We start from the raw sequence: 144,179 nt of genomic DNA on the forward strand, positions 1-144,179 counted from the left end.
CGCCCCGCAGATTCGGGATCTCTCGATACATGGATACGTTAGTAACGGAATATCCGGTGGGGGAAGATCGGGTATATTATAGGCACGCTACCATGATTTGGGTGGACACATGAGAACTTTATTGGAAGCCCCACATGTACGTGGCGTGGACATACCACCACGGGATATGTCGGTGGGCCCGTTGAGAGGTTTTGATATTCCCTACGATGGAGTTAGGGAATGGGACCCCACCTCTAGATGGCGTAGTGGTGCACCCCGATGCTGGTCCTGAAGGCTTAGAGCCCGACCCAGAAGTCATGGTGCCGGGAGAGGATGGGGAAGTCTAGAACCGTTTGATGCGGAACAGCCACCTGAAGTTGACGAGGATGAGCAGGCAGCTGTAGATGATATAGTAGATGAAAGCAATGATGGAGCCTAGGGTAGTTGGCCTCTTGACTTTTGTGGAGTGTTTTCTTTTGGAAGTATAGTAGGCTTTAACCACTTGACCTTTTTGTTGTAGTAGTCACAAGCTTGTACAATGGCCTCCGAAACCTTAGGTTTGAGAGTTGTAACAGTTATGTATATATGTATATAAATTTGTTTTTGTCATCCCAAGTTATCGTATTGTCGTTGTTTTCTGTACGGGGATTTGTTTTTGCTTCCGCAAGAATTTGTTGGCCTTTGGATCTTGGAGAACTGTACGTATGCGTGGCCAGAGGGGATGTTTTTGAGCTCGTAGGGTTCGGGGTCTATGACATTCAGGTTGAGACAAACACAAGAATACTAGGACGAATAACTTTGGAAAAAATAAAAAAATTGGTGCCTACTGTTGATCCTCTAACTTGTATGCTTCCTATCAAAATATGAATTTGTATGCTTCATGTACGTGATTGAGGGGACCGAAGCTTCAAGTGTTCAATTAGGAAGAAGTCACGATAATAGGACCTTCGTCTCCAAGGACCCACTCTCGAAGCTGTTGCAGGAAATAAAACTACCAAAAACGTCATTTTCAATTAGGTTGTCTTATGGAGAAATTAAGAGAACGAAAAGAAGATAATCTAAGATGCAGCAAGCATATTTTTAGAGCCAATTCATAAGATGGCCGGAAGAGATGACCGTTGGTTTGTTAACTATCGTGATTGGCGGCTGATGAGAATGAAGTAACAATAGTTGCCGGTGCTGGGAATAAATATGAAATAATTCCGGTGAGCTTAAAGGAAGGTGCTCTTGGTGAAGGTCTCGCCGAGAATAGATGGGCTGAGAAAGAAATGACTGTGAATTGAATATAGTCAAGTTGGGCCCAAAAGGTTGGTTGCAAATCCAGAGCCAACCCAAACTTTTAGGGTCCGGGTCAGAACCACAAAGTCAACCGAATCCGCTGACCCGATCCAAATCCCATTTAAGAAATAAAAATAGAAAATAAAAAATTCCAAAAAAAAAAATTTAAAAGGAAAAAAGCTTAGAAATTAGATTTTGATTAGTTTTCATTAGATTTTTATTGCTAATACTTGTTTAGAAATAGTTTTAAATTCTCCCATATTAGAATGTGTATAGTTTAGGGATTCTTTAGGATTAGAATAATTTTTAAGAAATGTTACCATTTTTGGACAAAAATTTGACTCCAAAAATGAACAATCTCACAGGGCTTTACAATAGGATTTTGCATATTCTCAAAGACAAATGCTAGGCCGTTGTTTGCTCATTTTTATTTCGATTTACTTGATTGCACACTTTCCATGCATTTATTGTTTTTTTTTTATTTTTTAGCATATGTAGGATAAATCTTAGAATCATAATAAACAAACATTGCATGGACATCTTTACCAAAAAAAAAAAAAAAAAAAAAAAAAAAAAAAACATTGCATGGACATTTAGTAGACATGAACATTAGGACTCATACTTAGTACAAAGACTGCCTGGACACTTTAGTGAATTAAAAATCAAGTTTAGGTACGAAAAGTGCATTAGTTAGATAACCAGTATAATCAAGTCTTCGAACCTTGAAAATTCTGGTTGCATAGGAAATGAGGTATGCTCTCATACCTTACTTGGTTTATAGCAGACCTCAATAGGCTAATGATGATTCCTCACATGAAATTCTCATAGAGTTATTTAAAACTATAATTAAACATCCTAACGTCGCGCAAGGTATGAGTTTGGGATAGTCCACGTTCTTAATCAACGAACTCCTTGGATTCTCATGTGGTGTTTTCACATTCTCGATGAATCATTTGAATCGTCTTTTGAGCAAATACCTTTGGACTACGTCAGAAGGATCGCGACACTTGGCAGAGCATCAAGTATTTCAGTGATTTCTTATTCTACATGGGAGAACTTTTGTTGGAGTAACAGCTATCTAAGTGAAACAAGACAACCAGAAGATCCCACCACAGTAGGCAAATCTTGTCTCTTTTCGACAAGTTTGATTGGAAAGTACACACTGCTTCTTGTTTTCCTTGACTTATGAAATAAACATTCTTCGACGAGTAGAAATAAATAGAATACGACCTATTCCATAGTCAATATATAGCCATCGGATGCTGATGTGTAGCTTAGAAATTCACCAGAGAAAGTATCTTTCGTGATTTTTGCCTTTGTTATAAAACGTGTCATTTGAATTTCCAGTTTTATCAATTAGGTCACATAACTTCAATTTTGCTTTCAATCAAGTTGATCTATCTAGTGCTGGATCACTGATCCGTCGACAATCTAACTGGACAGAAACTTGAATGCCGTTGAGTGACTTGACGATAGTTGAATTAAAGTTTAATGACTTGTCGTTTGAAAATTAAGCCCAGTTATTCAATGATCAACGATAATTTCGGTCACATCCTAACTTGCATGCAATTTAATAGAAGATTCTGCTGCTCCGCGTGCGTCAAATCAAAATCATTTTCATGAAAGTGACGGTAAAATTTAAGAATATTAATTTATTTTTCTTTTGAAATGAAGTTAAGAGTTGGAAAGTTTTTTATGAGCTATGACCCTCAACTTCACTTCCAAACTAGTGAAATTCTTCTATAATGACTGTGAACAAGATGATAGCTGTTGCGGGGGACTTGCTCATGTCCTACTAATTGATCAAGGATGAAGAAGACAAAGTACCATCCGCTGACGCGGATACTCCCCACAAGTCTAGGAAGTCAAGCACAAAATTATGCCAAGGGAAACACTAGCGATGGACTGTGCACAAAACTTTTCCTAAATATTAAATACAAGTAAGGTTGAGGACTGCGAAATTAGATCCTCGTACAGAGATTTCTGAGATCAAGCTTGCAGTATACCCCGATTTAACATTTATTTCGGACTTTTGGGAGAAGTTCCAGATGTGGCTCTTCCTCATGGGTGGCAGTCCACGAGATCCAGAGTGATAAGTACGTCTTATTTCATTAATTCGCACCATGTTTCAAGGCCGGGAACTGGAGTCTGTGTAGTCTACCGTTCGATTCCAACGGCAATAGTCCTTCACCGTAGCTTTATGATGATGGAGTCACGGTGCTATATAGTCTGCAGGGGCTTTCCCTGCCTGCAACCATAGATTACCTCTTTGTCCCAGCCGGTACATCCTGTGAGCACCGCAAGCAACAATGCTTGCACAAAGAGTGCAACTATAATCCCAGTCCAGAGGCCCTGCAGCTTGATAAGAAGAACAAGTAATTATAGAAATATTGGATAGACTACTAGTTATGATGAAAGCAAAGGACGAATTGCAATAGAATGGTGGGGTAACCGTGTTTTACTTTTTCCACCAATGTGACAGAAAAAAACTAAGAATATGGCAACCGGAACATCCAACAAATAGTAGGCACTCAAATTGATGAAAGCTCCAATCTTTTTTCATACACATCCTCCTGCAGTGCCTAAAAAAAATTATAACTTACAGTATAAAAAAACTCGAAGTTCAAGTCCGTTTTGACTTGGAACATATTTGAGATCTGACACATTCCCCATTTTCCCTCCCTAATTATCAGGATAAGCAATCAAAGTTAAACTAGGTCAGGTGCGCCATTAAACTGCAATAATAAGCGAACTATATCTGAAAACACAAACTGAATGCCATCAGAAAGATGGGAAGTTGCGATTAGTACCAACACATCTCCCACATAGTTCGCGACTTCGTCTGTGCTATAGAGGTAGGCCCATGCCCTTCGACCAAGCATCATGAGTATACCTCCAAGAAAGCCTTTTCTGGGGACCATCATTAAGGAAACACAAATTGCCAAATGAGTTGCTCGTGTTCTTCCAATGCCCAATTCATTTGAAACTCTCGTGCTGCCATATATAGGGCAAAAAAATGTGGGACCGAGGAATAGCTACTTGTTTTGCAAGATCTGCCAACCTTGACAAGTTGCCCTTTGAAGGAGACTGCAATTGCGAGGAGCTTTTTGATGGAGAAGTGATGTTAGCCTTCTCGAATATGCAAGAGTTGTGCAGGATGATAGCGTCGATGCCAGAAGCCCGTTAGAAGAAGTGGATCCTAACAATGTAGATGAGGATGTGGCGGATGGACGAGGTCACGTGAAGGATGAAATCCTGCCACATGCCGTCTCCAATGCTCTATTCGGTGATATTGACAAGTGTGTTGAGAATTTACATTCCCATTCTACTTCAATCTAATTCGCGGAAACATGCTCAATTGAATCACTTGAATCACCGATCGTGCAAAGTATATCATGAGAATATACCTTAATTGTCACCGGTTAAAAGCCCCTTTTGCGATCTCGGAGTTCCGTCGTCGAACGTCAATCGATTGAGAATCGGGAGGAGAGCTTACGTTCTGTGTCTTTTTGTTTTTGTTTTTGTTTTTAAGTGATTGAATGAGTGTCGTTAAAACGATAGGGAGGAAGTCAATTTTATCATCTGTTGAAACAACGTGACTTTACACGTTGGTTTCCTGTGATAACTGCTAAGGGGAGGTGTTGTTGCCCGCATGGGCGCACACCGTAACCCCGTGGACCCCATTCAATATAATTCAATATCTCCCACTCGCCCATGCAGGGCAAACAACTCCCATCCGCCCACCGAGGACCAAATACAAAACTCCTTTTATTTTCGCAAAGTTCATATTGGCAAATATCCCGTGCGACCAGCATACTTTAAGAGCTCGTTGTCACATATCCGTTAGAAGTATATGACAGCTCAAAGAAAATGGACATGACCACAGATAGATTTCAATATGATGTACCCTAGATCAATCAGTCACATACATATCTCTCTTTATATCTCATTCAAAAATATGATACGTTATATTCACAGTTATGATCACACTAAATAATCATAACTGACCGGCCTGTGAATATAATCCATGACGTGACACAAATCTCTAAATCGATCTTCCTCATCCATTATACCTCTTAATCACATTTTAGCTCGCTTTTCTAGAAATGTCCCTTTAGATCGAATCAATTTCATGACCATAGGTAACACTCTAAGATAGCGAACACTAAATAGAGATCTCGAGAACAACGAAGAGTCATGAGGGTACTAAAAATGAGGAATTTTATCCTCGAAAGTCTCACATGGCATAGAAAAGTTGAGATCTAAACTTTTGTCAACTCTTATTGGTCGATTGTGCATACGTAATATGAAATACGCATTACGGTATTTTTCTCTTTCCCCATGGAGCGTATGTCTTTTTATTTTAATACCGTACAGATGATTACTTTTGACACACTCAGTGCCTTACTTGAGTTCACGTAACAATTTCAGCAAAAAGTTTCCATCATAACTCTCATTTGGCATTGAAGACGGATAAAGTGAAATATGTGGGTTATTTCACTTTCGGACATTATAATATGATAAGTCATTATCTTAACATTCTGTTAAGGCGGCATTAATATTTTTAAGCTTGAGCTCTCAATTATCACCTAGATAATAAGCTTAAAATTGCCTCATCTCTATTCAACACACAGTAAATAGAGGCGATTACCCGTGTGAGTGGGTTAATCTCACATCCGTCCGACATACCTTTTAAATACAATGCACCAAGCATTAACATGCATAAATATCAAATAGACTTTCATATTGACAAACAATATCATCAATCATTAATATTCAGGGGAAAATATAAATATTCAATACATCAACCTCTACGCAATCCTAAAGTTTTTATATGACTTAAGAAAACATCTCTAGGAATTGGCTTTGTCATAGGATCTGTTAACATACTATGCGTAGATACATATTGTCGGTTCACTTCTTTTCATGCTACCATGTCTTTGACATAGTTGTACTTAATGTCTATATGTTTGCTCTTGCCATGAAACTTAGGATCCTTAGTGTAAATCATTGCTGCTCGACTATCACAATAAACTTTCACGGGTTTTCCAGCGTCTTTAGTAACACCCAAATGATCCAAAAATCTTTTAAGCCAAATACCCTCTTGTGCTGCCGTTGATAATGCCACGGACTCGGCTTCCATGGTGGATAAATCTATACACTGTTGTTTCTTCTTGCTCCACGATATGGCGCCATTATTCAGTACGAACACATTTCCGGAAGTGGACTTCCTCTCATCCAAATCTCCTCCCCGGTCAGCATCAGTATAGCCTTCAAGGTGCGTATCACTTCCTTGATATGTCAAAGAGTAATTAGCGGTTGCTTTCGGATACCTCGGGATTCTCTTAACAGCAATCCAATATGCTTGACCTAGATTGGATTAGTATCTACCGACCAGTCCAACCGCATAACAAATATCAAGTCTGGTATACATTATAGTGTACATGAGGCTTCCAACAGCACTAGCATATGGAACGCTTTTCATACGTTCTTGCTCTTGTGGAGTTTTAGGATACATCATTCGGCTCAATCCTTCACCTTTTGCAATAGGAGTATCAATCGGATTGCAATCTTGCATACGAAATCGTTTAAGAACTTTATTGATATATGTCTCTTGCGAAAAAGACAATAACTTTTTCGAACAATCTCTCGAAATCTTGACTCCAAGAATATACGTAGCTTCACCCATATCTTTCATTTCAAAATTGGAAGATAGCCATCTTTTGATTGTCTTGACAAACTCCATGTTACTTCCGGCAATCAGTATACCATCAACATATAATGATAAAATTACAAAGTGACCTTTGGACCTTTTGATATATACGCAATTATCTTCATTAATCATATCAAAATCATATGCCACAATGGCATTATGAAAGTGTATATACCATTGTCTTGAAGACTTCTTAAGGCCATATATCGATCTCAGAAGTCGACATACCTTTTGTTCTTGACCTTCTTTGACAAACCCAATGGGTTGTTCCATGTAGATCTCTTCTTCTAATTCTCCATTGAGATAAATAGTCTTTACATCCATCTGATGTAACTCAAGATCCAAACTGGCCACTATTGCTAGAATAAGGCGAATTGAGGTGAATCTAACCATAGGAGAAAAAGTATCTTCATAATCAATTCTTTCCCGTTGGTTATATCCCTTCGCCACAAGACGAGCCTTATATCTTTCAATCGAGCCATTAGCCTTACGCTTTATTTTAAGAACCCATTTGTTCCCAATGGCTTTGCGTCCTTTAGGAAAATCAACCAATTCCCAAACATGGTTTGATTTCATTGACTCCATTTCTTCCTCCATTACTTTCATCCATTTTTCCTTATCGGGGCAAGATAGAGCCTCATTCACATTTCTTGGCTCATCTTCTTCTAGTGGAGCTATCATGAAAGCTTTCCCTTTGATCTCAAAACGTCAACAAGAAAAGCTTTTGTGACTAGTTCGTCGTGGAGAAGATTGTATCCTAGGTACTTCACTTTCTGTTACGCTCCCACTCGGATCGGATAATGGTATCGATTCATCAAGTGATTGTAATTGAGATTGATTGGTACTTAACCCCCCCACTTTTCACATTGCTCCCACTTTGATTATTATATCCAGCAGTTCCATCATCCTGATCTAATGTCTCAAATAGGGAACAATCTTCACCTATTTCGCCCTTTCTTGAAAAATCATTCTCTAAGAATGTGACATCTCTAGATTTAAATTCAGTCATACTTTCGCTTTCTTGTTCACCTATGAACACATATCCTTTAAAGTGTTATAAGTATCTTATGAAAATACTTTTTTTTGCCTTTTGGTCATAATTTTCCATATTTATGAGAGGACTCATGAGTGTAGGCAGCACAACCCCAAGGTTTGAGAAAGCTTAAATCAGGTTTTCGACCTGTCCACAATTCATATGGGGTAGGAGTGACTAATTTGGAAAGCACTCGGTTAAGTACATAGACAGCAGTTAATAAAGTATTACCCTAAAAGGCAATCGGTAAATTAGCTTGTGCCATCATGGATCTAACCATTTCAAGTAGGGTTTTGTTTCGTCTATCGGCAACACCATTTTGTTGCGGAGTGTATGGAATAGCTAAATGTCTGTCTATTCCCTTTTCATTACATAGATTTTTGAGCTCATCGGATAAATATTCTCGACCTCGATTGGATCTCAAAGCTTTTATTTTCTTATCTAACTGATTTTCCACTAAGGTCATAAATTTCTTGAAGCAACTTAATTCTTCCGATTTATGAGAAATCAGATAGACATATCTATATCGAGTATAATCATCAATAAATGTGATGAAGTATATAGCCCCATGCCTTGCCCTTATATTCATTGGGCCACAGATGTCGGTATGGACTAGTTGCAAAGGAAATTCAGCTTTTGTACCCTTTTCAAATGGCTTTCGTGTTGTTGTCCCAACTAGGCAATGTTTTTTTTTTTTTTATGACCGAGGTTTCGCGCGGCCGGCGAGCTTGCGCTCAAACCAGCAATGAAGTACGACTAGTCCTCGGGGAGGCTGCAAGACCCCACTACCACGGCGCTCCGGGTAAGACACCGGTGTTAGCGCGAACGCCGCCTAGCCCTAGCAAGCTTACACTCAAACCACGGTTTGAACATGTGACCACCAAGTCATAGTGTTCTTACCAACTAGGCCACCAGCCGGTGGATACCCCCCCAACTAGGCAATGTTCATAGACAAGCAATTCGACTTTTTCAATATTGCCTAATAAGCCGTCTTTGGCTCATCTATTCATTCTCTATTGGCTAATATGACCAAGCCTAGCATGCCAAATATTCACATCTTTTCACTAGAATTGGAAGATGCAAATAGGGAATAACACACATTCACACTAATATTTTCAACATTTAATATAATAAAGCCATTTACAAAGTAACTTGAATCATAAAATGTTGTACCTAACAAATCTGCACCACTACTATGGAAATTCATATTGAAACCAAGTTTGATTAACACCAATACAGAGACTAGGTTTCGACAAAACATCGTGTAGGAATAACGTGGGTCCACCATGCATGTTAAGTTGGCAGGTGCCAATCCTTTTCATTTCCACTCTAGAATTATTTCCTACACAGATCCATCTCACTCCACTTGGAATTCGTCGAAATTCCACAAATATACTTCTATCTCTAGCTACATGGTGCGTGGCGCCCGAGTCAACAGTCCACAAAGGAAGAGATTCAGTCAAATATACAGAACTAGATACAAAACCGACACTTTTAATTGTGCACGGGGGTTTTAACTTCTTCGGTTCACCACGGTCGTGAGCGAAGTGACCCTTCTTGCCACGATTATAACATTTCATCCTTGAAATGTTTTTCTTCACGGGGACGCTTCCCTTTGCCATTCTTCACAAACCTTGGTTTCTTACCGGATGGTTCTGCTCCTTTACCTGCTCTCTTTATGAACTTGCCAAGATGATTGCATTTGAAGCCCGAAGCTCCATGTGAGCTAGATCCAGCCACATAAATATCAGAATGTATTTTGGCTGCCAACAGGCGATCCTCTTCCAGCTCTAAGTGACGCATAGCATCTTCAAAGGTTTTTACATTCTCATTGTGAGTCGGGTTGACTTTCATATGCTCCTAATTATGGGGCAAAGAGCGGATAACTGCCTGCACCTACTGTTCATCGGATTATATATGACCAACATCTTTCAGCTCACTAATCATGTTTGACATCTTCCTCGGATGTAGCCTTATATTATGCCCATGTGGCATCTTATATGTATCAAACCCGATCATGAGTCGTCTCAGGTTAGTGATAGAGGTTTGTCCAAATCTTGCCTTTAATGCATCCCACATATCTTTAGCATTCTCATGTTGTTCGAACTCTCGCATAATGTCATTTTCCATACTGTTCAGCAACGTAATGCAAGCGATCGAGTTCTTTTTCTTCCAGGCAGCGAAGGCTTCCTTGTCTCTTCTATGTTGTGCGAGTGTTACCACCTTCGGTTCAGTCATGATAAGGTTTAGAGTTTCTAGTGCCTCAAGCTCTTCCAGTACATACCGGATTTTCATGCTCCAGATTTCATAATTCTCTCCATTCAATTTCTCTCTTTTGTTGAGCTCAGCAACAATATTCTTTGATTCCATTGCCATAGTATCTGAATATTAGACATTTTGCACGATTTTAAGTCTATTTTTTTATGCAACAAATGCAATTGTATTTATGCATCTTGATTATATTGATATATTGTTTCAGAAAAGATTCCAAAATCAACGGTTCGCTAAGTTTCCCATCATCATCTAAATATTCTAATCTAAAAACCCTATATCAATATAATCATCCATATATACTTATCATATAGTTACTTAAAAAAAAATCCCATTCATATATATACAACATCATTGTATTAAACTTATGACATGTTCATAACATAATATATAATTAAAAAATATAATGTCCACAATGAACATTGAATCAACAACAAGTTCCCAAAAATAAATCCTAACTCAACATAGAAATAAAACTATCAAAAAAAATCTAAAGGTAATTGCGCGTCGTGACCCTTATATTGGTTTGAAGATTGACCCAGGTAATTTCCCTTATCCAAGGAAGAGAACCTACAAGTTCTCTCGGAGGATTTTCAACTATATTAGAACCCTATATCGACACCTTAGGAAAACCTCTATGAGAACCTATGGTCTTACGCTAAGGCGCATTGTGCCTGTGTCAAGACCCATTCATCCCAAGTGATGACGTTTTCGTTGCTCCGACCTTTATGAACTTTCATAAGAAATGTAACACGAACAACTTATAAGTAGTAATGGAATCTATCCAATACACTTGAGTTATCAGTCCATGCCATTCCTCGGGTATGAAATCCGTTAGAGCATAAAAAGCATTCGTATAGGTTATAACATGTTCAACCCAAATAATCTCTTGGATCTTGTTGTTGACCGTTATCACATGGGTTGTAATGTTACATATATTATCCCATCCGTAATGAGTCAATTGTTGAAACTTCTCCTTAAAGGCTAGTATTTGCTCAGGTTCCCTTGGTCTTCTTGGCGTTTGTGAACTTCGCCTTGCCTAGACCCGGCCCGTGACCCGAACCCCGTTTTGAACCCGACCTGATTTGACCGTTGACCGACCGTTGACTTTAACCGTTGACAAAAAAAAAAAAAAAAAAAACCTCGATCAATCTATTGGGTCTTGTATGATATTTGATTTTGGTATTATTGGTTATGATATGTTTGTAATTATCGCTTGATTGATGGATTTTAGTAATCCACTTTGCTCTGCATTCGTTGTAGGAACAATGTCATCAAGACTTGAACCTAAGGAAATATGGGCAAGGCGAAGTTCACAAACGCCAAAAAGATAAAGGGAACTTGAGAAAATACTAGCTCTTAATGAGAAGATTCAATAATTGACTCATTACATGTGGGATAATGTATGTGACATTATAACCCATGTGATAACGGTCAACAACAAGATCCAAGAAATTATTTGGGCTGGACGTGTTATAACCTATATGGATGCTTTTTATGCTCTAAGGGATTCCATACCCGAGGAATGGCATGGATCGATGACTCAAGTGTATTGGATAGATTCCATTACTACTTATAAGTTGTTCATGCTACATTTCTTACGAAAGTTCATAAAAGTCGGAGCAACGAAGACGTCATCACTTGGGATGAATGGGTCTTGGTGCAGGCACAATGCGCCTTAGCGTAAGACCATAGGTTCTTAGAGTGGTTTTCCTAAGGTGCCGATATGGGCTCCTAATATAGTTGAAAATCCTCCAAGAGAACTTGTAGATTTTCTTCCTTGGATAAGGGAAGTTACTTGGGTCAATCTTCAAACCAATATAAGGGTCACGATGTTCGATTACCTTTAGATTTTTCTTGATAGTTTTATTTCTATGTTGAGTTAGGATTTATTTTTGGGAACTTGTTGTTGTTGATTCAATGTCCATTGTGGATATTATATTTTTTAATTATATATTATATTATGAACATGTCATATGTTTAATACAATGATGTCGTATATATCTAAGTGGGAGTGCTCATTAGTTTTTTTTTAGTAACTATATGATGAGCATATATGGATGATTATATTGATATAGGGTTTTTAGATTAGAATATCTAGATGATGATGGGGAACTTAGTGAACCGTTGATTTTGGAATCTTTTTTGAAACAATATATCAATATAATGAAGATGCATAAATACAATTGCATTTGTTGCATAAAAAATAGACTTAAAATATTACAAAATGTCTAATATTCAAATATTATGGCAATGGCATCAAGGAATATTGTTGCTGAGCTCAACAAAGAATAGAAATTGAATGGAGAGAATTATTAAATCTGGAGTATGAAAATCCAGTATGTGCTGGAAGAGCTTGAGACACTAGAAGCTCTAAACCTTATCATGACCGAACCGGAAGATGGTAACACTACACAACATAGAAGAGACAAGGAAGCCTTCGTTGTCTGGAAGAAAAAGAACTCGATTGCTCGCATTTCATTGTTGAGCGGTATGGATAATGATATTATGCGAGAGTTCAGACAGCATGAGAATGCTAAATATATGTGGGATGCATTGAAGGCAAGATTTGGATAGACCTCTGTCACTAAGCGGAGACGACTCACGATTAGGTTTGACATATATAATATGCCACATTGGCATAATATAAGGCTACATCCGAGGAAGATGTCAAACATGATTAGTGAGCTGAAAGATGCTGGTTATATATTATCTGATGAACAAGAAGTGCGTGCAGTTATCCGCTCTTTGCCCCATAATTGGGAGCATATGAAAGTCAACCCGACCCACAATGAGAATGTCAAAACCTTCGAAGATGCTATGTGTCACTTAGAGCTGGAAGAGGGTCGCCTTTTGGCAGCCAAAATACATTCTGATGTTTATGTGGCTGGATCTAGCTCACATGGAGCTTCGGGCTTCAAATGCAAGCATCCTGGCAAGTTCATAAAAGAGAGAGGTAAAGGACCGTAACCATTTGGTAAGAAACCAACGTTTGTGAAGAATGGCAAAGGGAAGTGTCCCGTGAAGAAAAACATTTCAAGGATGAAATGTTATAACCGTGTCAAGAAGGGTCACTTCGCTCGCGATTGTGGTGAGTCGAAGAATGTAGAAACCCTAAACATATTTAAAAGTGTCGGTTTTGTATCTAGTTTTGTATATTTGACTGAATCTCTTCCTTTGTGGATTGTTGACTCGGGCGCCATGCACCATGTAGCCAGAGATAGAAGTACATTGTGGAATTTCAACGAATTCCAAGTGGAGTGAGATGGATCTATGTAGGAAATAATTCCAGAGTGAAAGTGAAAGGGATTGGCAGGTGGCAACTTAACATGCGTGGTGGGCCCACTTTATTCCTACATGATGTCTTGTATGCTCCAGAGATTCGTCGAAATCTAGTCTCTGTATTGGTGTTAATCAAACTTGGTTTCAATATGAATTTCCATAGTAGCGATATGGATTTGTTGTTAGGTACAATATTTTATGGTTCGGATTACTTTGTGAATGGATTTATTGTATTAGATGTTGAAAATATTAGTGTGAATGTGTGTTATTCCCTATTTTTATCTTTCAATTCTAGTGAAAATGATATGAATATTTGGCATGCTAAGCTTGGTCATATTGGCCAACAAAGAATGAAGATTAGCCAAAGACGGCTTATTAGGCAATATTGAAAAAGTCGAATTGCCCGATCGTGAACATTGCCTAGTTGGGAAAATAACACGAAAGCCATTTGGAAAGGGTATGAGAGCTGAATTTCCTTTGCAACTAGTTCATACCGACATCCGTGGCTCGGTGAATATAAGGGCAAGGCATGAGACCGTATACTTCATCACATTTATTGATGATTATACTCGATATGAATATGTCTATATGATTTCTCATAAATCAAAAGCATTAAGTTGTTTCAAGAAATTTATGACCTTAGTGGAAAATTGTGGCGTCCCGGGCTCGCCACATCGACTAACGAGTAATATAAAATTGAGTAATTAAAGACAAATACACTTATAAGAAACCAAAACACAGTACTTTATTTATTAAAGAGCCGACAAACGTCAGGTCAAGTTTTTAATTACATGCCGGGGAGAACCATATAGGGAGGCCTTCAAAAAGTTGCCCGTTGCCTCTACCCAAGACACCAAAAAACAAACCGATAGAAACACCTATTTCCCCAAAAACTCCCCATATAACTGTCGGTTGGATCGTAAATTCACAGGTCGGCGTGTCTTGTGCTAACAACCGGTACCCTCCATATGGCTCCTACGAGGCCACGTAGTCAAAGGGCAGTGGGCCCACGAAACCTAGCCCGTCCTCTAAGACTCCATAAACCGTCACGTAGACATGGAGGAAATCCTCCACGTGCAACCCACCGTTCACCCGAACGGTAATCGTAACACGAACCAAGCCGAACCCAGGAAGTCTCGGACTCATATACGGCTCTATGCTAATGAGAACCTCCGTGGGCAAGCCATAGAAAACCATCCGAGGGCTACCCATTACCTAAAAATATCAACAATAAAGGAGTGAGATAAACTCAACAAGTCGCAATTCTAAAACACCGGCTAACAGAAACCACGAATTGCAATAATGGCATAGGCGGGTAACACCCGTACTCAAGGTAAATGCGTTTTATAATTACCCAATCCGCTTAATTCAAAGGAATCACAACATATGCGTTAATATGGAGTACAAGTATCGACATGCATACATACAACATGAAAACCGACATGATCATGATTCATTTGTTTCTCACTCAAAATTATGCAACGTCTCGTACCGCCTCGGAGACCGGCCCGGATCACACAGCGGGACCACACGGTCACACAAGAGGGTCTTCCCATAAACTCCATGGGGCATAAATACATTCGAGCAAGAGGCTCCATTCCACGAACCGCAATCGGTCCATATTCAAGATATGTGAGACTATGCCCATGCACATGCCTAATGCGTGCCTTATGTCTCATTGGACTTTATTTTACTGCGTCCCACCTTATTATAGTATAATAAAACGGACACATTCCATGCATAAAAAAAATGACCTATAAGTGTCACAATAAAGGAATGTTGATGCGATCGACGAAAGGAACTACTTAGCCTGCACTAAGTATTTAGCACTTTCGCATTGCCCCCAAGCAGGTGATATTAGGCTTACAGATCAAAGTCGACTACCATGGTTCGGCAGCCTAGTGGTCATATCTCGCCTTACCAAAAGCTAAGGCATCATAAAAAAAATCTTTCTTAGTCCATTTCTTTTCCTTTTTTTTTTGTTTTCTTTTACTCAAACCCAAACATTCCTTAGCATATATTGCCCAAGAAGAACTTGTCATGCAGTAGTTCTTTTTACCCAACTCCCATTTGTCCAATTCCTGGGCATTTGCTACAACCAAGAGTCTTTCGGAGCTAAATACGCTCCAATCCGCATTACCCATCGCTCGTACATTGGGCAGTCGGACCAAACTTCCATCCCTCGGTGCACATGTGCTCGTTTCGCAAAAATAAAACCAAGTATCAAAGAATCGGGAAAATCTGTTCCCGGTCACATCATCACCCAATTCCGTAACAAATCTCTCTAAATATTAGTTCATGAACTTCAAATTCATCTCCATCCATTGCATGCATCCGACCTCATCGTTGCAACTTCCATTTTCCATTTTTTTTTCTTTTTACTACACCATGGGAGTTTCTTGACAACTTCCTCACAAATCTTACAACTAGACATGTTAAATATATATATGTAAACCCCGCTTCTCTACCGGCAAACACATGACCAATTTCATCTGACAACTTCCCGCTGACCCACGACTAAGACCACCCCGCATCGGCGCATCACCAATCCGTCGAAACCGAATTGCGTTGTAAAAGCTAGCAAGTGTTTTAAAAGAGAAACTTGCCTGAGTTGTCGCTAATGCACACGGGCTGAACTATCGCTGGAAAGTTGCCGAGAATGCCGTCGGGGAGCATTGAACCGTGCGAGAAAACTCTAATGTTTCTACCGAGGAAAGTGATAGGAGAATAATATAAAACAAAATGGGTTCGGCTTGGTCTTTTGTTGTCTGCACAACGTCATGTCCCCTCAAAAATGTTTGGGCCCAAAGTGGACTGGTAATAACTTGGCTGGACTGCTCGTTTAGGGGCCAAGGACTAATAAATTGGTTCGCCCGACTATTCCAACATGGCTCCTTCCGTAGGCCAGACATTTTTTTGGGCCAAAAGTGTATATATATATATATATATATGTGTGTGTGTGTGTGTGTGTGTGTGTGTGTGTGTGTGTGTGTGTGTGTGTGGTCTCATTATCTCGGGTTCGATTTGGCCCACGCTCTTTTGGGCTCGTTCACCTGGTTCGACAACCTCGTCCAAAATTTTCGCTACTTTTCATCGCATGAGTCAGCCTTCCAATCCATTTCATTTAATCCTTATTTATTAAGGAGTATTAAAATGGGGTGTCACAAAAATCAGTTAGATAAGAAAATAAAAGCTTTGAGATTCGATCAAGGTCAAGAATATTTATCCGATGAGTTTAGAAATCTATGTGATGAAAAGGGAATAGATAAACAGTTATATATTCCATACACTATACAACAAAATGGTGTTGTCGAAAGACGAAACAGAACCCTACTTAAAATGGTTAGGTCCATGATGGCACAAGCTAATTTACCGATTGCCTTTTGAGGCGATACTTTATTAATTGTTGCCTATGTACTTAACCGAGTGCCTTCCAAATTAGTCACTCCTACCCCATATGAATTGTGGATAGGTCGAAAACCTGATTTAAGCTTTCTCAAACCTTGTGATTGTGCTGCCTATACTCATGAGTCCTCTCATAAATATGGAAAATTAGGACCAAGAGGCAAAAGGAGTATCTTCATAAGATACTCAGAACACTCTAAAGGATGTGTGTTCATAGGTGAACAAGAAAGCGGAAGTATGATTGAATTTGAATATAGTCGACCAATGAGAGTTGGCAAAAGTTTAGATCTCAACTTTTCTAAGCCGTGTGAGACTTTCGAGAATAAAATTTCTCATTTTTAGTACCCTCATGACTCTTCATTATTCTCAAGATCTCTATTTAGTGTTCGCTATCTTAGAGTGTTACTTATGGTCATGAAATTAATTCGATCTAAAGGGACATTTCTAGAAAAGCGAGCTGAAATGAGATTAAAAGGTCTAATGGATGAGGAAGATCGATTTAGAGATTTGTGTCACGTCATGGATTATATTCATAGACTGGTCAATTATGATTATTTAGTATGATCATAACTGTGAATATAATATATCATATTTTTGAATGAGATTCAGAGAGAGATATGTATGCGAATGATCGATCTAGGGTATAGCAAACTGAAATCTATTTGTGGTCATGTCCATTTTCTTTGAGCTGTCATTTACTCCTAACTGATATGTGACAACGAGCTCTTAAAGTATGCTGGTCACACAGGATATTTGTCAATATGAACTTTACGAAAATAAGAGGAGTTTTGTATTTGGCCCTCGGTGGGCGGATGTGAGTTGTTTGCCCTGCATGGGCGAGTGAGAGATATTGGATTATATTGAATGGGGTCCACGGGGTTACGGTGTGCGCCCATGTGGGCAACAACACCTCCCCTTAGTATTTATCACGGGAAACCAACGTGTAAAGTCACGTTGTTTCAATAGATGATAAAATTGATTTCATCCCTATCGTTTTAATGACACTCATTCAATCACTTTCAAAAAAATAAAAACAAAAAGATACGTAACGTAAACTCTCCGCCCGATTCTCAATTGATTGATGTTCGACGACGGAACTCCGAGATCGCAAAAGGGGCTTTTAACCGGTGACAATTAAGGTATGTCCTCGTAATATACTTTACATAATCGGCAATTCAAGTGATTCAATTGGGCATGTTTCCGCGAATTAGATTGATGTAGAACGGGAATGTAAATTCCCAACATTGGTATTAGAGCCAGGTTCCGATCCTAGGACATGCGGACCCATTCAAAAAGACACAGAACATAAACTCTCCATATTTAAAACTCAAATTTGACGAACAAAAATTGACGTAAAAAAGGATGAAACACCACGACCTCGAGAGACTCTGCCCCGTCGCGGCACGAAGCGAGCGTGTGGCGGCGTCCGACAGACCCTCGAGGCCGGCGACCACTCAAATTGATCGTCTCGACGAGCCCGTTCTAATGGTACATTCAATTTACTTTTTTGATGAACGAATCACAACTAAAATGCTATGAATAGTAACAACGCGATTAGGGTTAAAAATTCTTAAAACATACCAAAGCATCACAAAAACGATCAGAAATCAAGTAACATACGCTCCGATACCAATGTTGGGAATTTACATTTCCATTCTACTTCAATCTAATTTGCGGAAACATGCCCAATTGAATCACTTGAATCACCGATCGTGCAAAGCATATCACGAGGTCATATCTTAATTGTCACCGATTAAAAGCCCCTTTTGCGATCTCGAAGTTCCGTCGTCAAACGTCAATCGACCGAGAATCGGGAGGAGAGTTTACGTTTTGTGTCTTTTTTTTTTTTTTTTTAAGTGATTGAATGAGTGTCGTTAAAACAATAGGGAGGAAGTCAGTTTTATCATATGTTAAAACAACATGACTTTACACATTGGTTTCCTGTGATAACCGCTAAGGGGAGGTGTTGTTGCCTGCATGGGTGCACACCGTAACCCTATGGACCCCATTCAATAGAATCCAACAAAGTGCAATGACGACTTGTCAAGGTCACCAAGCAGGGAACCGAGGAGTGTGTATAGCGATATCTCCTCCTCTACACATGCTTATTTGCGCTACTAGGTTTCACTTAATTCTAACAAGCTTGTGGCATTGATGCTATCTTCCCCTACAGCCCTCGCTTGTCCAAGAAGGCCTACATCACCTCCTCTAGAAAACATGACCGGGTTGAGCCTCAAATTCGGACCAGGCCTATTGCGTGGTCTAACTATGTCCAATTCTTAATCCATTTCACTCAGCCTACAAATTCCTAGCACAACTTGTTCTCTTAGCCTGCCTAGGCTTATTCTATCCAGCCCATATCTCTATTTTTAAAATATTTTTTTTACATTTCTTTTATATTTGACAATGTACTTTTTCTTTATTATTTTCTATTTTTTTATTCTTTTTCTATTTTGTATTCTTCCTTTTTTCTTTTGGTTTCCTCTTCTCCGGGAGCTTTCTTGAGACCTCTTCACCGATGAGCTCACCGGAGCAACTTTTCCTCCGGTCATCGACGCTAATTGCCAACACCGGCAGTCAACTGTACTCCCTCACTGCCGGCCATCTATTTCGGCTATTACCTACTGACATTAATTTCCGATTACTGGAATTCATTCATTAATCTCCTAATCCAGCCATGACATTGCAATTACAAGGCAATAAACGTAGAAAATTATGCTAATCGAACCTGATTTCCAATTCTTTTGGATATCCACACTCATCGGATCTGTCTCCGGTCATTCCTCGCCGAAGTCAGTGCAGAGATATACAAGAACACAAAACAAGAAAAAACAAGGAAAGATGCTCAGATTCGAGAATTAAAAAAAATGAAATTGGATTGGATTCCTATGCTAGAGAACAAATGAGACAAGTGACTCACGCTGACGCATTTAAGAACTGATGAAAACATGGCAATTCTCGATTAAACCATTGAGGCATTTTCTCAAACATTTACCTGCATAGGAAATTCTAAGTTTGTTAAAAAAAAAACGAAGGTACTTTTCGTGTAACATCAAATGAAATCCGTGTTAAGGTCACAATCCCTCAAAAATAATTCAGTATTGAAAGCGGTTTTTTATCTAGGATCTATACTAGTTGAAAGCATGATCACAGATCATCAAGTATCCCTTTAGATTTTCAATGATTCATTCACGATTAATGTGCACACAATTTGACCTTCGGTCTCACAAATGAGGCGGACTAAAATGATAGGAGAGTCACTCTCGGTGAATGAGAAATGTTTCGGAGAAATTATGCTCAATGACCATGAATCTGCCAATAATATGGAAACTTCACTAATCAATCTTTGGATTCAACAGCAGAAAGTGATATTAGGTAGATACAACTCAAGTACAATTCGTCGAACAAGTGCTGATTATTTTCAAAGCAAATGCGTGAACAAGTGGTGATTATTCACCAAAATAACAGCAAACTTGATCAGATTTCGCTCAAACAAAACAGAAACGGGGTCTTTAAGTGTGTTCTTATTTAAAGTGGACCAAGACGGGGTATTTGGATCTCACCCTGTCCGCAAAGCAAATCTCGCAAATCAGGAGACAATGAGAAATTATTCAGAGTAGTTGCATCAGAAACATACGACATAGATCATATGCACCACAAACATGATTCGCAATTCAACAGATTAATACGAAGACATACACGGGGTATATTTCGTTGATTTCATGTAATTCTTCATTCTGGTCTACGTCTAATGAACGCGCTAATGACAATTAACAAGTGCTTACAACTTAGCACATCAACACTTCATCTAATTTCATAGAATCGAATATACCACATTGCACATGAACATCAGATGCGTATCAAAATTAAGATCTTGGGAAAGGAACTCTAAAGTGAATATCGAATATATTTACCTTAACCTATACAACAAGTGCAGTGAATCATTCGAGCAGATGAGATAATCTAGATCAAATTGGAAACTATATTTGCACTGAATCACGCAACATTTCTTCAAACAGGTCGAAGACAACTCGACGAAAGAGTTTATGCGTGAGGAAACTTAACAGAAACGTAACTAAATCATCCAGCAAGAGTATAGCATATTCTAGGAAATCAATTCTGGCATGAATAGCGAACAGGTTCTTCTGGCTTATACACTTAACACAAGCCTCAGGGATCAAGATGCAACGACAAATTACGATCCACTTCCAAACAGACTCATCCTTACTAAATCATCAATACCTTCTCAATCAAGGATGTAAGCTCCGCCATCTCTAGAAGTGGCGTGGTCAAGACCTGGCCGCGTGCACTTCTCCTAAAACCGTGAAATCTTCCTTTTCTCACGAGCGTACGTTTTTCTCCGAACCAAATTTTTGGCAGGCACTGGATACATACAAGATAGAACCATGGGGCTAAGGATTCGAGTGAAATTTCAAAAGAACATTGAGATCCTCAAGAATCCTACCTATAACAAAGAAAGGTGACTGTAGAGATGATGAGATTTTGCTTCAAAATTTAAAAGCTCAACAAATTCTATCTTCTTGCAGCAACTTGGGAGCCCTCATGCAAGATTTCCCAAGTTCCACAATCCAAAGTCCACATAATTTGTATTTTTTTAAAAAGAAGTTCCCATCAAAATAATCTCATTTTGTGTTATTTTCAAAAGCGATACCGGCGATCGGCTCTTGGCCCGGTTCAATCTTTGGTTTCTTTTCAATTCAAATCCAACTCATTCTAGATGACCACTTGGACTCTTGAGCGAATGTTCCCCGTCAGATTTGCCCTATCCCTTTTGTTCTCACCTCACCAAGATTTACGGCCACTAGTGTTATCAATTCATCTTTTTAATTCTTGAGCTTGTGATGGATCGCAATCTATAGGAGGTGATCCTATGTGCAAAAAGTCTGTGGTAGCGTTGCAAAGAGGCCATAAGATTGTCATGTGAAATGCATGACCTTTGAGATGCGATTGCGAATTATGCAAATGGTGTTTTTGTTTAGGAGTTGGTTCGATCCGTAATTTTTTTTTTCTACTATATATGACTAAATGAACTAGCCAAAATTAGGTGTCAACGGATTGGACCAATGATCATTAGCTTATCTGTTGTCTTGTCCTTAAACATCTGTCTTTTATTAAGTTCAGAATTACAAATAGAATAAAATAAAAGGATAGTATCAACAAAATGTTCTTGAATGATACAATTAGTTTCTTAAAAAAAATTCTTCAATCATAAAATATTTTATTTGAGTGAACCAAGTTAACTGAAAATGATGGATCCTTGCAAACCGACTTTACTCTGTAATGTATCGTATCCAAGTTCCTTTCAGGGTAAGCCTGTGTAATTTTTCAAGCGTTTCACATAATAATTGTGAGAATATTTATGACAAGCTATGATGGAGATTGGTATTTCGGGAGCCCTTCATGTATTAGCAGCAGTGTGACATAGATGATCTCTAGTTGACAGAAAAAAAGAGAATGAACTAATCAGACCCCAGTTGCTTGTGCGGAAAAGAAAAATACTAGAATCAGTCCAAGTGTGGATTCCACACAATCTGGGAATGGACGGTTTCGAGAGCATGTGAGGTTTTGCAGATGCTTTGGATGTTTCAGGTTTTTTGATCTTGGGAAAAGAAGTACTCTGTTGATGGCTTTCTTTGCCTGCAACAATGCCAAATGTCAAGTACCAACCACAGATCGAATAATTGTTTCAACAGTAGCAAAGTTCGATTTATCCATTCATTGTAAATTACCTCTTTCTCCCCAACGGTACACCCTATTAGTACTGCAGATAACAATGCTTGTACAAAGAGTGCAACTATAACCCCAGTCCAGAGGCCCTACAGCTCGATGAGAAGAATAAGCAATTATAGGAATATCGGACTGACTACTAGTTACGATGAAAGCAAATGACGAATTGCAATAGAATGGTGGAGTAACTGTGATTTACCTTTCCATCAATGTGGTAAAACAAAAGCTAGGAATATGGTGACCCGAATACCCAACAATTGGTGGGCACAGCTCAAATCTTTTGCCATCCACGTCATTAGAAAAGTCGAAGTACAAGTCGGTTTTGACTCGGAACATATTTGAGATTTGACACATTCTCCATCTTTGCTCCCTAATTATCAGGACGAGTAATCAACTAGGTCAGGTGCGCCATTAAACTGCAATATTAAGAAAAATATACCAAAAAACACGGATTGAATGCCATCCGAAACATGGGAACTTGCGATGGGTACCAACATATCTCCCCCATAGCCATTCTCCATCTTTTGTGCTCTAGACGTAGCCTCATGTCCTTCGACGAAAGATCATAGGAGTACCTGCAAGCAAGCCTTCCTGGTGATCATCATTAAGGAAACGTAAATTGTCAAACGAGTTGCTTGTGGTCTTCCATCGCCCAATTCATTTGAAACTCTCGCGCTGCCACAAATAGACAAAAAAAAAAAAAAAAACAAACAAATGTGAATCGTTGAGTAGCAGCTTCTTTTGCAAGATCTGCCAACCTTGGCAAGTCATCCTTTGAAGTAGACTGCAATTGTGAGGAGCTCTTGGTTGGAGAAGTGATGTCGGCCTTCTCGAAAATACAAGAGTTGTGAAGGATGATAGCGTCGATGCCAAAAGCCCATCAGAAGAAGTGGATTCTAACGGCATAGATGAAGATGTGGTGGACGGACGAGGTCACGTGTAAGATGAAATCTTGTCACATGCCACCTCCGAAGCTCTGCTTGGTGATACTCTTGTCAAGGTCACCAAGGCGTATGGCGAGATCTCCTCCTCCACATATCTCTCCTCCACACATGCTCATCAGCGCCGTTGGGGTCCGCTTATTCCAACAGGCATGTGGCGTCGATACTATCCTCCTCTGCGGCCCTCGCATCACATTCCAAGGAGACCTACATCAGCGCCTTTGGTAAACACGACCGAGTTGGGTCTCAAAGTCGGACCTGGCCTATTTGCTAGTCTAAATATCCAATTCTTAATCCATTTTACTCGGCTCACAAATTCCTGGCCCAACTTGTTCTCTTAGCTTGACCCGGCCTTATTAAGTCTTGCTCATATCCCTATTTTTTTTAATATCTTTTTCATTTCTTTTATATTGTGCTATTTACTTTTTCTTTATTAACTTTTGTTTTCTATTTTTTCTTTGTTTTTGTATTTTCTATTCTCTTTTTTTTTTTTCCTTTCTGCTTCCTCTTTTACCAGAGCTTTCACGAGACCTCCTCACCGACGGGCTCGCCGGAGCAACTTTTCCTCCAGCTATCGACCCATAGTGCCAACACCGGCAGTCCACCTTACTCTCTCATTGCCGGTCATCTATTCCGGCTATTCCTTTACCAGACTTCACTCATTAATCAACTAACCCAACCATCACAGTGCAATTTTTTTTTTTTCCGGAAATCACAGTGCAATTACAAGGCAACAAACAGGGAAAATTATGCTAACCGAACCTGATTTTGAATTCTTCGACAAAAAGAAAAAAAAGAAAAAAAAATGATTTCGAATTCTGTTGGATATCCACAATCCTCGGATCTGTCTCCTGTCATTCCTCGCCGAAATCAGCGTAGGGACATAAAAGAACACAAAACAAGAAAAAACAAGGAAAGATTCTCAGATTCGAGAATTACAAAAAAAATGAAATGGTATTACTGACTTACGCATTTCAGAACTGATGAAAACATGGACAATTCTCGGTTACACCATTGAGGCATTTTGTCAGAGATTTACCTGCATATGAAATTCTGAGTTCGTTAAAAAAAAGACGAAGGTACGTTTTCGTGTAGCATCGAATGAAATCCGTATTAAGGTCACAATCCCTTACAAATCATTTAGTACATCCTTAGCTTGACGTGATTAATCCGTGGGCTCATCAATTGAACTCAGGTCTTCAAAACTCCACAAAAAACAGAGCATGCAAAGAAAGCCAATAACGATCACCTGGTCAACAGATGAAAAACGGTGCTGCGATCGGAGATGCCGGAGAAGAATTGGACCAGCTTCGTATGCTTCGTAATCTCAGTCACGATAAGTTGTTTACTTGCTCAATTCTGAGGAAAAGTTGAGGACTGAGCGAGCGAAGAGCAGGACAGAACGGAAGGAGGTTTGGTGAGGCTCTGGACGGTGGCTGCTATTAACGACCGGAGAAAAATGAAAAGAACGAAAATCGTCATTTCCCCCAACCCTTTTCTTCTTTCTGCTTTTCCCTCAAAGAAAGAAAACAGTCGTAATCTGATTTTGCCCCCTTCCTCTGTTTGTTGGAGGAGGGAGAATGAGAGAAACCATCAAGAGGGAATTTTTCTCTTCTCTCTCTCTCTTTTTAAACCAACTTATCGCGTATATTTATGGGAGACTGTTAGTAGAGAGAGAGAGAGAGACTGGGGCCGGAGGATTCGAGTGAAACTTGAAAACAAGATTTGGTTTCTTTTCAATTCAAACCCAACTCACGCTTGACCCAATGTTCCCCATCGGATTTGGCTCTATCCCTTTTGTTCTCACCCTCCCCAAGCTTTACGGCCTCAAGTGTAATCCCTTCATCCTTTGAAGGGTTTGGGTCGTAACATTTCCTCTTTCCTTCACCGTGACCGGTCGGCGACAGCCGCTGGTGAACTTGAGGTTTGCCGGGTCTCATCATGGTCGGCGCCTGACCAAGGGACAAGGAAAAAGGAAGAATAAAAAGAAAAGAAAAGAAAAATAAATAATAATTCAAAGAAAAGGAAAAAAAATACAAAAATGCAAAATAAAAGGCTGAAATCAAATAAGATAATTTCATTTATGGAATAGATACTTATACAAATTAAGTATGAATTCTGATTTTTTTTAAATAAAAAAGAAAAAGAAGGTGAAGAAGTGGAGGGAGGAAAGATGAGGGAAAATGATTTCCTCTCTTTAAAAAGAGGAAATCATTTTCGCAATTTTTAATAGTGTTTTTCTATTGACGTAATTTTTTTTCTCGACTTATTTAGTTTCAGTGAACCGATTGCCGAAAAATCTGAAAAGTATTTTCCCGAAAGTTTTTTTTTGCGAAACGAACAGTCTTAGAGTTGAATTTTTTTTTTTTATGAGTTATGACCTCAACTTCGCTTCCAAACTAGTGAAATTCTTCTTCTATAGTGAAAACGAAAAAGTTAATAAACAAATTAGCTGAACTAAAATGTTCTTTTCAGAACGTTGGAATCTCTTATTTATAAGTTACTAAGCCATAACCGTACTTTATTTCTAATTCATGCAGTAAAGTACGCCGACATCAACAGCAGTTCTTGTTGTGACCTAATGGCCAAGTGATCTTTGTGAAACGGTAGGAAAAACGTAACATCTCTGGACACAATCAATAACAATTGATACGATGGATGGTTTGGATGCATTTATAACATCTCTGCAGTTATTGTTCTAACTTCTCGATGAATTTATAGTGGACCACGGAACGGACTCAGGAGGTGGTCCTGGCCAAGGGAAGTAGTCTGATGCCTGAAAGTTAGAGCGAGAGAGAGGGAGGATTATTCTCGCAAAGACCAAAGAGAAGTTCAAACCGGTAACATTGTCTTGATACTTCCTGGAGACTTTGTTATGTCAGACTTCAGTTAAAAAAGGTCTCCAGTTGCAGGGGACTTGTTCATGTTTTACAAATTGATGAAAATATAAAGAAGACAAAGTACCATCCACTGACACGGGTACTCCCCACAAGTGTAGGAAGTCAAGAACAAAATCATGCTAGGGAAAACACAAGAGGTGTACCGTGCATCAAACTCTTGCTAAATTCCAAACACAAGTAAGGTTGAGGACTGCGATCCTAGATCCTCATCAATTGGGACTAGGTTTCAACGCCAGGAACCGGGGTGTCTGTAGCCTACCATCCGATTCCAACGGCTATATTTCTTCACCATAGCTTTATGATAACAATCCCGCGGCAGGACTCACCACGCAATGTACTCTGTCGGCAGCTTTCTTTGCCTGCAACAATGCCAAATGTCAAGTACCAACCATAGATCGAATAATTATTTCAACGGTAAAAACGTTCGATTCATCCATTCATTGTAAATTACCTCTTTCTCCCAGTTGGTGCATCCTATTAGTACTGCAAATAACAATGCTTGCACAAAGAGTGCAACTACAACCTCAGTCCAGAGGCCTTGCAGCTCGATGAGAAGAATAAGCAATTATAGGAAAATCGGACTGACTCTTACTTACGATGAAAGCAAAGGACGAACTACAATAGAATGGTGGGGTAACTGTGATTTACCTTTCCACCAATGTGATAAAACAAAAGCTAGGAATATGATGACCCGAATACCCAACAAATAGTAGGCACAGCTCCAATCTTTTGCCATCCACATCATCAGAAAAGTCAAAACTACAAGTCGGTTTTGACTTGGAACATATTTGAGATTTGACACATTCTCCATCGTCCGTCCCTAATTATCAGGATAATTAATCAAAGTTAAACTAGGTCAGGTGCGCCATTAAACTGCAATAATAAGAAAAATTTACCAAAAAACACAGATTGAATGCCATCTGAAAAATGGGAACTTGCGATGGGTACCAACATATCCCACATAGCCATTCTTCATCTTCTGTGCTATAGAGGTAGCCCCATGCCCCTCGACGAAAGATCATAGGAGTACCTGCAAGCAAGCCTTCCTGGTGATCATCTTAAGGAAACATAAATTGCCAAACGAGTTGTTCGTGGTCTTCCAGTGCCCAATTCATTTAAAACTCTCGTGCTGCCATAAATGGACAAAGAAAATGTGGATCGTGGAATAGCAGCTTGTTTTGCAAGATTTGCCAACCTTGAGAAGTCGTCCTTTGAAGCAGACTGCAATTGTGAGGAGCTTTTTGTTGGAGATGCCGTCGCCGATGCTCTACTCGATGCAACGACGATTTGTCGAGGTCACCAAGCAGGGAACCGAGGAGGGCGCGTGGCGACATCTCCTCCTCCACACATGCTCATCTACACCGTTAGGGTCCACTTATTCTAATAGGCATGTTGCCTCGATACTATCCTCCTCCGCAGCCCTCACATCGCATTCCGAGGAGACCTACACCACCACCTTTGGTAAACATGACCGAGTTGGGTCTCAAACTCGGACCTGTCCTATTGCCTAGTATAAATATATCCAATTCTTAATCCATTTCACTCAGCTCACAAATTCCTAGCCCAACTTGTTCTCTTAGCTTGACCCGGCCTTATTATATCTTGCCCATATCCCTGTTTTTTTTTTTTTTTTAATATCTTTTTCATTTCTTTTTATATTATGCTATTTACTTTTGCTTTATTAATTTTATTTTCTAGTTTTTCTTTGTTTTTGTATTTTCTATTCTTTCTTTTTTCTTTCGGCTTCCTCTTCTCCGAGAGCTTTCCCAAGACCTCGTCACCGACGAGCTCGCCGGAGCAACTTTTCCTCCAGCCATCGACTCATACTGCCAACATCGGCAGTCAACCTTACTCCCTCATTGCCGGCCACCTATTCCGGCTATTTCCTACCGACGGTAATTTCTGATTACCGGACTTCATTCATTAATCACCTAATCCAGCCATCACAGTGCAATTACAAGGCAATAAACATGGAAAATTATGCTAACCGAACCTGATTTTGAATTCTTTGACCAAAAAAAAAAAAAAAACCTGATTTCGGATTCTGTTGGATATCCACACTCATCTGATCTGTCTCCAGTCATTCTTCGCCGAAATCAGTGCAGAGACATACAAGAACACAAAACAAGAAAAAAAAAAAAACAAGGAAAGATGCTCAGATTTGAGAATTCAAAAAAATGAAATTGAATTGGATTCCTATGCTAGAGAACAAATGAGACAAGTGACTCACACTAACGCATTTCAGAACTGATGAAAACATGGACAATACTCGGTTACACCATTGAGGCATTTTGTCAAACATTTTACCTGCATAAGAAATTCTGAGTTTGTTCCAAAAAACGAAGTTTGCTTCCGTCTAACATCAAATGAAATCCGTATTAAGGTCACAATATCTCATAAATAATTCAGTACAGCCTTATTTTGATGTGATTAATCTGCGGGTTCATCAATTGAACTCGGTCTTCAAAACTCCACAAAAACAGAGCAAGCAAAAAAAAAAAAAAAAGCCAATACAGATCACCTGGTCAATGGATGAAAACGGAGCTACCATCGGAGACGTCAGAGAAGAATTTGACCAGCTTCGTATGCTTCGTAATCTCAGCGACGATAAGTTGTTTACCTGCTCACGATAAGAATTGGACTGAGTGAGCGAAAAACAGGACAGAATGAAAGGAGGTTTGGTGAGGCCCCTGGACGTCGCACGGTGTCGATGAAAAGAATGAAAATAGTCAGTACCCAACAAAATCGTCGTGATCTCTTCAGTTTCGTTGGAGGAGAGAGAAAGAGAACGAACTTATCGCATATATTTATGGGAGAAGGTTAGCAGAGACAGGAGAGATAGAGTGGAGTCAACTAACTGACCCCAAAACATCTGTCAACAGATTTGACCAGTCATCATTAGCTTATCTATTATGCTATCTTCAACATCTGTCTTTTACTAAGTTCAGAATTTTTAAAAAGATGAATAAAAGGAGAGTTAACTAAAAAAATGTTCTTAAATGATACAATAAGTTTCTAACAGATCTTTCATCAATTATATAATTATTTTTATTAAATGAACCTAATTTTCATAACTTAGAATGGATCCAGCGAACCAATCTCACGTGGTAATGCGTCATATGTTCAACGCCTTTCACTTAAGAATCGTGCGAATAATTATGACAAACTACAACAAAGGTTAATATCTCGAGAGCCCTTCATACACCTGTAGCAATGCGACATAGCCCCATTTAGATATGGTCTCTAGTCGACATAAAAAAATGAATACATAAATTAGATCCCATTTCTTGGTACAAAAAAAAAAAAAAAAAACTAGAATTAGCCCAAGCGTGAATTCCACACAATAGGACCTTTCTAAAACAGCTATAAATCTTTCTAAAAGTAAAGAAAGGTTCCCAAGATCGAGATCAAGATCAAGTTCAAGCCTCATGTTATACAATCAATTTAACATTTGTTTCAGGTTTTTGGATTAGGAAGAAGTCCGAGAATAGGACTTTCATCCCGAAGGACCAGCTCTCAAAGCCGTCTCAGGCAATCATACAACTGCAATCGTTATTTTCAATTGGTTCGTCATATAGAGAAATTAAGAGAACAAACAAAGATAACCCAAGATAACGCAAGCGTATGTTTAGAGCCATTCATAAGACGTTGGATTCCCTTATATTTTCAAAGTATGTAAGGAACATAATCTAGATTAACAATTATAGTTGTTCATCCTTTGTTTCAAGCTATTTTTTTTTATCTAATTATCATAGTAACGATATAAATAAAATCGATTTTCCTGAATTTCTTAGCGTCCTTTGGTAGGCAAAAGTGAACCAGGAGAAGCATAAAGAAAATAACACCACAAGTTCCATGACTTTTATAAGACACTCATTTAGGTGTCATAACCATTTTTTTTTTAATCACTTAAGTTAAGGTTTCATCTTCAAATCTATTTGGTGCAACAAAATGGCCCAAAATGATATCGTTTACGCACTGTTTTGCTGATTTTATCGCTCGGGCAAGCCATGTCCTCATATTTTAATTAAACTAATGACACCTTTTGACTGCGCAAATCGTGGATGTCACTCAATTGAACGATTTTTAATCAATGTATCACTTAAGTGATAAAAAAAAAGTTATGGCACTTTGAAGCGTAGTAGGAAAGTTATGCTACTTGTGGTGGCCTTATCGTTAAGTTGGAAAGTTTTTTGAGTTATGACCCTCAACTTCACTTCCAAAACTACAGAAATTTTTCTATAATGAAAACGAACACGATAGTAAACGACTTAGCTAATTTAATTTTTTTATCACTTTTTCCATATTATTCGTGACTAATTTGGAGCATTAATTTTCTTTCATTGTAATGTTCTTTTCAGAACGTTGGAATCTCTGATTGATAAGATACTATGCTATAATGGTGCATTAGTTTTTATTCATATATAACAAGTACGCCGATATCAACAGCAATTGTCATTATGTTGTCCAATAGCCAATTGATCCTTGCGGAACGATGTGAAAAACGTGACATCTCTTGACGGAATCACTAACAATTTATACTATGGATGGATCATGGAGAATTCTGCCTTAAGCGCAAGGTTTCGATGCTTGTTGTAACTTCTTGAGATTCGATCGTGACTTCCTAGAAAGCAAATTTTGTGATCTCCTCGGAATGTAAAGCAGCGGACTCAGGAGGTGGTCCTAGACAAGTTTAGTCTGATGCCTAAAAGTTAGCCCCTAGAGACAGAGAGGTATTCTCGCAAACACCAAAGAGGAGAAGTTCAAACTGGTGACATTGTCTTGATACTTCCTGGAGACTTATTTATGTCAGACTTCAGTTAAAAAGGTCGGAGAAGAACAGCTCAACTTGGTGATGGTCTGTAGTAGCAGAAAATGTGCAATCCGCCGACGCAGTACTCTCCACAAGTCCAGGAAGTAAAGCCCAAATTATGCTAAAGAACACACGAGCGGTGTACTGCGGCATAAGATCCTCATAAAGTCTGAGATCAACCTTGCTGTATACCGATTTAACATTTGTTTCAGACTTTTGGCAGAAGTTCCACATGTGGCTCTTCCTGCAGCAGCCGGAGATCCAGAGGAATAAGCACGTCTTGTTTCTTCACTTAGCCCTAGGTTTCAATGCCAGGAACCAGAGTGTCCGTAGTCTACCATATGATTCCAAAGGCGATTTTTCCTCACGGTAGCTTTACGATAGCAATCCAGCAGGTAGAACACACGGCAGTACGTACTCTGTCGGTGGCTTTCTTTGCCTGCGACAATGCCAAATGTCAAGTACAAACCTTAGACCAAAAAATTTTGCATGGTAAAAACGTTCGATTTATCGATTCATTGTAAATTACCTCTTTCTCCCAGTTGGTACATCTTGTTAGGACCACAAGTACCAATGCTTGGGCAAAGAGTGCAACAATAATCCCGGTCCAGAGGCCCTGCAGGTTGATAAGAACAAACAATTATAAGAATATCGGACTGACTACTAGTTACGATGAAAGTAAAGGACGAGCTGCAGTAGAATGGTAAGGTAACTGTTGCCTTTGCCCCAATGTGACAGACAAAAACTAGGAATATGGCAACCGGAATACCCAACAAGTTGTAGGCACCCAAATTGATGAAAGCTCCAATCTTGTGCCATCCGCATCGTTTTGCAGTGCCTAAAAAAATGTAACTTATAGCATCAACATACTTGAAGTACAAATCGGTTTTGACTTGAACATATTTGAGATTTGACACATTTTCCATCTTCCCTCCCTAATTAATTATCAATACAAGTAGTCAAACTTAAAATAGGTCAGGTGCGACATTAAACTACAATAATAAGCAAAGTATAACTGAAAAAATTCCAACAAAAAAATGGGAAGTTGCAATTAGCACCAATATATCTCCCACATAATTCACGACTTCTTCTTTTGAGCTATGGAGGTAGCCCTGTGCCCTTCGACCGAAGATCATGAGAGTACCTGCAAGCAGCCTTCCGTGGCGACCATCATTAAGGGAAACATATATTGCCAGACAAGCTGCTCTTCTTCTTCCAGTGCCCAATTCATTTGAAATTCTTGTGCTACCAAAATAGGGCGAAGAAAATGTGGGACTGTGGAATACTTGATTCTTTGGCAAGAGCTACTGAAGTAAATAAAGCTTAAACAGTTAGGATTACCTTATCGAGCCTCTGAGTCCCGGAGGTATCATGTAAACCAAGAAGCAGGTTTTCAGGCTGAAACTAGCACAAGACACTAAGTTTACATTGTCTAAACATGATAGCAACTGGTGCCAAGAGGTTAGCAATTTTGTTCGCTTCTTGTTGATACAAAGTACTGATGCACCTGATTGACAGGACCGGCATTTGAAGTTTTGGTTTGGAAAGAAATCCTGATAATTAGACCATCATTTCAAATGACGAAATCCCGAAGCTGTTGCAGGCAATGAACTAAAGGGGTTACCATATAACTTCAAACCTACAATCCAAGCGGAGGCACCCAGTCAGCCTATCAGAAAGCAAGCTGAGTTTCTTGCACCAATGCGCAAAGCTAGTGACCCTGAAGATTGAATTTCCACAAAGCATATAATAAAATAACCAGAAAGAAACAAAGAATATCAATATAACAGGAAAGAGTAAGTCCGGAAGTCATCTATATCTCGTGTGGCTTCTCTCCAAGTATGTTTATTGACTTACATAATACTTGGATCTTTCACACTTCCGTTTTTCAACTTTCACAGATAATCATTAGGGAAAGACAATTGTCCTTGTTATGCTCCTCTTACATAAGTTTGCATTTATTCTTTTGATGAACGCGGGGTAAATCCGTGTCATCCTCCACTGCTTCTCCTCGGTCTAACCCCGAAGACAGCTTTGAGCCATCTTTCAGTCGATGTACTAGATCATTGACTTTCCTTTGTATTATCTTAGACAACTCATGGAGTAAGATCAACAAGATGATGATGAGACAGACCAACTAAGAACCTCAAACCATTAAAAGAGAGTCTGATATCACCTTAATAAGTCTACTCCCTATCAAAAATTGGGGTTGGAATATTTGAGGTGAAAATGGGGAAAGAGCACAAATAACCACGGTTGCAATTATGTTTTGTCAAGAAGTATTCAGTTAGGTACTCATCATCTGATTATATAGGATATTGAACAAATCAGAAATGGATGCATCTAATTGTTACTGGGCAATGGTTCTACAGACCTGAAGAAGGGAGGTAGGAGTTCGTAGCATCACGACAGTAGAGAAGTCTTTTATTGTTTCCATCGAGGCATGGTTACCGCAGAATCTTTGATGCATAAGTGTTTGGTACACTTCATTGCAATTCACAAGCAACTCCCCAATAAAAAGTAGAATATTGGTTTCACAATGCAAAAAATTTATGACCCCATTGAAAAGAAGAAAATTGACTGACCAGGATTATGCAAACAACGCAGAACGTGAGATTGATCTTCTCTTTCCAAAAACCTTATAACGCTTAGGAGATATCCCAGATTTGTATACCGAGTGCTCATGTTGATCAACATGAGCACTCAATATCCAATTATTGTCATGGGCACTTTGTATCCAAATCTAGGACATCTTAAGGTTTTCGAAGGAGAAGTCTACCTCATATTGTATGTTGTCTGCACTTCAGTCAATTTCCATAACTCTTTTCAACAGGGTCATAAACCTTCTGAACCGTGAAACTAGTATTCTGTTTTTTTTTTTTTATCGGGGAGTTACTCGTAAATTGTAATGAAGTGTATCACACACTTGTGCATCACAAATCCTGCGAGAATCTTGTCTCGATGGAAACTATAAAAGAGCTTTACTATCGCGCGGCTACCAACTCCCACATCCCTTCTTCAGGCCTATAGAGCCATTGCTCAATCACCACATCATACTTGCATTTCTGGTTTGTTCGATATCCTATATAATCAGATGATGAATACCTAACTGATTACTGCTCGGCAAAAATAATAGCAATCAAGGTACAAACTTTCTACAGCAGTTACCAAACATTCTTTACATCGAGCTTACAAGCTATTTTGTATTTCACCATGTGATCCATTACGATCCTTCACATCATCCATACTTTGGTCTGAGCTTGCTATTCCCGAAAACATAACAAGAAAAGAGAGTCTTCCACAGCATTGTTTTAAGAGCTTTTACTTTCTCCTTTATTAACGTAAAAATTAGTGTCGACAAGCATTGTTAGGAGAAAAACACCACATTCTTATATATGGGCACAGCAAGTCAAGAAATCACTAGTTCTCTGTGTCATAAGAGAGGGAAAATATTATGTCGAACATCTGACTAACCTCATCGGCATTATTTTTTTGTTGCAGAAACAAATCATTGATCTTATCTCTACTCGAAGATATAATGCTCCTGTGGACAACTATGAGGCATATGGACACCTAACAATGTACCAATGGATCACGCTGATATCCAACATCAATCTGCCTAAATGGATACAGATAGGGAAGTCCGATTACTGAAAGAATTCGTGTGTCCCTCTTGAAGGTCACCCAAAAACTCACATTCACACCAAGAATGATAGTCCTGACAAGCTTGCTGATGATCCCATGCCAATCCAATTCATAAACATAAGAGCAGCGATGATAGCAGAGAGAAGCAATTTACGAGAAAGATTGGAGTAGAATCACCTGATCATGATGCGGAAGATAAATACGAACACCACAATTCGATTGCCTTTATTCTGACGAAGCTGAACGCTGGGCTTCGGTAAATCTCGAATCGAACCCAAAAGAATGTGCGCTCTCACCGTCTCTTGAGGCGCACTTCTCCTAAAAGCGAGGAGTTTCCACTCAAAAAATTAAAAGCTCAACAATTTCTATCTTCTCGCAACAACTTACAAGAAGTTCCCGAGTTCCCCAATCCAAAGTCCACCCACCTTTCCTAACCGATTTTATTTTTTTTTCAAAGAAGAAGTTGCCATGAAAAAATCTCCTTTTCGATTTTCAAATGTGAAAAGGAGCGATCAGTTCTTGGCCCTGATTAATCTTGGTTTCTTTTCAATTCAAATCCAACTCACTCTAGATAACCGGTTGGACTCTTGAGCGGATGTTCCCCATCAGATTTGCTCTATCCCTTTTGTTCTCACCCTCACCAAGATTTACGGCAACTAGTGTTATCGCTTCATCTTTTGAATTCACGAGCATGTGATGGCCGGCTATCTATAGTCCGTATTAACCTCATGGAGAGGTTATGAGTTTGGCATGCGAGAACATTACCTAAATGAGATGCAAATGTGAACTATGCAGATGGTACTTTTGTTTAGGGGTCGGGTTTGATCCCTAGTTTTTATGCACAATAAATGACTAAATAATCTAGACACAATTTAGGCACTAGCACATTTGACTAATGATCATTAGCTTATCTATTGTGTTGTCCTAAAAAATCCGTCTTTTATTAAGTTCAGAATTAAAGAAATAAAATAAAAGGAAAGTATCTCAAAGATGTTCTTGAATGATACAGTTAGTTTCTAACAAATCTTTCTTCAATCATATGATACTTAATTTTAATGAATCACATTTACTTAACTCATAATGATGGATCCTCACAAACCGACCTTATGTTGTAATTTGTTGTAGCCAAGTTCATTTTATGGTAAGCCTGTATAATTTTTCAATGCGCTTCACATAAAAATCGTGAGAATAATTATGACAAGCTACGATAGCCGTTCGTGCACCAGCAGGAGTGTGACATAGCCCCAGTTAGATATGTTCTCTAGTCAACATAAAAAATTGAATGAATTAATCGGCCCCCATTTCTTAGTGTAAAAAAAAAAAACTAGAATTAGCCCAAGCGTGAATTCCACACAATCTGGGAATGGATGGTTTCGGGAGCATGTGAGATTTTACAAATGCCTTGGATGTTTGGGTGTTTCTTTATCTTGGGAAAAAAGTACAAATTATCGTCTGGATCACACAACCAGTAGGTGTCACCAATTCGTCGTATCGATGCAATATGCCGGATGCCTAGGGTTGGTAAAATGGGTCTAGAACCCATATTTGAGCCATATTTAATGGTAGTGGGTTCATAAATAGGTTACTTAAAAACTTATTCACATTCACACCAAGAATGATAGTCCATACCAATCCTATTCATCAACATAAGAGCAGCGATGACAGTGGAGAGAAGCAATTTACGAGACAGTGAGGTTGGACCAGAATCACCTGGTCATAATTCGGAAGATAAATATGAACAGCGATCGACCATTCGATTGCCTTAATTCTGACGAAACTCAACGCCGGGCCTCGCTGAATCTGGAATCAACGGCGAAAGAATGTACGGTCGCCCATCTGTTGAAGTGCACTTCTCCTAAAAGCGTGAAATCTCAACCCATCTGGCCAAATGTCTTCCTTTTCTCGCGAGCGTACGCTTCTCCCCGATCTAAATTTTTGGCTCACCAGTAACAAAGAAATTTGGCTATGGAGATAACGTTTTGCTTCAAAAATTGAAAGCCCAACAAATTTCTATCTTCTCGCAACAACTTACGAGAATTTCCCGAGTTCCACAATCCAAAATCCACTCACCTTTGCTAACAGATTCCTTTTATATATATTTAAGTTCCCACAAAGAAATCTCCTTTTCTGTTATTTTCAAATGTGAAACCCATGTGAATCCTGGTTTCTTTTTTAACTCAAATCCAACTCCCTCTAGATGACCTTACCAAGATTTAGGGCAACTAGTGATATTGCTTCATCTTTTGAAATCATCAGCATGTGATGGCCGGCTATCTATAGGAGGGGATCCCATGTACAATAGTCCATGCTAACGTTACAGAGAGGCCATAAGATTGTCATGGACGATGCATGACCTTTGAGATGCAAATGTGAACTATACAAATGTTATTTTTGTTCAGGGGTCGAATTTGATATCTAATTTTTACGTACAATAAATGATCAAATAAACTAGACACTACCATCCGAAACCCCCCAAAAAAAAAAAAAACTAGACAGTATCAACACATTTAACCAGTGCTCATTAGGTTGTCTATTGTATTATCCCTAAGCATCTATCTTTTATTAAGTTTGGAATTTAAAATGAATAAAAGGAAAGTATTTCAAAAATGTTCTTGAATGATCCACTTAGTTGTATTATAAATCTTTCTTCAATAATATGATAATTTATTTCGATGAACCAAACTTACTTAGCTAAGAATGATGGATCCTTGCGAATCGATCTAACATTGTAGTGTGTCATATCCAAGTTCATTTTGTGGTAAATCTGTCACGCACCGACTCTCGAGCTCGCGACATCCCTACTAATTCACCCTTAGGTCATGAAGGATAACGTTCCAGGTACACTATCGACCTATGAACTTACTACGCATGCGGAAACGTGAACTCTCCCGAACAATCAAACATATATGGATAGCAACGTAGGAAATAAACATAATAGTCAATCGAGCGAAAGATATTTCATTTCCATAACAAGAATAGATGATCATTAACTTTACAGAGCTACTAACTAACACATATAACCCCATACTTCGAGACGGTTCTATAGGACCTCAAAAAGATAGGTGGTCGGGTAAGGTTAACTCTCATATACTCCAAAAAAAATCTCACAATACCCTCGCCTTAGCATCAACATGGCTCCCAAAGGGGGACAGCCACCCGTCTAGGCTCTAGAGCCCTGACTAGAAGAGGGTTCTGCCTCCATGTTAGACTCGAGGTCCACTACCTCCCCGTCCAGCGTATCCAAATCCATGGGATCCCAAGAGGGGACGTAAGGGCGCGAGTTAGGCGGTCCTTGTAGCAGGCCATGGAGCACATCCCCGTCACACAGGAACCAGGCCTTAAAGAGGGGTAACACTAAGTGTGCAACCCTTCATTCACCTAGATCTTGTTGATGTATTGCTCCCAAACCCGCCTCGAGGGCACCTCCTCATGGTAGATAATGTAGAAGAACTAGCCGGTAGAGATGCCGAATCGGACAAGTCGCTCCATCACTTTAGACCCGAAAGATTAAACGACGGGGTGAGAATAATCTCGGTAAACCAACGCCTAAACTCGACTAGAGCGTTGATTCACTTAGAGCATTCTACCAAGCAACCACAGAAACACCATATATATATAGACACATACACACACACATACATCAATTACATGCAACTTACTAGTCTTCAGCCATGCATAATGCAATACTCAACTCAATCCAATAGTCACATCGGACAATCACTCAAGCCAACCATCACATCGGTTTGCATACACAGGATACCACACAAAGTCCAATTATTAATGAACGACCCACTAACTAGCGTGGTCGGCGAGCACGACTGGTGTGACCCCAACACTACGGCTGGTAGTGTCTACCGACACGATCGGGCATTATCTCTTACTCCCGACAATAGCGATTGAAAGCTATGTATCTAGTGCGACCGGCATGGCACGGCGGGCAGGTATTCCCAAAGGAGCATAGGTACGTCACAAGCGTAGGTCCGTCACAAGCGTAGGTTCGTCATAAACTACAACCGGCATCCGATAATCCGTGTGATCTGTATAACCTGCACGGGCACGAATTGACGTGCATCTGACAAGTCGTGTGGTTTCGTATGACCGGCATGGGCAACTTGTCAGGGATTACATTCAATCCCATCATATGACAACATAAGCACATCCGACAACCCATCAATTCTCATCTTTATTTATAACCAGATGCTCACACAGACATACTCAAAGACTTGGCTCGAGTCCGGTTTCATGTTAAAACATGCAATTTAATTCCACACATGGTCATATGAATGCACAAACTGTCCACCAGACTTTGCATTTAAAACCAAGGGGCCGACACCCACAACTGTCACTCATAACACTCAGCAAACGACCCAAGACACCCAAACAAGCAATCTATCGGGACAATTGGTCAAACGTATTCCATTAATCCGACGGTAAATACCGATCCGGATTCATAAAATTGAACTACTATAATTCCAATCCAACAAGCAATCAATCGTCCATTCGGCTCTGCCATATCGCTTACTCGCGATCAAACAACGACAAATCATTTCCCAAACAATCAATCCAATCTAATCACTAATTAGCCACAAACGACATAACTAATCCGACTAACTTAATTAATCATGGTCATTTAACCTAAACCCAGTTTCTATCTAAACCGACCATAATTACGCTACTTAAACACCCTATTAGAATAATTACACTAATTAATTACCGCTAAACACAATTAGTGCCCCTAATCGGAGTTTAGGGTTTTAACTCACTCTAAACGGTAGCGATAACTAAGGGCAGCGATGGAGGAGCTTAGCGATGGTGATGGCAATCCCCGAAACTCACAGCCACATTCGGCCCCATGGGTTCCTCGGCGACTCTCAACTGCGGGGCTCGGCTTGGTAGGACATGACCACCGAGCAAGGCGGTGCGTGGTAGCTGGGAGCTTTTAGGACCGGCGAGGTGAGACCGAGAGGGAGAGAGGCACGGTTGGGGTCGAGTTGGGGCTGCTTGCGGCAGCTCACGTGCTCATGGGGGTAGGGGTTGGAGCAGCGGTTGGGCACGGTGCCCGGTGATGACGACGGGAGGCCGAGCAACGCGGCTGAGGCGGATGTGGGTTGGCTGTTCGAGAGAAAGGGGGTGAGATGGGGGCCGCGGGAGCTTGAAGTTCCTTGGCGACGGGGGTTGGTGAGGCAGGTGGTGAGGGCTCGATGGCTGGTTACCGATGACGGACGGACAAGCTGGTGGATGATGGCAGTGTGTGAAGGTGATCGGTTAGGCAGTTGCAGCTGCAAGGAGGAGGGATCAAGAGCGTCACAAACCTGTATAATTTTTCAACGCATTTCACATAAAACTTGTGAGAATTATTATGACAAGCTCCGATAGAGATTGGTATTTCGAGAGCCCTTCATGTACTAGCAACAACGTGACATGGCCCCATTTAGATATCATCGCTAATCAACATAAAAAAAGGATTAATTAATCAGACCCCATTTACTAGTATGAAAAAGAAAAAACTACAATTAGCCTAAGTGTGAATTCCACGCAATCTGTGAGATTTTTACGGATGCTTTGGATGTTTTAGGTTTTTGGATCAAGGGAAAAGAAGTATAAACCTTCATCTGGATGACATAACCAAGCTGTTCCATGTTCTTTTTACTTATTTCAACCGCACATTGGCTAAGGGCGGGCATTTACCAAAGTAGCACCTTCGTTTCCCAATTTGGACTTGAACACCAGAAACCACCAACATATGGAGTTAGAACATTTTGAAATAATTAGCCAATGAGAAATGCTTCCATATCGATGAAATTTATGTTTAAATATTTTTCTAGAAGATGAAAATATTTTTCGTTAATTCTTTTTAGGCAATTATTTTAAATATATATATATTTCAAATCATTCATTTCTTTTTGTGAAACCAACGAAGCATAGTAATTGACATCTAATGCCATCAAGATAAATCAAATATCACATAAAAAAAATTCACAACTACATCGACTAGTAATTATGACCAGGCTAGGAACTAATGGGTACCCCGTGTGTGGTCTACTTGGGTGTATATGATTGGATAGAAATCATCTTCTATGAAGCTCCTATTGAGGTCTCAGCCACTTCTTAACAATTGATGGATGTAAATGAGGTAAACATCAACTATTGAGATATATTTCTCATTCCACTTTAGTTCATCTAATATCAAGATAATACAACTTTGGCATAACTATTTTGGGGAATTTGTAAATGATTGTTTTCATATGGGAAAATGATAGCAACCGAAAAGTTCTTGTTCTAGTGCTTGCACCACGGCTCACTTTCTTAGGGGCGTGCATGCTTTAGAAATTAACTTTTGGCTGAAAGTTGATTTTTCTACTCCTACTTAGAAGCATAAGTTGATTTTTTTTCTACTTCTACTCCAAAACTTGATTTTTTATCAAAGAAATTCGGTTGGTAACGGTTGAAAATTTCTACTTCTGAAACATTATTAATACAAAATTTTCCATGAAATATTATTGTTGGTGGCCGAAAAATTTCTACTTCATTTTTACACTTTTTAAATTTCTTTAAAAAATAATTTTTATTATTTATAATATTATTTGCTTTTTAAAAACAAAAAAATATTATGTATTCTTTACAATGGCAGCCAGAGATGGTAACTCGGCTAAGGAAAATCTCAAATTGGATTCCAAATTGGATTCCAAATTGATGGGTTAGTGTGAGCTTATCCATGTGGTTATGCGGTGGCGGTGGCTGGCAGAGGTTAGTGGTAGGCCGAAGTGGCGGACAACGTAAGTGGTCGACGGTTAACGGTGGTCGAGTCGGCGGTGGCCGGTGGAGGAGGTCGGTGGTGGTCGGCGGCGATCGTGGGTTGGCGGCAGGTGGCAGTGGTTACGGGCGGCAATGGGCGGACGTTGCCGATGATTAGAGGCTGGAAGCCGTTAGCGAGTGGCGGCGATCGTAGGTGGCAGCCGAGGTTGACGGAGGCGGGCGTGGACAAAAAGAGGGTGAGCGCGTAATAAAAAAAAAGGGTGAGGTAACTAGTACTTCTTGAGGGTTTATTTATTTATTTATTTTGTCCAAGAAATACTTCTTGTCTGAGGTTATTGACAAACAAGATTTGTCTAAGTTACTTCGTCTCATTTTGTCTAAGTTACTTCTCTTTTTGTCCAAGTTTCTTCTTTTTTTTGTCCAACTCACTTCTTTTTTCTTTGTGAGTTTCGAGAATACCCTCATTCATAGGTTCGAGATCTACATCTATCAATTGAAAGATCCAAAAGATCAACTCTGCAATCAATTATTAGAATCAATAGGTCTTCAAATCGTTAATTTGATGGAGAAGCAATTTTTAGGGTTAATACCATGAAAAACCCCAAATTGGTACATCTGTGATAAATTTACCCCAAACTAATTTTTTAACAGAAAAAAACCCAAAATTGGTATACTTTTGATAAATTTACCCCAAACCGGTACATACGTGACAAATTTATCTTTTGTTAGTGTCATGCCCCGACTCTCGAGCTCGCGACATCCCTACCTTACTCACTTCAGGTCATGAATGATAGCGTTCCCGGTAAGCTATCGACTTACGAAATTTCGGGGCATGCGGAACGTGTAATTCTCCCAAACAATCAAAATCAGCGGGATAGTACAGTAGGAAAATCAACACACTCAATTCACAGAAACAATTTCATTAATAAGCAAGAGTAGATGAATGTTAATCTTCTTGAGCTATAGTAAACATATACAACCCTATTCTTCGGGGCGGCTCACTATGACCTCAAAAAGACACACGGTCGGGTAGGGTTAAACCCTCATCTACTCCCAAAAATCCTACAACAATCCTTGCCTTAATGTCCACGGCCTCCATCACTACCCGAAAATGGGTAACAACGACGGGGTGAGCAATTAATCTCGGTGAGTCAACGCTAAGCCCGGCTAGGGCGTTGATTCGCTCAAATGTCCTAACAAACAGTCATATCAACACAGAGCAGATATTTCAACCACATGCAAGCTTACCCTCCGGGTCACACATAATGCGATGCAAACTTGACTCAACCGTCAACCAACCAAACCAATCAACCCATTGATAAAGCATCACATCACTTGCATGCACAGAACACCACACGTAGTCCATTTATTAATCGATGACTCACACGATTAGCATGGTCGGCACACACGACCGGTGTGGCCCCAATACTACTACGGGCGGTGTCTACTAGCAGGACTAGGCATCGTCCCTTACTTCCGGCGACGACCACCGAAGGCTATATGTCCAGTGTGGCCGGCACGGCATAGCAGACAGGCATTCTAAAAAGGAGTTTCGGTCCGTCACAAGCTACAACCGGCATCCGACAATTCGCGTGATCCGTACGATTGGCACGGGCACGAATTGACGTGCTTCTAACAAGTCATGTGGTTCCGTATGATCGGCACGATACGAACTTGTCGGGATCTTGTACGATTGGCACGATTTATATCCATCATATGACAACTCAAGCACATCCGACAACCAACCAGTTCATTTCTTTGAATCGGGTCGAGTGCTTATACACGCATGTTCAAATACTTGGCCTAAGGCCGTTTTCGTGATAAAACATGCAATTTGATCCCACACGTGGTCATATGAATGCACAGTTCAATCGACCGACAACTCGGCAATTTGGGGCGATTAACCTTGTCACGCTCCGACTCTCGAGCTCACGACATCCCTACCTTACTTGCCTCAAGTCATGAATGATAGCGTTCCGGGTAAGCTATCGACCTATAAAATAACGGCGCATGCGGAACGTGCAAATCTCCCGGACAATCAAAACAGCGGGATAGTATAGCAGGAAAATTAACACAATCAATTCACAAAACATAACTTCATTCAAAAGCCGTAACAGATGAATCTTAACCCTACTGAGTTACGGTAAATATGTATAACCCCATACTTCAGGGCGGCTCACTAGGACCTCAAAATTACACGAGGTCGGGCAAGGTTAATCCCTCGTCTACTCCCAAAAATCCAACCACAATCTTCCGGGTTCAACGTCTACGGCCTTCATTCTCGCACGAAAATTTGTTAACCATGACGGGATGAGAAATTAATCTCGGTGAGTCAACGCCTAAGTCCGGTTAGGACGTTGATTTGTTCAGACACCCTAAAAGCAATCACATCAGCATAGAGCAGATATTCCAATCACATGCAAGCTTACCCTCTAAGCCACACATAATGCAATGCGGACTCGACTTAACGGTCAACCGATTGCACCAATTCAACCCACTGCAAAGCATCACAGCACTTGCATGCACAGGACACCACACACAGTCCATTTATTATTGGATCCGACCCGTAGGTCCAGCACACTAGTTAGTTGGTGCCAAGACACTAGTCGATTAGTGCTTTTTTGGCGGACTAGGCATCATCCTTTACTTTAGGCGACGGTTTCTTATAGTCCATGTGACTCCGCTCGACCAACTAGAAGACAATGATTGTTGACACGGTACGGAGCTAACGGGAATCCTAAAAAGACTTCGGCCCATCACAAGCAGCGACCGGCAAACGTATAGCCGTAAGACAATGATCGACGCGCATCCAGCAACTGGAAGATAATGATTGCCAGGATTGATCGACCGGAAGACAATAATCGTCGGAATTATCCCATTATATGACCACTCAGGCACTTCGACAACCAGCCAATTCATTTCTTGGATTTTAGGTCAAATGCTCATGCTCGCATGTTCAAATACTTGGCCCAAGGCCGTTTTCGTGCAAAAACATGCAATTTTATCTTATACGTGGTCACATGAATGCGCAATTTATATTGATTGACAGACCAATCAATCTGGGGCGATTATCCTTTAATCGAACCCCCACGGCAATCAACAATCAATCTGACATTCACAGCCAACAATTCATAAATCCATTAATCAATTGCAGCCGATCAATTATTAATCCCAATTTCAATTCCAATTGCGCACTTGTCTCTGACCTATCGCTCACTCGCGATCAATCAATGCAAATCAATCAAATCAATCAATCTAATCTAATTAGGCATAAAATCCTAACTAATTAGACTAACTTAACTAATTAGGGCCATTAAACTTAAACCAAGTTTCTAATCTAAACAGGCCTTAATCGAGTTACCTAAAGACCTAATAATCTAATTAAGCTAATCCGAACGTAATTAGCGGTCTAACCAAGAGTCAGGGGCTAACTCACAAATTTAATTAGCTCAAGCGGTCTCAACTCGAGTGGCGACGACATGAACTCAACCCGACTCGCAGCGACGATCGGCGACTCGCCGCCCAAATTGAACTTTGGGCTTCCAACTCGGTTCGGGACGGCTCGAAAGACTTGGCGACACTTCGGAAATGTGGCACTTGGCTCGGGGGTGGCGGCCGATGGCCGGAGCTGGCCGGAACAGTAGTTGGCCGGCATGAACAGTGCTCGACCATAATAGGGGCAGCGGCAAAATCGGGGAAACAAGGCTATTTTGTGGGTTTTGGGCAGCTCACGAGCTGGGGGAAGTTCGGCCCGGGTTAGGGGGCTCGCAAGGTGGTCGAAGGTGGCGCTGGTGGTGGCCAGAGGCGGTGCAAGGCGGCGGAGCAGTAGCTCGCAGAACCGGGCGTCTAAAACAGGGCACTCGAGTCAAAATAGGGGAGGTTCGGCTGGGGCTCAAATCGGGCTCTATGGGCGGCGATCGGTTGCCGGTGACCTTGGGGAATGATGATGGGTCGAAGATGGTTGTTGGGGGTGATCGGCGATCGGTGAAAAGCGACGGAGAACGGCGGAATCGCAATCGTAGCGTAGGCGACGAAAAATAGGGCAGGTGGGCTTCGGGTCTGTTTTGGGGCTGTTCGCGGCAGTCCAAGGCGGTGCCCCGTGGTGGGTCGAAGTCTGGAGGTCGAAGGGGCTGTGGCGTGCCGGTGGGTGGTGGTCCAAAGTGGCTTGGGCTGGCCGAAGCAGATCGGGCGATCCTCAAACGCAAAACAGAGCGGTTTGGCGCCGGGGCGTTTCCGGGCTTTCCGACGAGTCTGCAGCGGCCGGAGGTGGAGGCGAATTGGCAACAAAGGAGGTTGGTGGTCGGAGGAAGTGGCTGGAGGTGGTGGCTCGCAAAAACGAAGAAGGAAGGAGGAGGAAGTGCACGGTGAGGAAGGGGGTGTCGCGCAGTGAACATGGGAGAGAGGGGTAGATGGGAGAGAGAGAAAAGAGGGAGGAGAGAGAGAAGACTTTGACTGGTTTGACCGCAAGTGGGCTGATTGGACTGAGGTGAGGCCCACGGGTCTCATCCAAATTAATGAATTTCGTCCCATACGTATAATATCCAAGGGCGGTTTCGTAATTTGACAAATCGATATTGATCGGATTTTTGGCTCAACCGATTGGGAATAAAATTTGGATTTTAACGGGCTAGGTTCGGTCCGGAAAAAGGCTAGGCGCGAGGATTAAAAACCTTAAGTTGCGGCAACCGAGATTTCAAGACCCAATCGAAATCGAACGACATTTTGAGAATCGTCTAAAATCCGTCACTTTCGTCCTTGAGATCCAAAATTTGCACCGACTAAAATTCTCTTTTCTTCCTTTTTATTGAATTCGGGCAATTTACAAAATCCAAATTTTCCAGGCGTCACAAACCTCTAATCGGACCCCCACGACAATCAACAAGCAATCTAGCATTCACAACCAACAATTCATGAATCAATTAGTCAATTGCAACCAGTCAATTATTAATTCCAATTTCAATTTCCATTGATAGCCAATTACGCACTTGTCTCTGACCTATTGCTTGCTCGCAATCAACCAATGCAATCAGTCAAATCAATCGGTTCTACTCACCAATTAGCCACAGACAACCTAGTTAATTGACTAATCTTAAATAATTATGATCATTTAGCCTAAACCATATTTTTATCTAGCTCGACCGTAATTAATCTACCTAAACACCCTAATTAGCTAATTAAACCAATTTCTAACGCAATTAGCGACCTAACCGAGACTTAGGGGCTAACTCACAATTTACTTAGCTCGGGTGGTCTCAACTCGAGCGGCGACGACACGAGCTCCGCCCGGCCCACGGGGACGATCGACGACTCGCGGCACGGTCAAACTTAAGCTCCGGGCTCCAACTCGGTCCGGGATGGCCCGAAAGACTTGGCGACAACTCGAGATAGCGGCACGGGACTCGGGGGTGGCGGCCGTAGCTCGCAGGAAAAGTGGAGCCGGTGGTGAACTGTAGATCGTGAAACGGGGGTGCGGTTGGAACAAGGGAAAACAGGCTGTTTTGAAGGGTTCCGGGCTGTGCAAGGCCGGGGGAAAGGGTGGCCGACGTAGGAGGGTCTTCGGGGGAGCTTCGGGTGGCGGCGATGGCGCTAGTGGACGGCCGAAGGAGGCCGAACGGGGGTGGCCAAAACCGACGCCCAAAACGGGGCACGGTTCAGAACATGGGAGGTTGGCCGGGGCTCAATCGGGGCTCTACGAGCGGCGATCGACTTCCGGTGACGTTGGGGGATGGTGAGGGGTGGTTGGTTGTTGCTCGGGGTGGCCGACGACCGGTGAAGGCGACCGGAACAATCGCGACCAGAGGCGACAGAGGACAGGGCACAGAACATGGTAGGCCGGCATCGGGGGCTCCTGGGGGCTGTCCGGTGGGTTTAAGGAGGCGTACGACGATCGTGGCAGTCCCCGAGGGTTGAAGGGTGAGGGAGTGGTGGCCGGCAGTGGCCGGAACTAGGCCAGAGCGGTTGAAACAGCCGCGGTGGCCGGGCAACGCAGAAACAGAGCAGGGGGGGTCGCCGGGGCTTTTGCTGGCTGTCCAGTGGTTTTGCAGCGGCCAGAGGTAGAGGCGAAGTGGCGACGAAGGAGGCTGGTGGTTGGAGGTGAAGGCTTGGCTCTGTGGTCGCGTGAAACAGCCAAGGGAGAAGATGGTGTCTCGATTCTAGGAGGGGGGTCGGTTGTGCACCGAATGGGGGAGGGGAAAGGCTAGCGCGGGAGAGAGAGAGAGAGAGAGAGAGAGAAGACTTTGTCTGGTAGTTGGCTGATTGGACTAAGGTGGGGCCCACGGGTTTCTTCAAAATTAATCAATTTTGTCTCACATGCACAATATCCAAGGGCGATTCCGTAATTTAACAAATCGGGACCGATCGGATTTTTAGCTCAATCGATTAGGAATAAAATTTGGATTTTCACGGGCTAGGCTCGGCCCGGAAAAAGTCTTAAGCGCGAGGATTAAAATCCTAAATCGCGACGATCGAGATTTCGAGACCCAATCGAAATCGAACGACATTTCGGGAATCGTCCAAAATTCGTCACTTTCCTCTTTGCGATCCGAAATTTGCACTAACTAAAATTCAATTTTCTTTCTTTTATTGAATTCGGGCAAATTACCAAAATTCGAATTTCCCGGGCATCACGGTTAGTTTTCGTAAAATCTATCCATCAAATTGCTGAATTGAATGACACGTGGCAATTCACGGGTGTATAAATTTGGGATTTTTACCCTCTGTTTGTCACGGGTGTATCAATTTGGATTTTTTTTTTTGTGATATTAACTAAATTTAACGGAGGATAAATTTGTTACGGGTATACTAGTTTCAAATTTTTTGTGGTAAAAAAAAGTAGTTTATGATAAATTCATAACATATGTATTAGTTTAGGGTCTTTGGTAGTAAACAAAAACAGTTTTAGGTAAATTTTTCATAGGTGTATCTGTTTGAGATTTTTTGTGGTCAAAAAAATAGTTTGGGCTAAATTTGTTATAGGTGTATCGGTTTGAGGTTGTCCGTGATATTAATATTTTTTTTAATTTCTCAAACTAGGGAAAAAAAACTTCAGAAGTGAAAATTCACTTCAGAAGTAGAAATCTCTTTCGGAGGAAATTTTTTTTATCAAACGGATATCCGCTCCCGAAGCACTTCTGGAGCAAAAATTCACTTCCAAAAATGTTACCAAGCACATCCTTAATGTCTCCATCAACTTCCCCATCATCAACTTCATAATATTTTTTCCTTGTTAGAGAATCCCTAATTTCAGTTGAAACTAAGAATTTATTGAATACTCTCGACGAATTGTCAATTTTGATGGTGAGGTTTCCGTACATCTTGAAAATAACACGAAAGAAACAAAGAAAATCACTATTGCAGGAAAGTGATGTTCTTTGTTACGACGGAAAACACATGCGAAGATGTGGCAAGAGAAAATTGGAAGGATTGCAAATATCCACCGTCTTTCCAGGAACGTTCTTGTATTTATGCAGTATTATCTCACCCCCACTGTGACTTAGTCATGAGCCAAGAGAAAATCGGAATGATCCACTGTCGACTCCCTCTTTCTCCCAATCGGTACATTGTGTTAGGACCGCAAGTAACCATGCTAGCGCAAAGGATGCAACTATTATCCCAATCCAGAGGCCCCGCAGCTCGAAGCAATTACAGGAATATCGGACTGACTAATTGTTACAATGAAGGCAAAGACGAATTCTGGCAGAATGGTAGGTAATTGTGATTTACCTTTCCACCAATGTGACCAGCATAAGTTAGGAGTACGGCGACCGGAATACCCAACAAGTAGTAGGCACCCAAATTGATGAAAGATCCAATCTTTTTCCATCCCCGTCCTCTTGCAGTGCCCGAAAAAAATTGCAACTTATATCATCAAAAAGGTCGAAGTACAAGTCGATTTTGACTTGAACATTTTTGAGATTTGACACATCTCCATCTTCCCTCCCTAATTATCAGGATAATCATTTAAAGTTAAAGTAGTTCAAGTGCGCCATTAAACTGCAATAATAAGAAAAGTATACCTGAAAACAGAGACTGAATGCCATCGAAAAAATGGGAACTTGCAATGAGTGTTATCTTATCTCCCACATAGTTCACGACTTCTTCTGTGCTATAGGGGTGACCCCATGCCCTTCGACGGTAGATCATGAGCGCACCTGCAAGGAAGCCTTCCGCGGTGACCATCATTAAGGAAACATAAAGTGCCAAACGAGCGGCTCGTGGTCTTCCAGCGCCCATTCATTTTAAACTCTCGTGCTGCCAAAATTAAGGCCAAAAAAGTGCTAGACTCTGGAATAGCCGCTTCTTTGCAAGATCTGCTGAAGTAAATAAAGCTTCAGCAGTTGGGATTACCTTATTGAACCACTGGCTCCTAGAGGTAACGTGTAAACCAATGAGCCAGTGTTCGGGGCTAAAACAGCACTAGATACTAAATTTACATTGTTTAAAAATGATAACGACTCGTGCCAAGAGCAAGAGGTTAGCAATTCTGTTGGCTTCTTGTTGATACAAAGAACTGATGCACCTGATTGAGAGGACTGACATTTCAAGTTTTGGAGTGGGAAGAAGTCCTATAACAAGACCATCGTATCGAATGACCAAAAGCTCGAAGCTGTTGCAGGCAATGAACCAAACAGGAACATCATAATTACTTCAAGCTACAAGAATCATGAAAACCAATGTCGCTATTGTAGTGTCAGAGCCAATAAATAAGAAAATTTAATCCCTTCAAAGTTGTAAAAATCACATCATGAACATCATTAATGATTCTAAAGAAGGATTTTGACCATCGTTTACATCGTACACTGTTTTGCAAGTTTTTAATCTTTTACCGATCTCTTTTTATTTTTATTTTTGGTTAATTTTTTTGGGCCAAAAGTGAACTAGGAAAAGATAAAAGCTTGAGAGTAACCAGAGCATGACAGCAGAAAGAATTGCCAATTTCAAAAATCTAGGAATCCCATGAAATGCCGCCTTGGAGAAACCGTTCCAAGTTCTACTACAAGACGGTGAATTTCTGACCTATATTGCCAGTTATAGTTTGTTTATCCAGTACGAGATAGAATTTGCCAAAGCAGCGCCTTTGTTTTTGAGTCTAGACTTGAACACCAGAAATCAACATATGAAAATATGCAGCAATTTGGTGATTCCTGAACTGACCATCATTGGAACGACATCGTTCTACGTCTGTGGAAACCTGATGTGGCACTGCAGAAGCACATATGCGAAAATGGTTGGGATCTTGAACTGAGCATAGGATCCTACCTCTGCCATTATCTGAGGATCTTGCTTGAACAAGAGAAGGATTTAGCCCACATTGGCGCAAAGATAGCGAGTGGAATGCTAGCTATAGGAAAATGATCATGGCCCTCTGCTTGTGGATACCAAGCATGTGGTATTGCTTAGCTCCGTAAGAATGACCACTAATGTATTCAACACACTTGCCATCCCTAGCTGTTATGGACAAGCATCTATAAGATGGTGTTTGGTGCAAATTCATAGATGTCCCATAATGAAATTCAAGAAGTTTGTCACTGTATCCTAGGAACCCAGATGAGACCTTGCTTGGAGCATCAGGAGTGTATTGCCATAGTTCACTCAAACTGTATCCAATAGAAGAATCTGAACAAGAAAGTTCTTCTATCTATTTCATTTTCAGACTGGGGTCCCCAAAAATCTTTTTTAGGATCAGTTAACAAATGTCCTAATTTGTGACAAACACCAACAGGAGGTTTCCAATCTCGGCATGATAAACCTAGCTAGAGGGGTGGAAATCACACATTAAGTACACTGAGCTTTTTGACAGATAACATGTCCAGTTGATCAATCGTTCTCAAACTGCTCTGAAAAGAGCTAAGGTTAATAGACAAGCAATCTATTCATGGTACTCGGAAAGTAGAAATGCAAGCAGTCTGAATTGATCCAACAATTGCTACACTCAGTTTATTGAACAGGAAACATAACTCCTATGATCATGTCAATAATAGCATTGGCACTACATATCTCCCAAGACAGATAACAGCCTGGAAGTATACTTTCATAGAAGTGACATAGTTTGAAGCTACTTTGTGGCTCTTAAAATCTTGCATCTACTTTCATAGATTAAAGCAGGAAGAATTGTTTTGTCTTACTAACATGCTAAAGCCAGTCACAGAAGCGAAGGACGTGGCCATGAAAGCACTTGAAAGTGCCTGCACTCCAAGATTATCCTCAAACATCACCAAGATCACCTGCAAACAATATATGTTAAGCTCGCCGATACTAATGGCCCAGCCAATGACAATGGCCGCTTCATTTCCAAGAAAATCTTGTCTTTCTTGAACCCACACACCGGTGGACGCCTTCTCCTCCAGGGAAACTGCTAACAGGGGTGACTCCAGATGTTGTTTCTGTTCTTCCACCTCCATTGATTGCTTCCTCGGTGCTTTTGGTCACAGTGAGCGAAGCAGAGGGGAAAAACAGGACAGTAGCTTTTAGAGATCCTAGAGATTCTCTCAGTAGAAACTGACCAATTTGAGGCCTTCAGAGGTATACACACGTTTTCCAAAGACTGTACTTCACTTTGGAGTCGCGCATTTATCTCCATTTGCATGTAAAGTACGACAGAGTCAATGCAAGAGAGGCCTGTTAGAAGAAGTGAACTCTAACGGCGTAGATGAGGATGAGGCAAACAGACGGGGTCATGTGCAAGATGAAATCCTGCCACATGCCATCCCCAATGCTCCGCTCGGTGACATTGACAAATGCAACTATCCACGTTGCCAACGTCACCAAGCATAGAACCGAGAAGGGCACATGGTAGGATCTCCTCCTCCATCCGACCTCGCCAGGCTACCACATGCTCCTCTGCGCCATTGGGATCCAGTTCTTCTAAAAAGGTTCTAGCATCGACGTCGTCATCTTCTATAGATCTCACATCTTCAACAATGTCGACATCACCTCCTTTGATAGAAAGCTTCTCATGACCATTGCGGTCAAAATTCATATAGACAATGTTCATCCTCATCGCAATCTTCCTCTTCGTCCAAGGTACGGAGTATTTCTTCTCCTGAGGTACTCTCTCATTTCTTTTTGTTTCTCTTCTCTTAAGTTGTAGCATCTTTCTCCATTTTTTAATCTATCATCAATTTTTATCTTTTTCATGTTGGACATGCATTCTTATTACTAGAAAAATTAACATTTCAAAGGTTATAGCTTCTTTATTTGTCTTGCGACCCTCCTGAAGTGATCCGCCATCCGAGGAGCCAAGTTTAGATGTAATGTCGAGTTGGGATCAACAGTAATCAATCGGCGTGAATTCTCCCAAACCCTTAACTTGCGCGACATTGGAATTTCATCATCCTATGAAAATTCTATAGGATAAGAGTCACCACTAGTCTATTGAGGTTAGTTGGAAACAAAGTGAGATAGGGGAAAATAACTCACTTCTAACGAAACAAGAATTCTAGACTAGGGGACTTGATTACCCTAGTTATTAAATAATGCCCTTTCGCCACCAACTTGATTGATTGTTAACCAAGTGTTTCATGCAGTTTTGTCCAATCGAGAGTCTTACAATTTTCGTTTGACTATAAAAATGAATCACAACACCAAAAATCATATAAAAGAAATCATAACAAACCCATCAAGAATAGAAATGAAGAGCAAACAAAAGATAGGATACAGTAAAGTAAACCGATGCAATGTCGGGCAAAGAACATTACAATACCTCATTCTTAAGTACCAGGAGAGCAACCCACTGAGCGTCAAGAATAGAAATGAAGAGCAAACAAAAGATAGGATACAGTAAAGTAAACCGATGCAATGTTCTGTCTATTTATTGTTCGATCGCTTGTTCCGCGCAACAGTAAGACATCTATGAATTTGCTCCAAACACCATCTTATAGATGCTTGGTCCATAACAGGTAGGGATGGCAAGTGCATTGGATACATTTTGTGGTCATTCTTATGGAGCTAAGCAATACCACATGCTTGGTATCCACAAGCAGAGGGCCATGCTCATTTTCCTATTAGCTAGCATTCCACTAGATATCGTTTGGGCCAACACGGGCTAAATCCTTCTCTTGTTCAAGCAAGATCCTCAGATATCGGCGGCAGTAGGATCCTATGTCGGTTCATGATCCCAACCATTTTCGCATATGCGCTTCTGCAGTGCCACGTCAGGTTTCTGCAGATGCAAAACAATGTTGTTCCAACGATGGTCAGTTCATGAATCACTAAATTGCTGCATATTTCATATGTTGGTTTCTGGTGTTCAAATCTGGACTCAGAAACAAAGGCGTTGCTTTGGCAAATGCTATCTTGTACTGGATGAACTATAACAGACAATATATATCAGAAATTCACCGTCTCTTAATAGAACTTGGAGCGGTTTCTCTAAGGAGGCCTTTCATGGGACTCTTGGATTTCTGAAACTGGTAATTCTTTATGCTGTCATGCTCTGGTAACTCTCAAGCTTTTATCTTCTCCTAGTTAACTTTTGGCCCAAAAAAAAAACCAATAATAAAAATAAAAAGAGATCGGTAATAAATTAAAAACCTGCAAAACAACATACGACGTAAACGATGGTCAAAATCCTTCTGCAAAATCATTAATGGGCTGTCAAACCTTTTTGTTCTAGGTGATTTAATGATGCGATTTTTACAACTTCGAAGGGATTAAATTTTCTTATTAATTGGCTCTGACGCTATTCTTTGTACAATATCGGCATTGGTTTTCATGATTCTCTGTAGCTTGAAGTAATTATGATGTTTCTGTTTGGTTCATTGCCTGCAACAGCTTCGAGATTTCGTCATTCGATATGATGGTCTTATTATCAGGACTTCTTCCCAACCCAAAACTTGAAACGTCAGTCCTCTCAATCAGGTGCATCAGTTCTTTGTATCAACAAGAAGCGAACAGAATTGCTAACCTCTTGCTCTTGGCACCAGCCGCTATCATTTTTAGGCAATGTAAATTTAGTACCTTGTGCCTGTTTCAGCCTGAACACTGGCTCCTTGGTTTACACGATACCTCTAGGAGCCAGTGGTTCAATAAGGTAATCCCAACTGCTTAAGCTTTATTTACTTTAGCAGATCTTGCAAAGAAGCAGCTATTCCACAGTCTAGCACTTTTTTGGCCTTAATTTTGGTAGCACGAGAGTTTAAAATGAATGGGCGCTGGAAGACCACGAGCCGCTCGTTTGGCACTTTATGTTTCCTTAATGCTGGTCACTATGGAAGGCTTCCTTACAGGTACTCTCATGATCTACGGTCGAAGGGCATGGGGTCAACTCTATAGCACAGAAGAAGAAGTCGTGAAATATGAGGGAGATAAGATAATACTCATTGCAAGTTCCCATTTTTTCAATGGCATTCAGTCTGTGTTTTCAGGTATACTTTTCTTATTATTGCAGTTTAATGGCGCACCTGACCTACTTTAACTTTGAATGATTATCCTGATAATTAGGGAGGGAAGATGGAGATGTGTCAAATCTCAAATATGTTCAAGTCAAAATCGACTCGTACTTCGACCTTTTTGATGATATAAGTTGCAATTTTTTGCGGGCACTGCAAGAGGATGGGGATGGCAAAAGATTGGAGCTTTCATCAATTTGGGTGCCTACTTTTTGTTGGGTATTCCGGTCGCCGTATTCCTAACTTTTGTCTGTCACATTGGTGAAAAGGTAAATCACAATTACCTACCATTCTACTGCAATTCGTCATTTGCCTTCATTGTAACTAGTAGTCAATCCGATTTTCCTATAATTGCTTCGACATGCAGGACCTCTAGACCAGGATTATAGTTGCACTATTTGCGCAAGCATTGTTACTTGTCGTCCTAACAAGATGCACCAACTGGGAGAAAGAGGTATTTTACCATGAATCGATAAATTGAACGTTTTAACCATGCAAAGTATTCTGCCAAGAGTCTGAAACAAATGTCAAATCTGTATACATCAAGGTCGATCTCAGAAATCTCTTTATGAGGATCTTATGCCGTAGTCCACCGCTCGTGTGTTCTTTAGCATAATTTGGTCTTTACTTCCTGGACTTGTGGAGAGTACCTGTGTAGGCGGATCGCACATTTTCTGCTTTATTCTTGATCAATTAGTAGGACATGAAGAAGTCTCTGCAACAGCTACTACAGATCATCACAAAGTTGAGCTGTTCTTCTCCGACCTTTTTAACTGAAGTCTGACATAAATTAGTCTCCAGGAAGTATCAAGACAATGTTACCAGTTTGAACTTCTCCTCTTTGTTGGTTCCGAGAATACCTATATCTCTGGGGGCTAACTTCCAGGCATCAGACTACTTATCTTGTCCAGGACCACCTCCTGAGTCCGGTCAAAGGTTTGCTATACATTCCGAGGAGATCACAAAAATTTGCTTTCTCACGAGTCAAAATCGAATCTCAAGAAGTTACAACAAGCATCGACACCTTGCGCTTACGGTAAAATTCTCCATCATCCATCCGTAGTATAAATTGTTAGTGATTCCTACAAGAGATGTTACGTTTTTGCCACTGTTCCAAAAGGATCATTTGGCCATTGGGAAACATAGCAACAATTGCTGTTGATCTTATCATTCAGTGATTCCAACGTTCTGAAAAGAACTTTAAAATGAGAGAAAATTAATGCTCCATTAGTCGCGAGTAATATGGAAAAAGTTTTAAAAAATTAAATTAGCTTAGTCGTTTACTATCATGTTCATTTTCATTATAGAATAATTTTGCTAGTTTTTAAAGTGAAGTTGAGGGTCATAACAAAAAACTTTCCAACTTAATGATAATGCCATCACAAGTGGCATAACTTTCCTACTACACTACAAAGTGCCATAACTTTTTTAATCACTTAAGTGACATGTTGATTAAAAATCATTCACTTGAGTGTAATCCGTGATTTGCGTACTAGAAAATAAGAGGTGTCATTAGTTCAATTTAAATATGAGGAAATGGCTTGCTCGAGAGATAAAAGCAGCAAAAGAGTGCATAAATGATGTCGTTTTTGGCCATTTTGTTGCACCAAATAGATTTGTAGATGAAATCCTAACTTAAGTGATTGAAAAGGACTATGGCCCTTAAATGAGCGCCTTACGAAAGTCCCGACACTTATGATGTTATTTTTCTTTATGCTTATTCTAGTTCACTTTTGCATAACAAGGGCGTTAAGGAATTCAAGAAAATTGAATTTTTTATTTATTTCATTCTTCCAATTCATTAGTGGGCTATACTTATGATAATTAGATTAAAAAAAAAAAAAAAGCTTGACACAAAAGATGAACAATTATTATTGTTAATCTAGATTGGGAATCATCGTCTCATGAATGCCTCTTAACGTACGCTTGCGGCATCTTGGATTATCTTCTTTTGTTCTCTTAATTTCTCTATATGATGAACCAATTGAAAATAATGTTTGCAGTTGTATGATTGCCTACAGCGACTTTGAGAGTTGGTCCTTCGAGATGAAGGTCCTATTCTCAGACTTCTTCCTAATCCGAAAGCTTGAAACAAATGTTATATTGATTGTATAACATGAAGCTTGAACTTGATCTTGATCTCGATCTTGGGAACCTTTCTTTTCTTTTAGAAAGATTTATAGCTGTTTTAGAAAGGTCCTATTGTGTGGAATTCGCGCTTGGCTAACTCTAGTTTATCTTTTTCGTACCAAGAAAGGCGGTCTAATTTACGTATTCATTTTTTTATGTCGACTAGAGGCCATATCTAAATGGGGCTATGTCACATTGTTACTGGGGTATGAGGGGTTCTCGGGATATCAATCTTTGTCGTAGCTTGCCATAATTATTCGCGCGATTCTTATGTGAAAGCCGTTGAACATATGACGCATTACTACGTGAGATCGGTTCGTTGGATCCATTATTCTGAGTTATGAAAATTTGGTTCATTTAATAAAAATAATTATATAATTGAAGAAAGATCTGTTAGAAACTTAATGTATCATTTAAGAACATTTTTTTAGTTTACTCTCCTTTTATTCATCTTTTAAAAAACTCTGAACTTAGTAAAAGACAGATGTTGAAGATAACATAATAGATAAGCTAATGATCACTGGTCAAATCTGTTGACAGATGTTTAAGGGTCAGTTCGTTGACTCCACTCTATCTCTTCTCTCTCTGCTAACCTTCTCCCATAAATGTATGCGATAAGTTCGTTCTCTTTCTCTCTCCTCCAACAAAACTGAAGAGATCACGACGATTTTGTTGGGTACTGGCTATTTTCATTCTTTTCATCGACACCGTGCGACGTCCAGGGGCCTCACCAAACCTCCTTTCATTGTGTCCTGTTTTTCGCTCACTCAGTCCAATTCTTATCGTGGGCAAGTAAACAACATATCGTTGCTGAGATTACGAAGCATACGAAGCTGGTCCAATTCTTCTCTGACGTCTCCGATCGTAGCTCCGTTTTCATCTATTGACCAGGTGATCTGTATTGTTTTTTTTTTTTTTTTTGCTTGCTCTGTTTTTGTGGAGTTTTGAAGACCTGTGTTCAGTTGGTGAACCCGCGGATTAATCGCATCAAAACGAGGCTGTACTGAATTATTTGTGAGGTATTGTGACCTTAATATGGATTTCATTTGCTGTTAGACGAAAACGTACCCTCGTTTTTTGGAACAAAATCAGGATTTCCTACGCGGATAAAATGTTTGACAAAATGCCTCAATGGTGTAACCGAGGATTGTCCATGTTTTCATCAGTTCTGAAATGCGTTAGTGTGAGTCACTTGTCTCATTTGTTCTCTAGCATAGGGATCCAATCCAATTTCATTGTTTTTTAGTTCTCCAATCTGAGCATCTTTCCTTCTTTTTCCTTGTTTTGTGTTCTTGTATGTCTCTGCACCGACTTCGGCGAAGAATGACCGGAGACAGATCAGATAAGAGTGTGGATATCCAACAAAATTCGAAATCAGGTTCTGGTTAGCATAATTTTCCACGCTTATTGCCTTGTAATTGCACTGTGATGGCTGGATTAGGTTATTAATGAATGAATTCCGGTAATCGGAAATTACTGTCAGTAGGAAATAGCCAGAGTAGATGGCCGGCAATGAGAGAGTAAGCTTGACTGACAGCATTGAAAATAGAAAATACAAACAGAAAATATAAAATGTAAGATAAAAAGAAGAAAATATAAATAGAATATAAAAGAAATTTAACAAAATAATATGCAAAATAAGATATGGCTGGTTATAATGAGGCCAGGTTGGGCTAGGAATTTGTGGGTTGACTGAAATGGATTAAGAATGGATATGTTTGGAACAGGTCGAGGCTGGTCTGAATTTGAGACCCAACATGGACTCTTAGGTCTGGGCCGGACCCACAAATTCGGACCGGATGCTCTGACCTTATTTGAATCCCTTTATTTCACAAATAAAAAATAAAAAACTTTGAAAATACACAATGCCAGTAAGTAACTAGGGGTACGCTGCTAGCAAGCTAGTTACTAGCACTTTGCATAAGCATAGGCTAGCAGCGCAGGGCCTAAGCTCCAATGAACGTACCTTAGGCGCGGACTCTACTATGTGACCCTACTCGGAGGTAGCCAACCGAAGTTGATTTGGTGTCTACCTTCTCTATTACTATCCCCGATTGCTAATAATATCTTTTTCTTCCCCGATAACATGGAATACCCTCTAATTGCTTTACATCTAAGGGATCCTAAGGCTGGAGGAGGCCTCGCACGAAGCAGTTTAAGGACTTAATTAGGTCATAAAATAATTAAAAATAGAAAATATTGGAAAATAATAACTCCAAAGTTTTTTTTTTTTTAAATAGGAAGAAGTTTAGAAATTGGATTTTGATTAATTTTATTATATTTTTAGTGCTAATACTAGTTTAGAATTAGTTTTGGATATTCTTAGATTAAATGCACATAGCTTAGGAATCAACTACTGGCCCTTTATATATACCATGACATTGTTGGCACCTAAATTTTAGTCGACAATTAAGTGCTGATTTTGATATGGAAAGAAAGACAAAAAAAAAAAAAAACAATAATACAAACCAACAAATAAAAAGCCAACTTGGACCCATTACAGCAGCCCATCTCGTGTACCCAAATCAACTACCTGCCCTCGAACGTCTCAATCCATGCTCAAACTGGACTTTCAATGGGAAATCAGTAAAAGAATTTGATGGGTAGCCCATTAGAAGAACCAATGAATCAAATTACTTTGGGCTAGCGATTTTAGGTTCTGCACGGGTTCTCCTAAAACCTAGAACTTACACATCAGAAACAGGTTCCTCAGGTTTTGGAACCTAAAACCTACCTTATCACAGGTTACATGATCGGTTCCAAGGTATTCTCAAGTTCCACCTGTATTTTTAGTTTAACTATTGCAGTGAATCATCAACTTGAATTATCACAATTTACTGCTACAATCCATGGACCACAACTCATATTTAGATACATGAATAAATATAAAACATTAACAAAGTAAAAGTCTTAATAAAAACTATTATCGAAAAGGGAACCCGAGACTATTGGTTCCAAACTACACATTCATCATTGGATCCCATGGAATAATGCAAGTTCACGCGAAATTCATATACCAAGAAAAACGCAAAAACTTGTTACAAGTTTCAGATTTCAGGATCCACCTACCCGACACTTGAATCTGAAACCTATCCATTGAAATAGGTTCTTCAATTTTTGCAACCTGGAACCTACGCTTCATACCTTGGAACCTAGAATCGGACAGGTTTCCCACCGGTCAATGCCATTTTTGATATTGGCCTCAACCCAACTAAAAAGACCTCATTCTAATGAAGTGTGGAAACAAACTCATGCGCGCCCAAGAATAAAAAAAGGTAGATCACCGAGGCCAGCAGTCCCTCGGGGGAGAAGATACAATTAACTGAACTTTTTACTCTTCCTTCTCTATCTCATGACTCTCTCAATCAGAGAGGGACGGGATTATACCGCGCACACACTAGAACATCCTCAAAAGATATCACTGCAATGGTCATGAGGATGAAGAGATTCGTAGCAATAGCTGCCTCCAAATTCAATTGAGGAGGAAGATTTTGATGAGGATGCACATTGTCTTTATGAAGAATGATCATGAGGAACTTTTTGCCAGAGGAGGTGATGTATGCCTTCTTGAAAACGCGAGGATTGTAGAAGAGGATTGTGTCAATGTTAGAGGCTTTTCAGAATAAGTGGATCCCAACGGCACAAATGAGCATGTGTCGGATGGACAAGATTGGGTGGAGATCCCGCCGTAAGCCCTCCTCGGTTCTCTGCTTGGGGACCTTGACAACGTGATCGTTGTACTTGTCAATATCACCGAGCAGAGCATCGGAGACAGCGTGTGGCAGGATATCATCCTCCACGTGACTCTGTCCATCTGTCACATCCTCATTTGTGTCGTTAAAATCCACTTCTTCTAACAGGCCTCTGGCATCTTTCACAACCCATGCATTTTCGAGAGGGTTGGCATCACCTTCTCCGACAAAAAGCTCCTCGTAACCATTGCAATCTACTTCGAAGGACAATGCTCATGCTCATCCCCACCTTCCTCGACAACGTCACCCGATGTCCGCTGCTGCTAAAGAGTGTTGGCGGGACGATCTTCTCATTCACCTCAGCATTTTCCTACGCAGTCTTCTTCTCCATTGGGATGGAGCCTTTAACATGGTGGTACAACTCAAAGATCTTACTGTAGAGGTTGAGTGCGCAAGGCTACATAATCGGCATCGCTGTTAGTTGACCTGTGAGCGGAGTGTTATTGATGATGTTCTTATAACTATACGAGCCTATCACCATGGGCGGGGCCTTCTTGTTACTTGCAGTGATCGCAGGCGTCGCGTGGGAGTTTTTCTACACGGTGATGCTGCAGAGGCGGGGGCGGACCCAGAAGGAGATGGGACAGAATTTTCGGTAACTACACTTGGGGTCCACTGCGATGTGATTGAGACGGGGGGTCGTTAGGGAAATATTAGTAAGGTAGCGGGATATGGTAGAAATTGGTTGCTTAGAGTATTTAGAGTAATTATGCATGAAAAAAATTGAACAAAAAAACAAATACAATGTTTGAATTTTCAAAGGAAAATCTAAGATGTGTATGGAACATGCAGAACACAGGCACGGCGTGGTCGGATACTTGTGGCACAAGCACAACACGAGCACGTCAGAGAAAGAAACATCTGGCGATGCCTTTAAAGGCATTAACTTGGTCATTTTCCGCTGAGAGAATATGTAGGATCTCTAAAGCTATCGCCTATTTTTTTCCCTCTGCTGCACTCACTCTGTGCGCAAAAGCGCAGAGGAAGCTATCAATGGACGCGGAAGAACCGAAACAGCATTTAGAGTCACCCCAGTTAGCCGTTTCCCAGGAGAAGAAGGCGTCCGCATCGGAGAATGGATTCAAGAGAGACGAGATCTTCTCAGAAATGAAGCGGCAACTGTTGTTGGCCGGGCCATTGATATATTGTTTGCAGGTGATCTCGGTGATGTTGTTGGGTCATCTCGGAGAGCTGGCACTTTCGATGCTTCCACGGCCATGTCCTTCGCTTCTGTGACTGGCTTTAGCATGTTGGTAAAGACAACAATTCCTGTTTTAATCTTCAGATAAACCAACCAAGAGATGAAAGATTTTGAGAATCAGAAAAGTAGCATCATACTATGTCACTTGCATGAAAGTTTTCTTCCAGGATGTCATTTATCTTGAAAGATGTATGGTGCCACTTTTATTATTGACATGATTATAGGAGTTCTCTTTCCTGCTGATTAAAGAAAGTCAAGCCATTGTTGGGTCAATTAAGACTGCTTGGGCTCCTGCTTTCCAAGTACCAGGAGATTGCTCGTCTATTAACAGTAGCTCCTTTTCAGATTATTGCAGTTTGACAAAAATTGATCTACCGGACATGTTCTCTCTCAATAAGCTCTGTGAACTATGGCAATACACTCCTGATGCTCCTAGCGAGGCCTCATTTGGGTTCCTCGGATATAGTGACAATCTTCTTGAATTTCATTTTGGGACTTCTATGAATTGCTCCAAACACCATCTTATAGATGCTTGGTCCATAACAGATAGAAATGGCAAGTGCATTGGATATATTTTGCGGTCAGTCTTATGGAGCTAAGCAATACCACATGTTTGGTATCCACGAGCAGAGGGCCATGATCATCCTCCTATTAACGTGCAGTTACTGGCAATATATGTCAGAAGTTCACCGTCTTGTAAAAGAACTTGGACCAGCTTCTCCAAGGAGGCCTTTCATGGGATTCTCGGATTTCTGAAATTAGCAATTCCTTCTTCTCATATTCTCTGGTAATTCTAAAGCTTTTATGATTCTCCTAGTTCAGTTTTGGCACAAATCAGAAACTTGCAGGACAGTAACACGAGACAAATGATGGTCATAATCCTTCTTCAGAATCATTAATGGGCTGTCAACCTTTTAATTCTAGTTTATGTTCGTGATGTGATTTTTACGACTTCGAAGGGATTACATTTTCTTATTAATTGGCTCTGACGCTATTCCTTGTACAATATCAGCATGTGTCTTCATGATTTTGTAGCTTGAAACAATTACGATATTTTAGTTTGGTTCGTTTCCTGCAACAGCTTCTGGATTTGGTCATTTGAAATCGCCGGTCCTCTCAATGAGGTGCATCAGTACTTTGTATCAACAACAAGCGCACAAGTTTGCTAACCTCTTGGCACCAGTTGCTATCATTTTTAAACAATGTGAACTTAGTATATTGTGCTTGTTTCAGCCTGACCACCTGCTCTTTGGTTTACGTGATACCGCTTGGGCTCAGTGGTTCAATAAGGTAATCTTAACTGGTTATGCTTTATTTACTTCAGTAGATCTTGCAAAAGAAGCATCTATTCCTCAGTCCCACATTTTCTTGGCCGTATCTTTGGCAGCACGAGAGTTTCAAATGAATTGGGCACTGGAAGACCCTGAGCAGCTCATTTGGAAATTTATGCTTCCTCAATGATGGTCACAGGATGGCTTGCTTGCAGTGGAGGGCATGGGGCTACCTATATAGCACAGAAGAAGAAGTTGCGAACTATGTGGGAGATACGTGGGTACTAATCGCAACATCCCATTTTTTCGATGGTATTCAGTCTGTATTTTTAGTTATACTTCGCTTATTATTGCAGTTCAATGGCGCCCCTGACCTAGTTTAACTTTGACTACATAACCAGGTACTTAGGGAGGGAAGATAGGAAATGTGTCAAATCTCAAATGTGCTCAAGTCAAAACCAACTTGTAGTTCGACTTATTGATGGTATAAGTTACAATTTTTTTCAGGCACTGCCGGAGGACCACCTCCTGAGTCCGGTGAAAGGTCTGCTGTACATGCTGAGATTAGGAATTTCTTTATTTACTTTTCTTCTTTCCTTCAAGCTCACCGAAATTTCGTCCCCTCTTCCCCTCTAACATCTCAACGTCAATATTTACTACCAACGCCAGCGACTATTGTTACTTCACCCTCATCAGCCGCCAATCATGACAGTTAACAGACCGCCGGTCACCTATTCCGGCCATAGAATCTGGCCATCTAGAAAAATGCTGGCGGCCATGTTGCATTCTTGCTTCTCGAAATTTAAATGGTTATCATTTGTTTGAGAAAATGCCTTAATGAAGTCGTATGCACATTTGAGAGGCATCTTCTTGAATCTGAATATCTTGTTGTCTACCATTTGTTCACTTTATGATATGTCCATTTGATTCTCTTTCCATTTCTGATTCCTGTGGTTTAGGCTTGGGCCGGGGACATGCATATGCCATGCTTGCTTCATTTTCGTTTTACCTCACTTATTCATTTTGTCTTAAGACTTTGGTTTGTTAACCTTTCTTCTTATTAGAATGCACGTATGAGTGAATTATATTAAAGAGTTAAAGAAATCCAACATCAGAGAATTGAAACGGTGTAGAGCAGTTAATATATCTATGTTGGCCCATAACTTATTAGCTTAAGTTTTTTCGAGTAAAGGTATTGGACTTCTACTGCTCATTCCCATCAAATGGTATCAGAGTCGATGGTTGGTGTCCCCTGCGGTTATTAAGCAGATCCAAAGGTAGACTTCATGGTTATGAAGTTGAGCTTTGATGGATATTCAACTTGAAATAAGTTAACGTGGAAGGATACCTCTATTAAGGGAGAGTGGACCTAATAATGAACTCACACTTGAGGGGGAGATTATTAGAATGCACGTGCAAGTTTTTTTGTGATCTCCATCGGCGAAAGTATCGGACTTCTGCTGCGCATTTCCATCACACTCTCTCTTCCTTAGAAACGAAACTTCATAGGGGCCGGTAGCTGGGTTGGAAAAAGAAAGAGAAACCCTAAGAAAAGGAGAGCGAAAAAGTCGCGTTTCCCAAAAGAGGAGAGACTTGGCCCTTACATGTTCTATGAACTTAGCAATGGATAGTTTTGTCAGCCAAGTAAAAGTTTATAATCTTTTTGTGGCATTTGAAAAGTCATCATTAGATCAAGCCCACAGCATAATACTCATTTATGTCATCTTTGATTTAACCATAAAGATAACAACTTTTATAGAGTGGTCTCGGTCGAACGGTTGAGGAAAATTAGAAAGATCGTGTGGTTCCAATCTTTTATTAGAGAAAATTGGTGAGATCGTATGGTCTCGATCTGCTAATCGGGAAGTTTAGCAGGATTATGTGGTGAAGATTGATTGAACGGGAGGTTTAAGGTGATCGTGTGGTATCGGTCAAGCGATCGAGGGGTTATTATTATTATTATATGGTTTTCATGAGGAATAATTAAGAGGAAGTGTGGAATTTTACCCCGAAGCGTTATTACGGGGGGTTCATATTTATAAGACTATATTTTACCTTGAGGCTTTAAATACGGGGTTCTATTTATTATTTTATCATGAGGTATTAAACGTGGGATAATAACTTGAGGTGTTATTACGCAGGTCCGGACTATATAAAGGCCCGAGGCGTTATTACGCTAGTCTGTCCATTTTCATTAAGATCAAGCCATGGCAAAAGCCATTCGAACAGTGTTTCTGAATACTCAACACCGTTTATGCACTTCGCACATTGGGAAAAATGTTAATCAAAACAGTCCCCATCTTTATCACAAACCGGGGTTTAAGGATAAATATTTCCATGCACTTATGTATAGATGCAAATCAGAGGATGAATTTGAATCTACATGGAGGAAAATGGAAGAGGAGTGGAAAAGCGAGGATAATAGTTGGCTTCAGAGGTTATACGGCTTGAGACATAAATGGAGTTCAGCTTTTAGTCGTGATACTTTTTCTTGTGATATAATATCAAGCCAAAGGAGCGAGAGCGCTAACAATGTCTTCCAACAAATGTCGACCAAGACATTGACTCTTGTAGAATTTATCCACCATTATGAAGAACATCTTAAACATATGAGAGAAATTGAATGTGAAGATGATTATTATTCTCGTGGGAAGCCTAAATTGCAAATTTTGAATAACGGGATATTGATGCATGTTGCTTCGATGTACACTCGTGCCATTTTTAAAAGGTTTAATGAAGAATTTTTGCAGAGTGTCTCCGAAGGGATTTTAAATCTTGCTTTCCGTGGGTCGGTTTATGAATACACTCTCAAGTGTAAGGGGATTCAAGGTGAATATGTGAGATTTAATGCTATGGACTTTTCAATTTCTTGTGAATGCAAATTATTTGAATCAAAAGGGTGGTTGTGTCGCCATGCTTTGCATGTATTGAATGTGAACAACATTTTGGTTTCATCCATTCCATCTTGCTATATTTTGAAAAGATGGACTAAGGGTGCGAAGCAAGGGTGTGGGAATGATGAATCTCATCAAATGTCACAAGGTCCATCTACATTTAATCTATTTTCCATGTTAATGCAAAATCTTTTGAAGTGATGAGTTTGGGAGCCAAAGATGCATATACTATGAAAATAGCGAAGAAGAATTTGGATGCAACGGTGGCTGAAATTCCATCATACGAATCAAGTGTGGTTACCGACAAATGATGCTTGTAATGATGATGATAATGAAGCTTCTTTGTGTGGGATGACGGTATTGGACCCCATTCGAAGGAAAGGAAATGGAACAAGTTATGGAAAACTTAAAAGCTCGAATGAGAAAAAGAAGAAAAAATCTAACAAGGGAATACCCCCGATGCTAATAGAAAGTCAAGGTGAGCTGAGTGGCAAAGAGTTCAAGTTAATGTGGTTAGTTTATTTTTACATTAGTGCCACATGATGCCAAATAAGACATCTCTTATTTTGTAATGTAGAGCTGATTGTTCAAGAAACACATAACGAGACCCATTTACCGGGTTACTCAAGAAATTCTAATCATATTCAAAATGTGTTTTGTCCTAGCAACATTGGTGGTCCTATAGTAAATCACTTCCATAGTCAGGTACGTCCCTTTGAGTTCATCATTTGTATTTTATATTCTACTAATTGGGTCAACTTTTTTTCCATATAGATGCAATCACCATACATCATGCCATCGGGGATTATAAATAGATTCTCCCCATTCACTAATTAGGTATTTAGAAGTCTGGGATTCTCATGTTTGGCTGAAACTTGTAGTCATCGGTAATGGTTTCTTGTTTATAGATGTTGGAGTAGCCAAATAGATCTATGGAAGCATTTTGTTACATTCTACTAATGAGATTTTTTCTATACAAATGCAACCACCATATATCATGCCGCTATGGGTTATGAATGGATTTGCCACCTTCACTAGTTAGGTACCTACGACGAAAATCATATTTATGCAGGCTCATTGTTTAATAAACTCTGGTTTTTATCAATGCATTATTTATTTCTTTGTACATGGGTCATCAAGTTCTTTTCAACAACCCGGGATGAATGAATTTAACAACTCCGAAGGCATAGACAATACATGGTCACACCATAATTCATCGGGAGGCGGAAGATAGCAGCATGGTAGCACCATATTCTAGTTCTGTCATCAATCCCGGTTCTTATCATCTCTATATTTACTTGGATGAAGTATGAGACGTCTTGTTTTTTTTTTTTTTTTGGTCGAAAAAGTATGAGACGTCTTTAGATAGTTGTCTTTTGGCATGATTTGATTTTGTTAAATTCAATCTTGTCTAGAGTTAGAACACCGACGGATGTTCATGTATTTCCATTCATTGTTGAAGTTTGCTCTATGGAGGTGCCGGAGATGACAACCAAGTATTTTTTCCAAAAGATGTGATTCTGCAGAATGAAGCGCCAACTTACTTGTACATACTGATTCGTTTTTGGATTTATAAATCACTTATCTGGTGAAGCTTTTTCCGAATCTTTCACTGTGGAAAGATACTTAGTTCCCAGATAAATAATATTTGTTTGTCAGTATTTGAGAGTATTGGTTCTTGGGAAATGCTCTTACTAATGAGTCCAAGATGGATTGTGCTGATGCCTTAAATCTTTTTTTTTTCTTCGCTAAGGCAGCCACTGCAAAGAGTAATGGAACAATGATATATGGCTGTGATGGCTGTGCTGTGCTCATTAGAGTTGGTTGTAGTTTTCTCATTTTTCCGATGTCCGAAGCATATACCAACCAGGGAGTTAATGTCCAGTTGGTTTTTTCTTTTTTTGTCTCGTAATCGTTTTAGTTGGTTGTAATTTCCCCTTTTTTTTTTTTCCTGTTTTTTGAACCATATACCAATTTGTCCAGTTATTAATTTCTTTTATTGTGATCGTACAGTTCTAAACGAAGAGAGGTTCTTAGACCTCATTTAAAGCATATAATTGGTGATGGTTATGTTCGTAGATGCATGGTTGTTCTGTAGCTTAGGGGACTTAATCTATTGTAACCTTCTTGCCTTGGCATTTCAAAGCATATGTGGCGCAAAAAGAACAATGCTCTCAGCAAAATGATTACCACAAACAAATTGAATAAGCCCATTAAACGCAATTACGATGGCCAATGGACTTAGAAAAATAAAAGAACAAGAAATGCGTCCGACTAAAAACCATGTCAGATGAGGGCGACATGTTCATAAATGCATGGTTATTCATCATTCGTCTGTTGAGTGCGAGATGTACTGGAGTGAGACCATCCGTGCAATAATGACAATACTATGATCGACAAAAGTCCAAAATCATTTGTTCCTTTAGAAAGTATTGTTAGAATCGGCGCTGGTTTAAGAGCAGGTTGATTGATCACTCAAGGTTAAGAACAAACTCAACAATGTACACCCCCATATACAGAAAGGGACCATGTGTAGTGCTCCTACTGCTTTAAATGTTTTTGGCAAAAAAAGATAATTACTCGAGGAAGATTCAAGCAATGACAAACACTTGTTATTTGTTGGTAACCACGTTCAATACAATAATAGTACATTACCATTCAAAGGTGCATGTGTAAAGAATATTTACACCATCATCAGGTGTCTTCAAGATGAATCATTGCTATACAAACGCTGTGCAACAATACAACGTGAATACTTTCCAGCAAGAAATGGAATCTTTTGGCTCCGCCTGTGGCCAAATGTCTTCAAAATGAACTCCACAAGTACTTCACTTGACACCCATTCTTGCGCCTTTTCATGCCAAATTTCTCTCATACCTGTTCTCTCATATAAGTGGCCCCAAAGATGGTGAAAAGGAAGCACAAAGAACAACTTGATCCGAAAATAGAGGAGACTAACCAAGTCAATATGCACAGAAGGCCAATATGTCATTATGGAGTAGTTAGCTGAATCTGATTTGTGATTTTTCAAAGTGCAATATCTCATGATTGAGTTTTAAGGAATCTGCAATTTTCAACCAGTCAAAATGAAGGAGAGGAATAGAGAATACCTGAAAGGAGAACAATGTTTTGAATAGGCCTGATCACTTAACTTAAACTTTATACGATATATATATGAAGAATACTTATTCCATAAGTACCCGTAGCCTTGTGAAACATAGGCGCTCGACAGAAATGAGACTCCTATTCTAACAAAAACAGAAAAGGAACATGCAAATATCATGGCATGCTGCCTCAGATAAATAGATGCAAAGCAAAGTTGCTCCTTAGTAAGGCAGATAAACTTGCTCATTGCACTGCTGCAGACAAGAGGCAGAGATACAGATTAGATATACGCAAATGAATGCAGCAAAAGGGGAAAATCACAGTCCCAACACGTTCTTTCATAAAAGCAAGGATCACTGAAATTGATTTGCCATGAAACACGACCAAGCATAAACTATAAAAGAAATTGACCAGCAAAACTAGCACCCAAGATATGATGAAGGAGATTATTATTATTATTATTATTTTTTTTTGCAACTTTCATGAGATTTGGCACATTCGTTTCTATTTCGGATTGATGTTGTTCTGATTTTACCTAGACTGTCATCCGAAAACCCTTCTACGAGGCTCATTCAATGCTTCTTGATGTATCTGCATAAAAGAACAGCACTAACGATAAAAACAAGCAAGAAGAGGCAAAACAATTATAGATATCCATCCTATGTTTCCAGTTACAATAGAAGATATCTCAAATTTTCTACGTTAGTGGATCAACAATCTCAACATCCATTAAAGAACCCCTTTCAAGAGTATCTCACAACGCCAACATTTTGCAAGATAACAGTCATGGACGCACTCTAGTATGCCAAAGATGCCCCAAAGTTGACTCTTTTTTTCTCATAAGGGAAAAGACTGCATCACGTAAGAGCCGCAAACTAAAATTACTGGAATGTCACCGTAGACAATAACAACCATCAACTCCCTATCCTAAAGACACTAACGGTTGCCACAATATACAGAAAGCAAGAAAGAATTTACAAAAAGGAGAGAACGGGAAATATACTGGAGCAATAAACTGGAGCGAGATTGATACCAAGCTAAACTGCGATCCACATTCGAGCGCAACATAAATGCGACGAGGACGATGACGTAGAATCCAACCAGTAATAGTCCAGCAGAGGCGACGACGGAGACGCGGGCAGAGGGAGCGAGAGAGGGAGTGGCTCCAAGAGGCGGCCGTGGAGGCTACGGCGGAGGCAGATGCAACATCGGAATGCGAACGGCCAGGCCTCTTGGAGGAGAGAGCGTGGGCTTTGTGTGCGCCGGAGTAGAGAGGGAACGAGCGCCGGAGTAGAAACAAGGTAGCCAAAATTTTGAAGTCACGACTTCAGCGAGCGAGCGAGCGATGGAGAGCATCGAAGTCGAGGCAGTGCGCAATTTTGAAGTCACCGTGGTCGTCGTTCGAGGAAGCGAGCAACGGAAAGCAGAGAGTGTTGGAGCAGAGAGGGAGTGAAAAGAGAGCGGAAAGTTTGAATTCAGTAAAGGAGGAGATGGTGTGCGAAGGCGAAATTTTTTTCTCGAGTATAGTACCGTGCATTTATTGTGCACAGGCTACTAAATAGCTGCAGACTATTAAAGAAAATAAATTTCAAATAGAAAAAAATAGGATATCATCTTTTTGGTGCAAAAAGGTGTACGGCCCCATCGGCTGATGTGGCACACGTGGCTTACTGTGATTGGTTGGGAGCACAGTGACGTGACTTCCGCGAGCACCCAATATTTTCTCCTCCTCCTCTGCGGCCCACGCGCCCACGGTGACGCTTGCTATCCCCAACGATCCACTCCCCCAGTGTATGTTCTCTCCTATCTTGAACCCGCCTTGCAGGGATGAGTTCTCCGCTTTGCAGTTCGACTTCCTCTGGCCGGTCCACCACCTCGCATACCTTTCTTTCTAGCAAGTCCCATTAGTAGCCTGAACCGTTTCTAAATGAGATTACCCTTACTTGTTTCCTAGTAGAAATTCTAATCTCTTCTCTAAAATTTCCACCAATTTGTGTATGAATTAACATAACGTAGTTCCGACCAAAAAAAAAAAACATAACGTAGTTGGCTTAGTGATTAAGAAATGGACATATACGTCTGTAGACTATGCACACAGCACAAATTTAGTTACCCCCGTCACCTAGTGCAAAAACTTTCCTATTTGAACTAGCCATCCTATTTTTTGCTCATGTTCTATGTAGTCCATAAAGTTAATATTATAAAGTATGATATCTATTCGGTCAAGAATTACGCCGAGAATCAAGTGGCTTGGGAATGGACGGAACAAGAGAAGTGTCAGCCAAGCTTTCAATAGGGGTAAGGTATTCAAGTGACGGCCATTTGAAGCCCGATCTTTACTCATCAATGACAGTTTCGTTCACAATCTTTCTCTCGTCTTGATGAGAGATGCAAGACACCACTGTCTCGATAGGAATAGAACAACATCGACATTAACGTACCGCTCGAGCTCGAAGTCCCACATCAGCGGGAGCTCCCACTTGGTGGCTCGGACGAGGTTGTGAGCGAACAAGAACTGGAGGGACTCGCCGATGCAGTTCCAGCAGAGCTGCTAGGAGACAAAGCGGTTTGGCTTGGAGCAGTGGAGAGGGATAGGGAGTGACCGAAGCAACGGAGAATCTGCTGATGCTGCTGTTCGTGAGGAGTACGAGGAATAGAGAGAGTGAGTGGTGATTGCCCATGTTTTGTTCTTTGGGATGGGAGCGAGCGTGGGCCTTCCGTGCTTCTGGCTTTACATGGATTCTATGAAGGGGTCTTGGGAACATGATTCTAATATCAATTATTTCTCAATAATTTCCAAAGCCATTGTTACAAAATTGCCACAATAATGATACTTATCAATTCTATCTCGGGACCTTTTTTTGGAGCGTACACTAGCCCTCATGGCTGCAACATATCTAATATGATAAATGATGAAGCAACGGTAGGAAATTAACTGCGACAGTTACGGCCCATTTCAGACCACGCATTTCTAAGGAAACTGAAAATTTCTTTGTTCAGTTTCCTCTCACTATTCTATACTTCTTTGTCGGACCATTGTTCCCTTGCATCTCCGTTTCCCTCGCTGTAGACCTGCACTTGGCGTATTTACCGAAAAACTGTCACATCTCCTCCAGCGTCAGCCCCTGCGTCTCCGTCATCATTGTGTGGAAAACTCTCACACGACACTCATGATCCCCGCAAACAAGAAGAGGGCCCCATTAGTGGCGATTACCTTATACAGCGAGTATACATCATCCACAATACTCCACTTACCACCTGGTGCTCTGCGACACTGATTAGGCACCCCTGCACATGTAACCTTTGCCAGAAGATATCCGAGTTGTACACCCATGTGAGTGGTGGCCATGTGCATCTCCTCGGTATTGTCCTACATGGCCTTCTTCTTGGTCGAGATGGCGCCGATTATATGGGTGTATAGCTCGGAGATCTTCTAACTGAGATTGCTTGCCCAGGGGTACGCAATCGGTGTCGCCTTGATCCGAGTGATGAGTGAAGCGACATCAATGCTGTTCATATCACTATACAAGGCGATCACCATAGATGGGCCCTTCTTGTTCATAGCGATTGCCAGCATCGCAATGGTGTTCTTTTACACGATAGATGCCAAAATGCAAGGGCAGAAGCTAGAGGAGATGAGCCAATTCTTTGGTAAAAACACCAAGTGGAGGTTTGTGGGAAGGGAGATAGAGATGCAAAGGAACAATGGGGTCGATTTGACACGATGGAGATCGCGATGAGGGATAGCTAGTAAAATTATTATAAAATAGCGGGCATTTGGTAAATATGGATGCATTTGTTAGGGTATTTAAAGTAATTATACACGACATGAATTGAATAATGTTTACTAATATGGATGAGAAAAAAAAGAATTATAATGATGAATTTTCAAAGGAAAAAAGCCGACAAAAATTTCTGCGGAAATTATATTTCTTTGTTAATAAGAAGTTTTTGACAAACTGGTTGGGACTTGTTTATTTCGCCCATTTGAGTCCAAACTCACTATTCAGTTCACACTCACTTTCCTTGGCTTCACCGAAATTTCCTAGTGAGTCACATGTGTCATAAGAGCGTCGTGCATGCCCGCGCATGCGCCATGCACGTTGTATACACATTTTTCAGAAGGACTTCTTGCTACGAATTACGAAGAGTTCTTCATTTAAAATTTTTATTTACTCATGGTTAGAGAGCTCGTTCGTTTGCTACTGTTGGTTGATAAAGTGGGAAGGGTTTTGGGAAGAAAGACAACATCCACCTTTTGAGAGATGAAATGAGTAGCTTGCGAAGATGACCCGTTATCAAAATCCAGAGCATGGGTAAAGTGCTCAAATTTCCGAGTCTATTATGAAGATTTAGATGGAGAGGTCTAAATTTTGTGATTTCTGTGTAGAGTATTACTTCACGAAGCACGTGACGTACTTGTGGATCATCTGATATGCCAATTTGGAGGGCAATGGGATCTTTGTTAGCATGAACTGTGACAAAGAACTGTGTCCAATTGAACAAAATACTTCATAATATGGCCTTCAAAACTTGCATCGAGAAGCCCAAATCTTAAGTTATTGACAAGAGCATATGAGGGGCAAGAGGAAACCCTAAGGGAAGAAGAATGGGCATTTGCAAGGCGAATTTCTTTGACAAATAATGACTTGTGCAATTTATGGGCAACACTTAGCTGCACAAATCTTTGGACTTTATCCCTTCAAAGAAATTACAATTTGATGATGATGATCTTAGAGACCCGTACTTGATATCTTGTATTCGTTTAACAGAAACCCCTTGAAAGAAGCACTAGTGCATGTAGAGCTGCTCGACATATGACATACCATAATCATCTCTTTGTCAATTCAAGGTGGATGTTTAACCCAACTGAGATATTTACACATGCCATCGTCGAATTTTGGCAAGAAAGCCAAATCTCCAAGGTGATTTCGAGCCTTTCATTAGATAGTCGATGGCTATGCCTTCATGATTGCCCTGTCTACACCGGCGAGGTCTCTCCTGCCTCCTCCCACGGTTTCCTCACCTCTTCTTGAGATACTTTCTTCATTTCCTTTTTGTTTTGCTTCTCCTAATTTTGTAGCATAAATTTGATGTTTTCTCTGTCATCACTTTTATCTTTTTCATGTTGAATTATGCAGAGGTGATTACTTCTTGTGACTCTATCGACAACTTTAGAGGTAATGTCGAGTTGGGGACCCAACGGTCCTCAATCGACGTGTGTTTTCCCAATTACCGCATGTGACGTTGGAATTTCATTTTATTTTATCAACCTTGTTACAATTTTATAAGATAAGGAGTCACCACTAGCCTATTAAGGTTAGCTAGAAATTAAATGAGATTTGAGACAATACATCACTTCCTATGCAACTAGGATTCTATACTGGGGGACTTGATTATGCTAGTTATTCAACTAGTGCTCTTTTACTAATGCTTCAATTATGAGTCCCAAAATTTTCCTCCAGTTATTGTCCTTGCAATTTTTTGTGTGTTTATTATGGTCTTAGATTGTAACTTAACCATTCGTCTAAGAAAATGAATCGTGAAATTGATATAACAGCAATCACAACAAAAACATCACGAATAGTAAGGAAGAGCGAATAAAAGGCAAGGTACGTTAATATAACTCGATGCAATGTCGGCTAAAGAATATTAAAAGGCCTCATTCTTAAGCGACGGGAGAGCAACTCCGTGAGCTATAGTAAAATAGAATCCAAAGTATAAACCTTATTCTAATCTTTAAAAGAAACCTACCATTAATTAATGAAATTTACAAAAGAGGAAAAACACATATACAATTGTTCCTTAAATGCAAATCTAACATTAATGATGAGATTTTTATCTTTTCAATTTAACTTATTTTCTCTACATTTTCTAAATTTCTTTTTATTTATTTCATTTGAAAAAAAAAATACTTTCTAAATTTTGAATTTTTTTTCTTAAATTCAAAGAAAATATCTCCCTAAACAAATGAGCCTGAGCTAAAAGGAAAGTGAATTAACACTACAAGCTAGGAAGCACCAACACTCTCTAGGGCCTCCGTGTCGTGTCCGACACTCTCTAACACTCTTTGAAGACACGTGGTTAGTACTCCGGACATACCATTGACACGCGAGTCTAGCATCTCGACACGCAATTTTGACACGCACGGTTTAATTTTAAGCATTTTGAATAAATTAGGAGTTAAAATATAAATTTATTAAATATATATAATTATGCCATACATCTAGCCACCCCAAAATTAATATATCCAGCCAACAAAAAAAAAAAAACTTGTATATATAAAAATATACATTTATTATACAACTTGTCGGAATTTTATAATTTTTTTAGAAATGACGTATCGGCGTATCGTGTTGTGTGTCGTTGCTACTTAGACTACAAGTTAAGATGCCACCACCTAACTAAGGCTTGCACTGATCTCTCCCTATAAATGTGTGCATAATTTTATTATTTTGATCGTTTATTTTCTTTCTTTCAGTCTATTTTCTCAGTCCATCATCCTACAAAGACTAATCAACTCTTTGCTTTGCTAATCATTCACCTAGTCTAGCTTCAAAAACTCAGCATTACAAGAAATCTTCATCAACCAGGGAACTCATTGAAGCTACAATCCATATTCGAATCACCGCATATGTAATGAAACATGTCCAAATCACAAACACTAAGAGGACTCAGACGACCATCAAGAAATCAGTAGTTAAGACTTCTCATCTTTCTTTTCTCTACGAAGAGAGTAAAAAGGTACTTAGCTTGCAAATACAGATGTTGATTTGGAAGGATGATCAAACTAAGTAGCTGATGTTTGGGAGGTGCCCTTGCTGATTAGCAGCGTCAACAGAGAAGAAACGAGCAAGAGTTGAGCTATATGAAGTCTCTGATAAGAAAACAGTGTAAAATGGAGGCGCGATCAGTGAGGCTTCGGAGCTGCAAGCGGTGTCAATCATCGGTGGATAGAAAAAGAAAATCGATGAAGAAGGTTATGGGAATTTAGGAAAGGATCTAGGATCAATGCCATTGAATGAACAAAAAAATGGAAGTCAGAGAGTGAGAGAGAACTTATCTTCAATTTTACTGCAGTAATCCGGCTGTTGTTTGGTGGAGAAGCTTCGACTGAATGTAACCAAACTCAAGTCTGGTCGAAGCCGAAATCGTGGAGATAAGGGGCACAATATAGAGAGCTCTGCCGTGGCAGGAACTGGAGATCTTCCTCTGAAAGCAGGACGAAGACATAACCTGATGGAAGCGACAGAAAACACAAATCGACAAGAATAAAGCTCCGGCTAGAGGCCCAACAGGATACGGTGGTCGGCGATATGTTGACTTCCCCGTGTTACTGGTCTCCCTCATCATTTAATACCAGTCGATGGCAAATGGGTCACATTTCATTTAGGTGGATTCAATCTTGTTCTAACTTCTAGCCAGTACTTTGCTCCATTGAAACAAACTGTCAAAAGTTGTTTAGATTTCAGCAAATAGTGTGGATTTTAACATGGTCATTGCGTAACAATCTATCTCCACACTGACGATGAATGGCATTGGAATAAGTGCGAGATTTGTGCCAAGTTGATTGACCTATATAACCATTTTAACAAGTAGACAACATAATGCCTATGTAACGTTATCTGGTCACATTGCTTGTTAAAGATCATGGTATGACATCGTGACCTCTTTTTGGAAGCTATAGCAGTCTTGCTTTTGGTCGGTCATTTATGGGATCATTCAGATAAGTTAAATCTATCTACGCTTGTTAACACGCATCTAAAAAATAATAGTGGTGACACGCTTGGCGATGATCCCATCCAAATCCTATGCATAAACATGAGAGCAGCAGTGAATGCGGAGAGAAGCAAATTATTGGAAAGTGAGATTGGGCAAGAAACACCTGGTCATGATGCGGAAGATGAATACAAACAGCAATCGACAATTCAATTGCCTTCTTTCCAAAGGAACTGAGGATATTGGCGAACCAATCGAAAGCAGGCGACAAACATTCGAATGCCGGGTGATCACAATCGCAAGCTGGTCACAAACGATTGAACGCTGGGCTTCGCTAAGGTGTTTGTCCAAATCTCGAATTGATGAGGAAAGAATGTACGCTCGCCCATCTCTTGAATTGGCGCCGTCAAGACCCTGGCCGTGTGCACTTCTTCTCAAAGCGTGAACTCATCTCGCCAAATGTCTTCCTTTTCTCAAGAGCATACGTTATTCTCTGATCTAAATTTTTGGCTACGGGTTCGAGTGATTCGCAACGAACGTTGTGATCTTCAAGAATCCCACTATAGCAAAGGAAGGTGAGTGTAAAGATGAGTTTTTGCTTCAAAAATTGAAAGCTCAACAAATTCTATCTTCTTGCAACAACTTACGAGCCCACACGCAAGATTTCCCGAAGTCCGCTCACGTTTGCTAACCGCTTTATTTTTATGTTTTTGGATAAAAGAAATCCCATAAAAGAAATCTCCGTTTGTGTAATTTCCGGATCGGTTATTGGCCCGGATCAATCTTGGTTTCTTTTCAATTCAAATCCAATTCACTCTAGATAACCGGTTGGACTCTCGAGCGAATGTTCCCCATCAGATTTGCTCTATCCCTTTTGTTCTCACCTCCCAAGCTTTACGGCCAAAAAAAGCTTTACGAGGTGATCCTATGTGCGAAAGTCCGTTGTAACTTTACAAAGTGGCCATAAGATTGTCTTGTGCAATGCATGACCTTTGAGATGCGATTGTGAATTATGCAAATGGTATTTTTATTTAGGGGTCGGTTGGATCCCTAAATTTTTTCTACTACATATGACTGAATGAACTAGCCAAAATTAGGTGTCAAAACATTTGACCAATGATCATTAGCTTATATGTTGTGTTGTCCTTAAGTATCTATCTTTTATTAAGTTCAGGATTTTTAAAAAAAATGAATAAAAGGGAAGTATCTCAAAAATGTTCTTGAATGATATAGTTAGTTTCTAACAAATCTTTCTTCGATCATAAAACATTTTATTTAAAGGAACCAAATTTACTTAACTAAGAATGGTGGATCTTCACAAACTGATATTATGTTGTAATGCACCATATCCAAGTTCATTTTATCGTGACATGTGTTTAATTTTCACTGCTCACATAAAAGTTGTGAGAAAATTTATAACGAGCTATGATTGAGATTGATTATTTCGTAAGCCCTTCATGCACTAGTAGCAGTGTGACATAGACCTAGGGTCTCTACTTGACATAAATCATTGAATCAAATCAGATCTTTTTCCTGGCAAGAAAATGGAAAAAAAAAATCAGACCCTTTTCCTAGCACGAAAATGGGAAAAAAAAAAAAAACCAAGCGTTAAAAAAAAAAAAAAACACTATCTGGGAATGTGTGGTTCTAGAGCATGTGAGATTTTATAGGTGCTTTCGATGTTTGCGGTTTGTGGATCTTCAGAGAATAAGTAGAAACCATCATCTGGATCTTAGAACCGGTAGATGTCACTGGTTTGAAGGAATGTTTGAAAATCCCCACGAACCAAGCTGTTCCAAATTTTTTCTACTACTTCTTGTTGACTAACCATGAGAATAAAACAGTTAGAGATATTTATAAAAGAAAAAAATAAGTTGCCAAGATCAAGTTCTAGCCTGCTGTTGTACAAACAATCAGAAGCAACTGGTGTTTAGGCTAAGACAAACACAAGATCTTTATTTGGAAAATTTTGAAAATTTGGTGCGAAGTGCAGATGTACCTTATTGAGGGCACCCAAGTTTCAAGTTTCAGATTAGGAAGAAATCCCAACAATAGATCTTTCATTTTGATGGACTAACTCTCAAAGCTGTCGCAGGCAATGAAACAACCAAAAATGTTATTTTCAATTGGTTCATCTTATAGAGAAATTAAGAGAATAAAAGAAGATAATCCAAGATGCCGCAAGCGTATGTTTAGAGCCAATTCATAAGACAACTAGTTCCCTTATGTTTTAAAAAGAACGTGAGGAATATAATCTAGATTAACAATGATACTTTTTCATTTTTTTGTGTCAAGCTATATTTTTTATTTAGCTATCATAAATATAGCCCACTAATGAATCAGAAGAATCATCTTACTAAAATCAATTTTCTTGAAATCCCTGAGCTTCACCTTTGTTAAGCAGAATTGAACTAGGAGAAGCATAAAGCTTGACACATGACAACATAAGGTATTGCTAACTTCATAAATCCGGGGCATCCCATGAAAGGCCTCCTTGGAGAAACCGGTCCAAGTTATTTTATAAGACGGTCAAATCCTGACATATAATGCCAGTAACTGGAATAGCATGAGATAGCATTTGCGAAAGCATCTGCGAAAGCAGCTCCTCCGTTTCTGATTTCGGACTTACCAGAAACCACCAACATATGAAAATGTGCAGCAGTGTACTAATTGCTGAACTGATAATCATTTGGGATGACATTGTTCTGTATATGCCGGAACTTGACATGCAAAAACGCTAGGGATCATGAAGTGAGCATATATGTCCCTACCTCTGCAGTTATATCGGGATTTTGCTTGAAGAAGAGAAGGATTTGGCCTGCATTGGCTGATAGGGTCGCTAACTGAGTGCTAGCTAATAGGAGAATAGTTATAGCCCTCTGCCTCTTTAGAGAACCACTTGGACTATTGAGCGAACGTTCCCATTTTTTTCTCACCTCACCAGAATTTACGGCCACAAATGTTATCGCTTCGTCTTTTGATTTCATGACCATATGATGGCCGGCTATCTATAGGAGGTGATCCTATGTGCAATAGTCCCCGGTAACGTCTTGGAGAGGTCATGAATTTGGCATGTACGTTGCATGACCCAAATGAGATGTGGATGTGAACTATGCAAATGGTATTTTTGTTTAGGGGTCAGGTTCGATCTCTAATTTAAAATAACCAAATAAACTTTCCAAAACTTTGGTATCAACACATTTGACATATTATCTATTCTATTGTCCTTAAACATTTATCTTTTATTAAGTTCGAATTTTGTAAAAAATGAATAAATGGAAAGTATCTAAAAAATTTTCTTGGATGATCTAGTTAGTTTCTAAGAGATCTTTCTTCTATCATATTATATTTTATTCAAATGAAACAAATACGATTTAAGTAAAAATTGTGGATCCTCTCGAGCCAATCTTACGTTATAATGCATCACATCCGAATTCATTTTATCATAATGCCTTTATAATTTGTTAACGCATTTCACATAAGAATTATTAGAAAAGTTATGACCAGCTACGATAGAGAATGGTATTTCGAGAGCCCTTCATGTGCATGCAGAAGTGTGACATAGCCCCATTTGGAGATGGTCCCTAGTAGACATAAAGAAAATTAGTGAATTACTCAAAAAGCATTTCTTGGTACAAAAAAGCAAAAACTAGAATTAGCCCTCCATACAATCTAGGAATGTATGGTTCAGGAGGATGTGAGATATTACAGATGATTTGGATGTGTTGGAGTTTTTGGATCTTGGGAAAAGAAATATAAACCAGTTAACTCCAATAATAAGCAAAGTATACATGAAAACATGAACTGAATGCCATCGATATAATGGGAAATTGCAATTAGTACCTGTGATGCTCGGGAAATTCGAATTTTTGTAATTTGCCCGAATTCAATAAAGGAAGAAAATTGAATTTTAATCGGTGCAAATTTTGGATCGCAAGGATGAAAGTGACAAATTTTGGACGAGTCCCGAAATGTCGTTCGGTTTCGATTGGGTCTCAAAATTGTGGTCACCGCGGCTTAGGATTTCTAATCCTCGCTCCTAGCCTTTTCCGAACTGAACCTAGCCCGTGAAAATCCAAATTTCATTCCCAATCGATTGAGCCAAAAGTCCGATTAGTCCCGATTTATCAAAAGACCGTTTCACCCTTGGATATTATACGTATAAGACAAAAACATTTATTTTGAAGAGATGGGTGGGCCCCACTCTTGGTTAATTCAGCCCACCCCAATCAAAGCTTCTCTCTCTCCTCTCTCTTCTCTCTCTCTCCCGTCTGCCCCTTTTTCCCCTTGCACTCGCGCGAGCTCCCCCTCCCCCTCACTCACCGAAGCCTTCATCCTCCTCCTTTGTCTGCGATTTTTATGCGACAACCACCCCCAACCACCATCGCCTTGCTGCCACCTCGTCGCTACCTCCTTGACTGCCGTTCGCCGTGGGAAGCTCCAGAATTGGCCCCGCCCGACGCTTGCTCTGTTTCGGGTCCAACAAGCTGTTCGGGCTCCAATTGCCCTTGCGGCCGCCTTCGACCACCACCCACCACCACAGCATCTTCTTCTCGACCTCCAGATTCTGTCCCACCGCTGAGCACCGCTGCGAACAGCCTAGGTCAGACCTGAAGCCCCATTTGTCCTGTTTTTCGCCAGGTCACTATTCAGTTGTCTTCCGCCGCGTTTCAGCTGCACCCACCACCCGCCAACTACCCCAAACCATCGCCCACCACCTCTAGTTGTCCCATGAAGTCGCCGGAAGCCGATCGCCGCCCGTAGAGCTCGATTTGATCCCCGGCCAGCCTCCCCTGTTTTTGACCCGATTCCCCTATTCCGCGCCGGTTCTACTCCCGCCACTACTCAGCCATCTTCGGCCATCCGCCGGTGCCGTCACCGCTACCTACGGGTTCCCCGAACACCACCCAACCTTGGCCGAACTTCCCCCAGTTTGTGAGCCACTCGAAAACCTCGAAGCCGCCCCAAAATAGCCCTCGGAACCTAGTCCCCTGTTCCGGCCGAGCACCGTTCGTCGCAGGTCGCCACTATTCCGGCCAGCCCCGGCCGCCACCCTCGAGTCCCGTGCCACCTTCTTGAGGTGTCGTCAAGTCTTTCGAGCCGTCCCGGACCAAGTTAGAAGCCCGGAGCTTAAGTTAATCGGGCCGCGAGTCGCCGATTGTCGTCGCGGGCCGGGCCGAGTTCGTGTTGTCGCCGCTCAAGTTGAGACCGCCCGAGCTAGTTAAATTGGTGAGTTAGCCCCTAACTCTTGGTTAGGACGCTAATTGCATTCGGATTAGATTAATTAGCTAATTAGGGTATTTAGGTAGATTAATTATGGTTGGGCTAGATGGAAATATGGTTCAGGCTAAATGACCGTAATTAGTTAAGATTAGTCAATTAGTTAGGTTGTCTGTGGCTAATTGGTGAGTAGAATTGGTTGATTTGATTGATTGCATTGATTGATCGCAAGCGAGCGATAGGTCAGAGACGAGTGCGCAATTGGAAATTAAAATTGGAATTAATAATCGACTGGCTGCAATTGACTAATTGATTTATGAATTGTTGGCTGTGAATGTCGGATTTGGCTGTTGATTGCCATGGGGGTCCGATTAGAGGTTAATCGCCCTAAATTGCACGGTGTGTCGATCAATATAATTGCGTATTCATGTGACCACGTATGAGATAAAATTGCATGATTTTACACGAAAATAGCCTTGGGCCAAGTATTTGAACATGCGAGTGTGAGCATTCAACCTAATTCCAAGAAATGAACTGGCTGGTTGTCGAAGTGCTTGAATGGTCACATAATGGGATAATTCCGACGATCATTGTCTTCCGGGTTCTGGATGCGCGTCGATCATTGTCTTCTGGCTGTACGTTTTCCGGTGGCAGCTTGTGATGGGCCGAAGCTTTTTAAGGATTCCTGTTAGCTCCGTGCCGTGTCGACAATCATTATCTTCTGGTTGGTCGAGCAGAGTCACATGGACTATTAGAAGCCGTTGCCGGAAGTAAGGGACGATGCCCGGTGCGCTAGAAGAGCACCAACCGACTAGTGTGCGGGACCTACGGGTCGGATCTGATAATAAATGAACTACGTGTGGTATCCTGTACATGCAAGTGCTGTGATGCTTTGCAATGGGTTGAATTGGTTTAGTTGGTTGATTGTTGAGTCGAGTCCGCATTGCATTATGTATGGCCTGGAGGGTAAGTTTGCATGTGGTTGAAATATCTGCTTTATGCTGATGTGATTGTTTGTTAGGGTGTCTGAACGAATCAACGTCCTAACCGGGCTTAAGCGTTGGCTCACTGAGATTAATTTCTCACCCCGTCGTGGTTAACAATTTTCAGGTAGTGATGGGGGCCATGGACGTTGAACCTAGAGGATTGTGGTAGGATTTTTGGGAGTAGATGAGGGATTAACATTACCCGACCTTGTGTCTTTTTTTGAAGTCTTAGTGAGCCGCCCCGAAGAATGGGGGTTGTATATTTTTACCGTAACTCAGTAGGGTTAAATTTTATCTACTCCGGCTGTTTAATGAAACTATCTTTTGTGAATTGAGTGTACTGTTTTTCCTACTATTCTATCCCACCGATCTTATCTGTCCGGGAGAATTGCACGTTCCGCATGCGCCGTAATTTCATAGGTCGATAGCCTACTTGGGACGTTATCATTCATGACCTGAGGTGAGTAAGGTAGGGATGTCGCGAGCTCGAGAGTCGTGGCGTGACAGTACCAACATATAGAGGTAGCCTCGTGCCCTTCAACCGAAGATCATGAGAGTACTTGCAAGCAAGCCTTCCGTGGCGACCACCTTTAAGGAAACATAAATGGCCAGACGAGCTGCCTGTGGTCTTCCAGTGCTTAATTCATTTGACATTCTCGTGCTGCCAAAAATGGGGCCAAGAAAATGTGGGACTGTAGAATAGCTGCTTCTTTTGTAACAGCTACTAAAGTAAATAAAGCTTAAATAGTTAGGATTACCTTATAGAACCACTGAGTCTTAGAGGTATCGTGTAAACCAAGGAGCAGGTGTTCAGGCTGAAACAAACATAAGATACTAAGTTTACATTGTTTAAGTATGCTAGCAACTGGTGCCCAAAAGTTAGCAATTTTGGGTTGGGAAGGAGTCCTGATAAATAAGACCATCATTTCGAATGACCAAATCTCGAAGCTGTTGCAGGCAATGAACTAAAGAAATATCATAATTGGTTCGAGCTACAGAGAATCATGAAAACCAATGTCGACGTTGTACAAAGAGTAGCGGCAGAGCCAATTAACAAGAAAATGTAATCCCTCCGAAGTTGTAAATATCACATCATGAACATAATCTAGAATAAAAGTGTTGACGGCCATTAATGATTCGGAAGAAGGATTATGACCATGCATTATCTCGCACACTTTCCCGCAAGTTTTCGATCTTTCATAGATCTCTTCTTCTTTTTTTCCAAAAATGCGACTGCAGTAGCGCATATGTGAAAATGCTAGGGATCATAAACCGAGCGTAGGATCCTGCCCCCACCGATATCTGAGGATCTCGCTTGAAGGAGAGAAGGATTTGGCCCTATGCTTGTGGATACCAAGCATGTGGTATTTGCTTAGCTCCGTAAGACTGACCGCAAAATGTATCCAATACGCTTGCCATTCCTACCTGTTATGGACCAAGCATCTATAAGATGGTGTCTGGAGCAATTGATACATGTCCCAAAATGAAATGCAAGAAGTTTGTCACTATATCCTATGAACCCAAATGAGGACATTATTGGAGGAGCATCAGGAGTGTATTGAGAGATAACATGTCCAGCATATCAATTTTTGTCGAACTACAATAACCTGAAGAGGAGCTAAGGTTAATCACAAGCAATCAATTCATGGTACTTGGAATCTGGAAAGCAGGAGCACACAGTCTTAATTGATCCAAAAATTGCTAGACTCTGTTTATTCAACAGGAAACAGGACTCCTATAATTATGTCAATACTAGAAGTGGCACTATACATCTCCCAAGATAAATAACAGTCTGGAAGAAAACTTTCATAGAAGTGACATCGTTTGATGCTACTTTGCGTCTAATTCTTAATTTCTATCATCTCTTAGTTGGTTTATCTTAAGATTAAAACGAGAAGAGCTGTTGTGTCTTACCAACATGCCAAAGCCAGTCACAGAAACGAAGGACGTGGCCATGGAAGCACCGAAAAGTGCCAGTTCTCCAAGATCACCCACAAACATCACCGAGATCATTAAGTTCAACGATACCAATGTCCCCGCCAATGACAGTTGCCACTTCATTTCCGAGAAAATCTAGTCTTTCTTGAATCCATTCCCTGATGTGGACGCCTTCTTCTCCCGGGAAACTGCTAACAGGGGCGACCCCAAATGCTGTTTCTGTTCTTTCACATCCATTGATTGCTTCCTCTGTGCTTTGGGGCGGAGTGAACAAAGCAGAGGGTAAAAACAGGGCAATAGCATTATAGATCCTAGATATTCTCTCAGCAGAATATGACCAAGTTCATGCCTTTTTGAAGGCATCAACACACGTTTATTTCTCTAACGGCTGATCTTTTTCTCTGAATTCGCCAGATTTATGTCGAGGTCTTAAATGCAAATAAAGGGAACCGAGACAACCAGAAGATACCACCAAATGAGACGAATCTTGTTCCCTCTTCACAAATATTAGCAAAAAGACACTTAGAGTGTCAATATTTGTGTACGACTCCACTTAAGTGCCAAATTGAAGAGAAAATAATTACTTAAGTACCAATAGCAAGAAATTCCAGCCAACTAATTATATGGTAATTTTAAACAAAAATTAAGCCACGTAGCATCCACATAGACTTTTGAACTAAAAATTAAATTAATTTTTTAAAAAAATTAAAATTAAACAAAAAAATAACCTAACAAATTAAAAAATTAAAAAAATTGCAGCCGCAACAATGAGGGCTGTGAGCCCTCCTTGCCACCGCCCGTGCTGGCGATGGTGGGGGAGTGCCAAGGGGGTTCTTGAGGCCTCGCCGTGGGTCGGTAAGCTCGAAATTGCCCAATGAGGGATTGACGTGATCATCGCTGGCCAATTTCGGACTCGCCATGGGTCTACGAAGCCTCGGCCAACCACGGTCAAGCCTCGTTGACCCTCGGCGAGGCCTTGGCGGGTGTTGCCGGGGCTCGGCGACCCCCATGGGCACTCCCCCACCCATCGTCGGCCAACGATGGTGGGCGGGGGCAAGGGCTGTGATCCCTTGCCACCGCAATTGTAACTTTCTTTTTTTGAAATTTTTAGCTCATTTTTAGTTTTTTAGTTTATATTTCCCTTTTTATATTAAGTGAATTTTTTTATTGATTTTTATCTTTTTTTTTTTTTTTTTTTGCTAACTAGGATCCTTCGGCGAACTGGCAATGCTCATTGGAATTGGTACTGTGACATCCTAGGATTTGTGAACTACTAGATAAGGGAAATAATTAAGGTGGGGCCCATTCTTACCTCTTTCTTCTTGGTCAAAGGCGACAGCAACTCTTTCCCTCTCTCTCTTCCACATTCACTCCTCTGCTGCCTCTTCTTTTCTCTTCTCCTTCTTTCTTCTTTTCTTCCTTCTTCATCCCTCATTTCGTGTGACCACAGCCACTGCCATTGCCTCCACCCTTCACCTATCCTCCCATCCGCCACTCCAGATCGTCACCACCACCGTCGTCGTCACTGTAGTAGCCCAGAATAGCTGCGAGACGATCCCACAGCCGGAGTCCCTTGTTTTACGTCTATTATTGTTGCTCTGCTCGAACCCTCGCTGTTGCAGTGACACTTGACCCCCAGCATCGCCTCAGCCACCACCTCAGCCCCCCCACTGACCTCTAGCTGCCATCCTCGACCGCCTATAACCGTTGCAAAGCCGTCGGAGAGCCCTGGACAGCCCAAACCCGAGACCCTGCTCTGCCTCCCCTGTTTCACACCCCGAGCTTTGTTTTGATGCTGCCCCGTGCTGCTCCGTTGCTCCTCAGCCCAGCTCCGCTTTGCTCCAACCACCACAGACCTCCCTTGATGTTATCTAGCTATCACCAAGTCAAGCCGCCACCATAGCACGCCGAAATAGCCACGAACAGCCCTGCACAGTCCCGGTTCCCCTGTTTTTCCTGCATCTGCTCATCTGTTTTGTCTGCTGCTGCTGCTGCTGCTTCTGTTTGCAGCTCACAGCCGCTGCTCCGGCCACCCTCTACCACCACCACCACCTCCTTCGACTTCCCTCAGACCTCCACCAGTCATCCTCGTCGTCGTCTCGGCCGTTCGCCGCCCAGAACGGTGGAGAACAGCCGCCTCAGCCCCTGCCCGTGCCTACTCTGTTCTGTTCGTGAGTGCCATGTTTGGGCCTATTTCGTCGGCTAATGGGCTAGGCAGTGGCCCTATCCGACCAGGGCCGTGTCCTGTAAAATGGGCCGAGTGGGCCGGCCAAGTTGACCGAGGGCCTGGGCCATGTGCCGGCTCCGTGGGCCAAGTTGGCCCAGAATTTTCGCCTGTGGTCGAGGGACTAGGCCAATTTGTCTAAGAATTGGAGCCCGTGATCCGATTAAATCCAAAGCTCATGTCGAAAGGTTTTCAAGGATCGCTAACCTACTTGCCTCGCGTAATTGACGGTGAGTCGACCTCTAATCCTTGGCTAAGTCGTTAATTACCTTTGGATTAGTTTAATTAGATTATTAGGGCATTTTGGTAAATTAATTAGGGCCGATTTAGGCTAGAAACTCGGTTTAGGTTAAATGGCCCTAATTAATTAGGTAATTTGACTGTGGCTAGTTTGGACCGAATAATTAATTGATTGATTGGCCTTGCTTGATCGCGAGTGAACAATAGGTCAAGGATGAGCGTATGATTGATTGATGATCCGAATTTAATTACGGACGATTGAATTGGATGTTTGTCATTGAATTATTTATCTATGCTCGATTACAATCTATATAGATTAATTGATGAAATGCCTTGGCGGATGGCTAGTCAAATTGATCGATTGGTTGGAGTTTGATCACTCGATTTATGGATGCGAGGTCGCATATGGATAACATGTGCATTTGTGTGATTACTCAAGAGTTTTGATGTGTGAACATATCGCGTGAGCATTTGACTAAATGTGGATTATAAACTGGCTATTTGTTGAGTATGCTTGAGTGGTCACACGATGGATTATTCCTGGCAAGTTTGCACCGTGCCGGTCATACGGAATCATATGACTTGTCGGATGCCCGTAAGTCTATGCCGTGCCGGTCGTACGGATCACATGGATTGTCGAATGCCGGTCGCAGTTTGTGACAGACCGAAGCCCCTATAGGGATTCCTAATAGTGCTGTGTCGTGCCGGTCGTACGAATCACACGGGTTATCGGATGCCGTCGCCGGAAGTAAGGGACGAAGCCTGATCCTACTAGTAGACACTACCGGTCGTAGTGTAAAGTCACACCGGTCGTGTGCAATTGAGCCGGATGGTCGTTGATAATCGGACCACGTGTGGTGTCTGCGTATACGATTAACATGATATCTATGGGCTGTTATGTGTGGCATAATATGTTGAATATTGCATACCGTGTGACTTTTAGAAGGTGAGTCGCATGTGATTGGGATATTTATATATCAATATGTGATTGACTGATAGGACCCTCTGGACGAATCAACGTCTTAGTTGGGCTTAAGTGTTGACCCACTAAGATTTATATCTCACCTCATCGTTGTTAAACCATTTTCGGGTTCTAAGTGATGAAGCTAGTAATTCTTGAAAAGATGATAAGGATGAAAGTGAGGTAGCCCTATTGAAGTAGGTACGAAGTTGATCCTACACTGTCTCGAAGTATGGGACCAATTAGCATGTTATTTCGGTTGACTCACGACGTGACTATAAATAAGATTATGTTTTTGAATTAATGCGTTTTTCCTACTGATCTATCCCTATCTTATATTTTTTTCCGGGAATATTGTACGTTGCCGCATGTGTAATTAATCTCATGGGTTAGTAGCGTGCCCGGAACGCTATCCTTTTAACCCGAGGGACGAGATGGCGGGGATGCCGCGCGCTCGAAGATCGGGGCGTGACAGGTACTGAAATAATTATTTTTCAAAAAAATTGGCACTTAGTGACAAAAAAATATATATAAGCACTAAAATTAGCGTTGTACACAAATATTAGCATTGTAAGTGTCCTTCTATCAACAAATATGATTGTTAGCATTCCTTTTTGTTTTGCTTGAACTAGAAAATCAACACCCTCGTGGATAGTATATCATTCACGCGGTAATTGTTGATGTTGATGTGTTTCCGGAGAATATTCGCCATATTTATTACTCACTAAACCTTGTCTTTACTTGAAAGAGGTAGGTGCAAAAGTCAAACTTTCCACTTATGTCACTAGGAGCAAATCGAGTTTTTATTTTTTTTTATCTTTAATCAAGTCACTCTCTTGATTTTCCAATCAATGATACACTCAATGCACCCTATGGTGTTTAAAAATGAAAAAGACAAGTTGACTTGTCAATAAGGGTGGGCTTAAAAAAACGAAGACATAAAAGATGGCACCTTTACAAAGAAGAAAGAAGGAAAAGGGAAAAGAAAGGAAGGAGGCGGCAAAAAGAAGGGGGTTTCATGCCTACACACTTCGGAGACTTCGACGGGCCGGATTAACTCAGTTTCGTAGTGCCCCGTAAGGATTCAAACTTTTTGTTCATTTAATCGCAGGAATTTTCAGAGTTGAGCCCTACATTCCAATCCATGCGAATTCTGAGTTTGTGGGTTCAATCTAGGGTTTGTTAAGTTGTGAAATTATGGGGCAATGATAGTTAAGGAACTTGTGGGATTCTACACTAATGAAGTTTTAAAGTTTCGCCCAGTTTCGAATTTTGTGTTTTGCGATGGTTTTCGCTTGCTTTTTGCTGCATTTTGAGTCGGCAAAGTTTAGAATCTTTTAGTACTTCGAAAAGAGTTTTCTTTTGACAGTAACATCACTTGAATTGGAGTTTGGTAAAAAGAGATAAGGCGCGATAAAGCTTGTCACAAAAGTGGCCTTTCGTCGCACGAGTGGTTATTTTTCGCGATAGTAGTTTTTTTTTAATTTTATTTGGGGCGGATAGTCGAGTCTTAGTTAATGTGGTTATTTACTTGATTTTTTATATCCCTTCTCTTTGAATTGATAAGATTTCGAGTTTGTCGGGTGGAAATGACTTTCATGGTTTAATTTAGATTTTCCCAAGTTAATGGTGTTGAACTCTTCTTCAAAAGTCATAAGGAGTAGAGAGCATATTTGTTACATAAAAACTACATCGGGCATTAGCAACCTTTTATGATATTTCAAACACCTGTTGGGCAGTAGTTGGACTGCTGGTGATGAGTGTTCAATTCATCTGTGTAATTAAGGTACATCGCTACTACGTGGAGTGATGCGCACAAGCACATCTATGTATTAATCATATGAAGTATTCAAGCCTCAAAGACCAATTAATAATTGCGAATGTATGAAGAGCCGAGTCGTTCAATTCCTTTTATTTATACTTTCTTTAACAAGCTAATAAATGATTGATCAAACTAGTGAAGGCAATCTTCGCTTTTATGTTAAAGGACTTTCCCAAAATTGTACTTCACTCGAGAATTGTGCGTTTATCTTCATTTGCTTGTAAAGTATGAAGGGGTCGATGCCAGAGGCCTGTTAAAAAAAGTGGACTCTGACGACGTAGATGAGGACGAGGTGGATGGACAGGGTCATGTGGAGGATAAAATCCTGCCACATGTTGTCCTTGATGCTTTGCTCGGTGATATTGACAAGGGCAATGACCACGTTGTCAATGTCACCAAGGATAGAACCGAGGGGGGTTTATGGCAGGATCTCCTCCTCTACTCGACCTCGTATGTCCGCCACATGCCCATTTGCACCGTTGGCATCCAATTCCTCTAAAAATCCTCTGGCATGAGCGTTATCATCCTCTGACAGAAAGCTCTATGACCATTGCAATCGACCTCCTAAAGACAATGTTCATCCTCATTGCAATCTTCCTCCACAACCGAGTCACTCCCAAGGTACTCTCATTTTCTTTTTTCTTTTCTTCTCCTAATTTTGTAGCATCTTTTACATTTGTTTAATCTATCATCAATTCATAGCATTTTCATATTGAACCTGCATTCTTCTTGTTACGGGAAAAATTAACGTTTCGAAAAATTTGACACGTAAGTTATTGTTTTGAAAGTTTTGACACTGAAGTGAGCGTTTTTCAAAAAATTTGACACTTAAGTGATCGTTTTGAAAGTTTTGGCTCTAAAGTGAGCATCGTACACAAGTTTTGACACTTGTAGTGTACTTTAACCCAAAATATTTGAAATCTTAAAAAAGCCACTGCCGTCAGTAAATCATAGCGTCTCTCTCTAATGTCGTACATCTCATCCATTTTGTTATAATTTGGCAAAGGTATTTTTGTATATGAGAGTGTTTCCCGTAATTCGTAAATGTTAAAATACAACTCATACAACGATGTATAATTTGTCTAAATACCCTAACAAAGTCTTTCATTTTTAACCGCATACCCCCAACCTTATAACTATTTCCCTAACTATCACTCGCTGTTGTCTCTGTCATGTCACCGTCAACACAATTTTGTTTCTGCCATCTCCATGTCCCTCGTTGCAGAACTCCACTTTGCCGTGAATAAGAAAACGGGCCTACCGATGGTGATCGCCTTGTACAGCGATAAGAACTTCATCGACAGCACTCCACTCACCACAACAATGCCAACTGTGCACCCCTTCACACACAGCCTTTGCGGAAAGATCTCAGAATTGTACACCAACATGGTTGGCCCCACCCCTATGAATGATAATGCCACGAACGATATCACCGAAGCAATGTACATGGCCATGCGCATCACCTCGGTGTTGTCCTACAGGTGTTGTCCTACATGGCATTCTTCTACGTCAAGATGGGCCCGACCAGGTCAATCTACAATTCTGAAATCTTCTCACTGAGACTGCGTGTGTAGGGTTACGCAATCGACGTCGCCTTGAACTAGGGTGGTGCATGGAGTTTTTATCAATGACACTCTTATTGCTGTACAAGGCGATCACCATTGATGGGCCTTATTCTTATTCACCGCAATCTCTAGCATTGTGTGCATTCTTCTACACGATGATGCTGGAAATGCAAAGGATACAACAAAGGATGCAAAGTATACGCCGAAGGATGTGGGCCAATTTTTCGGTAAGCACACGAAGAGAAGGTCTGCAGTGAGGGAGATGGAGATGCATAAGAAGCAATGGTTCCGACGACGACACGACAGAGGCAGCCGTGAGGGGCAGTTATGGAAATGATTATAAGTGGTGGGTATCTAGTAAAAAAGGATGCCTTTGTAGGATATTTAGAGCAATTATAAGATATGAATTAGGTGATGTTTGCTTTTGCGGATGAGGACAAAAAAGAATTACTATAATGAACTTTCGAAGAAAAAATTTCTTAGGAAATTTACTTTCCTTGAGAATAAGAAGTCTTTGGTAAACTGGTTGAGACTTCTTTGTTTTGGCCATTTGAGCATGTCCCGACTTATAGTTCGGCAACACTCTCTTTTCTTAGGACTCGCCGAAATTTCCTTTTATCGTGCATGCACCATAACCGTGTCGTGCATTGTCGTGCATGCACGCACGTGCAATGCAATTGTTATGCATGTGGAGTACACATGACAAGACATAAGATGGCAGAAAACTAAAAAGCGCATATGTATCAAAACGAACTGAGGTGCCACCTCCTTTATCAACATAGTATGAATATGAAGACTCAGCCCTATTAAATGATAACGTCCTGCATGAGAAGCATCTCATTGAAAAATGGTCCCAATCCACTGTTCTCAATTTTTTTTTTCCACCGCCAAATTGGCAGATGTCATCTCACTTTGCCTTGCACTATTTTGATTGTTTTACAATAATAGAAGAAAAATATTGATCATGCATGTCATCCATTTTTTTTTATTTATAATTTAGCAAAGGTACTCCTGTATGTGAAAGTGTTTCTCGCAATTCGTAAATGTTAAAATACACCTCAAAATTATCCCTACTTATTAGTTTGACTATTTGAGCTCATTTTGATGCTGAAAGTCTCAAACCGATAAAAGTTATCAATTAGGCTTTTAGTTTAGTTATTGGTTTGTTTCAATAGTATTTGAGGTTTGTCCAGATATGTAAGTTATTGGGATGGAGTTCAAATTGAACCAAACTAAACCACGAACGCCCTTAAAGTATCTCCTATCAACTCAAATAGGCATAATATGGAAAGTTGTATCCAAGAATACCTTCGAGATGACACAGTAAAGAGATGATGCAGATCCTGAAGATGTTGCTATCCGATCGCTTGCACCACAGTTCACTTTCTTAATGTCTCTATCAACTTCCCCATCTTCAATTTCATAATATTTCTTTCTCGTTGGAGACTCGCTAATTTCAGTTGAAACTGAGAATTTATTGAATACTCTTGATGAACTGTTGTTCATGATGGTGAGGTTCTTGTACATCATAGTATAGTATATTTGCGTTAGCGCAAAATCCACTTCGAAAGAAACAAAGGCAAGCGAAGTCGAATGTCACAAAAGGAAAACCAGAACATTTGACTTAAGCCATAGATGGAGTCGGGAGACACTGTACAGATCTATAGGCAAAACGTCTGACATGTGTTGACAGTCGCAAAAGTTAACTTCGTATGCATAAAATGCAAAGGAAACAAACGATAAATATGTACTGCATGGTGCAAATTTGTGTAAGCAACTTCGCCTATAATTTAAATGTCCAAGCATTAACATCTAACACTCACAACTAAGCCTTACACGCATGCATGTCGTTTGCATGGCGAATGACGAAAAAGTACACCTTGTGTGGACTTTCCATACAAATATTATCGAACATGAACTTCACCCCTACAACAACATTAAAAGGCAGGAGATCAATCATGAAAGATAAAAGAATACCTGTACCATCCACGTGCCTGCAGTTACCATTTCCACAATCTGTTCTTCAATTGCTGTCAAAGCGTTCAATGATCCGAGCAACAAGCAATTAGATAGAGAAAGGAAATGGGAGACACTTAACAGTAGCAACAAATCATTATCATTCTAAAACGACCAGAAAGAAACAAAGAAAATCAATGTAGCAGGAAAGTTGCAACACCTCATGAACTTTTCTTTGTCCTGCGCTGTTGCATTTGCTCTTCACGCTCAAAGTTACATACTTACGGTAGAAAATACATTAGAAGCTGTGGCGAGAAAGAATTGGAAGATTCCAAATATCCGTCGTCTTTCCGGGGACGTTCCTGTGTATGTGCCATATTATCTCGCTGCCCTCTCTAAGTGAGCGAGTCATGAGCCGAGAGAGAGAGAGAGAGAGAGAGAGAGAGAGAGAGAGAGAGAGTTTTCAGTTAATCCCCCTCTCTAAGTGAGCGAGTCATGAGCTTAAAGAGCGTGGGTTTGTTTCATTTGATGTACTTGTTTAGGTGATCAGGAGCATACCATTCTCTCCTTCATATTATGTAGGATCATTTTTTCCCCTTTAAAGTTGGTTGCTATTTAAGTTCTTAATTACATAGGATTATTTCATATTATTAGACTTCACATCCCCAAAGTGAAAACTTAGATGATGATTCTTATATAGATGTAGACTTTTATCAAATCATTGTTATTTCGATGAGCACGATTCGGGTGCATACATATCGACGTATGGTTATACACATCGAAAAGGAAATAAAACTGGTACGGTTGAACACCGATTATAATACCCACATGGCAATTTTATTTCATGTATTCGGCAAATATCACAATAACGAAAATTTCATGTTTTGACTCGAAGGGACGAAAATTTCGTTACCATAAATGTGATAAAAATAATCTTCATCCATGTAAACATCTATCGATTCATAGTGAACCGTCGCGTATTGCAATTACAAGAATGCTAGTGGCTAACACTGGTGGTCCAGTATTTTAATATTAGGACTTTCCTTTGTAAAGAAAATGAATGGGTTGGGGACTAGCTTACCTAAACAAGAACAATCCAAAAATAAAAAATACAGAGTGAGTTTGGGAATTAAGAATAAGAATTAAAGAAGAGATCTCAGTGCAAGACATTTTATTGGTCTATAAATCGTAATATCACTGTCACCGGGGGAAAGACAACTCAACAAGAACAATGTCATTTCGTCTTCCTGATGTGTTTATTATACACTTCCACATGCTGTTATCCCCATTAAATGATATACCAATGTGTATGTTCAGTGAACTTAACCGTAAAGATAACGGCTCGTTGATGCCGTTGACGCGGTGTCATAGAAACTCTTTTTAAATTTGAAAATAGCATCGGGAGAAACCGCTCTCTGGGAATTGGGATGCCGATTTCATGCATTTCTTCTATCTCGATGTTGAAGCAAGACACCTTCTTGTAAAACGGGATTAGAAAGGAACACAACATGAAAAAAAGAAAAGAAAAGAATATCCTTCTCTTCCTCGAGTCAGGTTAGAATGTCCAGTAAACTTCGGAGAAAAAAAAAATCATAGGATATCATGAAAAAATGCAAAAAAAAATAAAATTGGATGAGATATGGAAAAACTACGATTGAAAAGCTAGACCGATGCAGCGTGATTAAATTTCTCCCTTGCAAATTTGTACCCATGGCCAAAAGGAATGAACTCTAGTCGGATAGTGATCCATTGGAAATTATCGGAGCGAGAGTTTGCTAAAGAAAAAAAAAAAATCCCGGTAGAACATGATCTAGATTAACAATGATACTTAATTATTTGTTGTGTCACGCTATTGTTTTCATTTAACTATCATAATTGTAGCCCACTAAGGAATCAGAAGAATGATATCACTAAAATCAATTTTCTTGGATTCCCGTAGCGTTTTTTCTCAAGCAAAAGTGAACCAGGAGAAGCATAAAGCTTGATAACTACCAGAGAATGAGAGCAGAAGGAAAAATCAGTCCAAGTTCTTTAACATGGCAGTGAAATCCCGACATATACGAGATAGCATTCACTAGAAAACATTTTGCTGTTTCAGTGAATGAATAATTTAGAAAACATTTTGAAATGCACATAATTTTATATGTAAAATTTTTTATGGACAATAGAAATTGTTTTTCTTTTGTTCCTTTTTATAAGCGATCAATTTTAGAAATTTTTTTTCCAAATTATTTATTTTTTATGAAACAAACGAAGCGTACTAATTAACATCTATTTTTGTCAGGATAAATAATATATTACATAACAAAATTCACAATTGTTTTTTTTATCGATGTCGAGCAATGCAGCGGAGAAGAAGTACTACCCGTACAACACCAACACACATGCAAGGAAGGCAAAGAGTGTGACCACCACATGCAAATCGTTTGGTAGACGACGAGGCGGATTGGGTGCATCAATGTGGTTTTCACCGATGGGGTCGTGTTCATAACTTGCAATTGTGACCCGGTCGGGAACTAATGAGTGCACCTATGAGGTCTGCTTGGGTGTGTATGATTGGATAAAATGTCATCAATCTCACATGATGCTCCTATTGATGTCTCAGCTACTTCTTAATAGTTGACGAAATTAAATGACATATATCGAAACACTCAAGAATGTATCATGTCGACATTAGCATTTCTCGTTCCACTTTAGCTAATTTTGGCATATCCATTTTGGGGAATTTAGAACTGATTGTTTTTAAACAATAGAATGGTGATGAGTCGGGTAATATTCGTGGCGGACGTTGAATGAAAACTTGTTACAATAGGGTGGCTAAGTAATGTCTTACCTATTGCACCGTTGAATGACACATGTAATAAGGAGGAAACATCCAAATTTACCAAAATACCGCTAAAATCATAATCAGTGAAAATATTATGATTATCATTGTAATGGCCATTTCATGACCTATAAGTTTTACATCATTAAATAAAAGGTTTATGATATCAAGATTTTTTCTATTGTAACAATTTCTATATGATATGATTAAAAGGAAAGCACATAATGAGATCGTGTTAAGATAAATATTACTTCATATTATAGTAATTATTGCTTTAATAATCGATTAGGAGGGTAATACCCCATATACATTAACCATATCATGTTTTAATACACAAACTTTTATCTATTACTTATGGGTGGCGCTATTTCTACTCCCATTTTGACTAAGACACTACTCTTCTCTTTCTTCAAGTTATTGTTTCTTTTTTTTTATCAACCTAACCAACAGAATTGCTTTTATTTCTATTTTTCCTTTCAAATATCAAATTCACAATGTAAACGTCAAATTACACCCAGTAAAATATCATTCTAAAATGCATCATGTTATCACTTTTTCTAGAGGAATTCGTTATTCTTAATTTATGTTCTTATGCTTTTAATTAGAAAATTTATATAAAATGTTAGAAATTTCTACTTATAACGACTTATGAATACACAATTAACTTTCGATTTTTCATGAAATAATTTGAGGAAAACTTTATTTCAAAGTTGAAATTGAAAATCCAACATAATTATCAAGCAGATTTTGATTTGTGGATAATTTTCAAATAGACTTGAAGGTTTCTAAAGTTATGAATCGCTTATTTGTGCTTCTTTTTTTAGCTTTTCACATTTTAATATGAATTGCAAGATGGGGTTGAAAATTTGTTTACACATTCTGCACTTTCAAACTCGCATAAGATTTTTTGGGAAAAATTTTAAGCATATTTTAAATTTTTTTATCCACTTGTTATGAGATTGAATTTACAATCGATATTAATTCCTTTCGTTATATCAAAAGTTGAACAACATGAAATTTCATGTTTTTTTTCCTTTATATGTTTATCCGTTTTAATCATATCTAAAGACAAACATATTCGACGTTTTATTTTGCTTTTAACAAATTAATCTTTTCCATTTTGTGATCAATTTTCCTTTTCCCTTTCAATCAGGATTGACTAAACATAAAGGTAGATTGGTGGATTAGCCTGATAAAAAAAAAAAAACATTTAATCGAAGAAAGAGGAGGGTATTTTAATAAGTTAACTAGCAAAAATGAGTGTCTTAGCTAAAAGGAGAGTGAAAATAGCGTCACCCTTACTTATTATGGTATAATTTCACTTGACCACAAAATAAGTATGTTGAAGTAATCGTTGTGTAGTGCACGTTAAAATGTGTCGTAAAAATTTCTTCCCTATCTCTCTCGTTGCATACCTCCATTTGCCGCGAGTAAGAATATGGTCCCGATTGTGATCGCCTGCACAGCAATAACAACTTCATCAACAACACTCCACTCACCACAACAACGCTAATTGCGCACCCCTTCGGACGCCACCTCTGCGGAAAAATCTCCGAACTATACACCTTCATGATTGGCCCCATCCCTATGGGGAAGACCACCACGCAGGCCATATGCATCACCTCAGTGTCGTCCCATGTGGTGTTATTCACCGTTGGAATGGGTCCAGTCACGTCAGTGTATAGCTAAAAAATCTTCCCACTGAGGCTGCGTGCGTAGTGTTACGCAACCGGCGTCGTCTTGAACTAGGTGGTGCATAGAGTTTTATCGATGACGTTCTTATTGATGTACGAGTCGATCACCATTGCCTTATTCTTATTCACGACAACTCGGGCATCGCGTGGGTTCCTCTACATGATGGAGCTGGAGGCAATTTTTCGGTGTAGACACGATGTGAACGTCTGCAGCAAGGGAGATGGAGATGCATAATTGGGCTGATGGTGACACAATAGAGGTAGCGGTGAGGGGCAGTACGAATATGAAGAATTAGTTCTACTAAATGATAGCGTCCTGTGCGAGAAGCCATCTCATTGAAAGATGCTGGCAACCCATATGCATAGAATGTAAAGGAAACAAGAGCGAAATTATGTACCCGTGCTGCATATTTTTGAAACTTCCTTCTCATAATCCTCACAAACTTACATAGGTCATTGCTTTTGTTCAACTCGTGGATCAATTCTTTTGTGCCATGGGGAGATCTCATTCCTGCACTAAGACAATCCAGCAAAAGATAAAAAGCACACGTGTCATTTGCATGGCGGATGGTGAAGAAATGCACCTTGTGTGGACTTTCCATACCAATATTATCGAGCATGAACTTCACCCCTACAAAAACATTACAAGGCAGGACACCACTCATGCAAGATAAAATCATAACAGTTCCAAAAAGTTGCCCCTTCTATTTCCTCCTTTTGACCCATTCTCTGTCCATTCTGTTCTGCAAATGCTGTCAAAGCTTTCATTGACCAGAGTAACAAGCAATTAGATGGAGAAAGGATCGATTTTTTAAGGAAATAGAGACGCTATGCAGTAGCAACAAATCATAATTATACTGAAATAACCAGAAAGAAACAAAGAATCAGCATGAGAGGAAAGTTGCAACACGTCATGAACTTTTTCTTTGTACGGCTGTGCTGCATTTGCTCTTCAGGTTCAAAGTCAACATGCTTAGGTTATATCCGCCGTCTTTCCCGGAGCTGTATGCGGTATTATCTCGTCCCCCTCTCTAGGTGAAAAATCTCCATTTAGGCAGATTGCCATATAGCATGTTAAAGAACGTCTTTCGATTAGACACATAAAATTCAAGAGTAAGTCCAGAAGTCATCTGTCTCTCGTGTGGCAATTGCACTTCTCTCCAAAGTGTGTTAATTGACTTCCGTACAACTTGTATCTTTTTTTTTTTTGGGTAGGTAAAACAACTTGTATCTTTTGCATTTTCTTTTTTCAACTTTCATACATAATCATACGGGAAATACAATTGTCCTCGCTATACTCTTCCTATATAAGTTAGCGTTTATTCTTTTAGTGAACGTTACTGCATCATCTCTCAGTAGATGTACTAGAACATTGACTACCCTTTGTATTGTCTTAGACAACTCATGGAGTAAGATTAACAAGATGATGATGAGACAGACCAACTAAAGAACCTCATACAATTAAAAGAGAATCTGATATCACCTTAATAAGTCAACTCCCTCACATATCAAAAAAGGGAAAGAGCACAAATGACACACTTCTTTACCTTTCCAAGGATGCATTGTAAGCATTCGCAGAAGTCCAAGAAACATCGAGCTCCTGATCTTTTGTACTTGACCATGTGATCCATTATGATCCTCCTCATCATCCATAATTTGGTCTCACCTTGCTATTCCTGAAAACTTAACAAGAAAAGAGAGCCTTCCACTGGGTTGTTTTAACAGCTTTTACTTTGTAAAATTTTGTTTCCCAAAGCATTGTTAGGAGAAAAAGACGACATTCTTATATGGGCACAGCCAGTTAAGAAATCTGCGTCATATAAGAGGGAAAATATTATGTCCAACCTCTGACTTAACCTCATCAGCGTTATGTTTTGTTACGGAAACAAACCATTGACCTTATTTCGACTCGAAGATATAACGCTCGTGTGGACAACTATGAGGTATACGGATACCTAACAATGTAGCAATCGGTCCCATTGATATCTGACATCGATCTGCTTGAATGGATACAGATAGGGAAGTCCGATTACTGAAAGAATTCGTGTGTCCCTCTTGATAGTCAATTTATTCTTATGACCCAGGACTCCTTGAAGCTCACCCAAAAACTCACATTCACAGCAACAACGATAGTCCAGACAAGCTTGGTGATCATCCCATCCCAATCCTATTCATAAACAAAAGGGCAGCGATGATATCGGAGAGAATCACCTGGTCATGACCCGGAAGATGAATGCCAACAGCGATCGATATTCCGATTGCCTTAGTTCTGACGAAACTGAGGAAATTGGCGAACCAATCGCAAGCTGGTCACCCTCCAAATCTCGAATCAACGAGGCTAGAATGTACGCTCGTCCATCTCTTGAAGTGCGCTTCTCCAAAAAACGTGAAATCTCAAACCCGTCTCGCCAAAGGTCTTCCTTCTCTCACGAGCGTACGTTTTTCTCCGATCTAAATTTTTGGCTCCCCTCTATTTTCTGTGCGAAGCTCTGACTAAACAAGAAAAATGTGATCTTCAAGAATCCCACTACAACAAACTCTATCTTCTCCCAACAACTTGCTAACAGATTTTTCGTTTTCGTAACCTTAAACATCTTCTTTTAAACATCTGTCTTTCACAGTTTACCCAAAAAAAATCTGTCTTTCATTATGTTCGAAATTTAAAAAAAAAAAATCTAATTTGATTAGAAATTAGGGATCCTCTCAAACCAATCTTTTGCTATCTTGCATCATATCCACATTCAAATGCATTTTATCGTAACATCTATATAATTTGTCAACACATTCCACGTAAGATTTATGAGAAGAGTTATGACAAGCTACAGCAGAGAATGGTGTTTCGAGAGCCCTTCATGCACTAGCAGTAGTGGGACATAGCCCCATTTAGAGATGGTCTCCAGTAGACGTAAATAAAATGAATGAATTAATCAAACACCATTCCTTGGTAAAAAAAAAAAAAAAAACTATAATTAGCCCAAGCGTGAACTCCACATAATTTGGGAATGTATGGTTCAGGAGCACGTGAGATATTACAGGTGCTTTGGATGTTTGGGGCTTTTAGATCTTGGGAAAGGAAGTATAAATCGTCATCTGGCATATAGAACCAATCGGTATCACTGAATGTTTGAAAAGCGCTATGTTGTTTCTACTTATTTCAACTCCAAGTTGACTAATGTGAGACTAAAATAGGTATAGACCTTTATAAAAGATAAATAATAAAAAAATAGGTTTTAAAGATCACGTTTAAGCCTCCTGTTATACAATCAATTTAACATTAGATTCATGTTTTCGGCAAAGCAATCAGTCTAGTAGGCCGAGACAAACACAAGAATATTAGGATGAATTAATTTAGAAAAAAATTGAAAATTGGTGCCAATTGTTGAGCCTTGAACTTGTATGTTTGCTGTCAAAATATAAAATTGTGGAGTACAAATATGCCTGATTGAGAGGACCGAAGTTTCATGTTTCAGATTAGGTGGAGCACCCAACAATAGGACCTTCCTCTCGGTGGACTAACTAGACACATCATTTGTCTTGCACATAAATTAAGAGAACAAAAGAAGATAATCCGAGATGCCGCAAGCTTATGTTTAAAGTCTTGTTTAAAGCCAATTCATAAGACAATGAATTCCCTTTTGTTTGAAAAAAATGTAAGGAAATATAATCTAGATTAACAATGATAATTTTTCATTTTTTTTGTCAACCTGTTGTTTTTATTTAACTGTCATTGATATAGCCGAAAATGAATCAAAAGAATGATATCGGCAGAATCAATTATCTGGAGTTTCCTTAGCATCCTTTGTTAAGCAAAAGTGAACTAGGAGAACCATAAAGCTTGATAAGTACCAGAGCATGACAATAGAAGAAATTGCTAACTTTAGTGCTCCGGGAATCCCACTCCCCGTTACGACTCTCCTCTCTTTTAGCAATCCTTAACCAAAGTCGTTACAGTTACCAGCAATATCGCAGTGCCTCTCCTCTCTTTTGGAGATCTTGTTGCAATTGACGGGGTCTGTACAATGTAGATCTCGTAGGTAAAGCCAACTGAGATAGTTAGAGATCTCGAACGTTAATGTACTCAAGCCATATTGAGAGAGATGCCAAACGAATCTCGTATATAATTTAAATGAATTTGAATGGTCTAACCTTGATTGGTGGAAATTCTTTTGGGTGGACTAAGACGAGATGTGATGGCCTCAACACACTTGCTTCTCTTTCGAATGAAAGTCCCCCACATTTAGTGGACAGATTTATTAAGTCTTTCAACTAGTTTCAGCCATGAGTAGCATGACATATATTATGAAGAGCTTACATGTGAGGGCATATTTAGCCGACACCATCACTGTAAAAAAAAGATGCTATCTAGAGGCTATAAATGATGCTTATATTCAACACGTTCATCATTCTAAAAGAATCCAACGCTTTGCAAGCAAAGTGAATTAGAGATGCATCTCTGCTCGGTTAGTGTTTTACCAGATAATTATGTTCCTTTTTCCATAGCAAACTCTTGCACCGATAATTCCTTATTATGTCACTATCCGACTTGAGTATTTGGGCCATGGGTAAAAATATAAGAGGAAGAAATTTTTGTTGGTTTTTTTTCTTTGAAATTTGAGCATTGTAATTTTTTTATATTCAATTCCACATCAGTAAACATCACCCAATACAAATTATGTATAATTTATCTAAGGAGAATGTTTCCTTGATAGTCCGACAGTCTTGTCCGTTATTTCCGAGCATAGATCCACACACCATCAATGCGTATTTTGCATAAAGCACTCATTAATTGGAACATCCAGCGATTATAAATAATGACAGATCTGTCAGGCTGTCGAGCTAACGGCTTTCTTTATTTGACTGCCCTAACAAAGCCGTCCGAGATACCCCGTATCTTATAATTATTTCCCTCACTATTACTCGTTGCTATGTCTGTCAAGTCGCTATTAACCCCTTTTTTTTTACTTTTTGCATCTCTATCTCCCTTGTCATAGACCCCCACTTTGCCACGAATAAGAATAAGGCTCCACCAATGGTGATTGCCTTGTACGAGAACTTCATCGACAACACTCAATTCACTACAATGACGCTAATAACGCACCCCTTCGCACGCAGCCTCTACAGAAAGGTCTCCGAGTTGTACACATACATGGCGTTCTTCTACATAGGGATGCTGTCGGTCATGTCCTTATATAGCTTCGAAATCTTCCCACTGAGACTGCATACGTAGGGTTAGCCTCATCTGTTAGGGCCGGCAACCCTCACCCAATCATGGAGACGGCTGCGACCTTCTAGCCTGTAGCTGTCGTCGGCCCCTGGCCGAGGCTTAGCGACCTCTGCTAGCTATGCCCCACCACCACACCGCTAGTGGCGGCCCTCGCCCAATTTGGGCGAGGCCTACTAGGTCATTGGTTGCAGCTGGTCCCTGGCCACTAGCCATGCTCCACAACTGCTGGCTGTTGTCGGCAATGGTGAGAAGGCGGCAGCAGGGGCTGTACAAGCCCTAGCTGCATGTTCTGCGTTTACGTTTACGTTTTTTTTTTTTTTTTTGGGTTGAGTTTTTAGCTTTTTCTGTTAATTTTTGAGCTAATTTTTCAAATTATGGTAAATTATCTCCAAGCATGTTTGCAAGGATCTTTAAAGAGCTTCCAGTGGGAAAGATAAACACCAGACAAGGAACTTGTCAGGCCTTTTGCAAAAACCGAGCTTCTGATAAGTTCTTTTTAAAATAGGATACCAACGGATAACTATAAAATAACAATAAAAGAAACCACCCCTATAATCTAGGATTATAACGATAAAATCCTAACAAAATAACAAGTATGACTGATTCCAAAGAAAAAAATTATAGCTAACAGAAACGAGTGAGGGAAGAAGAGGCATTCCTCGGACCGATTTCCACGGGGAACCATCCAAACTCGATCTCCCTCCTCGTTCGACCTCTTGTTTTGGCGATGAACCTCTTCTCTTCTCGTGGGAGGAGTGGGCCCAACTAGCCGACCAACCACTGCAAGACCCCGTCTACCGGTATCGGATGAAGTGGGAATCGGCGGAGAGGGCCCACTGGAGATAAGCGAGAGGTTTGGGTAGATGGGGTCTTGCAGCAACAGGTCAATCAACTGGGCCCACTCCTCCTTAGAGGAGAAGAGGTTCGTTGCCAAAACGAGAGGTCAAAAACAGGAGGGTGATCGATTTTGGATGGTTCCCCATGAAGATCGGTTCCAAGAAATGCATCTTCTTCCCTCCTTCTTCTCTGTTAGCTACAATGTTTTTCTTTAGAATCAGTCAAACTTGTTATTGTTAGGATTTTATTTTATAATCCTAGGGGTTGGTTTCATTTATTGTTACTTTGTAGTTATCCGTCGGTATCGAAGGCCTATTTTAAAAAGACTTCTATGAAGCTCGATTTTCGCAAATGGCCAGGCAAATTCCTTGTCTAGTGTCTGTCTTTCCCACCGGAAGCTCTTTAAAAATCCTTGCGAACATGCTCGGAGATATGAAATTGGAAGTTCGGTCTTTGTGATGCCAACGAGGGGTGAGCATGACCGAGTGGGTAGGATCCGGACCTAGACCCCGAAACCGACCCTCTTACAACCGGTTCCCAATATTTGAATCCGACAACCTACCTTGTTTGTCCTGAAATTTGTTTTGAAACTGATCCTGTTTTTCGGTTCGATCTAGGGTCTACTCGAGAACCTGTTTTCCCTTTTTTTTTTTATTTTTTTCCATCGAAATAATAAGAGTATCAATGAAATGATCCGATTGTGGCGACAACGAGAGAGAGCCGATTGTGGTGACAGAGAGAGAGAGAGAGAGCTCGACGAGATGGCCTTGGGAAACATGAAACAGAGGAAGTGAGGTAAGGTTGGCAAGCAAGATATGTTTTTTTTTAAAAAAAAAAAAAACAGAAGCTACAAACCGGTTCTAAAACCGGTCCGAGTGGGTCTTCACCTAGAATAGGAAATAGGACTTGTTTCAACTGGTTCCCAAAAATTGGAACCGATTCCCGGACCGATTTGAACATGAATCGATTTTCGACCCTGTTTTTCTGGTGGGCCGATTTGGGTATCGAGTAAATTCTGTTCGGTTGCACACCCCTAATGCTTGTATTGTGCCTGGTCCTATTCGGAAACTACCTGCCAAGAATTCCCAAAAACAGAACATGTTAGTGTTAACCTTGCATGGTCTAAACATCCCTTAACCTTGCACGGTTCAACATCCCTTTATTATGCAAGAGTGCATGCTTCTTGGAGAAAGTCAACAATGCCTTTTCCATTTGGGCACTTCAAACCACAGTGTTCAAAGCAGCTGAGAACATCAGCCCGAGGTCCATGGTACACTATATGTTCCTCTTCCATTAGAATTAGGACATCAAAGCGATCAAAAGTCTCAGGTGCAGGCTGAAGAAGCGACACCAAAATTGTGGACTCTATTATGTGTGCCAATTGCTGCATGCGTGTAATGATCAAAAAGGTAGTGGAGCTGTCCAAGCCTGTTGATATCTCATCCTTATATAGAACTCTCGCTGGACCAATTTCATTCCCCTGAAAGAGAGAACACTGTGAAATGTGTAATGAAACCTAAAATTTAAAATGTGTCGTAAAAATTGCTTCTCTATCTCCCTCGTAGCAGATCTCCATTTTCCGCGAATAAGAACAAGGCCCCGATTGTGATCACCTATACAGCAATAAGAACTTCATCAACAGCACTCCACTCACCACAACAACGCTAATTGTGCACCCCTTCGGACGCAACCTCTGCGGAAAATTCTTTGAGCTGGACACCTTCATGATCGGTCCCATCCCTATGTGGAAGAACAACACGTAGGCCATATGCATCACCTCAGTGTCATCCCACGTGGTGTTCTTCTCCATTGGAATGGGTCCCATCACATCGGTGTACACCTAAAATATCTTCCCATTGAGAGTGCGTGCATAGGGTTGTGCAACCGGCATTGCCTTGAACTAGGTGGTGTGTAGAGTTTTATCGATGACGTCCTTATTGATGTACGAGTCGATCACCATTGCCTTATTCTTATTCACGACAATCTCGAGCATCGCGTGGGTTCCTCTACATGATGATGCTGGAAATACAATGGATGATGTTAGAGGATGTGGGGCAATTTTTCGGTATAGACACGATGTGAACGTCTGCAGCAAGGGAGATGGAGATGCATAATTGGGTTGATGGTGACACAATAGAGGCAGCAGTGAGGGGCAGTTAGGGAAATGATTATAAGGGGTGGGTATCCAGTAAAAATGGATGCCTTTGTTATGGTATTTGGAGTAATTTTACAATATATGAATTAGGTGATGTTTGCTTTATTGGATGAGGACAAAAAATATTTACTATAATGAACTTTCGAAGAAAAGAAGTTGAAAAAATTTCTTAGGAGATTCAATTACCTTGAAAATAAGAAGTCTTTGATAGTGTGATCGGGACTTGTTTGTTTTGTCCATTTGAGCCAAACCCGCCATATAGTTCGGCCACACTCTCTTTTCTTCAGTCACGCCGAAATTTCTGCATGTACCAGAAAGGTGTCATGCCGCAAGCGCCATGCATGGAATACACATGACATAACATAGACAAAAGAAAACTAAAGTAGGCGGTGGGGCTGCAGCCTGGGTGGCTGTGATTGTGTGATTTCTACCGAGAGAGAGAGAAATGGTTTTTTGTTTTTGGTGGGAGGGGGGAGGTTGGCGACATGAAAAAGAGAGACAAGTCAGATGTGGACGTCACTTGAAATTCATGTGGATTCCCGCATGTTATGAGTTAACAGCATCATCATCCACGTCAGCGAATATCATTGGATTCTTTTACAAAACATGACATTCCATCCATTTTGAAAAGTTCAAGAACTATACTAATAACGGGAAAAAAACAGATAAAGTGTCATTATCATCCGACGAGTAACCAATTATTTGTTGTGTCACGCTATTGTTTTTATTTAACTATCATAAATATAGCCCACTAAGGAATCAGAAGAATGATATCACTAAAATCAATTTTCTTGGATTCCCGTAGCGTTTTTTCTTAAGCAAAAGTGAACTAGGAGAAGCATAAAGCTTGATAAGTACCAGAGAATGAGAGCAAAAGAAATCGCTACTTTAGCGCTCCGGGATTCCCATGAAAGGCCAGCAAGGAAAAATCAGTCCAAGTTATTTAACATGGCAGTGAAATCCCGACATATATGAGATAGCATTCACTAGAAAACATTTTGCTGTTTCAGTAAATGTATAATTTAGAAAACATTTTGAAATGCACATAATTTTATATGTGAATATTTTTATGGACAATAGAAATATTTTTTCTTTTGTTCCTTTTTATGAGCGATCAATTTTAGGAAATTTTTTTCAAATTAATCATTTTCTATGAAACAAACGAAGCATACTAATTAACATCTATTTTTGTCAAGACAAATAAGATATTACATAAAAAAATTTACAATTGTTATTTTATCAATGTCGAGCAATGCAGCGGACGTGTAGGTCGCGGAGGAGAAGTACTACCCGTACAACACCAACACACATGCAAGGAAAGCCAAGAGTGTGGCCACCACATGCAAATCGTTTGGTAGACGTCGAGGCGGATTGGGTGCATCGATGTGGTTTTCACCGACGGGGTCGTGTTCATAACTTGCAATTATGACCCGGTCGGGAACTGATGGGTGCACCTATGAGGTCTGCTTGGGTGTGTATGATTGGATAAAATGTCATCAATCTCGCATGATGCTCCTATTGATGTCTTAGCTACTTCTTAATAGTTGATGAAATTAAATGACATATATCAAAACACTAAAGAATGTATCATGTCGAGATTAGCATTTCTCGTTCCACTTTAGCTAATTTTGGCATATCCATTTTGGAGAATTTAGAAATGATTGTTTTTAAACAATAGGATGGTGATGAGACAGATAATATTCGTAGCGGACGTTGAATGAAAACTTGTTACAATAAGGTGGCTAAGTAATGTCTTACCTATTGCACCGTTGAATGACACATGTAATAAGGAGGAAAACATCCAAATTTCCCAAAATACCGCTAAAATCATAATTAGTGAAAATATTATGATTATCATTATAATGGCCATTTCATGATCTGTAAGTTTATTACCCGATACACATCATTAAATAAAAGGTTTATGATATCAAGATTATTTCTACCGTAACAATTTCTATATGATATGATTAAAAGGGAAGCACATAATGAGATCGTGTTAAGATAAATATTACTTCATATTATAGTAATTATCACTTTAATAATCGATTAGGAGGGTAATACCCCATATACATTAACCATATCGTGTTTTAATATACAAACTTTTATCTATTACTTATTATGTTACAATTTCACTTGACCACAAAATAAGTATGTTGAAGTAATCGTTGTACAGTGCACGTTAAAATGTGTTGTAAAAATTGCATCCCTGTCTCCCTCATTGCAGACCTCCATTTGCCGCGAATAAGAATATGGCCCTGATTGTGATCGCCTGTACTGCAATAACAACTTCATCAACAACACTCCACTCGCCACAATAATGCTAATTGCGCACCCCTTCGGACATGGCCTCTGCAGAAAAATCTCCGAACTGTACACCTTCATGATCGGCCCCATCCCTCTGGGGAAGAACACCACGCAAGACATATGCATCACCTTAGTGTCATCCCACGTGGTGTTCTTCTCCATTGGAATGGCCCCCGTCAAGTCGGTGTACAGCTAAAAAATCTTCCCACTGAGACTGTGCGTAGGGTTACGCAACCGGCATCATCTTGAACTAGGTGGTGCGTAGAGTTTTATCGATGACGTTCTTATTGATGTACGAGTCGATCACCATTGCCTTATTCTTATTCACTACAATCTCCACCATCGCGTGGGTTCCTCTACATGATGATGCTGGAAATACAATGGACGACGCTAGAGGATGTGGGGCAATTTTTGGGTGTAGACGCGAAGTGAACGTCTGCAGCAAGGGACATGGAGATGCATAATTGGGTTGATGGTGACACAGAGGCAGTGGCGGTTAGGGAAATGAGTACAAGGGGTGGTTATCAAGTAAAAATGGATGCCTTTGTTAGGGTATTTGGAGTAATTATCCAAGATTTGAATTAGGTGATGTTTGCTTTTTTGGATGAGGATAAAAAAGATTTACTAAAATGAACTTTCGAAGAAAAGAAGCTAAAAAAATTTCTTAGGAAATTCAATTTCCTTGAAAATGAGAAGTCTTTGATAGTGTGGTTGGGACTTGTTTGTTTTGCTCATTTGAGCCAGATCCACCATATTGTTTGGCCACATCAGCAGATGTCATTGGATTCTTTTACAAAACATGACATTCCATCCATTTTGAAAAGTTCAAGACTATACTGATGACGAGGAAAAATAGATAAAGTGTCGTTGTCATCCGAAATTAAGAAACTTAAAAAGTGCATATGTAACAAAGCAATATGAGATGCCACCTCTTTTATCATAAAGTGTGAATATGAAGAGTCAATCGTATTGAATGATAAAGCCCTACACGAGAAGCCATCTCATTGAAAAATGGCCCCAACCCACTATCCCAGCTTTTATCCACCACCAAGTTGATAAAAATCACTATATTAATTGTTTTAAAATGATGGGGAAAAAAAATCTTGATCATGCATCTCATAATTTTTTTTTCATATAATTTGGCAAAGGTACTTCAGTATATGAAAGTGCTTCCTGCAATTCGTAAATGCCAAGATGCACCTCAAAATAATCCCTACTTATCAGTTTGGCGGTTTGAACTTGCCTTGATGCTAAATGTTTCAAAACGGTGACATGCCAAAGTTATCAATTGGAGTTTTAGTTTAGTTACTAGTTTGGTTTAAATTGTATTTGAGTGTTTCAAATATTTAAGTTATTGAAATGGAGTTCAAATTGAACCAAACTGAACCGCGAAGGTCCCTAAAGTACTTCCTATCAACTTGAACAGGCTTTAAATTGAAAGTTTTATCTAAGAGTACCTTCAAGATGACCGGCAAAGAGATGATGCGGATCCTGAAGATGTTGCTATTCTGGTGTTTGCATTGCGGCTCACTTTCTTAATCTCTCTATCAACTTCCCCACCTTCAACGTCATAGCATTGGTTCCTTGCTAGAGACTCGCTAAATTCAGTTGAAACTAAGAATTTATTCAATAATCTTGACGAACTGTGATTTTTTATGGCGAGATTCCTGTACATGGTGAAATATACTATATTTGCGTTAGCACAAAATCCACTTTGCAAGAAAAAAAGCAAGAAAAGTCATATGTCACACAAGGAAAACCATGACACTGGAATGAAGGCATAGATGAAGTCAGGAGACAGTTATCAGATCTATACGCAAAAAAGGTCTTACATGAGTGGATAGTCGCGAAAGTCAACTTCATGATCCTCACGAACTTACATAGATCATTGATTTTGTTCGGCTCATGGATCTATTCCTTCTTGGCATCCAATGGGGAAAGTTGCAACACATCATGAACTTTTCTTTGTCCGGTTGTGTTGCATTTGCTTTTAAGGTTCGAAGTTACATACAATGGAAAATACATGGGAAGCTGCGGCGAGAGAGAATGGGAAGGATTCTAAATATTCACCGCCGTCTTTCCAGGGACGTTACTATGATTATGCGGTATTATCTCGCCCCCCCTCTCTAAGTGAGCGAGTCATGAGCTGAGAGAGAGAGAGAGAGAGAGAGAGAGAGAGAGAGAGAGCTTTCAGTTAATCCCCCTCTTTAAGTGAGCGAGTCATGAGCTTAAAGAGCGTGGGTTTGTTTCAATTGATGTACTTGCTTAGGTGATCAGGGGCATACCATAATTACCATTCTCTCCTTCATATTATGATAGATGATTTCTCTGCCCCCCGGAAGTTGTTTGCTACATAAGTTCTTAGTTACATAGGCTTATTTCATATTGTTAGGCTTAACATCCACAGTGAAAACTTGGATGGTGATTCTTATACAAATTTAGTTTTTATCAAATCATTGTTCTTTTGATGAGCACGATTTGGGTGCGTACATATTGACATACGGTTATACACGTCCATAAGAAAACAAAAGTCACACGGTGGCAACATTAAGCATAAGACCCATATCTGGAAAATTTTACAAGGGACGAAAATTTTGCATTTTGAATCTAAGGAACGAAAACTTCCTGGATTGTAAATGTGATAAGCACCATATTCATCCATCGTAAATATCTATCGATTGATAGCAAATTTGTCGCATTTTATGCAAGTTACAATAATGCTAGTGGCTGGCACTAGTGGTCCAGTAGTCGAAATTAGGACTTTCCATTGTAAGGCAAATGAATGGGTTCGAGACTGGCTTAACTAAACAAGCACAATCCAAAAATGGCAAATGCAGAGAGAATTTGGGAATTAAGAATAAATGACATTGTGGCACACAATTGAAACTTGATCGAGCTATTAATGAATCAAACAAAAGAACCTAGAGCAAAAAATTTATTGGTCTATAAATCATAAAATCACCGTGACCGGGGTTAAGATGGCTCAAGAACATTGTCGTTTTTACCCTTTTTTTTTATCATGAGGAACAATGTCACTTTGTCTTTCTGATGTGTTTACTATACACTTCTGCGCGCTATTAGCCCCACTAATTATTGTATTGGTCTGTATGTTCAGTGAACCTAATGGTGGATATTTTTGTTCGCCAAGTAAAAGTCTATACATCTTTTGTTTTTGCAATTGAAAAGTCATATGGATCAAGCATATGGCGTCATACTCATTTATTTTATCTCTGATTTAACCCTTAAGATAACGGCTTGTGGATATCGCTAACACAATGTAATAAAAACTCATTTTTGTTATAAATATATTAATTATAGGTGGATGCTTCACCTTTCACCATTTCATCTTCCAATGTATGTTACAAATACATTGATATGGATTGATGTACATTGGTATGGATTGGTGTTGCACCTTTCACATTCCATGAGCGGTTTTTCTCTCCCAATGTAATGTACCCTCTAGCCTATAAATAGAGGCTTTTGTAAACTTGTTGAGGCAATGAAAAGAGTTAACATTTGCTCTCCACTTCTCTCTTATCTCTTCTCTCATATTTCAAGTTAGTGTTATGTTTCTGAGTTGATTCCAAAGATCGTCGTTTCCTTTTACAACACGTTATCAGCACGAACCGGTTAGAATCTTGGATATCACTCGAGGTAACACATCTTTACCTCTTCATTATATAACATCTCTACATTTTCTTTTTAAGTATGTCAAACATTACCAAGAGAGAGTTTGCAACGTTAGATATTACCGGAAGTAATTATCTAACATGGGTTTTTGATGTCAAGATACACTTAACATCATTAGATTTTAGTCGATCTATTCTCCCGGAATCTAATTATACCCCGGCCCCGAAGGCTAAGGCTCTTATCTTCATTCGCCACCATTTACATGAAGATTTGAAGGCCGAGTATCTGACTGAGGAGGACCCTGCAATTCTATGGCAATCCCTGAAGGATCGCTTTGATCATCAACAAGAAGTGGTCCTTCCTCATGCCAGGTTTCAATGGATCAATTTACGCTTTCAGGACTTTAAGTCCGTAGCAGAATATAATTCTGCTATTCACCGAATTGTATCACAATTAAGACTCTATGGCCAGCAGATCACAGAGATTGAAATGTTGGAAAAAACATTATCTACCTTCCATGCCAATAACCTTGTACTCCAGCAGCAGTATAGGGCAAAGAATTATTCAAAGCATTCAGAATTAATTTCTGCACTACTTGTAGTAGAAAAGCACAACCAGTTGTTGATGCAAAATCATAATTCCCGTCTTCTTGGATCGCACTCCGTGCTCGAAGCACATGTCGCACGCCATAAAAACAAGAGTCACCGGCATTGGAAGGGCAAAGGGCGTAACTTGAAAAATCAGCCTTATAAGAGCCGAGATAGAGGTTTACAAGGACCTAAACGTGGTCCACAAAGAAAAGAAGGTCCGGAAGTACCTAACCAGGTTGGTGCCAATGTTTGTCATAGATGTGGTTCTACGGGCCATTGGTCTCGCACTTGTCGCTCCTCAAAGCACCTGGTTGACCTCTGTCAAAGGGAACACGATGAGAGAAAAAGGGAAGCCAATGTTGCAACCAAGCCTTTTATGGAGGATAAAGAATCATCTCTTGACAATACATCTTTTGATATTGATCATTTTTTGGATTTAGATTAAGCAATATATATATAAGTTTATGTTTATTCACATGTATTCTCTTAGTTTTTGAATAATATTCACGTTTAATATTATAATTTCATTTCTTACTCTTTTATGTTAGTCATCAATGATGCTGAGCAATTATCTCGAGGAGAACATTGGTATTCTTTGTCTTGTAGACAGTGGTACTACACATACTATCCTCCAGCAGAGGAAGTTCTTTGAGGCATTAAAAAAATGCGAAGGGAATATTACCACTATTTCAGGCAATAGTAATATAATTACAGGCTCCGGAAGAGCTCGTGTAATATTACCAATGGGCATAAAATTTTTATTAATGATGCTTGATTTTGCCCACGGTCTAAAAGGAACCTACTTAGCTTTAAAGATATTCGTTCCAATGGGTTTCACGTTGAAACCGAGACCGAAGGTGGTAAAGAATACTTGTATCTAACTCGGATGAGTGGATACAGAAAACAAATTATGGAAAAGTTATCATCATTCTCCTCCGGGTTATATTATACTTACATAAATGTGAGTAATAAACATGTTGCGATGAACCTGAAGTTCACAAACCCGGAAGGTTTTCAATCATGGCATGACCGTTTGGGTCACCCAGGGTCGAATATGATGCGCCGAATATTAACACATTCAGTTGGACATTCATTAACAAATCGTGGGCTCCCTTCACCCACCGATTATGTATGCGATGCGTGCGCCGAGGGTAAATTAATTGTACGGCCGTCTCTTACTAAAGTAAGGGTGGAATCTCCTATATTTTTGCATAGAATTCAAGGAGATATACGTGGGCCTATCCACCCCGCATGTGGACCTTTCGGGTACTTCAAAGTCCCGATTGATGCTTCAACGCGATGGACATACGTTGACCTATTGTCAACACGTAATATGGCATTCGCAAAATTACTCACTCAGCTAATTAAATTACGTGCACAATTCCTCGATTACCCGATCCAGAAGATCCGGTTAGATAATGCTGGTGAATTTACGTCTAAAGCCTTTGATGACTATTGCATGGCTATTGGGATAGACGTGGAGCATCCTGTGCCACATACTCATACGCAGAACGGCTTAGCGGAATCTTTAATCAAATGCCCGAGAATGATTGCTAGACCGTTGCTGTTGAGAGCTAAATTACCCTTTAGTTTATGGGGACATGCGATATTGCACGCTGCATCATTGATTAGAATTCGACCTATCGTATATCATGAATACTCCCCGATTCAACTTGTACGTGGATGTGAACTTGATGTTTCCCATCTGCGAATATTTGGTTGTGCCGTATATGTTCCTATACCACCTCCACAGTGTTCCAAAATGGGGCCTCAACGTCGACTTGGTATTTATGTGGGATATGAATCTCCATCTATTATAAAATACTTGGAGCCCCGGACGGGCGACTTGTTTAATGCCCGGTTCGCTGATTGTATATTTGATGAGGCACATTTTCCGGCATTAGGGGGAGAAGGCCTGAAGCTTAAAGAATGCCGTGAAATTTCTTGGAAGGAAGATCAATTGAATTATCTTGATCCACGTACAAGCATGACTGAACTTGAAGTTCGGAAGATTATTAACTTGCAACATTTAGCAAGTAACCTGCCAGATGCATTTATCGATCATAAAGGGGTGACTAAGTCCCATATTCCTGCAGAAAACGCACCACTTAGAGTGGAGATCCCCTTGGGACCAAAAATGTCCGATGAGCCTAGTCAACGCCGGAAGCGTGGATGACCCACGGGGGCTAAAGACATAAATCCGCGGAAAACAAAAAACATTCGGTCACCAAATACGCCTCTTGCAGAGGAAAGCAATCCCGGTGAAATTAGTGCATTTGCCCCAAATAACAATTCCGGGAATACGGAACGGCCAAATCCTATTGATTTGGGAAATGATGAGGATTTGGTTGATGTTAATATAGAGGTTGCAGTAAATTATATAAACACGGGAGTGAGATATGATAGAATTACAACTGTCGTCGACGATCGCTTTGCCTCCTCGGTAGCGCTAACTGTCTCAAAAGATAATCTGGATCCGTAACCAAAATCCATTCTTGAATGCCAGAAGTGTTCGGATTGGAATACATGGAAGGAGGCAATTAAGGCGGAACTAGACTCGCTTAATAAACGTTGTGTTTTTGGACCTGTTGTCCGAACACCCAAAGATGTTATCCCTGTTGGATATAAATGGGTGTTTGTAAGAAAATACAATGAAAAGAATGAGGTGGTAAGATATAAAGCGAGACTAGTTGCCCAAGGGTTTTCGCAGAGACCCGGTATAGACTTTGATGTCACTTATTCTCCCGTAATGGATAATATTACGTTCCGTTATTTGATCAGTATGACAGTAAGTATGAATCTAGATATGCACTTAATGGATGTTGTGATTGCATATTTATATGGGTCACTTGACACCGATATATATATGAAAGTCCACGAAGGATTTTCGATTCCCCAAATGGGAAAGAATGAAAATCGTAACATGTACTGTATCAAATTGCAAAGATCATTATATGGTCTTAAACAATCGGGTCGTATGTGGTACAATCGGTTAGCTGATTACCTCATGAAGCAGGGATATGTGAATAATGTAATATATCCTTGTGTGTTCATAAAAATGTCATCAAATGGCTTTGCCATCATATCCGTATATGTAGATGACCTGAATATAATTGGAACCTCAAAAGAGCTCGAGGAAGCTCGTTCTCGCCTAAAGAAGGAATTTGAAATGAAAGACTTGGGTCAACCAAGTATTGTCTTGGCCTGCGGATCGAGCACCTCCCGGAAGGAATTTTATTGCACCAGTCTAATTAAACAAAGAGGATATTGGAGACATTTTACATGGATAGATCCCATCCTCTTAGCACACCAATGATGGTACGTTCACTTGAAGTGGACAAAGACCCATTTAGACCAAAAGAGGAAAGCGATGATAGGTTAGGACCCGAAGTTCCTTACCTTAGCGCTATAGGAGCATTGTTATATCTTGCAAATTGCACCGGACACGATATTGCATTTGCAGTAAATGTCCTAGCTAGACACAGTGCCAATCCAACCGGAAGACATTGGAATGGCGTTAAACATATCCTACGTTACCTTCAAGGAATTGTTGATCTTGGTTTATTTTACCAAAGAAACAAAGATTTAACATTGGTGGGATATTCGGATGCTGGATATATGTCTGATCCTCATAATGCCAAGTCACAGACTGGTTATGTGTTCCTCTATGGAGGTACGGCGGTTTCATGGAAGTCGGTAAAACAAAGTGTAGTTGCCACTTCCTCAAATCATTCTGAGATTATTGGATTATTTGAAACTGCCAAAGAATGTGTTTGGTTAAGAACTTTGATACATCACATTCAAGATTCATGTGGCTTATCCTCGGTTCATGATGCCCCCACTATACTTTTTGAGGATAATGCGGCTTGTATTGCACAAGTGCGTGATGGATTTGTCAAAAGTGATAGAACTAAACATATTTCACCTAAGTTATTTTATCTACATGAGCTTCAAGAAAAATGTGAAATAGATATTCATCAAATTCGCTCTAGTGACAATCTTGCAGATTTGTTCACTAAATCCCTACCTACTTCCACATTTGAAAAACTTGTATATGGAATAGGGATGCGTCGACTTAGGCGACTACTTCAATCAGGGGGAGCGAATTAACCATCCTCGAAGGATGGAACCCGGAAGGTTTATGGCTGTACTCTTTTTCCCTTTGTAAGTTTTTTTCCCATAGGGTTTTTACTTGCCAAAGGTTTTTAATGAGGCAGCCTACGTGCAATGACTATTACAATGAGGGGGAGTATTATACACACTGTACTCTTTTTCCCTTCGCTGAGTTTTTTGTCCCACTGGGTTTTTCTTGGCAAGGTTTTTAATGAGGCGGTTTAAACAGTGTATAATAAAAATGGTGAACATCCAAGGGGGAGTGTTATAAATATATTAATTATAGGTGGATGCTTCACCTTTCACCATTTCATCTTCCAATGTATGTTACAAATACATTGATATGGATTGATGTACATTGGTATGGATTGGTGTTGCACCTTTCACATTCCATGAGCGGTTTTTCTCTCCCAATGTAATGTACCCTCTAGCCTATAAATAGAGGCTTTTGTAAACTTGTTGAGGCAATGAAAAGAGTTAACATTTGCTCTCCACTTCTCTCTTATCTCTTCTATCATATTTCAAGTTGGTGTTATGTTTATGAGTTGATTCCAAAGATCGCCATTTACTTTTACAACAATTTTAAATTTGAAAATATTGTCGGGACAAACTGCTCTTTGGGAATTAGGCTGCCAATTTTGTGTATTCTTCAATCTAGATGTCGATGTAAGACACATTCTCGTGATGGGATGTGACATCCTGTATTCCGACTCGCTTTCGAAGCTTTGAATAAATGAAAGGTCTTATCGATGTATTTCAGTCTAATCTCATTCGGAATTGATCTCTCTCGAGTAGACTAATCAAATGGAAATGACTAGTTAGGAAAATCAAGTACTTGGACCTAAGAACTTGATCCTTGATTGACCCTTTGGGCATGAAAATTATCGATGGAATATTTTGAACCAATATAAACCGATCCTAAAATGATTAAGGAACGATTTGGATAACACCCTATGCTTGGATCACGGGTGATTCCGTTTGACCTCGTATGGGTTCCGAACGTCCCCGAATTATTTTCTAACGATCGTGTCTATCGGGACTAGTGATTGACCCTCGCAATTGAATGACAACCAAAGTCGCCATGGCTCGAGAAATTCTTAAACGTGATATTAATCACGGGTCGATACACGTAATTCCTAAAAGCTGCCCGTTAGTTTGCGATATACTGAAATTTCAATCGATCGAGATTGATCGCAAATCGAACTTTAGAATTTGACGTTGAATCTTGAGAGGTTTCAATAATTAAATTTTGGACGTTTCCTCATCCAGTGAATGGTACTTCGTGGTTCGCCCCAAAGGGTTCGGGAAAAATAAGATTTGGATTGGAAATGGGAAAAGACCCATTTGCCCCTAGAACATATTCAATTTTCCACTTTGACTCAAGGGCATTTCAGTCAATACCCCTCGTGGCCGAAAATTTGGACTAGTCTTTGGTGAGGTATTTATCATTTTGTCATTCTTGACTTTTAGACCAAAATATCCACCCCCAAAAATTATCATAACCTTTTATTAATAATTTTTTTTTTGGTCTTCTTCCTCATAAATCCAAGAACACACTCTCTCTCTACCTCACTCTCTCTCTCTTGGCCGAAAATTCCCTCTCCCCCATCTACCATTACCGAACTTTCTCAAGCTCTTGCTAGATTCGCCTTGAATCGCCGGAGCACAACCACCACCGTGAATCGCCCGAAACCGCCGGATCTTTGTGGGTTTGAGCCGACCGAGAGGAATCGCCGGAGCCGCCGGTTGGGATCAAAAAAAATTTCTTGACTTTTCATCGGAAAATTTGCTGGACTTTGGGTAAGTTCGTTTCTAATCTTGGATTAGGTATCTAGGTTGCTAATAGACATTATATTGAGTAGTTTTGATGGAAAATTTGTGGGATTTGCTCAAGAACTAGTCATGGCCGAAAATGAGAGGGGGAGGAGAGAGAAAGCATGTGTTCTTGAAGTGAATAGTGATATGCATGATTGAGATTGGATGCTTAGGATTTAATCTAGCTTTATCTTGCTTTAATTGAACGGTCCATACTGAATCTTGCTTAGGAAGATTGATCGGACGGCCGTGATTGAATCCTACTTTATGTAGATTAATTGGGTGGTGGAAATTAAATGCACATTAGAGTATTTTAATCGTACAGTCCCGATTAATTACCATGTTACTATAGTTTATTTTTAGGGTACGTATTAAATGTACATTAGTGAAATTTCGATCGGACGATGATTAATAATTGCTACGTTAGCATAATTAATATTGTGTGGCGTAGATTAATTTTTGTGGTAGCATAAATTAATCGTGTGGCCCGATTTGCCAACGGCTTGAGTGTGATTTAATCGGGTGGTCCCGATTTATTATTTATTCAATGTGAGTGAATCACGTGGTCCCGAACGAGTATTTATTCGTTATAATTAAATCGAGTGGTCTCGATTGAGCAGTTGAGGAAAATTAGAAAGATCGTGTGGTCCCGATCTTTTATTGGAGAGAAATTGGATGAGAATGCGTGGTCTCGATCTGCTAATTAGGAAGTTTAGCAAGATCACGTGCTGCAGATTGATCGATCGGAAGGATTTATGTGATCATGTAGTATCGAACGAGCGATCGAGGAATTATTGTTGTTATATGGTCTTAAGTGAAATAATTGAGAGGAAGTGTGGAATTTTACCCTGAAGCGTTATTACGCGGGGTTCGTATTTTATAAGACCATATTTTACCCCGAGGTGTTAAACGTGGGGTTTTGCTTATTATTTTATCCTGAGGCGTTAAACACGGGATATTAACCTTATGCGTTATTACGCGGGTTATAGTGACTTGAGGCATTATTACGCTGGTCCGGACTATATAATGGCCCGATGCATTATTACGCGGGTTTGTCCATTTATATGTTAGCTTGATGCATTAAATGCGGGCATTTGAGTAACGTGGAATATTTATATTATAGCCTGATGCATTAAACGTGGGCTTTGGGTCAATGTGGAATTTTATACGATAGCCTAAGGCGTTGAACACGGGCTTTAGAGTACGTGAAATATTTTTATGATAACCCGAGGCATGGAACGTCGATAGGAAAGTAACATCGAATTTTTGTGAAGGTATGGCAATTTTGAGAGAAAGAATGAAATATTCTGGAATTTATTTGTGAAATTTTTTATTTAAGGAGAAATTGTTGGGAATTGCTCACCTAGGACGTGTCTGGAGGCACTAGCGCCCTAACCTAGGATTAGGGACTTTCTTACTGAGATTTATTCTCACCTCGTCGTGGGCTCTCTTTTTCGGACCCTCCATCTCAACCATGAATGACCCACCTCGGAGGTTCGACATTCCCCGGGATATGGATACGTTGGTAAGGGAATATCCGGTTGGGGAAGATCGGGTGTATTATAGGCACGCCACCAATATTTGGGTGAACATAAGAGAGTTCTATTGGAAGCCCCACACGTACGTGGCGTGGACGTACCGCCACGGGGATATGTCAGTGGGTTCGTTGAGTGGATTTGATATTCCCTACGATGGTGTTGGGGAATGAGACCCCACTAGTGCTACACCTCCAGATGGCGTAGTGGTGCACCCCGACGCCGGACCTGCGGGTTTGGAGCCCAACCCAGAAGTTTTGGTACCGGAAGAGAATGGGGAAGTGGTGGAACTACTCGATGCGGAGCAGCCACCAAAGTTGGATGAAGACGAGTTGGCGGTTATAGAAGAGATAGTAGCGGATAATGAGGATGAGGTCTAGGGTAATTGGCCTCTTGACTCTTGTAAAGTGTTTTATTTTGGAAGTATAGTTGGCTTCGACCATGTGATCTTTTTGCTATACGTGGTTTCTATACGGGGATTTGTTTCTACTTCCGCATGTTTTAAAATTGTTGGCATTTGGATCCTGGAGAACTGTACATAAGCGGGGCCGGAGGGGATGTTTGCGGGCTCGTAGGGTTAGGGTCGTGACATCTCCATTCGGAGTGGGCCTAACTTGGGATGGTAAAACAAACTTATGTATATATGTACATAGTTGTTACAACTCGCAAATCTAGGGCTTCAGAGGCCACTATACAAGCCTATAACCACTTATAACAAAAAGATCACGTGGTCGAAGCCCACTATACTTCCAAAATAAAACACTCTACAAGAGTGAAGAGGCCAACTACCCTAGGCCTCGTCCTCGTTATCCGCTACTATCTCATCTATAGCTGCCAACTCGTCCTCGTCCAACTCTAGTGGCTGCTCCGCATCAGATGGTTCCACCACTTCCCCATTCTCTTCCGGCACAAAAACTTCCGGGTTGGGCTCCAAACCTACGAGTCCGGCGTCGGGGTGCACCACTACGCCATCCGGAGGTGCAGCACTAGTGGGGTCCCATTCCCCAACACCATCGTAGGGAATATCGAATCTACTCGGCGGACCCACCGACATATTCCCGTGGCGGTACGTCCATGCCACGTATGTGTGAGGCTTCCAATAGAGTTCTCCTATGTCCACCCAAATAGTGGTGGCGTGCCTATAATACACCTAATCTTCTCAACCGGATACTCCGTTACCAACATATCCATATCCCAAGGAATGCCGAACCTCCGAGGTGGGTCATTCATGGTTGAGGCGGAGGGTTTGAAAAAGATAGCTCACGACGAGGTGAGAATAAATCTCAGTAAGAAAGCCCATAATCCTAGGTTAGGGTGCTAGTGCCTCCAGACACGTCCTAGGTGAGTAATTCCCAACAATTCCTCCTTAAATAAAAAATTTCACAAATAAATTCCAGAATATTTCATTCTTTCTCCCAAAATTGCCACACCTTCACAATAATTCCACGTTACTCTCATATTGACGTTCCATGCCTCGGGCTATCATAAAAATATTCCATGTACTCCAGAGCCCACGTTCGACGCCTTAGGTTATCGTATAAAATTCCACGTTGACCCAAAGCCCGCGTTTAACACATCGAGCTATAATATAAATATTCCACATTACTCAAATGCCCGCGTTTAACGCATTAGACTAACATATAAATGGACATACCCGCGTAATAATGCCTCAGGCCATTATATAGTCCGAATCCGCGTAATAACGCCTCAGGTCACTATAACCCGTGTAATAACGCCTCAAGTTAATATCCTACGTTTAACGTCTTAGGATAAAATAATAAGTACAGCCCCACATTTAACTCCTCAGGGTAAAATATGATCTTATAAAATACGAACCCCGCGTCATAACGCTTCAGGATAAAATTCCACACTTCCTCTCAATTATTCCACTTAAGACCATATAATAACAATAATTCCTCAATCGCTCGTCCGATACCACACGATCACATAAATTCTTCCGATCGATCAATTTTCGCCACATAATCTTGCTAAACTTCTTGATTAGTAGACCGAAACCACGCGATCTCATCCAATTTCTCTCCAATAAAAGATCGAGACCACACGAACTTTCTAATTTTCCTCAACTACTCAATCGAGACCACTCGATTTAATTATACCGAATAAATACTCATTCAGGACCATGTAATTCACTCACGTTGAATAAATAATAAATCGGGACCACCCGATTAAATGACACTCAAACCATCGGCCAATCGGGTTACACGATTAATTTATGCTACCACAAAAATTAATCTATGCCACACGATATTAATTATGCTAACGAGCAATTATTAATCACCGTCCAATCGAAATTTCACTAATGTACATTTAATACGTACCCTAAAAATAAACTATAGTAATGTGGCAATTGATCGGGACCGTACGATTAAAATACTCTAACGTGCATTTAATTTCCACCACCCGATTAATCTACATAAATTAGGATTCAATCACGGCTGTCCGATCAATTTTCCTAAGCAAGATTCAGTATGGACCGCTCAATTAAAGCAAGATAAAGCTATATTAAATCCTAGCCATCCAACCTCAATTATGCATATCACCATTCACTTCAAGAACACATGCTTTCTCTCTCCTCCCCCTCTCATTTTCGGCCATGACTAGTTCTTGAGCAAATCCCACAAATTTTCCATCAAAATTGCTCAATATAATGTCTATTAGTAACCTAGATACCTAATCCAAGATTAGAAACCAACTTACCCAAAGTCTAGCAAATTTTCCAGCAAAAAGTCGAGAGAAATTTTTTGATCCCAACCAACGGCTCGGCGATTCCTCTCGGTCGGCTCAAACCCATCAAGATCCGGTAGTTCCGGGCGATTCATGGTGGTGGTTGTACGCTAGCGGTTCAAGGCGAATCCGGCGAGAGCTTGAGAAAGTTCGGTAATGGTAGATGGGGGAGAGGAAATTTTTGGCCAAGAGAGAGTGTGAGGTCGAGAGAGCGTTTGTTCTTGGATTTATGAGGAAGAAGACCAAAAAGAATTTATTAATAAAAGGTTAGGATAATTTTTGGGGATGATATTTTGGTCTAAAAGTCAAGAAGGGCAAAATGGTAAATTCCTCACCAAAGACTAGGCCAAATTTTCGGCCAAGAGGGGTATTGACTGAAATGCCCTTGAGGCAAAGTGGAAAATTAGATATTTTCTAGGGGCAAATGGGTCTTTTCCCATTTTCAGTTCAAATCTTATTTTTCCCGAACCCTTTGGGGCGAACCACGAAGTATTGTTCACTAGATGAGGAAACGTCCAAAATTTAATTATTGAAACTCTTGAAGATCCGATGTCAAATTTTGAAGCTCAATTCGCGATCAATCTCGATCAATTGAAATTTCAACGTATTTCAAACTAACGGACGGTTTTTAGGAGTTACACGTATCGACCTGTGAGTAATATCACGTTTAAGAATTTCTCGAGCCATGACGACTTTGGTTGTCATTCAATTGCGATGGTTAATCACTAGTCCCGATGGACACGATTGTTAGAAAATAATTTAGGGACGTTCGGAACCCATACTAGGTCAAACGGGATCACCAATGATCCAAGCGTAGGCTATTATCCAAATCGTTCATTAATCATTCTAAGATCGGCCTATATTGACCCAAAATATTCCATTGACAATTTTTATGGCCAAAAAGTTAATCCATGATCAAGTTCTTAGGTCCATGTACTTGATTTTCCTAGCTAACCATTCTCATTTGGTTAGTCCGCTTGAGAGGGATCAATTTCGAGTGAGATTAGACTAAAATACATCGATGAAACCTTTTATTTATTCAAAACTTCGAAAGAGAGTCGGAATACAGGATGTCACAATTATTCCCCTCTTACACAAATTTCGTCCTCAAAATTTATAACAAACTTAGCTACTCAAACAAATGGGGGTGCTGGTGCCTCATCGTTTCTTCATTTTCCCATGTTGCCCCTTCTATTCCATGGTGCTCCCATATCACCTTCACCAGTGGAATTGTTTTGTTTCTCAGAATTTGTTCCTTTTTGTCCTCTATTCGCACTAGCCTCTCCACGTAGGATACCCTTTCATCTACTTCCATAACCTCATGATCCGGAACATGAGTTGGATCCGGCTCGTACTTGCTCAACATAGATACGTGGAAGACGTTATGGACTTCGGACAAGTTCGGCGGCAAGGCGAATCGATAAGGTAAAGTCCCAATCCGTTCCAGGATTTCAAATGGACCTACGTACCTCGGACTTAATTTTCCTTTCTTTCCAATTCGAGATAAGCCTCGCATTGGCGACACCTTCAAGAAAACATGATCTCCCACTTGGAATTCCAATGGTCTACGTCGTCTATCCGCATAACTCTTTTAACGACTACGAGTAGTTTTTAGCCTTTCTCTGATCACTTTCATTGCCTATACGGATTGCTGAACTAGTTCTGGTCCCGTTATACTTCTCTCGCCAACTTCATCCCAACATATTGGAGTTACGTAAGCTCTGCCATATGACGCCTCAAATGATGCCATTCCGATACTACGTTGGAAGCTGTTGTTGTAGGCAAACTCCACTAGGTGCAGCTGTTCTTCCCAACCCCCTTTAAAATCTATCACGCATGCCCTCAGCATATCCTCAAGTGTCTGAATTGTCCTCTCCGATTGTCCATCTGTCCGAGGATAATAGGCGGTGTTGTACTGCACTTGGGTTCCCATTGCATTCTCAAGACTTTTCCAAAAAGTGGCAGTAAACTTGGGGTCTCTATCCGAAGTAATGATTACAGGAACTCCATGCGGTTGAACTATCCGACGCATATACATCTCGGCGTACTTTTCCATTGCGAAGTCCTTTCGCCTTGCCCGAAAATGCGCAGATTTCATTAATCTATCAACAGCTACCCAAATCGAATCGTGCCCTCTCTGACTCCTCGGTAAGCCTATGACGAAATCCATGGTAACGTGTTCCCATTTTCACTTGGGAATCTCCAGTGGTCGAAGTAAACCTCCAAGCTTGCAATGTTATGCCTTTACTTGTTGGCACGGCAAACACTTAGCCACGTACTTAGCCACGTCGACTTTCATTCCATTCCACTAATAATGCTTACGCAGGTTCTGATACATTTTGGTGCTACCTGGATACACATTATAGCTACTTCGATGAGCTTCTGACAAAATCTTTTCCTTGAGTTCCTCATCATTAGGAACACACAGGCGTCCATGAAATTTTAGGATTTCGTCTTTGGCTACTTGAAATTCAGGTTTCCTCTTGGTGGCATCCATCTCTAAAATTTTCTAAATGTCGGGATCCACTCATTGCAACGCCTTAATCCTCGCCTGAATCTCTAGCTCAATCCTCGGAGTTGCCAACAAACTTGAGAGATTGCAAACCTCAATCTTAAACTCTGAATCCCTCAATTCCTCCAATAAAATCCACTCTTTGACCATTAAATGCGCAATGCTCGATTTCCGACTAAGAGCATCCGCTACTTTATTAGCTTTTCCAAGGTGATATAAAATATCACAATCGTAGTCCTTCAATAATTCCATCCAACGTTGCTGTCTCATATTCAATTCATTCTGGGAAAATAAGTACTTGAAACTCTGATGGTCCGTGTAAATCTGAAACTTTTCTCCCCACAAATAATGCCTCTAAATCTTCAACGCAAAAACAATCGCTGCAAGCTCTAAATCATGCGTTGAATAGTTCTGTTCATGAGGCCATAACTGTCGCGACGCGTATGCAACCACCCTACCATGTTGCATTAGGACACATCCGAGTCCCTTTAGCGAAGCATCGCTATAAATCTCAAATCCTCTAGGACCCAATAGCATCGTCAAAACCGGTATTGTCGTCAACCTATGCTTAAGTTCTTGGAAACTCTTCTCGCACTTATCTGTCCATTCAAAACTAGTTTTCTTCTTTGTTAGCTGCGTCAATGGTATAGCTATGAAGAGAACTTATCCACAAACCGTCGATAATATCCCGCCAAGCCTAAAAACCTCCGAACCTCCGTGACGGACGTTGATCTTGGCCAATTCACAACGATCTCAATTTTCGCCGGGTCTATTGAGATTCCATTCCCAGGGACAAAATGTCCAAGAAATGCTACTTGATTGAGCCAAAATTCGCATTTGCTGAATTTGGCATAGAGAGCGTGTTCTCTTAAGGTCCATAGAACGATGCTTAAATGGTGTTCATGTTCCTCTGGGCTCTTCGAGTACACTAAGATATTATCGATAAGTACGATGACAAACCGATCCAAAAATTCTCTGAACACCCGGTGCATCATATCCATAAAAGTAGCTGAGACATTTGTCAACCCAAATGGCATGACAGTAAACTCATAATACCCATATATGATATGGAAAGCAGTCTTCGGTATGTCCTTCTTAATTCTCAACCGATGGTAGCCCGTCCTCAAGTCAATCTTAGAAAATACCGAAGCCCCTTACAGTTGATCGAACAAGTCATCTATTCTTGGCAATGTATACTTGTTCTTGATGGTCACTTGATTCAACCGCAAGTGGTTAATGCATAATTGCAATGACCCGTCCTTTTTCCTCACAAATAGATCTGGCGCTCCCCAAGGCGATGCACTGGGGCGGATAAATCCTTTATGCAGTAATTCTTGCATCCGAACCTTCAATTCTTTCAATTTTGAGAGGGACATTCTGTAGGGCACCTTGGAGATCGGTTTTGTCCATGGTGATAATTCAATCACGAACTCTACTTCCCTTTCGGGTGGCAATCTCGGCAATTCTTGAGGAAAGATATCGGGATAATCACACACCACGACTATATCCTCTAGCCTCGGTCCTTCAATCGATGAATCCACTACTGCAGCCAAAAACCCTCAGCATCCTTCATTTAACAACTTAGTCACTTCTATCGACGATATCGGGGAAATCGAGATTCCTCCTCGACTTCCCACAAACTCAAATCTAGGATGACCAATCGGATTAAATTGGATCACCCCGCTACCGTAGTCAAAGACAGCTCTTTGCTTTCCCAGCCAATCTATTCCAATTATCACGTCATAATCATGCATAGTCAAAAGCGCTAGGTCTATTAATTCTTCTCTACCACCAATGACTATCTTACATCCAGAACACCATAAGGTAACCAATACTTTATCCTTTAAGGGTATAGTTACGTGCAGCATTACTTCTAGCAATTTTAACTCAATCCTAGCTAATTCCACAAACCGTGTAGACACAAAAGAGTGTGATGCTCCGGAATCAAATAAAGTATATGCAACTTGATTACATAAGGAGACCGTACCTATGATCACGCCCGGCGCATTTATCGCCTCATTGCGCGCCACTATATACACTCTCCCTTGCGCCGGCGGCCTGTTATGATTAATCCGTGGAGCTGCTCTAATCTGAGGTCTTGCCCGGGGCCGTTGGGGGCTGAAAACGAGGCCCTGGGACTTGCTCCGGGCAATTCCTTATTTGATGATCAAACTTGCCACATCTAAAGCATGCCCCCGTCCTATTCGGGCAAGGCCCATTCTCGTACCTCCTTCCATAGAGTCGACAATTCCTATTGGACTGATACACTAGTTTCCTATTATTTCTCCTAACCGGAGAGACGAAACGCCTATTTCCCATCATTCGCCTCTTACCAAATTAGCGGTTGTCCCTAGCCGGCATGAATCGTGATCCAGATGCGGCAGCCCTCTCCTTCATGTCCCATTCCACCGTCTGACCCCGCTCATAAAGCTCATCGTAGTCCCTCAGATTTAGCAAAATTAACCGACTACGAAGCTCCGGCCTCAATGCATCCCGAAACCTCATCGCTCCGCCCGCAGGATTTTCCACCATCCTCGGTGTATACTTCGACAATCTTGAAAACTCTGCCTCATACCGATCAATAGTCATTTGCTTCCGGTGGAGTTGCTGAAATTCTAACATCTTTCGCTCTTGAGCAGTTTCTGAGAAATACTTTCCATTGAAGACTTCTATGAAGACGGCCCAATTGAGAGCCGTACCATCCAGGAAAATTCTTCCCTTTGTGGCCTTCCACTAATCACCGGCCGTATCCCGCAAGCGATACACTGCTAGAGTCACTTTCTCCTCCTCTGTGCAACCTAAAACCTCAAACGCTTTCTCTAGATCTTCTATCCAATGAGGTACAGTTTTTGGGTCACCCTTTCCAATAAACTTTGCTTGTTTTAACTTCAGAAACTATTCCACCAACTGGTGCATTTGTCTATTCTCGTTGCCATTTCCTTGGGTGACATTTACCCACGCGCCAAAGAAGAAGCAACAGAAGCAACAACAGCAGCCTCGGCGGTTTGGACAATAGCGGCAATTCGTTCTCGAGTCCGCCTACCCATCAAATTTCCAATCTCCTCTAGAGCCCTAAGGATTGCATCCACTCTCGGATCCTCCCTAACCGTTGTTCTGGACCTAGATGCTCCTCGAGAACCTCCTCTAGAACTTCCTCTAGGACCTCCTTTGAAACCTCTACCTCGGTTGTCCATTTCCATTAACTTTCACAACACCCGAACCAAAATAATTCCACCAAGGAATTAGAGACCTAAGCCACCTTTTCTAGTCTAACAGTTTCACACTACTTAACACGACAATTAGCACAAAGCTAACAATCATTTCTAGTAGAACGATCCAACAAACAAAATTAAACACTCAACATGAAAGCAATCAGCCAAGTAAATCACGGGCGTATGTTCAAATGCACCGCATAACGCGTTTAACTCGCGTAAACACCTAAGGTCTCTCTGTCTAACCATCCCAAAGTCATCGCTCCTTATCACTCCATATCTCTTCCAAACTTGGATCGAGCTGACCCTGCTCCGATACCATTCCGAACGGGGATGTCACATGGGAGATTAGAAAGGAACATGACATGAAAAAAAAAAAATACATGAATTTTTGGGTTTGGGACAATTCTTGCCAATGTCCTTTAACACGCTTAAAAATCTTGAATATTCCATCAATTACCCTCTAAATTTCCAATTTTTCCCTTTCTTATGTTTTTTTGTGTGTACTTGTGGTTTCTTTTTATCCTTTTTCAAGGATTTTTTTCCTTCTACTCGTGGTCTAATTATATCTAATGAATTATATTAATCCAAATATAAGGAAAGAAGTATATTTGTCCAAACGGCCGAAGTTGGAGCCTTTATTTGTCCCTCTTGAAAGCTGCGGTTATAATTGTCCCACAAGATGTAATTGATGCCTTTTATCGGAAAGAAAAATCAATAAATCAAGGGCACTTTCTGGTATGTAAATCACTATACAAGATCTCGCTCCACCATTAACATAAATGGAACATTGAAATTATGAGGAAAAAATAGTTTTTATTTCTTCATGAGTGTTTGCTATACATTCGCAATCAATTCATAGCTAGGAACCAAATTTGGATTAGACCAAAGTACACAAAATTTTGTTCTCAGCAATGTCCCGATCTATTTTAATATCATCTCATTTTATGAACCTAATGTCTTTCTTGACATATTATTATCTTTTTTGATGACATAACTTTTTATGTCTTAACATTGTGAACCTCCTCCTTGATTTATAAAGTCAATTTCACACTATGATATCAACTTGTCTCTCGCAGTTTTGCTTATATATATTTTATAGATGATAATCGACCAACCGCTTATGAAAAGGTGTCGGCCCTCCGAGAGCATTCCTAGCCAGCATGTTCAATGACCTTTTGAAAAACACATAGCACAAGTAAAAATGTTGAAAACCATCCAAAATCCAATCAATGACCCAACTTACATCTAGTAAAAGTAATCACTATTATCTAGACCCCGCCATCGTTCATGTGAGATTGGCTCGTTCTTCAGGATGTCACCTTTCGCCACATCAGAATGAGAAACTCATTGACCATAACACCAATTTACGTATATGAAAATGGAGAGAACCAGAAGCCCACTTCAACTAACCGATTAAAGAAGCAGTAGAGAGTCAAGGCTGCTAAGTTCTTATCACTTTGCTTGTCACGCCATAATCCTCGAGCACGCAGCATCCCCGCCAATTCGTCCATCGGGTTAAAAGGATAGCATCCCAGGCAAGCTACTAATCCACGAGATTAACTATGCATGCGGAAACGTATAATACTCCCGGACAATAATATAAAATAAGGATAGACAAGTAGGAAAAACGCATTAATTCAAAAACATGATCTTATTTACAGTCGCGTCGTAAGTCAACCGAGATGACACGCTAATTGGCCCCATACTTCGGGACGGGGTAGGATCAACTTTGTATCTACTCCAAACAAGGCTACGTCACCCTCGTCCTTATCAGCTTCTCAAAGAACTACTAGCTTCGTTAGTTAGAATTTAAAAGTGGTAATCACGACGGGGTGAAATATAAATCTCGGTGAGTCAACGCCTAAGTCCAGCTAGGGTGTTGATTCGCTCGAGACCCCTACTAAATAATTACAATTTCATGGTGTAAATCTTTCGGTCACATGCAGGCTTTCCTGATAGAAGCCACATCTAATATAATGTAAAACATGACGTAACAGTCATATCAATCAACTCACGAGCCAGGCATCACATCAACTCGCCCGTAACGTCTTATCAATAAATCATGCGTCTCAATGCAGATATATCAACCACATGCGACTTATCCGCTATGATATCACACAAAATGCAATGATAACTTGGACATGTGCGAATATGTGCCTGTCATTCTACTCAATCCATCCCAAACCGGATTCCATAGTGAAGATACACACATACTCATCGATGAACAATTCACAATTGCATACGGTTTAATTATTAAGGGCTGGTTGGCCTTGCACACTAGACAGTTGGTGCATAGCACACTAGATAGTTGGTGCTTTTTTGGCAGGACTAGGCATCGTCTCTTATTTCCGGCGACGTCGTCTGATAGTTTATGTGATTCCGATCGACACGGTATGGAACTACCAGGAATCCCTGTAAGGGTTCGGTCCATCACAAGGTACGACCGGCATCCGCTCAATCCAGCGACATGGAAAGACGTGCATCCAACAAGTTGTGGAATTCCGATCGATATGGCACGACATTGTCGTGGAAGGTCCATTATATGACCATTCAAGCACACTTGGCAATCCATCAGTTCATAATTCCATTTTTAGCCATATGTTCACACGATATGCTCAAGACTTGGCTTAAGGCCGTTTTCAAGCCAATACGTGAAATTGATGCCCGATGTAGTCATACGAATGCACGAAATCATGTACTAAACTCTGCATGCATCACGGGATAATTTTCCCTCAAATCAAACATCTAATCTATCAATGGCCAATCAAAGTATTCAACCAAACAATCGATATAGGCGATCGACTCAAGCAGGTCAATCAATTCAATTATGAATATTTGATCGAATTATGCACATTTAAGCTCAATTCAAGAGACAATTTAATCTTAGCCGATTCGATTAGTCAATCGATCATACGTTCGTCTCTAATCTATTACTCACTCCCGATCGATCAATAATGACCATTCAATCAATCAATCCGTCCAATTAGCGATAGAATCCTAACTAATTAGACCAACTTAATCAATTAGGGCCATTGAACTTAAACTAAATTTCTAACCTAAACCGGCCCTAATCGAGCTACCTAAACACCTAATAATCTAAATAAATTAATTCAAACATAATTAATGACCTAATCAAGGATTAAAGGTCGACTCAACGTCAATTACGCGAGGTGAGTATGTCGGCGATCCTTGAAAATCCCTTAGCACGAGCTTTGAACTTGGCTCGGAAACTTTGCCCATCGACTTGGCCGCTCGGACCAAAATCTCGGCCAACTTGGCCCACAAACTCGATACACAGGTCGGGCAATTGGTACACGGGATCGGACACTTGGGCTCCAATTCTCGGACACTTGGCCCGTGGTCTCGGCACATGGGCCTGGACACTCGGCCAACTTTCCGGACACGGCCCGGGACAGGTTAGGACACGGCCCGGGACGAAGCGGCACATAGCCCAAGCTTAAGGACACATGGGCCGAGTCAGAACAGGGCACGACCCAGTCTCAGATAGGCCACAGCCCGCATGAAACAGGCACACCAAGACTAGAACAGGGGCAGCGGGGTGTCGTGGCCGAGGCGGCTGTTGTGGTGACCTACGGCTGGTGGCATGTGGCAGAGGGCTTGGGGAAACTTTGAGACAGCTGAAGGTGGTCGGTGGTGGTGGAGCTGGGCAGAGAAAAGGCTGGAATAGCAGCGAAACAAAAGCGAAACCGGTCTTGGGCTCTAAATAGGGGATCTGAGGCAGAGCAAGGCCATTTAGGGCTGTTTTGGGGTTGGACAAGCAACGGCCGGCCACTAGCGGACGTGGCTGGTGTCGGGGGTCAAGGGTGGTCGCTATTGGTGGTTGGTGGCCGACAGAGTTGGGCGGAGGAGGTCGAAACAACAAGCAATAGCAGCGAGGGCGTAACCGGTGCGAAACAAGGCGGCAGAGCGGGGGCTTCGAGTTTGGAGCTATTCGGGGTTCAGTGAGGGCTGAGGCGGCTCGACGGAGACGAGACAAGTGGGGGGGTGGCTGATGATGGTGCAAAGTGGCCGGAGGTGGTCCGGACAGCGGCGGACAGAAGTGAAACGGAAGCGGAAATAGGGCGGACGCGAAGCGGAACAGAGCAGGAGGCTTCGACGTTTGTTTTAGCTTCTTCTAGCGGCTGTGGTGGTGATGGCGAGCCAACGATGGTGGCATGAGGTGGTGGTGGCGGTGGCGGTCCAGATGGTGTTCGAGTGGTGAGGGTGACACAAAAACGTAGGAAAAGAAGAAAAACAAAACGAAGAAGAGGGAAAGAGCGACAGAGAGAGAGTCGTTTGGGGGAGGAGAGAGAGAGAGAAAAAAAAATAAAAAGAGAGAGAAAAGTTTGACTTGGGGGAGACTTAGAGATAAAGTGGGACCCACGGCTATAATTGCTCTTGTTTTGTACTCACAAACCCTAGGGGAAAAATGGTAATTTTACACTTTGAAGGGGTATTTTGATCATTTTGCAACCAAGGCTAATTCGAACATCCGGCAATTTGACGGAGGGTAATTTGGTCCAATTTCAAGTTGTGTTGGTCATAACAAGGGTTGGGCACGAAAATTCTAATTTCAAGGGACAACGACTAATCGATCGAATCCTAATCCAATTCGATCGACTATTCAAAAAATTCCAATTTTTCATACCTAATTTCTTAAAATCCAATATCTCGACTCGAACTAGAGTTCAATCTCAAACTCTTTTATTAGATTCAGACGTTGTACGGATGTAAAAAATCCAGGGCGTCACATTGCTAAAGTCCCCACAATTAGAATCGATAAAATCGAACTTACCTTTCAGGATGGCGAAGCCACCAAATAAAACAAAACAAATAAAGGGAATAAACCACAAATTGCTGCAACAAGCAGACATTCGAATAACAGAAGCTATCAATGTTAAAATATATCTCTAGTTTGAGCCCGAGGCGAAAATTTAACTATTGCAAATTAAATATTTTCTATTTTGTCTTGATATCAAGTTAGAATCGTCCAAGCAATATAGAGAAGGAATATATTGTCAGATTAACATTCGGATTCCGTAGATTTTGTATGGCACGAAATTTACTTTTGAAATCCATCAATATCTATCCTTTTGAGTTGTTAGAGCCGGTTAACGAAAGTAAAAAAAGCAAAGTTGACTTCGTTGGCCGAATTCTGTTGGGACTCCTCGGCCAAGTGGGACTCCATGCATTTATAAATATATTTCTTGAGGATGGTGAGGTGTGCTTTGTAGAGAAGTTGCAAGTGATGCCGTGAGCACTTAAAAGCCACAGAGGAAGCACCGCATACGTGAGTGCTTGGGGCGCTGCTGTTGATTTGCAGAAGGACTTCATCTTGGGTTTGTGAAGTTTCAAGAATTACATCCGAAACAATTGGTGTTAAAACTGATTAAATCTTGAGGTTAGATTAATATAATTTCTTTGTGAGTTTGAAAGATTATTTAGCTAGGAATTGTGAGCTAAATACTGTGTGCGTTCTTGGATGTAATTGGGATTGAGAAATATTGAGAATGTTTGAGTAACCTGAGTGTGGTTTGTAATCTCCTTTGTAATCTCCTCGTATCGCTTGTTCTATAATAGAATTCGTTGCTGCTCTCCCTGTGGACGTAGGTCTCTACAATCGAGCCACGTACATCTAGTGTCCGATTTATTTTCTTGTTTTATCTATTTATCGTTCGATCGCTTGTTATGCTCAACAATCAATTGGAACATTGATATTCATACTTGATGCATGGAAAGAGCGAGAAGAATTGATGAAAGAACCTGACATTCATGAAAAAAGTGAGTGGCTAAAAATAATATCATCTCTCTGATGTAGTGAATTTCGCAATTACCATTGTGGGTCAGGACTATAATTAACTCCATAACAGGTAATAGCTTTCCAAAGAAACGCATCAAGTAACGAGAATGGGATTTTCAGCATGGCTGCTGGAATGGCATAAGCTCATGCAGGTAGCCGAAAATATCTGCAAAAGACACTTAATCGAGTTTCATCCGTGTCCACAAGAAGACGGTCACTGTAATAACTGCAACGATCCCAAGCTGCAAATAGTAACCACCAAGTGAATGAATTTTGCTTACATTTCTCATTAACCATGTATTGCGAGTACACATTCTGAGTCCCAATGGCAATTACCTGTGCTGATTTGAAGACATGAAAAAAGGAGTGATGTTTTCGTGGTTAAAGAAGGCATGCTTTGAACAACTCCCACTTTTTTAACGAGTAAATTTCGAAGGATAAAGCACTTCTGTGAAGCTTGGTTTTCTCAAAAGGCCTGGCAAGTTCCTTGTCTAGTGTCTTTCCCATTGGAAGCTCTTTAAACATCCTTTGCAAACATGCTTGGAGATATAAAATTCTAAGTCCGGTCTTTGTGATGCCAGTATTGTGCCAGTCCTTTTCGGAAACTACCTGCCAAGAATTCCCAAAAACAGAGCATGTTAGCGCTAACCATGCACGGTTCAAACATCCCTTTGTTAAGTAAGAGTGCATACTTCTTGGAGAAAGTCAGCAATGCCTTTTCTCATTGGGCACTGGAAACCACAGTGTTCGAAGAAGCTGAGAACATCGATCCGACGTCCGGGGTACACTATACATCCCTCTTCCATCAGAATTATGTCATCAAAGAGATCAAAAGTCCCAGGTGCAGGCCGAAGAGGCGATAGCTAAATTGTGAACTGGTGTTATGGGTGCCAATTGCTACAAGTATGTAATGATCTGAAAGGTAGTGGAGCTGTCCAAGCCTGTTGACATCTCATTCACATATATAACTCTCCTGGACTAATTATTATTTCTCCTGGATGAGCGAACATTGTGAAATATGTAATGAAGCCTAAAATTTACAATGCGACATAAAAACTGTTCCTATAAGTTTTTCATCATTTGTTGTATGTTCACGTAAAACTAACCAGTCGTCAACCTTCTCTTTTGACCACTAGAAATTCCTCTATTCATTGCATCCCCTACAAATGTATCTGTGCATATCTCGAGTTCAAGAACCTGAAAAGGCGTAAAATCGCAGCAATGGTAACAAAAATAAAATTTTCTGTGAATAATAAACTTGGTAATTGCCATCGGAAACATTACCTTCAATATGTAGTCTATTTGAAGTGTTCTTTGCATTCCTCCTATGGAAACTGTTTGTTCATATAGTCATACAGTCATCAGAAGCCAGATGGTCAATTGTTTTTGTAATTGTTGGACTGTTGTGGAAAAAAAAATGAATCCAACTTTGTGCAGACAATAACCTTCATGTAAGTGTCTATGCTTGGCTCCACATTGATTCCCTTTTAATAAGTTCTTTGAGCACGTCTTTTTACGAAAAGCGGCATAAATAAGATCAGCAATGACCACCGGAACTAATAGTAACTTCCAAGTAGGAGAATAACCCTTCCTCTGATGCCCTGACAAGGTGCAGAGAAGTCGAGTGTCTCCCTCACAGTCATCTCGGATATATGCATATCATATTGGCTAATATAGGTTGAAGTCTTCTCAGGAACAAACTCATTCAACTTGTAACCATTCTCGATATTTTATGTGGAAATTGTATAGAAATGGCTTTACCATTCGATATGATACATTCATCGATTATGTGCAATAATGATATTGTATGTGGAAATTGGACACGTACTGTATACCACGCAACTTATACACACGAATATCTGTTCCTTGAAGGCTGAGTCCGGTTATTAAGGAGTTTTATGAATTGAAGAGTATGGTACCCTCATGACTGCATCATATCCAATATGATAAATGATGAAGTAACGGGGGGAATCAACTGTGAGAGTCACGGTCCATTTTATACCACACATTTCTGCAAGGAAACTTGAAAACTTCTTTGTTCAGTTTCCACTCACAATTCTATACCTTCCGCTGCACTTTTTTTATGCTACAAGTCTTTTCTACATCACATTGACGTCGACCCCACTGTTCTTTTGCATCTCCTTCTCCCTTATCGTAGACCTTCATATGGTGTATTTTTCGCTAGTTAAACTGTCCCATCTCCTCCAATGTCTGCCTCTGTGTCCCCGGCATAATCGTATAAAAGAACTCCCACGCGACACTCGTGATTGCCATGAGCAAGAAAGAAGGCCCCATTAATGGTGATCCCCTTGTTCACGGCGATTACGAGCATCGCATGGGTGTTCTACATGATAATGCCAAAAACAAAAGGGCAGACACTAGAAGAAATGGGGCAGTGTTTGGATTAAAAACACCAAGTGGAGGTTCGTGGCAAGAAAGATAGAGATACAAAGGAACAATGGGTTGGACAAATAATTATTTATAGGGTAGCGGGCATTTGGTAAAATTGCATGCATTGTTGGGCCTTTTAGAGTAATTATACAAGATATAGGTGATGCTTGTTTTTGTGGATGAGGATGAAAAAGAATTGACATAACAAATTTTCGACCAAAAGGAGAGGAAACTTTTTTTCAAGAAATTCAATTTCCTTGTGAATAAGAAGTGGTTGGGACGTTTTTGTTCAACTCATTTGAGCTTGGCCCCACTATGCAGTTCGGGCACACTTTCTTTTCCTTGGCCCCACCAAATTTCCTTGTGTCGAGCATGTACCATAAGTGTGTCGTGCATTGCCGTACACACCGTGCACGTTTAGCGCAAGTGCTGTGCTTGTGGAATACACATGACACGACATAGACGACAAAAAACTAAAGTGAGGCGGCTACAGCAGGGCTGCGACTTGGGTGGCTGTGAGGGGGAGATTTTGTTGAAGTTGGTGACATGAAAAAAGGAGAAGTCAAATGTGGATGCCACGTGAAAATCCATGTGGAAGCTCGCTTGTAAAAGTTAACGGCATCATCGTCCACATCAGATAATGCCATTGAACTTTTTTAACAAAACATGAGATCGAACCCATTTTGAAAAGTTCAAGGACTAGACTAACAACAGGATAAATTTAGATAAGATGTCATCACAACCTGAAATAGAGAAACTTGAAAAGTGCATATGTGATAAAGGCAAATAGGAGCTATCAACTTTATCGGAAAGTACGAATATGAAGAATCAGTCCTACTAACGATAATGTCATATGTGAGAAGTCATCTCATTAAAAAATGCTACCAACCCATATCCATAGAATGTGAAGAAAACAAGAGCGAAATTATGTACCGTGCTGCATATTCTTGAAACTTCCTTCTCATAATCCTCACGAACTTACATAGGTCATTGCTTTTCCTCAACAAATGGATCAATTCTTTCGTGCCATCCAATGGGGAGATCTCATTCCTACACTAAGACAATCCAGTAAAAGATAATAAAAAATACATGTCATTTGCATGGCGGATGGTTAAGAAATGCACCTTGTGTGGACTTTCCATACCAATATTATCGAGCATACAACATTACAGGGCAGGACATCACTCATACAAGACGAAAGAAAACAGTACCATCCGTGCGCTTGCATTTACCATTTCCACTTTCAATTTGGAAATGAAAAACCTTATTGTACCAAAAAATTGCCACTTCTATTTCCCCCTTTTGACCCATTTTCTGTCCATTCTGTTCTTCAAATGCTGTCAACGCTTTCAATGGTCAGAGTAACAAGCAATTAGAGGGAGAAAGGATCGATATTTTAAAGAAAATGGGAGACACTTAGCAGTAGCAACAAATCTTTATTATACTGAAATAACCAGAAAGAAAAAAAGAATTAAGTATAACAGGAAAGTTGCTACACATCATGAACATTTTCTTTGTCCGGCTGTGTTGCAATTGCTCGTCTGGTTCAAAGTCACATACTTAGGATGGAAAATAAATGTGGAGCTGTATGCGGTATTATCTCGTCTCCCCCTCTTAAGTGAAAAATCTTCATTTAGGCAGATAGCTGTATAGCAAGTTAAAGAACGTCTTTTGAATAGACGCATAAAATTCAAGAGAAAGCCCAAAAGTATGTTTATTTTAGAACACGTAGTAAACCCGCGCCATCCTCTACTGCTTCTTCTCTGTCTAACCCGAAGACAGCTAGAGCCACCTCTCAGTTGCTGTACTAGAACATTGACTTTCCTTTGCATTGTCTTAGACAACTCATGGAGTAAGATGAACAAGATGATGAGAAAGACCAACTAAAGAAACTCAAACCATTAAAAGAGAATCTGATATCACCTTAATAAGTCAACTCCCTCACATATCAGAAAAGGGAAAGAGCACAAATGACACACTTATTTACCTTTCCAAGGATGCATTGTCAGCGTTCTCATCATCCATACTTTGCTCTCAGCTTGGTACTCCTGAAAACTTATCAAGAGGGCCTTCCACAGCATTTTTTTAAGAGCTTTTACTCTGTACAATTTTGTTTTCCAAAGCATTGTTAAGAGAAAAAGACTACATTGCCAGTTAAGAAATCGGTGTCATAAGAGAGGGAAAATATTATGTCCAACCTCTGACTTAACCTCATCAGCGTTATGTTTTGTTACGAAAACAGACCATTGACCTTATTTCGACTCGAAGATATAATGCTCGTGTGGACAACTATGAGGTATATGAAGACCTAGGAATGTAGCAATGGATCACACTGCTATCTGACATCAATCTTCCTGAATGGATACAGATAGGGAAGTCCGATTACCGAAAGAATACACGTGTCTCTCTTGATCGTCAAAAATCTCCTTTATTCTTATGACCCAGGACTTGTCGAAGATCATCCAAAAGCTCACGTTCACAGCAACAATCCTGTTCATAAACATAAAAGCAGCGATTATAGTGGAGAGAATCACCTGGTCATGACGAGGAAGATGAATACGAACAGCGATCGATAGTTCGATTGCCTTAATTCTGACCAAACTGAGGAAATTGGCGAACCAATCGCAAGCTGCTCACCTCCAAATCTCGAATCGACGAGGATAGAATGTACGCTCGCCCATCTCTTGAAGTGCACTTCTCCTACAAGGGTGAAATCTCAAACCCATGTCGCCAGATGTCTTCCTATTCTCACAAGCCTAAGCTTTTCTCCGATCTAAATTTTTGGCTCCCCTCTATTCTCTGTGCGAAGCTCTGAATAAATAAGAAAATTGTGATCTTCAAGAATCCGATTACAACAAACTCTATCTTTTTGCAACAACTTGCTAACAGATTTTTCGTTTTTGTAACCTTAAACATCTGTCTTTTATTATGTTCAAGATTTAAAAAAAAAAAACCAAATCTAATTTGATTAGAAATTGGGGATCCTCTCAAACCAATCTTACGTTATCATGCATCATATCCAAATTCATTTTATCGTAATATCTGTATAATTTATCAATGCATTTCACATAAGAAATATGTGAAAAGTTATGACAAGCTACGGTAGACATTGGTGTTTCGAGAGCCCTTCATGCACTAATGGCAGTGGGGCTATAGTGTGACATAGCCCCATTTAGAGAATGTCTCCAGTAGACATAAATAAAACGAATGAATTAATTAAACACCTTTCCTTGATAAAAAAAAAAAATAGAATTAGCCCAAGCATGAACTCCACACAATTTTGGAATGTATGGTTCAGAAGCATGTGAGATATTATAGATGGTTGGATGTTTGTGGTTTTTGGATCTTGGGAAAGGATAGAATCAGTCCGCTCTCGTTTGAAGGAATGTTTGATAAGCGCTATGTTTTTTCTACTTATTTCAACTCCAAGTTGACTAGTGTGAGACTAAAACAGCTATAGACCTAAGATCAATAATAATAAAAAAATAGGTTTCAAAGATCAAGTTCAAGCCTCGTGTTATACAATTAATTTAACACTAGATTCAGGTTTTCGGCAAAGCAACCAATGTAGTAGGCTGAAACAAACACAAGAAATATTAGGATGCATTAATTTAGGGAAAAAATGAAAATTGGTGTCAAGTGTTGAGCCTCTAACTTCTACGTTTGCTATCAAAATATGAAATTGTGCATTACATATTGGCCTGATTGAGAGGACCGAAGTTTCACATTTCGGATTAGGAGAATAAAAAATAGGACCTTCATCTTGATGGACCAACCAGAAGCGTCATTTGTCTTGCACAGAAATTATGACAATAAAAGAAGATAATTCGAGATGCGGCAAGCTTATGTTTAGAGCTAATTCATAAGACAATGAATTCCCTTTCGTTTGAATAGAATGTAAGGAACATAATCTAGATTAACAATGATAATTTTCCATTTTTTTGTCAAGATGTTTTTTTTATTTAACTATCATAGATATAGCCGACAATGATAAGAAGAATGAGATCACCAAAATAAATTTTCTTGAGTTTCCTTGGCGTCTTTTGTTAAGCCAAAGTGAACTAGGAGAAGCATAAAGCACGATAAGTACCAGAGCATGACAGCAGAAGAAATTGCTAACTTTAGAGCTCCGAAAATCCCACTCCGTACTACCCCTCTCCTCTGTTTTGGCAATCCTTAACTAAAGCCACTGCAGTTACCGACAATATCGTAGTGTCTCTCTCTAATATCATGCATGTCGAGTTTAACGCCTCTCCTCTCTTTTGGAGATCTTGTCGCAATTGACAAGGTCTGTACATAGTATATCTCGTAGGTAAAGCCAACTGAGATGGTTAGAGATGTCACGCCCCGACTTTCGAGCCCGCGACATCCCTACCAAATCGCCATGAGGTCATGAAAGATAACGTCACGGGCGCTTTATCGACCTTTCAACTATATATGCATGCGGAAACGGTTTACTCACAAACAACATATAAACAAACGGGGATAGCATAGCGGGAGGTACATACTAAGGCAGATAATCAAAAATAGCATATGTAGTTACAAGATAGTAGATAAGTCTTAACCCTACTGAGCTACAAAAATACATACAATCCCATACTTCGGGGCAGCTCACTAAGACCTCAAAAGGTTACTAGGTTAGATAAGGTTAATTTCTCATCTACTCCAAAAGACTACCCTCACAACCTGGCCTTGGTATCCGTAAAGCTCCATCACTTGAGACCTGAAAATGGTTCCTACAACGGGGTGAGATATAAATCTCGGTGAATCAAGCCTAAGCTCGGTTAGGACACCGATTCGCCTATAACATCCTAAACACGATGATTATAAAACCACGATATAAACATATATCTAGCAATCATATCACATGGCAATAATCATCCACATGCATACTTACCAGCCTTCGCCTACACATAATGCAATGCTTGACTCAACTCAACAGTCACATCGGACAACCAATTGAACACGCATTACACTCATAAGTATGCACTGGACACCACACAAGTCCATTTATTAACGATGATCGCGCTATTGGCGCCATAGTGATGAGGATCCATGCGATCGGCGTGATCGACTCTTACAATTAATGCGATCTCGCACTCTTCCGGCGGGACCGGACTACGTTCCTTTTCCCTCTCGGCAACGGCTAGTACAAGCAGTGTATCCAATGCACCCTACACGGCACGATAAGTAGGCATCCCTATACGGGGCTTCGGTCCATCACAAGGCGTGATCGGCATTCGATAATCCCTTAAAACCGTACGTACCATACGAGGCATGAATTATCATGCTTCTGGCAAGTCATGTGGTTCCATAAAAATGGCACAATGTGTACTAAGTATACAGTGCGAACTTGCCAGGAAAACCCATTATCGTTCCTTCATATGACCATACAACACACCCGACACATCAATCAATTTATTCTCTTTGATTTAGGCCGGATGCTCACACAAATGTGCTCAGAGACTCGGCCTAAGGCCATTTTCATGCTAAAATATGTTTTTGATCTTGCACACGGTCATATGCATATGCAAACCGCCAAATAGACGTTGTAAAGGCACAAAGGGCAATTAACTCCCAAACGAACACCAATTCACTCAACGAGCAATCGGGATACTCAAATCAACATTTCAACGGGGCAATCCACCCAAACAAAATCATCAATTTAATTAGGCCACATAAAGGCTCAATTTCATGCCAGAGTCATTGATTAGCCGGTTTAATTTATAATCGCCAATCGATCGCTCGTCCTTAACCTATCGCTCGCTCGCGATCAAATCACAACATACGGTCAAATTCATCTAACAGCAATTAGCCACAGACAATTCTAATTTAATCGATTATGGCCATTTACCCTAAACCGGGTTTCTAACTAATCCGACCATAATCAAATCTACCTAAATTCTCTATCGATTAGCTAACTAATCCTAGGCGCAATTAGCGCCCTAACCAAGGATTAGGGTCAACTCACCAAAAACGGTGGTCGAGGTCGGGTCGGGCACGATTTTTGAGGTCGGGGCTGAAAATCACTATTCACGCGCGGAAAATACTGTTCACCGGCGACACTGTTCACAGCCGAAATAGTGACGAGTTCGGCGGTGAAATCGTCGCAAACGGCAGCAGCTCAGCGATTAGAGGTCCGGCGAGCGACGGAAGCTGAAAAACAGAATCAACAGAGGTAAAAACAGGGGAAATCGGGCTTAGTTGGGGGGAAAAACGATCTCACGGGCTGAGGCAAGGCTGGGGAAGGCTGGAGGACTCACCTACAGGTCAAGGATGACCTTCGGGACCAGCTGGGGGCGGCGGATGGCAGCCGGAGGCTGCTGAACAGCGGTGGTGCAGAAATCGACGCAAAAACAGGAGAAAACAGCAGAACAGGGGAGGTCTGATCGGGGCTCAAATCGGGCTCTACGGGCGGCGGCCGGCCACCACAAGCTCCAAGGGACGAGATAGGACTCTAAGGAGGTCGTTGGTGGTGGTGGTGAGCGGCGGAAGGAGGCAGAAACGGCCGGAATAGCAGCAAAAATAGCAAAACCCGAAAACATGGGTTGTCGGTTTCCCGGGCGGTTCGCGGCGGTTCCGGTGGACGACGAGCAACGGGGTTGGGTCGGGATGGTGGTGAAGAGGCTGGTGGACGTTGCTGAGGTGGTGGTTGGCTT

The 144,179-nt window shown here is 40.5% G+C and overlaps 1 long non-coding RNA gene and 3 pseudogenes across 1 annotated transcript; 3 read left to right on the forward strand and 1 right to left on the reverse strand.

The window, feature by feature from the left end:
- Window positions 1–26,808: 26,808 nt before the first annotated feature.
- On the reverse strand, window positions 26,809–52,164 carry LOC115736141 (annotated as a pseudogene).
- A 1,350-nt stretch (window positions 52,165–53,514) lies between these two features.
- LOC115736139 lies at window positions 53,515–59,051 on the forward strand (annotated as a pseudogene).
- Window positions 59,052–62,027: 2,976 nt separating this feature from the next.
- LOC125314681 lies at window positions 62,028–63,889 on the forward strand (annotated as a pseudogene).
- An 8,169-nt stretch (window positions 63,890–72,058) lies between these two features.
- On the forward strand, window positions 72,059–85,113 carry LOC115736142. The gene is made up of 3 exons (XR_004014858.2): window positions 72,059–72,213; window positions 78,424–78,427; window positions 85,101–85,113. It is a non-coding gene; the product is annotated as an uncharacterized LOC115736142 (long non-coding RNA).
- The last annotated feature ends 59,066 nt before the right edge of the window (window positions 85,114–144,179 follow it).

This window comes from Rhodamnia argentea, chromosome 4, assembly GCF_020921035.1.
Source record: "Rhodamnia argentea isolate NSW1041297 chromosome 4, ASM2092103v1, whole genome shotgun sequence".
Classification (NCBI taxonomy): Eukaryota; Viridiplantae; Streptophyta; class Magnoliopsida; order Myrtales; family Myrtaceae; genus Rhodamnia; species Rhodamnia argentea.